Here is a 144,179-nt window from a genome sequence, read left to right as displayed (position 1 = left end):
TGCTGGAGCGAAGGGTTTTGAGCATGTCTCACAGCCCCAAGGTGGGCTCCCTGTGTGAGAGAGCAGGTGTGGGTCACCCTAAGACAAAAGGGATACCTGGCGAGATGGGAGGGCTCCAGCAGAGGGGCATCAATGCCCTTGCGAGATCCCCAGAGACCATAGGAAGATTGGGCGGTGAGCCACAATGGTGCTCCCAGGTCCAGGAGAGGCACGTCCCCAGTGAGGGAGCATCTCCAAAGGACCTGCTAAAGGTGCCCATGAGGACAAGTCAGTCCAGAGAGTCCAGACACAATCAGCCGAGCAAGAACATCCACACTCGGCTTCTCTCTCCTCTCCACCTGGCCCCCACCTGCTCAAACCAGAAGCCAGAGTTGACCAGTTGGAACAGAAACAGGGACAGAGAAAAGAGAAGGCAATTAGCAGGTCCTACCTAGGTGAAGGGAGACAATTTTAAGTCCAGTTTGAAGTTGGACGATTAGGCATTTTAACTGCTGTGATGAGACTGTGTCTGGTGACTTAAAGGGACCATAGGCTCTTTTATTTCCAAAGAATCAGTTTTAAAAAAAAAAAGCATGAGACTGCATGTTAGAAACACAGGCATTTGAGTTCTGACCTTGGTTTTCTCATCTATGTGATGGGAATGATGGTTGAAATGGTGCTGTGATGGGGCAGTGAGGATAAAGGGGAAATATGTATACAATCTTTGGTGCACATGTGGTACTCAATAAATGCTTATTTCTGCACATTCCCTTCCTCCAGTGGTAGAATAGCTGTGATCATACTTTCGGCAAAGAAATTTATGAAAATACTTTCTGAATTCAATTCCAGATACCTTGAGGCCAAAGCCTGGGTGGGGAGTCAGAAGTTTTAGGATTTATTGGTGAGGAGTGTGGGAGAAAGAGGGCTGACCTTTCCCAAGCAAGAATGCCAATCCATGCACCTTTTTCTCTCATTTACGGGGATTGAAGAAACACATGGAGCATATATGGAAGGCATGCTTCCTCTTGGAAACCAAAACCAAAACAAAAAATATCTCATGGCTTTGATTTCCCAGTGTCTCATTATTTCATTAACATTGGGAACAGGACTACAAATGAAATGAAATTCATGAAGACGTCTGATTCCCCTGCTTGGATTTTAAACAGTATGATCTGGGCTGCAAACTCAATAGCTATGTGCACAGTTTTCTACAATGCACATACTTGATCTTGAAAGACCATTAAACATCCTACTCTTCACTTACCTACAACCCTACAGTAAGAGAGTGGTTATTCGGATGTGCCTTACTCTCTCCCATCCCCTGGGCCCTATGTGAGCTGTTCCTTCTGCCCAGGCACCTGATCTGCTCCAAACCCCATCCCCATCCCATTAGCCTTCAGGTAACTCAGCCCAATTGTCACTGCTTCTCAGAAGCCTCCTCTCACCCTTCAGACTAGGTTAAAACCATTATATGCTCCCCCATCACCCAGTATACCCCGCAAACAACTCACACCCTTGACATCATTGCATTGTCTGCATTCGGCACTCACTGATAACATCCTTGACCACAGGGACGCTGTCTGCCTGTGCATTTCCTCAGCACACAGCAGACGGTTTGCCATAAACTGTTGCTCAATTAATATCTATTTCCAGTCCCACCTGTATGAATTTATTGTAGCAAAAACGAAATCCCAAGGGGAAGAGGCTTGACAGTTTCAAGCCCCTAAAAAAAAGTTTCTAAAAATGAGCAAAGGGGGAAAAACATTTTTAACACAGAATGTTTTGACAGGTACCTCTTAAGTTTGCATTTTCTAAAACGGTGTTCCCCGGCCTGTATCAGCTTTCACTACTTTCCCGATTCCCACTCTAATACCCAAACCAGGGAAGGGTCATAATTCACAGGAGTGATATTTGCAGATTAAAATAAAAACAGCCACGTTCTGCAAGTAACTTTGACATTTGGCAAAAACGTCTCAGCCAGAAAAATATGTGAATGTCGGATGCTTCCCAGGACATGGCCAGATTCCTTTTATTCTCCCAGAAATATAACAGGGCAGTCCATGTTCTGGTTTGGATGTAGTCCCACTTTCTGCAGTAAGGAGTAAGGGAAAATACAATAAAAAACCTGGACGATGATCTCATGGACTCCTTGATTTGTCAAGATGCATCTCTTCTAAGTGGCTTTTTTTTTTTCCTTAAGGCTTGAGATGCTTCCAAAATACTTATGAAAACCACCAGGGCTCTTCAGAGTTGAGAGGCAGTCACAGACCTCCAAGGAAGGAGTGGGGGTCATGGTTGCTTTGCAACCTCCAGCAAGGAGGGGCTGGGAGTGGGAGTCTCTGGTCTGAGCCAGGGAGGGAAACTGGGCAGCTGAGCTGCACTGGCTTCTGGCACCACCACCTTGTCCTTTGGAATTCATGCCACCGAAGTTAACATTTGCTTCTGAACCTTATTAACCTAGCTGGTAATTAGGCCTAAAGTGTGAGGACTGGCAAATGACACTTGACACTTAGTGCCTAAACCATTTTCTTCTAAGTCTTTTTCCCTCTTTAATACACACATTCAGGAGCAAACAATATTTGCCCCAAAGAAGAAAATTTTAATGGATTGCCTAATACTTTATGACCCTGTAAGAACTTCTGTCAACATTTTAATATGTCTTCTGTCATATCTAAGTGGGTACACACATACACACATATTTATTTTTACAAAAATTAGATAGTGTCACATGTATGTTTTGCCAGGAGACTTGTTGCTGTATTCCTTGTATTTTTTTACACAAAAAGACAGGCTGATCTTCTGAATCTGCCTTTACTACGGTGTGAATTTGGAGACATCGCTTAGACACTTTGAGCTTCAATTTGTTCATCTGTAAAATGGGGATAAAAATAGCACCCACCTCCTAAGGCTGTTTGAGAATAAATGAATATAATACCTGGCATGTGCCTAGGACATAGTGAGTACTGTGCGTGTGTGTTTCTGTGAAGTAATCTTTTTCCGTGTTGTTTTTAAAATTCTATATAAAATTCTATTACACAGATGAATGGTTTCATAAGCCAGCCCTTTCTGTTGGACATAGGCTTATTTAAAGCATGTTTAAAGTTCCTTGGCATACTTATCCTCATTTATTCTGATAATATCCCTCTGGGATTGGCATTAATAATGTGGATAATTATAACTAATATTCTACAGGAAGGATTGGCACACATTTTCTGTAAAGGGCCAGGTGATAAATATTTTTGGCTTTGCTGGCCACAGGTTCTCCATCCCCAGCCACTGGATCCGTCCCTTGCCATATGAAGCAGCCATGGATAAAATGTAAACAAAGGGGCATGGCTACATTCCAATAAAATGTTATTTACCAAAACTGGTGGCCGACAAATTTGGCCTGTGAGCTTTAATTTGCTATCCCATTCAGTAGCACAGGATATGAATGCCAGGCACTAGATAATCTGATTTTATTCTCACAATGACTCTGGAGAGGTAGTTATGAATCTTATTCCCATTTTGCAGATGGGAAGATAATTCAGGGTTACAAAGCAGATAAACTGTTGGGTCAGAGCTCACCTTCACCTGTTCCACCCCCAAGTCCTGCCTGCTCCTTTTTTATTCTGCTCCCGACTTCCTGAACTCCTTCTCCAGATTGAATCTCTACTCCAGTTCTTCAACACCCAGGCCCGAGCTGAGCTCCTTGTGTTCTTGTGTATAAGGCAGCAGAAGTTAACAGGCAAGCTCTCTGACGCCAGCCTGTGGGGCGACTGTGTGCACCACGGTCCAGAAGTGCGCCTGGGAAGGGTGCTGAGCAGACTGCAGGGCCTGTTCCCACGTGTTCAGTCTCTGCCTCATCCATCCTAGTAATAAATTCCAAGCATGATCCTGCCCCAGACCCAATCATGTCAGCATTTTTTTTTCCCTTTTCTGTGAAGCTCCAGTCTCGGAGATCAAAGTTAGAGGCACAGCCCCTGGGGACCCAGTGGAGAACTTCCAGAAAGATTCATTCACTTCCAGGAGGAACTTGCAGCGACCCCAACTCACACATGCGTCTCTTACTCTCAACAACAGCCAATAAGCACTTTGCAACAGAGCAGGAGAAAGCCCCCAGGCCTTCTTAATTTATTGCCCAAGGAGGCAGGGTTAGAACATTGGAGAAGATTTCTTGCACAAAGCCCATCCGAGAGTCTCAAAGTTCCGAGGAAGGGTCAAACGGCAGCCTTCACTCACAGGCCACTTTCCAAAGTGCGACACCCGATGTGTTTTCATCCTGGAAAGAAAAGAGGCACTGTAAGAAGCCTGCTTCTTTCTAGTGGATTGGTCTAACTGATGACAGGAAGGGACCCCAAAGTGTAACTGTCATAATTAAATCCTGTCCAGATGAGGAAACTAGTCAGGGAAGAGTAGGTCTAACCTTGCGTATGGTAACTACTCAATTAGGTGGCCTCTCTAGAGTCAGGCATAAATCTTTTGCCAAGCATCTACATAGGACTTCCTGGTGGGTTTTTTTTTCTCCCACTCTAAAGTTTTTATATTAGTGAACATCTTTAACTTTGTTATGTGTTAATATCAAAATATCTACGTGAATGCATTAAGCGCATATCTGTGGGTTAATAGAAATTATAAAACAGAGAAACCCAAAGGATGTTCTCAACATGATCTGGTGTTCTTCAAAAAAATGAAGAAAGAACAAGGAAAAGGAATGTTCGTGGTCAATTGAGTTTGAGAAATGCTGCATTATGGCTCACAAAACACATTAGCATAATAAAGGCTCTGAGAAGTCCTGCAGAAAAAGACAACTGTTGCTCTTTGTTTTAACCCAACATTTTCCATGGAATATGACCATGGATATTATTAGCATCTCACAAAAACCAGGTCAGTGGAACACACTTCAAGAAATCTCATTTTAGAACAATGCTTCCTGTGGTTTGTAAAAAGAATCAGCCATCATCAGGACGAACTTGGTCATTTCAAAAGTGAGGAGATATGTTCCCACTTGTTCAGTCATCAGGGCCCATCTCTGTCTGGTGGCTCACATTTGCAAGAAGCCTGGCATCGACTTAGAAACTCAAAGTAGTCAAGGAAAAGAGGCAGACCAACAGGGTCGGAGGATGGCAGCGTTACTCTGGATTCACGACCATGTAGAGCTACCACTTCACTTGTATGGAATTACGTTCTGGCCATTTTCTGCCTGCAATCTCAAGGATCTGGAACCAAGCCACAAACAGACATTCATCAGAATCACGCTGATGAAGGGTGTTGCAATGTCTTCCCAGACTCTAGTGGAGGAAAGAACCAAAGACCTTTCTTTGCCTTGTTTACTGTTGAATTCCAGTGCCTGGCGCAAAAGAGATGCCAGAAGAATACCTGTTGAAGGAAAAGATGCCCCACGAAATGCCAGTGTGCCTGTCTTGGCAGAAGAGACTTTGTCATGCAGAGAAGGAAGGCATCAAACATTAAGGAAAAAAAAGCTGAAATTCAACCTGCTGCGATTTAGGGCCAGTCAGTGCAGGTTGTCCCCACCATCAGCCACTTTGAGCGCTAGTCATCCTTTTTCCTCTGAGCGCTGAGCACCAGCAGGATTTTGAGGTCTTGCATTCATGAAGTTTCTCTGCTTGCCATTCACATTCTGTGCCATGCATCCGTTTTACTGAGCTGGCAAGGTGAGTGATGCAGAGAAATGTGTATCTTTCCCTGCATAGGGAGGAGAATCAGCTTGAGGCTGAGATCTCCTGACCTCCCTCATCTAGCAATCAGGGATATTTCAGCTGCACTTCTCATAGGTTACTACCTACCTACGAGAAGCCATAAACATGGATTATCTTAAGATGACCTTGAGTGTGAGCCAAGTCGGTGATAGCATCATAGCCCTCCCAGGGAGCTCCTGGATCCCTGTCCTCAAATAATGATCTCTGAAGGGATCTTCGGAGGCAGCCAACCAGTAATTTATTAGTAATGATTAAAGTGCCTACTATGTGCTTGTCACTAAAGGGGAGTTCCGCTAGAAAGATAAGCAGTGCCAGGTGAGGTCCCAACCCAGAGGAAGCTCGCTCTTGGCCAAAGCACATGAGTTGGCTAGCAGTTATCAAGTAATGACAGACAATCAGACACATATACAGAGAGACAGATGCCATGTGCATGTGTCTTTCATTCAGAAAAACATACAGTACTTTGAAAAATCATCAAACTCACCAGGAAGTCAAAGTTCCCCAAATTTAAAAACTATGAAATCAGCAACAATTTTTTCAGAGGGAGTACTAAGCAATGGTGACATTGTGAAAGACTGTGACAACTTGATTTATGTTGGTCTCAGTGTAAAATGATGCAGCCTATCTGGAAAGCAACTATGCCATGACCTTTGGAATTCTTTAGAAGCGAACACAGCCAAATGCTCACACGTCATCTGCTGGCAGGGACGTAACACATGGAGTCCTATTGTCACCATTGCACTTTTTCTATGATCCAAATTTTACCCATAAGACATGAATTTCTTTTACAATCAGAAGAAAAAGCAATACATGTATAGATAGATTAGATGATAAATAGATGATAGATAGATGATAGATAGATAGATAGATAGATAGATAGATAGATAGATAGATAGATAGATGCTTACAGTCATTCATCTCAGAACCCATTCTAAGGAAATCATCTGAGTGTCAAAGCAATTTTATACATAAAATGTTCATCTCTGGGCCACTTATATTACCAGAAAATTTAAAACCTCATGTATTCCTAAAAGCAAAAATGAACAAATAGTACTACATCAAGCTAAAAAGCTTTTGTACAGCAAAGGACACCATTAGCAGAACAAAAAGGCATCCTACAGTATGGGAGAATATATTTGTTAACGACATATCTGACAAGGGGTTAACATCCAAAATAAATAAAGAATTCACACACCTCAACACCCAAAAAGTAAATAACCTGATTAAAAAATGGATAGAGGATATGAACAGACAATTCTTCATAAGATTGTATATCAATGATACCTTAATAAAAAAAATACCTCATGTATTCCCGTGCAAGGGAATATTACTCAGTGGTTTAAAAAGAATGTTAGAGTTTTTAATGACATAAAAATACCTATGGTATAATGCTAAGTCAAAAATCATGGTACAGAATGACGTATTTTTTCTCAGTTATATAAAAAAAAGTGTGCACTGAGAAAAAATAAGACAGTACAGAGTATTATTTGAGATTATCTCTAGAGAATTGAATTGTGATTGATTTCATGTTTTAGGTTTTCTATAGTAAGTACACATTTAGGGGGAAAAACAAATTTGCAACTTATACAGTTTACAGTTTCATTTAATAGGGAGAGGAAAATATATACACAAGCCAAAAAAAATTAATTATGCTAGAACATTATTGTCACCAAGAATTAAATTGTGGTTGTCCTGAGAAGAGGGAGGTAAGGAGGTGAAGTATTCTTCAAAGGTCAGCTCACAGTCTTCCCAAAATAACAGAGTTATCAGATAGAGTTATCAGAAGATAGAGTTATCAGATTTAGCAAATAGAAATATAAAGACCCTCTAGTTATATGAGAATTTTAGGTCAGTGATTTTTTTTTTTTTTAGTATAACCATGTCCCATGAGATATTTGGGATATACTACGAAAACTCTTGTTCAAATTCCCATTTGACTGCGCATTCTATTTCTTACCTAGTGGCCTTAGGTGGGTGGGCACATGGCAACTCTTCAAGGAAAACATCCCGGGTGGGCACTCAGTGGATTTTGGTTCCTGTCTGTTCTATACGTTACAGAGTTGGGTATCAGCTGTGTTAAATCAGCAAAGTACATAACTCCACCTGGGAAAGTAGGGCTTTTTGTGATTTTGTGATTCAGATATTAGCCTCTTGTCCATGAATTCGGTCGACAAACATTGCAGACCACCTATTCCGTGCTTGGCACAGTAATGGGTGCTGAGGAGGGAGCGTGGATGTGACAAATAGGTTGTCAGTGGTTGTGTTGAAGTGGATTTGACCATTTCAGGGGCAAGTCACCCTTTCGGTATGTTTATACCCCTGTCATATCAGAAGGCTGCCATAGTCCCATTCTCCCTGAGATGATCAGGAAGAAGGTGGACAACACCAGGGAACGCTTTCCTTCTCTGACCATGCACACACACACACACACACACACACACACACACACACACACACACTTAATTTTCATTTCCACCACCACACCTATTACCTTGCTGTGCCTTCCACCCCAAATGCCTGTGCATCTCTTTTCCAACCTGTGCCAATCCTTGGTCATTAAGTCATCTCTAAATTCCCAAGTCTCATACATACAAGCACATAAAACAGAATTACTAATATGGGATGCCTTCCCTTGAGCACCACTTCTGCCAGGTACCCCACTAGGTGCTTTATTCACATTATTTCAAATTTTCTAAGAAATCCTGCAATTTAGTCCCATCTTACAGGTGAGAGTTGTACCACAGAGATGTAAACTGTAGTATCATCAGGTTGTGCAGATGAACTGAGATGGTGTACTGAAAGCCTCAAGTGGTGCTTCATATATAATAAGTACTCAATAACTGGTGGTACTCTTTTTTTAAAAGGCAGACACTTAGAGATGAAGATATAGGATGAACAAACATAATAATAACAACAATACCCAAATTTACAGAGACAAAGTATCAGGCACCATCCTATTTTATGTTTTACAGATGTCGATTGATCCATTTAATTGTCCACTATTCTAACCTAAGTGGTGCCATCTTCCCTTTTTATAGATAAGGAAACTGAGGCACACTGCTCTTAAGGTCTGGAGACAACTTTTGATGGGGCTGGAGCAGGAGTAAGGATGAGGTCCCTGAACTTGAGCTTAGGAAGACTGTTAGAAGGAAGGTGGAAGATACCATGACAAATGCTCACCACATCACAGCTTTACTTAGAGTGTGTCCTGTGCTTGGTACTTTCTCCTCTAAGACACCAGGGATCAGGTCTCCTGTGGTTACATGGTCTGAGACCAGGGCTACCAGATGCTAAGCAATACTCCTGGCCTAACAGAGAAGCAGGAAGTAGAGAGGGTGACTTAGCATGGCTGTCATGGAGCTCTTGGGCCAGGACAAGCTCCCAGCTAGCCCACGACCCATCTACAAAGTGAATGGATTAGTGGCTCACTTTCAATCAGGCTGAGTTATGAGCTCAGCGATTTGTGGGACGTTTACATGAACCAGAAGATGTGTTATCTGATGCAAATTGCTTAATTTAATATCCTGGCTTGACAGGCAAAGAACTGTACCTCTCTGGGAGAATCTGCCAGGGTGGATGATTTGGTTTTTTTTCTTTTTCATCCCTGGAGATGTTTAATAGAGGCAACTGCTATCATCAACTTACTACCCATCAAGGAACAGAAAAACAGTGCTTGGGTCAAGTGGGCAATCTGCCATTGGATTGTGGACCCAGGAGGCCCCAGAATATCTGCTTTCATTGCATGACCCCCAAACAGCCATCTTCAACCTATACCCTGGGAAGGTAACAGTCAGGTTTTGGGCTGTTAGAGAGAAATCTGCTCAAGCACAACTCTTCTGGGCTAGAAGTCTGGGTGTTGATGAATTATGATTCAATGCAGAGTTAAAATATTTTTAAAGATCATCAAAATAGAGGCCACCACAAGGGTACTGTGTTTCCATAAGCTTTGTATTCATTAATTCAACACAAAGCTACTGAGGGCTTAACATGCCATTCTCAAATTTAGCACACACCGGAATCCCCAGGGAGGGTTTGTAAATTGCAGATTGCTGGTCCCCACCTCTGGAGTTTCTGACTCAGTAGGTTTGGGGTGAATCATTTGCATTTCTAAGTAGCTTCCAAGTGCTGCAGCCCCTGGCATAGCAAAACCACACTTTGAGAACCCCTGTGCCCGGCACTGGGAAGCAGAATCACCTGGGATCATCTTGCCTGAAAAGTTCTGTCCAAGCCCTTTCTATGCCTTATAGAAATCCAAGGCCCTGTCCAAGATGTCTGGGACTTGCAGGGCACTTGTGATCTCACTGTCATCCTTCACCTTGAATGTCAAGGCTTGTTTAAATATGAATTTGGCCCTTTTTCTTATTTCAAAGCAAGCAAAAAATAAAAGCAAAAACAGTCTCATAAGATTTCTGGTTATGCTGAAGCTTTTACTTTAAGACTAAAAGATACCAAGAGAGGTTACATTGCAAAAAATTTTTTAACTGAAATTAATAATAGAAAGCCTTGCCGTCCAAAGTCTCTGACCACCGCTGGCTGGGGGATTTGCCCACCGGCCCATCACTGCATGAGGCAGCCTGTCCTCGTGGCCTTTCCGGGATCCTCACTCCCTCTCTCTGTTACCTCCCATCTCTCCTCGCCCCTACCCAACCCCTCTACACTCCACCTCCTGGAGCTCCAGGTTCTCCACACTCCAGGTAGAGGTGCCATTCTCCTTTCCTCTACTCCCAGAGTCAGCGCTAGCTCCATTTCTGCATATCCAGACTTGTGAAAGTTAAGCTAGGCAAGACAAAAAGCCTTTCCTTTCTTTAGCAGGAAGGCTGCAAGAGTCACATACAGGCCACCCTGACCCCGCCCCTGAAGTGTATGAGAAGAATAGTACAGGTCTCAGCCAGGCTGGCACTGTTGGTCGAATAGAGAGATGATATGTCACATTATTACACTATTAGTGTGTATCTTCAAGGACTGTAACCTAAGTAAATAGCAACGGCTCTGAGACAAAGGCCAGAGCTCTAGCTGTAGAAACTGGGAAGCTTCCTAGAGGGGGCAATGCTTAAGCTGAGTTTTACATCATAACTGGAGTGCAACACTTGTATCAAGGGGAAAGATAGTCCTGGAAGAGGGAACAGCATGAAGAGAAAGACACAACAGTCTAATAACCCTTGTTAAGGAAACTCTCACACTCTGGTGTTTCCTCCACATTTGTCACCTTCTGTTGTGGGTGATAAGAACCAGTTTTAAGCCTCCTGTTGCCAGTCCAGAAATTAGAGTCCAGCCCCTTTGGTTCGACTGTGTGAGCCCTTAACAGGCGTGATGATCCTCAGCTTTGAAGTTTGACTCCAATTCCAAGATAGGAAACGTCTTATGTGTGATCCCATGACACTGGTGAGCAATCATAGAGCACCTGCTACTGTTTAAGAATCCGTGCAGGCTGAGCCCATAGGGAAGAGAGTTTTGGAGACTTAACAACTACTCCAGGGGTCTGAGATGTAACGGAGGGGCCAAGACGCCTCCAGGCTCCATAGCCAGGGGGTACTATGTGAAACCATGGTGTCTTCACCCAGGCAATAGACCGCTGTACTACTGTCTTCTGTATCATGGAGAGAGACTGCTTTGACATGGAAAAAACTGGAGAAAATGATAAGATGTCTACGTATTTATCAGGACTCTTTCAGTTGCACAACATCCCCCTCCCCAAAATACTGTCTCACACAACTATATAGGCGGACATCAGGCATGTGTGGGTCAAGGTGATGATCTGATCCCTGAACAGTCAGCACCTAGACTCGGACTCTATTTTGAGTGTGTTTCCCTGTTTTAGTTTCATTCACAACGGAGCTTGTTCCTTTGATTACTCCAAAATGTTAACATTTACTTCTGAGTAACCTCAACAAAACAGATTTTCTTTTTCCCTATAGCTCCATCAAAAGTCCCTGGTCCTGTTTGGACCATGTACCCACCACTGAGACCAACCTGCATGGCCAGGGGAATGCCCGCTCCCCCCTCAGCCACGTCCAGAATACACACCTGCCCCCCTAGGAATGTGCAGTTGCAGTGGATTCCGTCTATACAACCTGGACTGAAATGGGGCTGGTGGGTAGGGGTGAGGGAGGTGGTCAACAAAGGAAGGGCATCAGACAAGCAAAACCAATCCGAATATGTAGAAGGTGAATGTTTAAAATCGAGCACAGCATGTCATCGTTAGTTCCAGAGTGAATTATAATCGAGTCACTCCCACCAGAGTCCCTGCCAGGCAGTGCGGGGCAGTGGTTAGGGACATGGCCACTGACCTCAGATTCACGAGTTCATGTCTTAGCTCCCCCACTGAGCAGCTGAGCAACCTTGAGTAAATAAACATAATAATAGTATTTACCCCATGGGATTTAATAAGGATTAAATGAATAAATTTAAGAATTTAGAAGCAAACCTGTGCTGTTTCAAGTTTTACTCATTGTTATTATTGCAACTGCGTGTTTTATGCATCCATGTATATACATTGTTTCCTGATTAAAAGATGCATATCTTTTAAGGTCCAAGGGATTCGTGATGAAAAAAATAATCCTTTGTCTTTTGACACATTGGTTCCCTAATTTGGACTGACCCGGACTCCGTAGATGAGTTGTTTGCGTTCTGCCGATCATCAGCAGCGCTCCTTTCTCCTACAGTTTTCGTAGGCCGGTAAAACGTCACGACTTATTTGCAAAGTAGGCTTACAGCACAGACCCAAGTTTTAACATAGCCTTTAGGTGTTTCTCGGGGCTGTCTGGGCACCCATTTCACTTCAGTCTCCCTCGGTTGGTTAGCACAAGACTGATGTGTTGGGTCTTCAGTTCCAGGGCTTAAGCAAGAGACTGGCTCCAGACCTCTGAAGAAACAGCTTTGCTGGGCATCAATCACTTTGTCAGATTCCTGGGAACATGCAGCACCAGAGCATACTTTGTGGTAGCCCACATTTGAGATCAGACTGTGTAGGCACACAGCTAAACAGGTCTTCAATTTCAATTAGACACCGCGTCCAGATAACCTGGGGAGAGGGAGGGATAAGCAGGGCGATATTAGGTGGGCGTGTGGAGGCGGCAGCTCACGCAGCCACAGGATCTCTGCAATCTCCCCCACTCTGCCCTTCGCCCTTCCATCCCTGCCTCCCCCATCTCTTCTGACTTCCTCCCCCTGCAACCAGAGACCATCCCCTCCTACCACATGGTGGAGCAGAAGCTGGGGGAGGGAGAGCCCTTGAGCAGCGAAAGGGCTGAACTGGAGGCTTCCAAGGCAGGAAGTCAGCGGTGGGCAGGTGGGGAGCTCTCTTGATGCTGTCTGCTTTCAACCCAGGGCTTTGCCAAGAATTACCAGAAACACCCGGGTCCCTTTGGCCTGTGGGTAGAGTGCATCATTGTGTCCGGTTCTTCGCTTCCAGATTTAGAACCATACAGCTGTGCCCTTTGTCACGGGTTTTTCCAGGTCCCTGCTTTCTCCGCAGTGCTTAGAATTATGCCCGGCATGTAGTAGGTACACATTAAATATTTGCTGGATAAATGTCATACACCCTTTCCCCGGTAAGAGAGGAAATAGCATCATTGATTTACAGTCACACAGCTAGTATGCAGGGACAATCCAGGTCTGCCTGATTTCAAAATCCATGGTCTTCCTGATAGATCCCACAACCTCTTCTTTAAGCATATATATGTTATCAGAATCCTATTCCTCAAGCCAGGAGCCAACAAAATGAGGGACAGGGCATGTATGATCAACTGAAATGCAGAAAGAAATTATTAAAACTTCTAGATCAGCTCATCTTTTAAAATGTCTATATATTTCTGTATATGTTTTACAATGTACAACATTCATTGCTACAGTGATGCACATAATTTATATATAGTGCATGCTCAAAGATGCATCTTCTGATAAGGTGCGTGACTGAGAAAAGCATAGTTATTCATCAATAATAGAATGGATAAATACACTGTGATATATTTATAAAATGAAATACTATGAAAATACATAAATACTGCCACACTCTACAACATGGATGAATCTCAAGCATAATATAAAGTGAAAAGGACTGAACATAAAATGATTCCATTTATAGAAAGCACAAAAACAAGTCAAATTATAATCTGGTGTTAGAAATCAGAATAATGGTTACCTTTGGGTAGGAGGGTGGATGGGTATTGGTGAAGTGAGGCATGTTTGGGGTGCATCTGAGGTGCTGGTAAGGTTTTATTTCTTCATCTTGATGGCAAATACATGGGTGTGTCCACTTTGTGATCACTCATTGAGCTGTACACTTGTGCCATGTGAACTTTTGTTTATATATGTATATGTTACGCAGTGATACAGAGTTGATGTACCAGATGGAAGTTGGCTCCGGTATCCCTTCCACTGAATGAGGGGCTCTAGGTCCTCTCCCTTTGGCTGGCCTGAATGTGTCTCCTGAGAAACAGATGGTGAGATGGAGTTAAGAGGGCAAGGGCTTTGTTGGGAGTGACAAAGCACCCCTGGAAGATGAAGAGAAAGCAAGCAGAGAAAGTGGACAGGCGCAGCCTTCCACTGCCAGGCAGATCGGACGAAGTCTTGGGCGACTCAACACGGAGTTCCAGAGCAAAGTCCTCTCATGAGAGGAGTCCGGCACTAGGGAGGAAGCCTTAGAGCCCTCACCACACTCAGTCATTGGCTGAAGGTCTCTCGGGCTGGAATGCTGCAGTGGCTCCTTTAGGTGCTGCCATTGGAGGCTACAAGGGGAGACATGTTCTTAGCTGAATGACACATTCTTTCTTGAAGGGAGTTCCCAGGAGCACACCTCCATGGCTGCTAAACTTAGGACCTTGGCTGACCTGGGATTTTCAAGGCTGTGCCAAAAACTCCTTGTAGCTTCTGCCTGGGTCTCTTGGAACCCGGGCTTTTGCAGAACTCAACCTTCATGCAAGAAGTCTGGCTATCCTGAGACTGCCATGCTATGAGGAAGCCCAAGTTAGCCACGTAGAGGGTCACAGGGAGAGAGAGAGAGAGAGAGATGCATGAGCAGCCCCATCTGTTCCAGGCATCCTCGCTTAGACACATGATGTGAACAAGCCATCTTGGATTTTCCGGCCGCAGCGGATGCCACATGGAGAAGAAACAGGAACCAAGCTGACAGCCAGAGCCAAGGCCCCACACATATGGCTCCAGGCAAGCTCTCCTAGCCACTCCAGCTGTTTAAGCCACCTCAGCTGAGACCTAAGTCACTACAGAGCACAACTGAGCCATCCTTACTCTGCCATGAACCAAACAGCCAACCCACAAAATGATGCCAATAAGCAAATGGTTGTTTTACTTGACTAAAGTTAGGGGTGGTTTTTATGGAGCAATAGATGACTAGAACCATTTATTTAAAAGAAAAAGAGTTTGGGAATCTTGCTAGGCCAAGCAATGTGGGTATGCAACTGGAGGGAGAGAGAGTGTTCACATTAGCTAATCAGAACCTTTAGTGCAAAATGTTTCAAAAGAATGCTTGTGATGTTAAATAACAGCATAGCACAATAGTTGTGCTGTTTACCAGCTGTGTGTCCTTGAGCATGTGGCTTCATTTTGGGGGGGCTTCCGTGAACTCATTAGTAAAATGGAAAGAATGAATGGGCATGAAGGAGACAGCGTCTGATGCACTTATTATGGTGCTTGGCACATAGGAAATGCTCAACAAACGTTAGTTATCACCATCATCATCATGATATCAGAATATATCATGATATATTGATATTTTGATGATATATCAAAATATTGTCATGACATCCATTTTCACATGTAATAAAAGGAAATATTAAAGCCTGTTCCACCACCTGTCAGAGGGATCCAGTGGGGTTCAGAGAGGTTCAGAACACACAGCCAGCCCCCCACAGCACCTGTGCTTCTGACTCAGAATGCCAGACTCTTGCCCTTCAACCCCCAGCCCCCAAGGTACTGGTCTAGGTGCCATCCAAGAGAGGCTTGTGCTGAACCCCAGGCTTAAGAGAGGCAAAGAAGAAATTGAGGAAAGTCGGACACTGGGGGCAGGGCTTCCCGAGTTGGCACATTTTTCCAAGCGGAGCCAGAGCATCTTGGCTGCTGGAAATCTGCCACCCCGTCTCCCCCAGCCCCAGCACCCGTCAGGACCCATTAGCACACCCTGAACCAGGGCTGGCTTGCTTGACTCCAAGCCGGGATGTTGATCAGGACCATCTCCCCACACACCAGCCAGAGCTGGGTCGGAGGGCCTCCAGGCCCAAGCTTCTCTGGCCAGATCACCCTTTCTGAAATCCTGAGCACGCTTTCAAATGTGTCTTGTGGTTAAGACCCCCTTGTCTGGATCTCTCACTGTTGGGATCTGAGTGGGGAAAGGGAAAAAAAACAAACCTGGTTAAAGAAGTGGTGGTGAACAATATGCTCCATATTTTTGAACTGCTTTCTAATCCTTCTTGCCGGTCTCCCCAATCAGGGGCACCACAAGGTTAAATACTGTATTTGGTTATTATTTATCTTGCCTTATTATTCTGGAATTGAAAGATAACTGTCCTAGTTTGTCCTCCCTGCAGGAGGAAATGGGATTTGAAATGGCTGCCATAGGTCATCACATGGCTTATAGATCAAGATGCATTATTCTCACTCCTTGCCTTTAAATTTGCAGAGCAGGGAAAGGAAAATTAGTTCCCTTTGTTGAGGGTGGGGGAATAATAATAATAATATTAATTACTGAAGCCAGCACTCATGGGGCCAGGCCATGTGTCAGGTGTTTCAACCTGTTCTCTCCCTTAATCCTTCCCTACAACCCTGTGACATAGAAACTATCATGAGCCTTGTCTTACAGATGAGGAAACTGGGGTTCAGAGAGGGGAGGCAGCTTGCCCACAGTCACACAACAAGTGCTTAGTGGTCAAGGGATTCCATGGTTATCATTACCATGCTGGGACTCAAATGAGTGGGAGCTTGGGGATTGGTTGTATGGCTACATCTTTACAAAATAACATTCAAGGCTGTCACTTATGAAATACCTACTGTGTTTCAGATACTAAGAATGCCACATGTGCTAACTCATTTAATCCTCTCAATCCCTCTCTGTACTTATTACCATCCCTATTTTACAAATGAGAAACTGAGGAACAGAGAAGCTAAGTTACTTGCCCAGGGTCACACAGCTAAGAGATGGTACTGCTGGGAGTCAAACCCACATGATCTGGTTTTAGACGTGGCTCTTAAAAGTCATGTCCTGTTATGCTACTCTAAGTAAGCCTGCCTCTTGCTCCAACTGGCTCCACAGCTTATTAATGACATGAATTCAGCAAGTGAGTTAATTTATCTGAGACTCAATGTCTCTATCTGTGCAATGGGGATAATCATATCTCCCTCATAGAGTTACTGGAAGATGTTATGATATAATGCAGCACCCAACAGTGTTCAATAAATATCTGCTGTTATAATAATTAACTGCTTTATATTTATGCAACTGTTGAGTTATAAGAATGTGTTACTGCAATAGAAAATTATTTTATATAAGGGTACACTATAATTTTTAGTCACATTTTTATTTTGAGTCATCAAATTCCAATGCACACAATAGCTGTCCCCACCCGTGCCACCATTCTCAGGCTGACCCTGGCTCTGCCACTGGATTCCAGTGCTAGGGGCCCAGGCAAGATGGTGATGTAAGTGCTTAGCCACTTTGGTCTGATACAGGATGACTGTGAGGTAGTGTTCACTCCAGAGGGGCTCGTCAAATTGGCTAAAGTTTGTCAGGCCTGCAATAAAAATCTTTCCCTCTGTCCAGCACTGCTTCCACCCATTTTTACAGGTGTTGATCCAATAAACTTCTTGCATCCCAAACTCTGCCTCAGTGTCCACCTCCAGAAAGACCCCACCTGAGACACAGACACAAAGTTCTTCCAATCTCCAGCCCACCCCACTTCCACCTACACCAACTCTTGACAAATGAGGTATCAGTATTTCTTTTGACATTAGTATGCATCCCCCATTGTTTACCTGGGAGCTCAATTCCATCTTGCACATGCAATGAAGATTGTCTTTGTCATAAGGCAGTCATCACTTCTTGGGTCATTTTGGCTAAGAATAGAAATGCTAGCAAGTCCCTATTAATTCAGCACCTTGCATGCCCTATGTCATTTCACCCTCGCAGTTGCCTCCAGCAAGACGAGATTGTCCCCATGCTACAGAGGAAGAAACAGAGGCTCAGAGAAGTGGAATGAATTACCCTCAAGGATCCGAAGTCTAATTTTCTTCTTCCAAAGACTGAGCTGGGTAGCTTGGCTGTCCAACTACATTTCTTCCAGGTACTTCTTGGGGTAGAATCTTGGGAAAGTGAGGTCAGAGGAAGGCAGGGTGACTTAGTGGCCAAGAGCTCAGTGTTGGTACTAGATGGCCTGTGTTCAAAACCTCTCTCTATCACACACAAGCTCTCTGACATTGCTCTGCAGTATAACCTCTCTGAGCCTCCATCTTCTCATCTGTAGAATGGGGATGATGGTAGTTCCCACCTCAATGTACTCTTGTGAGGATTAGTACATGGAAAGTGCTCAAAACAATGCCTGGTACACAGAAAGCCTTCAGTAAGTGTTGGATGCAATGATTAGAGAACAATTCTAGGAAACTGACTACTGCTGCAGTTCTCAGCCTGAAGAGTGCTATGAGTCTTGGTTTATGCATCTGTAAAGAGGGACTCCTTATGGGATTCTTATAAAGGTTAAGAAATAGTAAGTGTAAAGGGTCTTGGTCAAAATGCTGCTCAATAAAGCATCAGGAGTATCATGAATGGAGTCCTTGGTCCCTCATATGTCTTAGAAAGTACCAAGATTGAGCCTCAATGTTCGTTCTGTATTTCCAGTGGATGAATGGAATTGTTCCCTTACCACTGGGGTCAAAAATGTGTTTATTTCACTTTTGACCAGAATGTTGACTATTGGTGCTGGAAATGTTATGGTCCCTAGATATGAGCAGGAAGAGACCCTCACCCAGGCCCCACACTTTGGTCTAATTTGTTGGAAATTGTCAGTCCCCTCTGATGCCTGGGCCAGGCCAGGGTGGGCTCTGCTGTCTGAGCAGAGCCTCTGAGTCTAGATGGGACTGATGTGGGTCCTGATCCTTGTTACACCCCTTTGTGACTCACTCTGACCCTCCAAAGTACTCCTGAGGCCAACCAGATGCCTTGAGGAGCTCTAGGGCCTGCACCTCTGGGGTGGTCCCAAGCTTCCCCCACACAGCTGGCCCTAGTTCCAGGTGGGCAGCTTGGGGTACAGACCACTACCACACGTCTGTATGGTAAATCTTTCATGGAATCATACCACTGAAAAGGTCCTGATGCTGATTGCAGATAACTCTGTTTACCTAGACGGGGCCCTGCAAAAATATTTGCCCAGGGCCCCCTATGTTCTGGGTGCAGCCCTAGGCAGTCAGAATTTGTGATCATCCGTTGTATATTCTCTTTCATATAAAGATAATTATATAGTTATCTTTTAATAACAGGGAAGAGAAATAGGTCTTTAAGGAACCTTGATTGCTCGAGAAATAAATTTCAAAACATGAAATAAACAGCAGAAGTAAAAGAGAGGAAATTCACTTTGGTAGTGAGAAGGGTGGGAACTTCCAATCTGGTCCAGCCCTTCAGAGATGGGGAAACTGAGGCCTAGACTGCAGAGCTGAATTGCCCAGAGTTGCCCACAATTATCTGACCAGATTCTGTGCTTGTAGGATGCTTGAGACTTGCTGACAAGCACAAGTAATTGATTGATAATAAAACCAGTCACCCATGGCCTAAGACCCAGTTTACAACCCTGATGCTAATGGACCCCAGAGAGGCAAAGGGCGCTGGTAACCACTTTCCCCTCATCTCCCAGGACTAATAGCTTTATGGAGGTCATAAACTACTGAGTATTTCAGTGATGAGAATGACCTCCCTTGGCCAAATGACCCACTCTGCCTTGACTGACACGCGGGCCTGGCATTCCTTAGAGCAGCAAGAACCAGCTTTCCTCTGGGCCTGTGGTCTGAACCACAAGACCCCAGACCCCCTGGGAATTTCCCAGGTGTCTTTGGGAGTTGTAAGCTCTTGCTTGCCCATCCTTATTGAAGGCAGGTATCTTCCAGACCAGCAGCTTCTACAACAAATACACAGCTTAGTCCAAACCCAGTTCTCAGATAATTATCCCGTCTCTATGCAGAACCCCTTGGAACTCACGGAGAACACCATTGGCTGCTTCTAGTTTTGAAGCTATCATTCACTCACTCACTCATGTATTCATCTCACTTTAATGAGTATGCTGGCCATCCTCCAAGATGGTCCTCACTGCTCCCCACCACCTAGAATGAATGCCCTGAGTAGGACCCTCCTATACTGAGAAACTAACCTAGGTAACCAGTAAAATATTGTGGCGACAGCAGAGTGTGTCTTTGGAGTCTAGGTCATGAAAGACACTACAGTTTCCACCATGCCCCCTCTTTTGGATCACTTCTCTGGGGCAATCCAGCTACCATGTTGTGAGGACACTCAAGCAGCCTTGCAGGAAATCCATGTAGCGAGAAATGGAGGCCACCTGCCAAAATCAAGCGTGACTTTCCAGGCATGTGAGTGAAACACCTTGGAGACAGAGCTTCCAACCCCATCAAGCCTTCAGATGAGACTGCGGCCCCGGCAGACATCTGACCACAATCGCACAGGAGACCCTGAGCCTGAGCCACCTATCTAAGCCACTTCTGCCTTCCAAACCTACAGAAACGATGTGGGATAATAAATGTTTATTGCTCTAAACTGCTCGATTTGGGGGTAATTTGTTACACGAAAATCAATGGCTAATACAACAGACAACCATTGTGTGCCAGGCTCCGAAACAGGCACAAGCATACAAAACAGGAACCAAGAAAGAACAGCCTCTGCTCACCTAGAGCTTATGGTTCAGAAGCAAATCTTATGAAGAGGGTGAGTTAGTCCCGCAGGATCAAGATAAGATGGCAATCGGGGTCAGATATTAGTTCAGTAAAAATATGATCTCTTCTAGGAAGGAAAATTCAAGCAACAGCTTTCACTGTACTTTTCTGTACTGTTTGTCTTTTTACAAGCATATATTGCATTTAACGTAATTTCTATCATGGCGTCTTCTCATAAATATTTCTAGTAAGAATTTAATTGATACACCTTTTCAGAAAGGCTGCTTGGCAACGTATATCACAACATCATAAAAGTACCTTTGACCTAGCAATACCACTTACATGATTATGCAGAAATATTTGAAAAGAGGAACATACCAAGATGTTCACTGCACTGTTATTCATAAGTGGGAAAAATTGGAAATGGCCCAAATGTCAACAGCAGTAAGTTGGTTAAATTGCTATTTAATCACAGGCCATCCATACATTGGAATCTTATATAACAATCCAGGATGATGATGTAGCTCTATATTTATTTTTGAGGAAATACGTCTTGACATAATGCTAAGTAAGAGAGGCAGGTCATACAATAGTGCATATTGTATAACTCCATTTTAATAAAAAGCATGTATATTTATGCATAAAACTATTGGAAAGCTAAACCACAACATATTAATGATGTTATGTCTAGGTAGAGGGATTATACATATATATTTTTTGTTTCTTTTGGCTCGTCTGTCCTCTTTCATTTTTATTTTTTAAAAATGCAGATTACTTCAGGAATGTATAGAGTTCCAAATATATGTTCATTAAGGCTCCATGAATACCCATTAGTTATGATCATCTTTACTACTCTTAGGCTGTTTGTCTTTCCCTAGGCTGCCAGGACAGACCAGCCCTCAAGTCCTGACCGGCCTCTCTTCTCTCCCCTTGACCAACCACTGGAGACTGGAGATGCCCCTGGATCCTGGAACCCAATAAAGGAAACCGACCACCTCAGGGTGCCCCCAAACAACCCCCTCTGCTTTCTGCAAGGAAGGTCCACCTTTCCAGAGAGCCCTTGGCCTGTGGACTGACTCCGGCAAGCAGCTGCTATCTCTGGCTCCAAGGGCAGAGGGAACCAAGGAGACTGATTTACTGTCCAGCAGGGACCCGTGCAGAAAGCAGACCAATAGCATTCCCCATTCAGGATGGCCCCTGATGGATTTGTGGTTCCAGCAGAGAGGCTTCAAATGACCACAAAGTGAGTTAAGGGATCAGGAATTTCATCCTATTGAAATGAAAGTCAGAAGGAAGGAGGCTATACCTTCAAACTTGGCCAAGTTCCACCTCACAGTATCGGGAGTGTGATAGGCAGACGGCCTCCCACTGCTTACTTGAAGCAAGGGATGTCCACCTGGACCGTTTCCATCTCTTGAGTTCACCAGCATGGTCCCAGGCTCTGGCTGAGATGGGCTTCTCCCTGTTCCCAGACTGGTATGACCCCAGCCAACATCTCAGAGGTTATTTCCATTTCTCCACTTCACCCTCTCCAAATGGATCCACTCATCCCTTCGCCAGTAAAAGGTCTGCAGTCAGACACTCCATGTTTGGACTTTATTCTGAAGACCAGGAGGGGTTCATTAATTCCCTCCAGAGTATTGAGTGCTGACTATGGGATGGAGACAGGGCTTGCCCTGGACGCACCTCTGGGTGTAGAGCTGCGAACAGGCCCGCCTGGTCCTACGGTTGAGGAGTTCACCTTCTGGCAGGATGGAGATGCTAAACCAGTAAATGAATAAGGAAGACAATTTCTGATGGTGATAAATGGGAGGAAATAGACCTGTTGAAAATTAATTCAGTCTTTGATTCAATGGCAGGGAAGACCTTTCTGAAGAGTGACATTTGAACCAAGACCTTAATAAAGCTAGAAGCCCATAGACTGCAGAATCTTTTACAATTACCCCGGCTCAGTGGAAAACTTGTGCTGCTGCTGTTCAGCTCACCCAGGCACAGTACGTAGGGGCCTTTCCAGTCCACCATCATCACGGTGACGTTTAGGACCCTGCCCTCCATCTCCATCACCCTCCATCGTACAAGTGTCTGGGACAATGAAAGGAGAAAGTCATACTGAGACCCAGCAAAGTCTCAGGACCCTGTAGACTGGGTGTTCAACATGTGGCAGGCTGGCTGTGGCTGGAAGGAGGTCCCTGCCAGACACCACCAGGAAGTACAGCAAGTGTGGTCCCCAGCACTCTGTAAAGCCAAGAGTGGACAATTTCAAGCTGCTCAGATCCTACATGGCTCATGGATACGCCCTCAGGAGGAGGCTGATCCAGCCCCATGTGCCTGTCCCGCCTCTTCAGACCGGGTCCTCTCCCCTTGACCCTCTTCTCTCCCTCCTCAAATTCTCTTCATCTTTTTCCCTCCCTTCTAGCTTCTAGCTTCTAGCCCAGGCATCTTTTTCGAACTCAGGGATGAAAGCTCACCCTTATTCAAAATAAAAACCAAATATATTGTCTACAACTTGAGGTCCCCATCAAAGGGTATACGGATTTCAAAGTTTAAAAACCAGGACGAAACCCCATTTTCCTTCATTTTTTGTTGTATCAACTTTCCCCTGAAGCAGTAAGCACTAAGAAACTTGCTCACATCAGGGCAGGGAGTGGCCAAAGCAGACACGCTCCGAAGCATAACAGTGTATATCAAAATACCAACAAAATAGTTCATCTCATGTTTTAAAAATAGTACCCCACCACAAACACAGAGCACCTACCAGGCACAGTGTTCCGGATTAGAAGCTCAGAGGGATGTGGCCAAGGCCCTGGCCCCCTTGAGGCTAGGGAGAAAGACAAGGAGAGGAAGTAGAATGGCTTCCAGCTACAACTCCAATCGGACAGAGTCTTGGTCAACTCAGGGGATGCCCAGGGCAGAGCTCGCTGGACAAAAATAGCAAGACTGTGGTACCTCGGTCATTCTCAGACGTCTGCTGGGCCTTCGAGGATATGGCCTCAGCTGGAAACCAAGGTGGACCTGGAAGGTGCTGCAAGTGGAGGCGGTGGGCTAGTTCAAGCTCTTCGTCCCAAGGAAAATCTGAATGGGGCACCTGGGGACTCTCTCACGCCCTAATGAGGACAATTAAATTAATGGTGCTCAAACAGAAAAGGACTAAGTCACCTGGCTCTTGAGGCTGAGCACGTCCCTGACCAGGAAAATCTAAATACAGACCTGAAGGCACCAGAGGAGTCAGACAAGCATATAGAGTAGTGGTTCCTTCAGATTATCCTACATGGGTTCAGATCTCAGCACTGCTAACTACAAGCACAGTGGTATGGGACTTGAGTGCCTCTGAGAATGATGGAAGTAATCATCATACCAACCCTGTATGTATCTTTTTTGGAGGGATGAGAGAAGTCACTATTTCAGAAAGAAGTTAACATTTTAGAAAGTGCTTAGAAAATACCTGGCCAGGAAACAGTATTAGATAAATGTTAGTAAATGTCCAGGTTTAAAAAAAAAATGAGGAGAAACAGTGCTCCAGGCAGAGGGCAGAGGCTGGGTACTAGCCCGGAGGACAGGAACGCGATGGCACAGAATGTAACCCACATTAGTGGGCCAAATCCAGCCAAATGGCTGGCTAATCAAATTCAACTGAAGCAGTGTTTAATTTATTTTTCAGGCATGACTTTTAAGGAATAACATTCTTTGGTCTTGCCAAACAGCCCACCAAGGTGGACTGTGTGATTTTTCTCTAAAGTCCATCCAGATCTTACCCAGATGGACTCAAAGCCAAAAAACAACAAATGCCACCCTTTCCACATCTCTCTCTAAAGCTGCCATTTCTTTCCAAGCAACAGATGTTGACGCACATTCTTGCTGCCACCCGTAAGAAAACTTGGGTGGACTCCTGCAATGCCCCCTCCTCGTGCAGGATTCAGGCCCTCTCGGTCTCTCCTGGTCCTTCCTGAGTGGAGGCTGCTCTGCCTGTTCAGGGCCGGCTGGTCATTCATCAATGCGCCCTCCCCTCATCCTCCCCGCAAGCCAAGCATTCTGTGGACCCTGCCTGCCCCTTCCTGCCCCAATTGCCAACCCATATGGAATGAGTTGCTCCTTTTTTACCCCTTACCAGAGATGGAAATAGTTCCCCCTCATCTTTGTGGAGTTCTGCATTTGTGAACTGGATGGGTGCTTAAATCTTACAGTTCCAAAGCACTGCTGAGCTTCTGGCTCTCAAACCAAAATCGCTGGGTTCAGAATTGTCAAATCACAATGTGCAAGGGAACATTGGAGGGAGGGGCAGGTTGAGAGGAATTGTTCAAGCACACAGAATTCATGCTGAGAAGAATTCAGTTATCCTTCTGTAAATTTGGAACAAGGTCATTGAAGTAGCTTATCTTCCTTTTTATTAACCTTGAACCTACCCCTCTAGGATAACAATGATAATAACCAGCACACCTTGGGTGCTTGCTGTAGGCACATTTAGTGATTCCAGCAAACCAATGAATACATGTCATTATTGTCTCATTTTGCAGATGAAGCTCAGAGAGGTAAAGTAACTTGCCCAAGGCCACACAGCCAATAAGTCGCAGAAATGGCCCATGTGACCAGAACTTATCCAGCACACTCTAAGCCTGCAGGGGCCTGTCTCTCCAGTGTCATCTCCTCCCTCGGCCTTGCTCACTTTGCTCCAACCCACTGCCTTTCATGCCACTATTCAAAACACAACAATTGCATTCCTACCTCAGGGCTTTTGCACTTGCTGTTCCCTCTGCCTAGGACATGCCTCCCCCATATCTTCCCATGAATGGTTCTTCTCAGCATTTATGTCTTAGCTCAAATAATGACCATTTCTAGACTAGCATCCTGCCTTTGCTTTGTACCATATTACTCTAGTGTACAATGTGCTTATGGTCTGCTCTTCCCCTGAACCAGAACATAAGCTCCATGAGAGCAGATGCTCTCATGTTCATCACTGATTCCCCAGAGCCGAGACTAATGCCTGGCACATAGTAGGACCATAATGTATTTGTTGAAAGCAATAATGGATGAAGGATTAAGAGCTCCTTGAAAATTCTTGTCCTTTGGATCCAAAGAGCCCAAAACAGTGCCTAGCACCCAGTCAGTGCCAAATTAGGGCACATCCTTCCCCTTTACAGGAACAAAATGAAACATACACAGATCACTCCAGCTCATAGCCCCCATTAGCCAAGCTAGGACTTAGTCACATGGACACATGTAACTGCAAAGGAGTCCGGAAAATGTATTTTTTATGTTGGGTATCACTATGTGTCCAGCTAAAGCCTCTTTTACTATCATGAAATGAAGAAATCACATAATTAAGACTGTCTGCCACGAGGAGCAATAACCTTTAAAACAATACTTTTAATGATAATAATAGTTAACACATACTGAGTGTTTACTCTTGCACCAGGTATAGTTCTTTTCATTCTCATAATCCTTTGTGATAGATACCATTCTTGTCTCCATTCTACAGAAAAGGAAACTGAGGCTCAGACAAGTACCTGTGACTCACCTACATTTGCACAGCTGGGAAATGGTGAAATCAGGATTGCACTGATTTGGTAAAGAAGAAAAGCCCAGCTGTTTTTAGGCCCAAGATGGAATGCTATCACCCTCGAAGCACTGGGGAACCAATGAAGATTTAGAGCAAACTAAACAAACTCTGAATAGTAGTCCCTGAGCTAAGGGTTTTATGTGCATTCTCTCATTTCAACCTTGGTGCTACTTATATCCCATCTGGGTCATGTCTGTTTTCCTCACTGCTGTATTTCCAGTACCCAGAATGGTGTTTAGCACAAAGAGATGCTTCAAAGACATTTGTTGATTTGCAATTAAATTACTGCATGTATCATTATGGTTTAACATCTGTCTCCCTCACTAGACTGCAAATCCCATTTAGGAATTCCTTTTAGGGCAGGGCATGCATCACACCCATGCTGTATACTGTTTCCCCAGTTATAGCTCAGTGTCTGGACACAGTGAATGCTCATTACATGTCTGCTGAATGAATGAGTGATCATCCTTGTCAAGGGAATAGAGAGATAGAGAAGAACCTCCTCTAAGTATTTTCCAGGGACCAATCCTTTTTTCAGATTGGAAACAAAATTAAAAATGAAGACTACAGCTGCCAACAAATGCCAGGGCTCCTAACTGCCGGGCTCCAAGCTCATTCTGGATTCTGTTCAGAACTGCCGGCACACCCCTGGCTGGTGAGGCCGCAAAGATCGTGATTGGGGATCAGATGATGTGTGGAGTTTGAAAGCAAACAAATCTATTTTGATGAGTCGGGTTCAAATGAGCCTGAATTAAACCAGTTAAAATCCTCTGAAACATGAAATGGCTCTGGAATGAAGGACTCAGTTGAAATAGCTGCTGTGTCCTTGGAATAAATCATTTTTTAAACTACTATAAGGCATGTTCTCCAGCTCAGCCAGCACTTCAGCCTGCCCTGACAGCAGGCACTTTTTGGTGACCAGTTCAGATAGGTTTTTGGCAACATGCAGTAGGCCACAGGACAGCCTCTTACCATCTGAAAAAGCCTCTTGGATAACTGACATTCTGGTGCAGTCACAATTAAGCAAACAGTCTAGATCACCAAAACTTTGGGAACAAAACCCCATGAAGACAAGTCAAATCCACTGAGCCAGGAAGGCAAAACTCTGCACTTGGCAAAATAACGTTTTAAAGTGGGTTTCATGACTTTGTCAGGCTGGGAAATTATCACTTCTTGATAGGAATAATGGAAATCAGTAGCTTGACCACTGTCATCAATGGTTAGCCATTCATACCCCATCCCCATGTTATTCTAGATACAAGAAAGAATTATTTGCAATAAAATACTCCAGAAATTCCATGCTTCTGCCTTTTGCTCCAAATAAATGGAAAATAAAGAATGGCTGGAGAGTCTTCCTCATGCACAACTACTTGTACATATGCTGTTCCCATCACATTTGCTTCTTGTGTTTCTTTGAAGCCAGGCAGTTCTTTCTAGCTCTGAACTCTTAGCATCCACTGTTCCCTCTACCACCAATGCTTTTCACACCAGTCTTGCACAAGACCTGGGACTCCTTCAGGTATCCACCCAGAGGTCACTTCCTCTGGGGAGGACCTGTCTCTATCCCTTCCCTCCTCTACTCTGATGTTTTCCAGCATAACATTCACCAATATTTGCAATGCTGCATTTGTCCTTTTTCCCTGTTTATCAGCTCACTCTCTCACTTGTCAATAAGCTCCTTGGGGAGTGGGTTTGTGTGTTTTGGTGTTTTTTTCATCACTGTAGACCCCTCTACCTCACCCACTCACCTTTCATTAGAAGCCCAGACTCTGCGAGCCTTTGGAGGAAGATACAGAGACCCAGCCAGTGCTAGCAGAGCCATGAGCCATCCATCACACCCTCATCCATGACAGCTGGATGGCTTAATAATCCTGGCTGCCCTGAAACTGACTGGTCAACCCACCTGGCTCAAACTTTCCCTCTGCTTATGAATTACTGTGGTGACACAGACTGGAGTTTGTCCCCTCATCCTTCAAGCCCCGCTCAAACCCCACCTCCTCCAACACACCCCTCCTGTCCCCAGGACAAAGTATTTGCTCCCACCTCACGTTTCCCAGAGTAAATCCTGTCTATTCCCTACATTTGGCAATGAATCGTGCATGGGCTTGTAGCGACCCTTCCAATCTTGTCTTGAACTCTTCATCAGATCTTTTTTTAACTTTCAATATCCATTTATCCTTTTATCTTCTTCTTAGAAGGTACTCATTCTCTGACCAATATGGGGTTAATAGATGTAAAGAGTAATGATCTTGTCTTGCTCCCCACCACAGTCTGTTCTCCACACAGCAGCCAGTGATATCGAAAACAAACCTGGTCCCATTCCTCTTCTACTCAAAACCCCCAAGGGCTCCCAGCACACTCAGAGTAAACCCCAGAGTCCCAGCCGTGTCCCTCAGCCTGTACAGGAACACCTTGGTTCCCAACATCCTCATGCTCCTTCACTCCACTCCAGGAATGCTGGGCACTGCTGCTCCTCCAACATGCAAATCATGCTCCTACCCCAGGGCCTTTGCGTTGGCTGTTTGCTCTGCTTGGTATGCTTTGCTCCAGATATCTGCATGGCTCGTTCACTTAATTCATTCAAGACTTTGCTCAAAGTCACCCTCTTAGAAAGACTGCCCTTGAAGACTCCTTGTCACTCTCTACATCCTTACCCTGCTCCTTTTCTCTCTACTCTAGATAAATATTGATTTCTTGTAGACTTGCTTGTTTCCTTACTGTGGAAGAAGAAGATAACAGACACTGGAGGTAAACCAGCAGTCTAACCACAGATTTTATCCAACCAAGGTGTTGCTATCTGAAGTTGGTAGGCATCCAAATCAACAGTCTACTAAAAGCACCTACCATGTTCAAGGTACTCTGCAGAGGTTTGTAGTTTCATGTAGGGACCTCCCCTCCTTAGTAAATTGATTAATGCGACTGCTATGGATGAAATATGTCCCCTCAAAATTACACTGTTCCCTAACTAGTACACACTCTTGGGTCAGTTGTTAGCAGTTTTGGTGGGACTGTCAATCAAGGTGCCCCATGCTTTCTGATCAGTCAGTGGCCATAGGACCCAAGGTAAGACCATTAGTGCCTCTCTCTTCTAAGAAATGAATCATGAGCACCATGAAACATGTATGGAAAGCATTTGGAGCTGATTCATCTCAAGTTGTATCCTAAGGAGCTGCCTTCTTTGTTCTTGCTGCCTAGTTTTTGGAAGCTTCCTGCTTCCTGTTTGTCCTTGGTCTGTGGCTCAGGTTTTCTTTCAAACTACTGGAATAGCCTGTGTCTTTCTGAAAATTGTTTAGGTTAGCCTGAGTCATCGACTGCTGGAGCATTCTCTAAACACTTACTTCATCTGATGTCATTCAAGCTGCTGCTGCAGAGTCTAAACACTTAACAGTCAATCTCTAGTCTGCATGACAAAGCCACCCAGTCAGGTAGTTCAAGAGAAAGGACTTACTACACTTTATTAGTTACAAAGGTGTTGGAAGAACTAAACAAGCAAACAGGGCATGGGAGACAAGTTAGGGAATAGCAGAAGCCAGAAGACACCAGTCCTCTCAGAGAGGAGCGGCCAAGGGATGAAGTGGTGTTACTGGAGCTCAGCAGCCCGGTGGGAGCTGGAGCCACGGGGGGACGCAGAGGTATAGAGGAACTACAGCTACTGCTGGAGTCACCACTGTGCCCAGAAAGGCCCCTCAAATCAGAGAGTGTGGAGTCTGGGTAAAGGACCTTAGTATCCCTCACCATCCCACCCTCCAATGTTCCAGGAGGCTCCCGTTGGCTGAGCCCAACCAGAGGCAAGGGACACTGGGAATTGTAGTTTTCAGTAGGCAGCCATCTACTCTGCATTAGAGAGCCCAGGAAGGGCAGGAAGTGGATTTGGAGGTAAAGGGATGAGAGGCCCCTCTCTATAACTATCTCCCTTAACACCCTTGTTGGCTTCCAACACGGTGGCCAAAGGGGCAAAATCAGACAGAGAAAGAAGCAGGCACATGCTGCCGCTGTACTGCCCAGCACATCCAGCCCTCACCAGTCTCCATGTGGCCCTTTGACAGTCTTCAGTCTGGGCCATTGGCCTGGCCACTGCTCCCCTGTCCTCCATTGCATACCCATAAAGTCCACCGGGTCTGCTGGTAACCTAAGGCCTGGCTTTGGCGGTGTCCCAAATAACTGGGGGAGACTCAACTCCGCTCAGAGCACTGGGCAGTGCCAGGGCAGCAGAAACCAAGCCCTTTTCCTGTCTAGAGTTTGATGAATTCTCTAACAGTTACTTCTACCCTCAGAATTAAAAATAATGTTTGTGCAACCTGGCCCATTAGCATGCTTCCCTGGTGACGGAGCCCCTCCATCCCTCTGCCTCAAGCCTGCCTCCCCGAGGTCCAGCCAGAGCCCTCTTGCTAACATGTTCACTGAAAGTCATTTTTGGACCCGAAATGAGGAAGGGAGGCCAAAGCACACTTTGTGGAAAGATTTTATTTCCATCTGAGTCCACTTCAAGAAACAGGGAGGGATTCGTTTTGTTAGCTTTTTTACCTCCAAAAAAAATTGCAGGGACTTTCCGAAGCAGATTTATGGAATTGCTCGGCAATCACGTTTCAAACGACGGAGACTAGGAGCCCTTTCTTTGGAGATGTCTCCAAATTGGCTGGCACCACTACATATAGGGAAAATGAAAAACATTCAGCAAGCTTGACTTGGGGCGGTCTATTCCAAGGCAGGTTTACAGAACTTGGTGCAGTGCCACAGACGTCCAGCTAATTACCCGCATGCTGGTCGAACTGAAGACAGTAAGAGGAACTCATTCAAGCAGTAAGGAGAAGGTACAAGACAGATAAAGAAACTGAGAATTGAGGGTTTCTCCCAATTATGTTCCGGAGACCAGTGGCTCCCAAACTTCATAGTGGGCTCAATCCCCTGGGGATCCTGAGAAAATAGAGATTCTGACTCGGCAGGCTTGGGGTGTGGTCTGATCCTCTGCATTTCTAACAAGCTCCAAGGGATGTGGGTGCTGCTGGTCCAGGAACCACAGTTTGAATAGCAAGAACCTAGACTCGGGTATAAAAAGAGGGGTGCATAGAATAATCCTTTGGGATTTTAAGGGGGAAATTCATTTTGTAGCTCATCCCTCTCTCATTTCTAAGTTTGCATATGAGTTATATTATTTATAATTTATTAACCTGATGTTCATGAATATATGTATATATATATGATATATATGTGTATGTATATATATATATACATATGTAGTAGTATATAGATATGTATGTATATGATCCATCCTTATTGATTTAGACTAATGGGAATGCATAATTTAAAAAGTTCAGAGATCTCTGACCAACTCCACAGAGGGTGTATAATATACTTTTTCAGATTTCTAGAGGAAATCTTTATGATGTAGAAACATCTTCTCCAAGTTTTCTCTCTAATCCAAAGCCACCTTTATATGAATGGGAACTAATCACTGAGTGCCTATTAGGTGCCAGACACGGTGCTAGGGATTTTCACCTTTACCCTGTCAGGTAAAGAGTATTATGCCCATTTTACAGATGAAGAAGCTGAAGTACAGATAGGGAAAGTAAATTATCTAAGTTCCTTCATCTAACCACCAGTACAGTATCCAACCTAAGTTTGATGCAGAGAAGATAGGAGCTAAGGGTGTATGTTGTGGACCCCAAGTTGACCATTGCTAAGAAACGAGGAGCTTTTAAATTGCGGTGGCTGAGCATTTACCCATTTACCTGTATCATTACAATTAAACAGCTGGTATGACCTGTCCTTTACACACTTGTGGCAGCTTCTCAGAGGCAAATTCACGGAATTCAAAAAGCAGCCTCGCTCTGAGATTTGCACACTTTCCTATTGGTATCTCACAGCCTGGGAAAGGATAAAGCAGCATGCAGTCTGTGCTCAGGACTTTGAGTTTTTCCCCTTGTCTATTTTCTTTTAGAAAGAAATTCCCCATTTTCCCTAAGAACTAACTATGGGGCCGACACTGGGCTTGACTTTTCATGTGAATTATCTCCATTAATTCTCACAGAAGCCATAAGATGTGATTACTATTCCTGTGAAATTGATCAGGAGATTGACACTTTACCTAGATGAGTGACATGCCTGGGCTGCCCAATTTTAGTGCTAGAGTTGCTTCTGGGTGCATCGGGCTCCAAAGCCCAGGTTTTGAAGCAGCATGCACTCTGTCTTGCCCATTGGATTCTTAGCCTTTCCTTAGCCCCACACGATGTTGTTGATGCTAATGGTTTATTACTCTGACACCAAACCAGTCTGAGAAAATAGAAATAACCTGTCACATCTTAACTCTGCTTACCTTGAACTTACGCAGGTGCCAGCCAAGGCCTCAGACACAACATTCCAATGGGACATATTAGGGATGTCTCCATTGGCCCCACAATTGACAAAGCAGGTGTTCTGGCTTCCCGGGGCCCTGGTGAAGTTGTCAGTGGAACCCATCAGAGCATGAACCTTGGGGTAACCAACAGAGCCAAGGTGCCTAAAGCCAGTGGGCTTATTCTTAAGTCAAAAGTCAAAAAGAACCTTGAGCAGCAATGTTCTCACCTGCTGCAGAATTGTGCCTTTTTCTAAAAACCTTCCTGGGCCCCTCAGTCATGGAGAGGTGTGTGTGTGTATGAATATGAGTGTGTGAGTGTATATGTGGGAGAGTGTGTGAATATGTGTGAGTGTGTAAGTGTGTATATATGAGTGTTTGTGCTTAAATGTGAGTGGGTTGGGGCATTAGCATTCACAGTTTGGGGCAAAATAGGCACCAGGTCTCCTCTGCACACTTAAGAGATGTTATTGGTCTCCTTGCACACTTGAACATCTGACCCCCTCCTCTGGGAATGTCCTATTGCATGCAGAGCTCACCACAACAACTATGGCCAGAGTTATATTTATATTCAAACCAGGGACAAGACAGAATCATGCTTAGTATTAACATCAGCATTAGAGTTGGTCAACCCTGGGTTCAAGCCCCAGCTATCCCACTGCCCCCGCTGTGTGGCCTGGGGCAAGTCACTTGGCCTGGGGGGACTTGCTTTCCTCATCTGTGGAATGGGCATAAGACCTACTTTACTGGAATTAAACAAGATAATGTACACAAAGTGCTTTATATGGTCCCTGGAATGTAGTAAATGCTCGATATATGGTGGTGTATTAAATAATAATGATGAATTTGGGCAGTGGATAGGAGTAGAAAAGGTTCTCGGACAATAGTGGAGGGGAACATAGAGAAGCAAGCATCTGGAGAGAGAAGCTGTGATAAATAATGGAAAGACAAGTCCCAGCCAGGATGCGTCAGGAAACTGCATCAGTCAGGGTTCAAGTGACATTCCCGGGCATGAAATAGATGGCCGCTCCAATGGGATATCTGGGAGAGTCAGCAAAGGAGCCCGAAGTAAGCCACCTGGCCAAGCTTGTAGGCACTGGGACAAGGAAGTGTGTCCCTGACACAGGAAACCTTTGCAAGGGTAGAAAAAGAAGAAAGAATACTAAGCAAAAAATACCATCTCCAACCATTGTCTAATGCCCTATCTCATTTAATTCTCATGACAGCTGTATGCAATACTCATACCATTTGACAGGTTAAACAACAAAAAGAAGACAAGAATTGAAGCTCAGAGCTTCAGCAACTTGTTGGAGGCCACACAGTCCTAAGTGTCAGACCTAGGACTCGATCTGTCTGAATCCTGCACCCAGGCTCTTCACCTCTAGGCTAGCTATAGAAATCTCATTTTATTTTAATGTTCCTTAAGTTTACATTTCCTCCAGTTCTCCTGCCCCATGTACACATACTTATTTTCAGTGCCATGAAGTGTTTTATGATGCTTCAGCCCAGAAGCTCATCTATAAGCTTGCTGCATTTATGTAAATACTTTATTGTTAATATTACATGAGCCCTGTTCCTAATTTACTACACAAAATCCAAGGTTGTCATCTGCAGAGTTGTGTCTCCCGTAAGTAGAAATCGCACTTGGCGCTGAAACAAGTACATGTGAATTTATGGGTGTAGCGGAGACCGTGGGGAGCTCGCCCACATGTTCTCAGCACACACCCTTCCCATGCATGCGGATGGCTTCCTAGTGCAGGCATCTGAAATTCCACCTGAGAGCTTCCCCTGGCCATAGCTCAGGCCATAGCTCAGCTTGTTCCTCACGTGGGATGACACCATGGTATGTGGGCTATCATCTCTCAGAGGTCCCCAGCAGGACTGAGCCTCAGTTTCCCAAGGAGTAACCTGCTTATCAGCACATTCTGTGTTGGCTATCTTCTTTCAAACCTTTCTACACCTTTACTAGCATTTCCTAGAATCACCAAGAAAAGCAAAACAAAAATTACAGTCACTCAGATCCTTGCCTCAGGGTCTACTTCTGGGGAAACGTGACCTAAGACAAGAGATGAATATTGTTCACAACAGTACAGGAAGTTGGCATTCTCTACCAGCTTGGTTACTGCTTGCATTTTTTTCCCCATTCATTTCTTCCAAAAAATCTTACTTGTTTTGGAGAGATCACAGAGGCTCTGATACAAGCTACTGATACTCTTGGGAGAAAAAAGCACGTTCACACAAAATGCATCTTCCAGGGCTCTGTGGGCCCCAGGGTGATTTACTCAATAAGGAGAGGGAGAGCAAGGTCGCCATAGGCAAGTCGGCCACAGGGACGGGCGAGCCCAGAGCGCCAATGCTGGGGAAGGCTTGTGGACAGACAGCTCTGCTTCAGGCTTAGCAGAGTTCGGGAACATCATCCTTCATAGCTCTAAAAACCAGACTAAGCAAAACCCAGGCGAGGACCCGCTGTCGGCAATTCCTCACCCTGCAACGGGGAAGGCCCTTACGGTTGTTTAGGTTGCTTATCTGCTGGCCCCGTGTTCACCTCTTTCACGGTTCCCTGACGCCTTTGCCTTCCACGGCGTCACCACTGACTTCAAAGGCTTCTCCACCCTTGGAATTGACTCGTGGGTGTGTGGGTGGTGGGAGGAGGGAGAGGGAAGCAATCCTCCAGCCTCTAGGCTCTTGGCAAGGAAGGAGGGCTATGGCAGGGGCCCGAGCTTGTCCAGCTAGCCAAGGACCAACACGTCAGGAGCAGTCAAACACGCACTGCCCCCCAGGCCTCCCTTTCCTTGGGGGAGATCTCTGTGCTCCACATTCATTATCCTGGCTTAGCAATTTGATACCAGGGAAAAGAAATTGGCTGTGCAAGCAGCCAGCCAGGCTTCAATTGGAATCCGGGACTCAATAGACAATCATTTCACTTCCCCAGTCCTCATCTGCTCATCTGTAAAATAAGAAATTGCTCTCTTTCTTGCCAGGATTTTTAAGGATCGAATGGGAGAACTAAAATCAAGTACCAGGAGAGCGCGGCACATAGTAGGTGCTCCGTAATTGCCAAGTTTATGTTGTCCATGTTATTACTACGTCCACCGAAGACCCTTGGCTGATTTCCCTCACTAACCTTAATTCCATTTTTACATTTTCCTCTCCTCTCCTTGCAAACCAGAGTAAGTAATTCATCTTGCTCCCCTCCCAAATCCTTCCTCCCTTGAAATATTCTCCTGGGCTTTTCCAGAGCCATGCTGCCACCTGGAATTCTCCCAGCAGCCTCTCTGTGAGGCAATCAGATCTTTCTTTATGAAAAAGACAGCCCCAGAAAAACACCAGAAGTGTGTTAGATGTGCCCTCTCGGTCCACCCAGAACAATACCCCTCTATTGAGGCTGCATCGTAAATATCTTACTTGCTTATCCTAGGCTAGGAAGTCATTTCCAGGGCCAAGAGATTGCTTTCTTCCCATTTATTTATGGGGAAGACTTTTAAAATCCCACTCTTTGGGCCTGCAAAGCCCATTATTGGCCTGGAGGATGGGAGGGTCTGACGAGATCAAGTCACCTTATCACTCGGCGCCTCAGTTTTCTCAGCAGGGAACGTGGCATGACCTAATGTCACTAATCACAGGTACTAATAAGACTGTTGCTACCACTGATGATCATTCTAAGAAGAGCAACAGCTCCCAGTTACTGAGGGTTTAGAATGTTCCAGGCATTGTGCCACGTGTGTTGCTTCGGTCCCACCTCCTTTGAGATGCAGGTCATCATTATCGTCCCTGCTTCTCAAATGAGAAAACCTAGGTTGAGGCAGCTTGCATAAACCTAATCAAGGGTAGATGGTAGTAAGGGGTGGAGCCAGGATTGGAACCTAGGCCAGTGGGACTCAAAACCTTAATCACGCCCTCAAACCGTCACTCAGAGCTGTTCCCATAGTGATGGAGGAGCCGGTAAGAAAAACCCGCATGGCCACTGGATGGGGAGGGTGGGGGTTTGTCTTTTCCTTCTATTATTTTTATTATAGGGTCGGGTTGCCCTAGTAACTACCAGCCCCCGCAACCCAAACAGGCGGTAACCAGGACTCGATGGTGTTATCGTCAGCCTCACCCAAGGACAAATAATGCAGCATCTGTGCCTTTCCGTGACCTTCCAGTCCCTTGGAGCTATGAGCAAACTCATTCCCCTATAAAAATGGAGAAGCCAAATTGGTTTTTAAGCATCTGTCTTCATTATCTGGAGGCAAGGAAAAGCTTACGGTAGCCCTCCTGGGATCTGGCCTGGTTTAGCTGTCTCTCTCTGAGAGACCCCAGGGCAAGTGACTGGCGAGTTAATTCTCTCAGCCCTGGTGGAGTCTGGGCACGGGCTGCCTCCAGCCTTGGCTCCAGAACTGATGTGTCCCCAAGGTCCTCTGGGAAGCTGGGCTGGCCTCTGGAAGAGTTCCCCAGAGCCCCTACTGGGCAGACCTGATGCTCTGTGCTCTTGGGCTGGTCATTAAAGTCTCTGCCCTTAGTCTGCTCAGCTTGAGGCTAGAGGCCTGATTCCTTCCTCTTTCCCTCTACAAGGAACACATGGCAAATGGGCGGTTGTGTAGCCAGCAGGCTCCACCAGACCTTCCCATAGGTGTCTCCTTTTCAACCATCAAATCTCAATCCAGTTGTCACCTCCTCTGAGGAGCCTTCCCTGACCATCCGACCTAGAGTAAACTCCACCAGGTATACTCTATTAAATCATCCAGTTTATTTCCTTTTCAATATGAGAAATTACCTTCTTTGTTTATTTTTGGGTGACTTTTATTGCCAGTGTCCCCCCACTAGAATATAAGTCACAAGAAGGCAGATTCCTTTCCTCTCTTGTTTACCTCTGTTTCCAGAATCTAGAGCAATACTTGGCTTGTAAACAACACTTGCAAACAAGATCTGTTGAATGCACGAACTCAACAAATGAATAACGGAGTGAGTGAGAGATAGAAGCTGAGTACTCACTGTCATTAGGCTGTTCGAGAAGAGGGAGGACTGGTGAATGCAAAGCCCAATAGACAAAGCCAGGCAATCCTGTGAGCAGCCAGAATGACCCCTGCTTTCTCACACCCCACCCCTTCCCTTTTCTCTGTCTTTACTGGGCAGGCAGTCTTCCAGACACCAAGTTTCGGGAAAGAAGGCATCGTTGCATCTGTCTTTTATCCCCAAGGCCAGCACAGGGCTGGGTTTCTCATGGGGTAGAACAGGGCCAGGGTAACAGACCTTCTTGGTTTAAATCCCACTTAGGGGAGTATAGTCAGTAATATTGTAATAACTTGGCATGGCGATAGACGGCATCTACACTGCTCATGGTGAGCATATTGGAATGTATACAAACATCACATCACAATGCTGTACACCTGAAAGTATTATAATATTATATCAATTATTCTTCAATTTAAAAAAATTTCATTGACACATATGATTTTTGATGATTTGCACTCTCTAAAGCTCAGCTTCCTCATTATTAAACATGGATCATGATAGAACTTTCTTCATAGAATTAACATGAAGATTAAATGAGACAGCTGGGCATAGTCTAGGCCAAGCTCAGTAATTACTATTATCATGAAATGTTTTAACATCTTAAGTGTTTTATTACTAGAAAATGATTTTCTGGTCACTCTTCTCCGGGTTACTTCCCTGCCCCCCATTCTACTGACTCCATGATGTGCCCTCGTCAGACTGTATTTTCATCTGTTTGTTTAGTTAAATGTCTCCCCCACTGACCTATGAAGATACACACGATGGAGATTTCCAGAGGAATGTTCTCCAAACAATAGGAACTAAATATGGATTTATTCAGGCTCAGTTCTCCAACTGGCTGCTAGGAGTTTGGCCAAGATGTGCAAAACCTGCTACGAGTAACTTTACAAAACCTTGTGGGGATCCTAGAACTTCCCTATCTGACCCAGCTAGGCATGATTCCTGGCTATGTGTCAGTGGTAACAATTGCTTTTGTCTGTAAACACTTTGTTGTGCAGGCCCTTTATCCATCCTTAATATTATTGTTATCAGTAGTCATTATCTTATGTCTCTCTTGTTGAGTTCATGCTGTGTGCCAGCCCCTGAAGTGTGCGCCTTAGCTATGTCATCATATTAATCCTTTATGACATTAAGAGGTAGTTATCACTTATTTCATTGATGAGTAAGCTAGGAATGTCTTTCTGAGAAGTTAAATAACTTGCTCAAGTCTCCACAGTTAGCAGGGAATGGAGCCAGAGCTCTAACCCATGTCTGTTGGCTCCAAAACCCCTGATCTTAAGCATTAAACTAATATTATGCTTACATTCTTGCAAGTGAGGCAAGCAAAGAAGACCTTCTTATCCCCACATTACAGTTGGGAACCTCGGGTATAGACAGTTCACAGGAAATTCACAAAAAGCCACATGTCCAAAAGGGCACAAGGATCGGCTAAGATCCCGGAAGAGAATGTTCTTATTAATTCCGAAAAAAAAAAGAGTGAGTTTCCGAAGGCAGCAAGCCCAAGGAACACTCACTCTCCCAGAGATGTCTGAGTTCAGACACGTGTGTGAATTAAGCGCTTGGCACCAAGTAGACACTGGATGGACGTGAGCTGAAGCTGAAGCGATGGACGCCAGCAAGTGCAGAGGGCTCCTGACAGATGTGATATTTCATGTGGGACCATTCATCCACATGATGGATGTGAGGTGGCAAGGCTGAGCCCTGGGTCCCACCGAGGCCTGCATCCCCGGGAGAAGTGCTCGGCATCCCGCGGCTCCCTCCGCACTTGGATCTGGAGCCAGCTCTGTCTGGCCCTTCCCCTGCCTCCCTCAGCAGTGAGCTCCACTATGGAGCTTTATCAAGTGTTTCCTGACCCAGCCCTAAGTGCCTACCATGGCCTGAACTCACCCTACCCACCCCCCGCCCCGCGCACCTTGGCTACAATATCTCCTCCTCATAAATCACACAGCCATATTAACTGTCTCTCAATCAATCTCTTCCAGGTGTTGGCTCAGACAGTCTCTCAAGGCAAGTGTCTCTCCCCTTGAGGCTTAGGCGCTAAGAGCCCCCTCGTCTGGGAACAGTTTTAAGCTAGATACTTCTCTTCCTTTGTGGGGTCTCTTAGTTCAGATTTGAGACCCCCAGAATCCAGACTGCAAAGAAATTTGAGAAGTGCAGAAGACGGTCAAACAGACCCTGGAGCATGTGACGATTATCTTCATCAATGTCCAAAGGTTGGTAAGTATGGCCCATCGATTTTTCCACCAGCAAATACTCCACATGGGGGATCTAAGCCCTAAAGCTGGGGCTTGAGGCTGAGTCTTCCAAACAGAACTGTAAATATTAGTTAGTTTGACAGAGTTGTCATTCCACATTGTCTGTCCCACTTTTTGAACATATTGGTGGATGCGACAGAGATAAGGCTGTATGTCCATAAAATTCCATTTCAGTCCTTTACTTCCCAGGATCCTTTGTTTAGGCTGAAGACATGTGACTTCCTGGCCAATGCATGTAGATATAAATCCATTACTTCCACTTTAAGTCATGAGACTCCCTGTGCACCATCTACAACCTTCTGCTCTTTCCTTGATGACCCAGAAGGCTATGTGTTTAAGATGGAAGGATACTTGATCCCTAAATCACCACTTGAAGAACAGTCAAAGATGGCTGTCCAACCCACATTAGACTGTGACAGAAGTGAGAATGTTAAGTCACTAAGTTTTAAGGGTTGGTTACTGCAGCATTACCCAGCCTATTCTAACTAATAAAATTAGATTCAGAAAAGTCTATCAGCTTGTGAGATATAACTGCAACCCACTTACGTATCACCTTCAATAATTCATCTTTATTTGTAAATGCCACCGCAGCTGTGATTAGCAATGTATCTGGCAGCCAGGAACATGAACCACTGGATTTATACCTAGTTTATTGCAAATCCCGCTATCAGTTTGCCCCATATTAGACTTTAAATTCCATCAGGGAATCGTAAGGCAGTGGTTAAGCATAAACACCCTGGAGTCAGGCAGACTGGGGCTGGATTATGGCTTAATTCCATACTAATGTGTGGACTTGGGCAAGGCTTAGTTTTCACTTCCTCATCTGTAAATAGGGCTAATATTTGTAGCAGATTCTGTTGGCTGTATACTGGTGTGGAATACTGCTGTGGCTCCCAGGTCCCCAGTTCAGGACTGAAGTATGGACTCCCCACTGGAAAGCTTGTCAGCTGATAGAAATTGCCACATCAGCAGAAAGCCTCTTCGTCCAAGGTCAAAACCCTTTCCTGGGTCAGCCCACATCCAATGATGGGTCAATGGGAAGACATGAAGGCCAGACCCCCGTGACCCAACTGGAAACAACTCTGAAAAGAGCCATCCCAGCTCCAGAGTTTGTGGTGGGAGGACTCTAAGGTGATCGCCAATTATCCCTGCCTGTAGATCCCGTGTCCTTGTATAATCGCCTCCCCATGACAGGGGGTCCAACCCGTGACTTGCTTCTAACAATAGAACATGGCAAAAGTGACAGAGTGTCACTTCTGGATTGTAATGTCTGTTTTGCTAGCAGAATCTCTCCTTTGCTGCCTTTGATGAAGCAAGTGGCCATGTTGGGGAGGCCCACGTGGCTAACAACCAAAGGTGGCCTCCTGCCAACAGCTGGCAAGAAATTGAGACCGTCAGTCCTACAACCCATAAGAAACCGAATTCTGCCAACAGCCACATGGACTTAGAAATAGATCCTTCCCTCACTGAGCCTCGGGATGAGACCCCAGCTCTGTCCAGCCCCTTGGTAAAGCCATGTGAGAGACCCTAAAACAGAGGACAAGTGCCTGGACTCCTGATCCACTGAAACTGAGATGCTAAATGTGTGTATTTTAAGCTACAAGTGTGTAATTAACACCAGGTTCTCTGTAGGGTTGGCTAAAACCTTCCCTAAGACTGCATGACAGCCCAGCTCCTCTCTTGTCCATCCACTTCCTTTCTTTCCCTTCCACACTCATCGTTCCCAAGAGCACTCCCCAATAAACCTCTTGCACATTAACCTCCATCTTGGGGTCCACTTCTTAGAGAACCCCAACTTATGACACTTATCCAGTACCCACTTGTTCCCTTTTCCACTTGGCTGACAAAACCCTGATTTTGTCAACTTGATCCTCCTTGAAGGGACACCATGCTTCCCCGCAGGCAGGCCCAGCCCCAGAGCTGAATTCTGGTTAGATTAAGACTATTACAAAGATCCCATTCTTCTTGCAGTGATCCTTTCAGGGAGAGGACCCTGAGCCAATTTGACCGAGCAGATTTGAGAAGATACATGTCTCACATCTGGGGAAATACCAGTCCCTCCACAACCCCTGGACACTGTTAAATCTGACTGTAGGAACTGGAACTGTGGAAGTCAGTTGATACCCATGCAAAGCTAAACAGAAGGCTCAGGACAGCAGAGCAAAAAGTTGGAAGGAGGCTGAATCCTTGGTTGGCATCATACAGTTAACCAGCCCTGGTGCTGCTCTGCCTTGAGACTGCTCTGGGACACAGGCTTCCTTTAGGACAGCTGAATGCATTCTAACTGAATCAATTTAGATTGCCACTCCATAGGGCAGATTGGAGAATTGAATGAAATGATACTGGGGTAGCCATGAAATGTACCTTGCAGACCTCCAACCAGAGGAGGGATAATTGACCAATGGCTCCAGTTGCTGTGCTTTGAAACCCATGGCCAGATTTTTACCAAGGCAACACTTCTCTTGGGCTGCTTCTGCCAAGGACTTAGCACAGCAGGGATACTAAGGTAGGCATGTTCCGGGAGACATGGGATTCCTCCGATGGATAACTTTGACTCAAGGATTCCCTGTTGGCCTCGCTGAACCTTCCTTACAACTGCACTGCAGTCTGAGACTCTTCCTAGCCAAACTTCCTTCACCCTCTTCTTCACAGGGGACAGACAGATCTAACGGCTCTCCCAGTCTCCTCTGACTCCCTCCCATTTGGGCTTCAAGATGTTTCCCTCAGTAAAGCTCTTGAAGGTCCTGTCTCATCCTAAGGTCTTCTCAAAGGACCCAAACTAACACAGATGAGCTTAGTGTAGGATTAGCACTCAATGAATGGTGACCACAGCAGTTACTGTAGTGTCTCACTCATCATGTACCTCTAGGTTTAGCACAGTGCCTGGCATAAAGTGGCGCTTGGCAAATATTTTTTGAATGAATGATTGGATGAATGGATGGATGGATGATGGATGGACGGAGGCAGGTAGGCAGATGGAAGAATGGATCAACAGATAGCAACATTTCCTTACTTGCTGCCTGATGTCCTTCAACCCACATCTGATGTTTCTCAATCCCTGGCCCATAGGCCTAAGCTAATATGCTTGGTTGTTTTAAGGACTTTTTCTTTCCCCTATGTCAATGACAACAAGAAACCTATTTGGGGTTCCTTCCTTAATGTGCCTCACATCTCTGTAAATGGGAAATGGATTGAGAATGTACATTTCCTGAATGTTCCTGTCATCCACTGAGGCCTCTCTGTAGAATCACAAATAAGAGTCCTAAGCTGGGACATCCTAGGTTCCCATTAGTCCAGCAAGGCAGAAGTTCCTGCCTTCAGATCTGCCAGTGACTTGCTGTGTGACCTTGCACAAGCCCCTTCCCCTCTCTGAACCTTAGTTTCTTCCTCTGTCCAAGATAGGGATTGAACAAGATAGTCTCTGGACCTCCATCCTTCCTTGTCATTCTCTGTCATTTAAGATGTGTTTAGCTGCAAATAACAGTCAAATAAACCATAATAACATAAGATAAAAATACCCAGAGCTGCTGTAGCTGCTCAACAATTTTATCAAGGATAACAGACTTTTTCAATCCTTTCTCTTCACCATACTTAACACAATGGCTTCCAATCTCATCCTTGTGGTCGTATGATCACATGATAGCTGCCAGAGTACCAAATATCACACTTTGCTCCAGTGTCCCAATCAGGGAGAAAGGGGCCAACAGAAAGGTGTTTCCATTTAGCAAGGAGAACTTTTCCTAGAAGTGCCCTTATGCCCCTAATAGGATTTCTCCATAATTCTTTGGCCAGAACTGAATCACATAGCCACTTCTTGCTGCAGAGGAATCTGGGAAAGCAAGTACTTGACCAAAAGAAGAATGGGATTGCCATGGGCATATTGCTGTCTTGACTGGGGCAAGGAAAAGGGATATGTCTGTGAGGGAAGAAACTGACAATGTCTGCCCAAGAGGCTTCAAAGTGGGGATCCAGTCATCTGTATCCCAAACTACTTGGAGAGATAAGATGGCCATGCACGTAACAATTTGAGGCCACATGTGGGCACATAGCAGAAACCAGGGCCAAACAGAGCACATGAGTGCTGAGCAGGGAGGGATATTCAGGCTGCAGTTGGGGAGGCTCAGAGGTGTCAACTAGGAGGATATGAACATGAAGACAAAGGGGATCCTGACCTCTCGCTTTCTCTTGAGTTGAGTCCCCTCCTTCTGTCCCCACCTTTGCATTTACTGTACCAAAATACCCCATGCCCCTCCCATTGCAGCCAGAGTGAGCTTGTCACAATGCCCTCTTGCTGAAAATCTGCCATGGTTCTCTATGTTCTGAAGAGTAAAAACCAAATTTTTACCCCAGTCTCTATGGCCCTGTGACCTGGGCCTTGCCAGTCTCTCTAGCCTTCTCATGTCCTGCCCTAGATCTTCTGTGCTCCAGCCACACTGACTTTTCCTTGCTCTTCCAAGAGTTGGTTAACCTCAGTCCCACCTCAGGATCTTTGCACATGCTACTCCTAGAGAACCATTGCTCTCCTACTTTTGCTAGTTAACTTCTATTTACCTTTCAAATTGCAGCTTAAAGAATACTTCCTTGGAGCAGCCTTCACTAAGTCCCCACACCAGGACAAAATCAACCATATTTACAGGTTAATCTGAGTCTGTCCCAACTCCCCCACTTCCCAACACACAAACACTTGCCTTTTAGCTCCAAGAGGGTAGTGATGGTGTCTATGTTCCTTACAACAAGCATAATGGAGTGAGTAAGTGGAGGCAATAGAGACAAGCTGCATGGATTTAAATCTCCACTATGTGACATACTAGCTGAGTGGCTTTGAGCAAGTTCCTTAACCTCTCTGTGCCTCAATTTCTTCATGTGTATAGTAGTAAGAATAAAATCTACTTCCTAAGGTTGTTTTAAAGATGAAATGAATTAACATATATTAAAATATGCTTAGCACAATGCCTACAGAGTATGTGTTATGTAAGTATCTAATACCCTACTACTACTAATAGTTACTATTAATTAATGAATAATACTGTATTGTTATTATTGTTGTCTCCCCAACCGTGTACCTAGCAAATGCTGGCACATAGTAGGTACACAACAAATACTTGTGGAATAAAGAAATGAATGTCTATTTGTCTCACTGAAGGCAGAGATAATTCCATGCCTTTCATTTCTTTATCTTTGTCACTAGACACAGGGCCTGGCACATAGTTGGTGTGCAAAAAATGGTGAATGGCTGAATGCATGAAGGTGGGAATGACTCCCTAGAGAGTCCCCTGCCCCTCCTGCCTGAGCTGCCAGGACCCCCAGGGTTGCTGTCTGCTGCCAGCCTTTCCCTTCTTCCTTCTTGAATCCAGGTGGGGTCTTCAATGCCTTGAGATGGGACAGCCTCCTGGCCCCCTCTGTTCCCCACTCCCTGCCCAGATACACAGAATAATTTTGATCACTAACAGGAGGCTTCTTGGAGGAAAGAAAGAGAGAAATCTGGCAATGTAAGCTCCCTGGACATGACACTTATTAATAAAACAAGCAGCTGTGAGCCTCTGCTCTGATCAGCTGTCCACTTGCTTGGGACACACATGGAGGCTCCGGAGGCCACTACACTGAGGGTGTGGTGGGGAGTGAGTGAGAAGTTGCTGCCTCCCAATCTGAAATACATAATAAGCCTGAGCCTCAGCTGAGAAAGTCCTGGTGTCCCTGGCAATGTCCAACCTCACTGGGTTTTCAGTGACTATATTCCCCATTACCTCTTGTTTTCCTACTGTAATTGCATTTTACTTATACAGTCATGAATACATTCTCCTTGCTTAAAAAATTTAACCTTGAAGACAAGGTCACAAAGCCCCCACCTCCATCTTGGTCTCTTCAGTGCCATTTGAGAGCATTTTGAGATATTTGTATCTTCCCAGAACCCATTGTATGCTTGACATGCTTTGTACTCATACAATAGGTAGTCCAGTTTTGCATGTGTGTCTATTGGTATGTAGACTTTTCTGATGGGGTGGGTTGATTTGTTTTATTTCCAAATGGCACCACCTTAAACATATGATTCTGCAACTGGCTTCTTTCCTTCAATGATGTGTCTGGGAGCGTTGCCCTATATGATGCATACAGAGCAACCTTGTTCTTTTCCACTGCTGAGTAGCATTCCTGAAGGTAGATAGAACCTAGGTTATCCAACTGGCTGCATATTAAAACACCAAGGTGTGTTTGTAGCAGGGGGGTTCTTTATAACCTTTATAAATATTGATGCCAGGGGCCCTCCCCAAATAAAATGAATGGGATCTCTGAGGGCAGAGCCTGGGTATCTGAATGTTATGATTCCTGGTGCACCCAGGGTCAAGACTTATCCATAGAGTCAGGCTCCCATTAATGCATATTTAAGCTGTTTCCAAGTCTTTACTATTCAAAAAATGTTTTTTCACTTACAGTGGAATTTAAAAAACAAAACAAACAAACAAACCGAAACAGACCCATAAACACAGAGAAGAGACTGTTGGTTGCCATAGGGGAGAGGGGTGCAGGGGGCAGGTGAGGCAGGTAAAGAGGATAAAGAGGCACAAACTTCAATTTATTTTATAATTTGCCACAGGAATGGGAGTGCAGGACAGGGAATATAGCCAATAACATTGTAATTTCTTTGTATGGTGACAGATGGTAACTACGCTTATGGCGGTGAGCATTTAGAAATGTATATAATTGTCAAATCACTGTTGTACATCAGACACCAATTTGATATTATATATTAACTATATTTCAATTAAATATAGTTACTATATAAAAATATAGTTTACCTAATAAAGTCTGCTGAGCACATCTCTGTACATTCTCCAGTGTGTGTGTGGGCTGGTATTTCTCTAGGGGTGGGGCTCTCGACCTTGGCACTGTTGACTTCTGGGGCTGGATAATTCCTGTCCCATGCCCTGCAGGAAGTTGAGCGTCATCCCACTAGATGCCAGGAGCACCCTCCCCCCCACACACACATCATGACGACCAAAAATGTCTCTGGACATTGCTAAATAACCCCTGGGGGGCAAAACCACCCCTTGCTTGAGAACAACTATTCTGGCATAGGAACCCAGAGGGAAAGTGGCTGGATTACAGGGACGCACACTTTTTCTTGAAGTCAACAGTGCTCCAAAGTGCCTGCCCTGATTCAGTCCCTAATTTTCTAGGAATATCCTGCTAGCCTTCTATTCCTTTGTCCCTGCATGTCTGGACCGGAAACCTGGGCACCCCCACTTTTCACACTGTGCCCTGCAGCCCCAAAGCCCAGGAAAACTACCATGCTTTGCAACCCAATGGCAGAATCTAGAAAATGAGTCCAGAGGTCTGGAGTCGAAGGGACACTCAAATAAAGATAGTATGTATCTATTGATATTTATAGTGTATTGATATTACTTAGAGCTGATTTCTTTCTCTTTCGCGGATTTCTTCTCTTTTTTTTTTTTTTTTCTGTCTTTTAGTAATTCTGCTGAAGGGAGGGGGGCATACTTCCTTCATCCTGCCCCCACCTCAAATTTTCAGAATCTACTCTCAGTAGGGCCACATTCTGTGCCCTGGCTGCTCTCTTGAGTTTTATAAGTGATGAGAATTGTGGGCAATTCTGAGAAACAGAAAGAAGCTTCCCAGGGTCTGTGTGCATGTGGGGTTGCGTGTATGTGTGTGTGTGTGTGTGTGTGTGTGTGTGTGTGTGTGTGTGTGTGTGTGTGTGTGTGTGTGAAAGAAAATTAAATTCACAGGCTGGGAAGGAAGAGGAGGGGGAGAAGCAACAGGCCCAGCCAGCCGTGTCTCTTTACGTAAGATAAGCCGCCTGTCCCATCCATCTCTTTGACACTATCGGCCTGTTGTCTAAAGTACTTACAGTTCCCTCCTCGAGAGGAGAGGGCCTGACATGGGGAGGCTGGGGGAGGGGAGGAAGCAAGGCATTTAGGACAGGGCACCCTGGCTGGCCCGCCTCCCCGAAGAGCCCGGACATTTGCAGAGCCCAGAGGTCACCCCCACCCTCCCCTGCACCCAGGGCTTGGCCTGTTTTTAGACCAGCTCTGAGTGCCCGGGAGATGGTCCTGCCATGACTCCCTACCTGGGGCCCCGTTCCCAGGGGAACCACTTGAAACCAAAGCTTGTCGTTCTCAAGTGGCTGGGGTAGAGTGTGAAACCCAGGAAAGAGAGAGTGAGTGAAAGAGAAAAGCCTCTGCAGCTGCTCACACTGCTGTCAGCCCTGCCCGTGACCCTCTAAAAACTTACCATGGTTCTTGCAATACTGTATACTATGAAAAGAGTGCTACTATTGCTCCATCTTGGAGATAAGGAAGCCAGGCCCAGACAAGTTAAGTAACTCACCTGTGGCCACACAGCTCATCAGAAACATCTGTGGAATTTGAACCTGGATTCCTCTCAATTCCAAAGCTGATTGATTTCTCACCTCTCTAACTGGGGTATTTCTTACACTCTTTGTGTTATGAGAAATTGTGTCCATAAAGGATTGTCCGAACTAATACAGCCATTTACTTTTATTCATTCAACAAGTACCTTTGGAGCATTGCCTCTGTGCCAGGACCCGCTGTGTGTGGTGGTCATGAAGGCCTGGCCTCAGTTGCTTTCTGATTTCTATGCAACTGATTGAGCCAGACCTGCAGAGACCTTGGTAAGCAGATTTTATCATTTGGGCCTCTGGACTACTTGATTTTACCAAATTGTGATTTGGGGCTTTGTAGCACATGGAGAGAATCCAAAAGACACAGTCCTGTAAGATTTGTTATTGGGCTTACCATGGTGGTACCCTCAAGACCATCACCAAAAAATTACAGAACATCACCAAAAAATTACAGCACCTTTACAAGAACCCAAGGGAACATTCCCTCCTGGTTTTTAGCAAACACCTACATTTGTTTGCCTTTTACGAAATCTTGTGCTATAGTAACTAACCATAATTCTTCCCTTGTTTCGGCAGCCAGGAAGCTCAGAGCCGAATATATTTCTATTCAGTACACAGGACCTTCTAGTTCTGAAAGCTGAGAAGCAGAGTACCCTGAACTTAGTGGTGTAAAACAACCCTTTTTCATGCTCCTGGATTCTGGGGGGTCAGCAATTCAGGCAGGGACGACAGGGCCAGTGGGTCTCGACACCACAATGTCAAGAACAGGAGGAGGCAGAAGGGTCTGAAGGGTCTTCATGCGCATGTCTAGATGCAGATGCCGGCTCCTCAGCTCTCCCCGTGGGCTCCTTCCTCACAGCGTGACAGTTTCTGGAGTGGGTGTCCCTGGGCAAGTCAGCAGAAGTGGTATCACCTTTTATGACCAAGCCGTGGGAGGTTTTCCAAGTGAGGAAGTCACTCCTGCCTCCCACCCTGGGCCTGGCCCTTACCTCAGCCCTCAGTGCTGGGGAGTATGCCTCCTGCCACATTCTCTTTGCCAGAACTGAGCCACGAGGTCCAGCTCAGAATCAAGTGGAAAAGCAGACTCCACCTCCTGATGGGAGAAACATGGCAGTTCTAGAAGAGAACAAGCGACAAAAATAGTGCTGGGGCTCCTTTTGGAAAATACAGTCTGCCCCACAAGACCAAATGGAATGCATTGATTTGTGCTCATTATTCTCAGCTTTATTGTTTTATTCATTCTCGTTTGTGGATTGCACGTATTTTTGCAGCCAAAGATTCTTTATGGAAATTGGCAGGAGAGAGACAATAACTTTAATCAATGCTTTTTCCAGAGTGTTCTATGTTTGGCTCTGTGCATATAGAACCTTCTTTATGTTTTCATTGGTTTCATTCACAAACAATCTTCTTATCAATATTTTATAAGGAAAGAAACTGGAGCCCAAATGATGTTTACCAGATTTGGCATCACGGAGAAGTGAGAGCTATGGGGCTCCATCCCAGGCAGCCTGCTTCAGCTCTGTCACAGGCAGGGTCACCCCCCATGCCTCCCTCCTGGTCCTTAGAGCCTCACTCCACACCAGCACCCTGACTCGCGACTGTGACCCTCAGGCTATACAAGATTTAGCCCTCTCCTCCCCCAAGATCTCTGACCCCGGTGTTCTTGAGTGCAACTTTCTCTGAGAAATAGGAGTATTCATTGACCCCTCCATACATATCAAGATTAACATTCTCTCCAACTTAGATCATCAGCCTGTCAGGAATTTGGGAATCTGGCAGAAAGTCTCTGAGCACCCACTTCCTGCCAGGCCCCTAGCTAACTCAGAAATCCAGACACAAGACATGTAACGTCATACTGGACTGAGGCCTCTCTGAGGGCAGGGAGCTTGCTGTTTTGGCTTTGTACTGGGGCACACTGCAAGTGCCTAGCATCGCAGATGGAGAGAGTGACAGTGACAGTGTTTGTCTATTCCAGCAATGAAACCTCCGGCAAGTGATGACCCCTCTTAGCCTCCATTTGCTCACCTGTAAAATGAGGATTAGAATAGCTCCTGCAAAGCTCACAGGGCTGCATTGGGAATCTTGTAACTGAGTAGCTCTTCATTTTTGCATTTCCTTCTAAAAATCTCCAAGGCATGTTTGGGGCCTGTGAATGATAATCTGTATAAAATGCTTGCTTAGCATATAATCCACCTCCAACAGACAGGGCAGTGGAAGCCCTGTGGGTCTTGGACTCCAAACTCCACTGAAGTTGGTGGCAAGAGAGAGGAAAAGAGTGACTAAGTCATGAGGCTTCTCCCTCCCCACCTCTGGAAGTGGCCGCCTCGGTGCAAAGGGATGGAAGTCGGGGACCCTGGTGTTTCAAGACCAAACGGAAATCTTCTAAAACCTTTTCATGGAAACCCTTGATCCTCCAGAGCTTCTGGCAAGTGTCTGAGTCAGCGGACCTAACCAAATGCCGCCAGTGACCCTCAGACATTGCAGCTTCACTGGGGTGTGCCTGGTTGAGGGGAGTCGGGTGAGAGGGGGCAGCAGAAGTCTGTTTGAAGAATATAAGAAATTCGCTCAACTGACCAGGTGTTACTTTATCTCTCTTGGCCCAATTAGTGCTGACATCTATTTTTAATTCTGATGTAGGATGTGGCTGGTGAGTCAGAAAGGGGAGCTTCATTATTTGTGCTTTTCTAGCTCTTGGAAATATCAGGAATATTTGGCCCTCAAGACAAACCCCAGCTCCGGGCCTAAAAGCTAAGGTCCAGCTATGTTATATATTTATTCAAGGCAGCAATTGGCCAGGAAACGACTATAAAACACACATTTTGAATAAAAGAAGGAGATTTATGGTGCATTTGTGAATCTGAGTCATATCTCTCTGCCTCCCCCAGGCCAGGATCCCTTAATCACTAACATACCCCCGGCTTGTACACTCGGTGGGCACAGAATTGCTTCCTTCTGGTCCTGTCCAGCCAAAGATGTGATGGGGATTGTGCTACTTTATCTGACAGTCGGCAAATGAATTGCCAATTCATTCTGAGCATAGATGGGGGCTGTTTTTTTCCTTGGGAAGGAAAAAAGTGGGGTCCTTTCATATGTATCTTTGATCAGTCGGGGTTTGACAAATTATTTTCCTAGGAATTCCTCTAGCCTTAATGCCACAGGGAAAAAAAAGGATTTACTCTAAAAGAATAGCTTTTATGTTTCAGAAATTAGAGCAATGTAGAAGCTTTTCTTGTGTTCTTCTTTCTCTGTGTGTGTGTCTCTCTGCCTCTCTCTCTCTCTCTCCCCCTACCCCTTCTTTCCCTTCAACTGTATCTTTCCCTAGGAAAAGGAGGCAGGTAGCAGATACAGTTGGGAAAGGCCAGTGGCAATGGCTGGGCTTCTGTCTGGTTATTTCAAGAGTATAAAAGTAATGGGAAAATAAGGCTCACCCCCTATATGTAAATGATATCCAGAAAGCAAAGTCAGATCTTCCACCCCAAGTTGCCTTTGTGATAGCTGGATTTGTCTCCTCTGGATTTTTGCTTTAGGGGTAAACTTTAACCTAAAGGATACCTGAATTGAGTTTCAGCAGGATTCAACCATACTGCAACTATCTCATGCCCATAATTTAGACATTCACTTATCTGGAGGGCTAGAACAGAAGATCTCTAAGTCATTTCTATATTAAGGTTTTCATCAACTATGGTACAACCTTACAGAAAAGAATGTATTTCATTAATCATCAGGGAAATGCAAATTAAAACCACAATGAGATATCACCTTGCATCAGTCAGAATGGCTAGTAATAACAAGATAAGAAACAAGAAATATTGGCAAGGATGTGGAGAAAAGGGAAGCCTTGTACACTGCTGGTGGAATTGTAGATTGGTGCAGCCACTATGGAATCGGTATAGAAGTTCCTCAAAAAACTAAAAATAGAAATCCCATGTGACCCAGCAATTCTACCTCTGGGAATTTACCTGAAGAAAACAAAATCACTAACCAAAAGATACATGCACGCCTATGTTTATTGCCATATTATTTACAGTAGCCAAGATATGGAAACAACCTAAGCATCCATCAATAGATGAATGGATAAAGAAGATGTGGTATATACACACAGTGGAATATTACTAAGTCATAAAAAGAATGAAATCTTGCTATTTCCAGCAACATGGATGGACCTAGAGGATATTATGCTCAGTGAAATAAGTCAGACAGAGAAAGACAAATATCATAAGATTTCACTTATATGCAGAATCTAAATAAAGCAAATGAATAAACAAACAAAACAGAAATAGACTTACAGACATAGATAACAGACTGCTGGTTGCTGTGGGGAGGACAGTAGAGGAATGGGTGAAATAGGTGAAGGGGGAAAAGAAAAAGAAAAAATTAGTGAAAATGTTTGCTATCTTGATCTGGATGATGGATACATGGATGTATACATGTATCAAAATTCATCAAGCTGTAGAGTAAGATATATGCATTTAATTGTATGTACCTCCATATAAAAAATTAAAAAACAAATAATTGCCAAAATAAGAAAAGAATGTATTGAAAGTATCAATGGTACAGGGCTGCCATGAACAGTTGGGCAGGCTGTGCACTGTACAACTCGAAGAGGCACCATTCAGATAGACTATGAATGTGAATGATATTCTCTGAGGATTGTATCATGCTCTACAACCTCTACAACTGTGCTTGGCAGCTTTGAGAGGGAACTCACAGAGGTGAAGGGATGACTAGAGAACCATAATTATAATAAATGGACAGTCTTAGGGATCTGGGTGGAAGGAACTTAAAAAGCATTTAATTGGGGATGAGCCTGAATGAGCACTAGCAGTTTCAGTCTGTTTATTTCTCTGCTCAAGATTCTCTCTTGGGAAGAGAGAGAGAGACAAGAACACAACAGAGTCAATAAGCTTTTCTTGGGTCAAGTATTCCCACCCTCTTGTCATAGGCGTGAAAAGTTTTGGATTAATAACTTTATTCTATTAGTTTAAGTTCCCGTCAAAGCAGACCCTGAAACAAGGGCTTGGGTGCAGTGATTTCCATGGGTGAGGGGTTGAGGAATGAGACTAGAAACAGAAGAAAACCAGTGAGGGGTGTGGTCACCTCTGTAGGCCACTGGGACAGTCATTCAGTTTGTTCATTCATGCAGCCATTCAATCTGTCTGGTATCCCTCTAAGACACTGTGTCAAACACACTCAAAATCGTCCAACCAAGAAGACAGGAAGATGGGGCATTTATAGCTCTTGTCCCTCATTACTTAATTCCCTGGCCAATTATTTAACCTCTGAGGCCAGAGAAAGACTTCAAGCAGAGAGCCAGAGACGCTAGAAGCAGCAGGTCATAAGTATATGTGCAAACTACCACCAAAGCTGCAGGTGACCTGGAGGATGGACCCAGGAGATAGGACATGGCACTGACAGTGTCTGCTGTACCCACAGAGGCCACACACAATGAGGGAAAGACAACTCTCCCCTACAAAAATCAGAGAGCCATCTCCAAAAGAAGGAGCAATGGATGCAGAGAAGTCACAAAATACCAAATACCCCTCATACCAGGAATCCAGGATTAATGCAGTTTTATGCGGACGCTTCCCCCATCTCTGCCATGAAATAACCCATGGCCTTGAGCAGGTCATTGCCTTTACTTTAGAGGTACCAAGGCCTCCCTTTCCTCTTCTTGAAAATCTGTGGAGTGTTAAGATCCAACATTCCCAGAGGCCTAGACCTCAGGGAGGGTGGGTAGAGGATACAAAGTCACGTGGGGCAAAGCAAAGACATCCTAGACCAACCCGCCCCCGGGCCGGCCCAGCAGCTGGTCACCAGCACGTGAGTCTAGCTGAGACTGGCTGAGCTTCGCTATGATCAACAGAATCATGTGACTGTTCGTTTTGCCCCTGAGCAAAAACAAGTGTTTATGAGCATGTGCGTCTGAGGCTTCATGGCTGATTGTTATGTGGCCCTTGCTGTGGCTCCTTGATGTGGCGTGCTGTCAGTATGCACCGTCCCCTCTAACTACCCCCGAAATTTGAGGTGGGCAGCAAGGATGTGAGACAGGGCAGAACAGTCATCTGCCACAGAGTCCTAGTCCTGCTTCTAGAGTCCTGTCCCCCAGTGAGCACATCTATTGAGTCATTTATTCATTCATTCATTCAGGGTGGAGTCGGTGGACAGCTTCTAAATGAAAACACAGGGAGACAAGACAGGAAGGCTCCTGCCCTCAGCAAGCTCTCCTCACCCTGGGAGAGAAGAGCTGCAGTTAACGAAGTAACAGGACTGGGGGGAACGGTAAGGACAGAAGCTTCTCCCAGCTCCTCTTGGGGACGGTGAAGCCCGCTGAGGTTGGTCAGGGTTGAGCTCAGATCTCTTGTAAGCCTCTGTTTCTGGGCCCTGCTGGACATACTCCCTCAGCTCTCTTGCTTAATCACTACCCCAGGCCTGCAGGAAGATTTTATCACCCCATTTTATAGAGTGGGGAGCTGAGGCTTAGGGAAGTGAGTAACTTGCTCACACTCCAGCAGGTTAGCTGGGCATCTGAGACCCAGAAGCCCAAAGGCCTCACCCTTTCGAGGCAGTGAGCTTTCAGCCACAGTCACAAAACCTCCTTCACCTGTCCAGAGGCTGAAGGCCCCAGGGACATGCCATCTGAGGGCCCGAAGCCCTGCTTTGGCACACTCCAGTCCCCGTCTCCCTGCTCCTTCCTCTTCCCCTGGGCCCATGGGAAAGGGAGTCTGCCAGCATGCAACGGTCCTAAGCAGAATGACCCTGGGCATGTCCCTGAACTCTCTGCTTCTGGGCTTCCTCTCCTGCACAATGGAGATCAGATTGGCCCCCACCTCCCAATGATGGGACCACATAGGCCTGCTGCTTAGTATAGAGACCAGCAACTAATATATGATCAATACATAAAAGCTATTATTAATATTTCTGCTGCTAATATCAATAGTTGGGGGACATCAGTCAAACAGTAAAACTCTGCCAGGAATGAGTTCAATCTGCACTCCAGGCTATCTCCCGCCCTCAACACTCACAGTCCCAGGAACAGGGACCTAGTATTCTTAAATTAATATATTCAGCAGGACTGACATGCACGCCTGCTCTTTTAAAGGGCATAAGGATGCATTCTGAGGTCAGAAAAGGTGCTGGCTTTTCACCTTTGGGGATGTAGAAACTTCTGCTCCTTCTGTGTTGCCATAGAGGACTCAGGGTTAATGGTCTCTTACAAAACTGGCTAATTAAATCATCTTCGAGATGGTGCCTGTGCAGGGAAGCTGTGTTTTAATGATTGTTGAGGGCAATGGTGATGGTGATGTTTTCCTAACCCCCACCAAGTTTAAATCTCTTATAAAAATAATAGATCATAGGGGTGAATCTCCCAAACAGAGAAGGAGGGAGAGAGGGGTTAATAATCCTAATCTTACTCAACCAATACACACTAATCTTTTTATTAGCTAACAGCTATTGAGTGTTTCCTCTGTACCAAACACTGTGCTCAGCACTTGATACTCAAGAGTTCATTGACTCCTCACTAGAATGACTCCCTGGGGTAAGTATTTTTAGTATCCTCATTTCATAGTTGATTAAATGGAGGGTCAAAGAGGTTAAGTGACTTGCCCAAGGTCACAGAAGCAGTAAGCGGCAGTGAATTTTATAAGCCTGGTCTGTTAGAGAACAGAGATGAGAGTCTTAGAACTGCCTAATTCAACACGTGTGGGTGTGTATGTATGTGTGTTTGCTTGTATATGTGTAGATTGTATGTTTGTGTGTTCGTATATAAATCTCTGTGTGTTTGCATATATGTATATTGTGCATGGGTGAATCTATATGTTTGTATGTGTGTCTGTGTATATTACATGTATGTGTGTTTGTATATGTGTATATTGTTCGTGTGTGTGTGTGTTATATTTATTAACAACAGAATAATGGTCTCCCCCAGGACAATAGCCTAACCTACTAAAAGGAACAAGACAGCAAGCAGCAATTCCAGAAAGTGGAGACAGAAAAGCATCCAGGTGTCTCTCTGTTTCCAAGATAGAACATCTGTGATCAGCAGTCAGCTGACTGGTATTGGTACCCAGCTCTGTCACCAATCAGGCCAATGTCACTACTTACTGGAGCTCCATCCCTTCATCCTTAAAGTAGATGTAGGGTGCCCTACCTTCCTCACAATTTGATCAAGGACCAAAAAATAAACTAGATTTCTTTTTACTAATTCTATTCCTAAGTATAAAGATAAGGTTCCGGTGATCCTTCTGTCCCATAACTGAGTCCCACGCTCGAGTGCCCAGAGTTGGACCAGAAAGCCGGGAGGGTGCTGTGATACTCCCCTCCCAAGTACAAAGCAGCCCACCAGCTGGTCCTATACAGCTGTGGAAACTAACTGGAAAAGAGCCCAACACAGTTAGAAGGTCTTCTGGAAGTAAGGGTGTTACCACTCAGGGTGAGTCCCTAACATAAGCTTGCTGAAAGAGATGAATGAATGCAGACTAGGTGATCACTCCCCATCCATGAACCTACATCTCATTCTCCACCACTCTTTCTGCCCTAGGAGGACCCTTGCACAAGCTGTTCTACCTAAAATGCTTTTCCCTCCAACTTTTTATTTGGTTAATTTCTGCTCATCATTCAGAGCTCAGGTTAAAAGTCACCTCCAGACCAGATTAGGACTTCTTGTCTTATCCATTTATGACATCATGCATGCTGCCTTCAGGGTTCTCCACCTATGTAACCATTGATTATGCAGATGATTACCTAAGAGCTGTTTCTCTCACTTAACCATAGACAGCTCCAGGAGGACACAACCTCTATCACCTTGTTCACTACTATGTCCTCAGTACGTATCACATGTCCAGTCCACAAAAGCATCCACTAACTATATTTAGGACTATTGTGATTTGTGCTGTAGAACCCAAAGACTTTAACCTGCATCTGTTATGAAATGAAAGTGTCCTTTTTCTGATTTGTGAAACTTGCAAGTAATATGTTTTAATGATTTTCCAATGCTGGCAACCATTTGAGTGCTGCAGACAGGGAGTGTTAATTCAGTATTCTGGTGATGTTCTTATGAAAAAATAAGACTGACTATCTTGTATAGTTGGTAAATTAGTTTAGGAGGTAATTTTTTTAAAGGCGACCGTTCTTTTATTGAACTCATCAGAATAAATAGAGTACAGTCAAAATTTATTCAGTGAAACTTCACTAATTCATTCTCTGTGGGGACAGGAAGGTCATTGACTTAGATTCTCCATTGTACTTGAAAGAAACTGAATTGTCATTTCTTTATAATTAATTTATACTTCTTGGGAGTTCTTTGCCTAAGAAAGGTTCCAGGGGGACCTGATTAAATGAATAATTTGTAATCAGCCAACTAGTTCCTGTTTCAAGGGGATGTGGCATATTTGATGGTTCTTGATAATCTGAAAGGTGTGGGCACTGAAATTATAAAAATAGAAAACAATTGCAGCACTAATTTACTCAACAATTTGCTGCTCTGTTCTGCCCTATACGTGTTGTATAGGACAAACTCACAAATCCTAAAGTTAAGTATATATCCACTGAAGGTCTATAAATTTGCTTTGGGACCTTCAAAACACTTGGTTTCAGTAATTAATGAAAAGAAAGAGACTCTTCAGAAAACCAAGTAGTGGGTGTTACATATATTATGACTGATATTTTTTGATCAGTTGGAATACCAGATGATTTTTCTTTCCTGACATAAATTCAATTAAAATAAATAAGTCCATGCCAGGGAGGTAATCCAGTGGGTAAACGTATTCAGCTCCATCACACTCAAGTACACAAATCCAAATTCCCTGGAGACCAGCAGAAGAAAACAGATGAGGTGAAAAATTCACTTGCAAGACAATTCCTTCCTATTTCCTCCACCTAATTGTGCCTCTATTCAGTCAGTAGAAAGAAAGGGGAAAAAAAGGGTGTTCAAGTCCCTTGTACTTTTTTAAGCACATGGTATTTATTAGGCATTAACTGGCACACAAATATACGGAATGAGTACTTAATTCTGCCCCCCACCCTTAGCAACATAAAAAGACATAATCGCATAAAGACACATACAAACGCACTCACACACTCTCACGTACGTGGACATACTCAGTCTCAGTATTACCCTGTTCTCTTTATTAGGGTCAGTTAAAAAACAATTTTTTTTTAAATCAAGAAAGCAAAGCACATTCGAAAGAAAAAAAATGCAAACTTGGTTTTGAGTATCAATAAAATTAAAAGCTCTTGGCCAGCTCCCATGCTGGATCTCATTTCATGTTATTACTTAATTAGAACTCCTATTTATAAATAAATAGTACCAGTAAAATATTACATCTGAAGAACCCTGCAGTAACGTTTTACTTACACATTTTTTTTTTAATACTGCTTTCTGCTTTCAATAACCACAGTTTTGTGCCAGCGTTGGATGTCGTTGTGATTTTTTTGGAGAGAAATAATCGGTGAGCACGTCTTGCCTCCTCTTCAGGGATTGTGGATTTTGCTTTGCATCCAGATTGGGTCAGGTCAGCGGAGGAGGTTTGGAAGCTTGGGGCTGGCTTTGTTTTTTATCAGGACGAGTATTTATTTTGGCGTTTTCATGACTCTTGTCAGCGCAGAGCTTGCTCCTCGCTTATCACAGTTCTGCCCGCATGTAAACCAGGGCTTTTTAAGTTTTTCAAAGCAAGCTTTCCGGACGGGAAGCTATAGGCCACGTTTTAGCGACAGAGGGCTGGAAAGACAGAGCTGGGAAGACGGGAGTGAGGCAGATAGGACATCAGATGGAGCCTAGCGTTATCCTGACTCCCCTGGTAAGCAGAAAGCCCAACCAGCTCCATGATGGTGGGGACAGTAGGACAAAATCGGAGAAAAGCTGGGACACAGGGAACCTTTTCAGAAACGTCACAAGGCAGAGGTAGGTGATTTCATAGTCAAGGAGAGGGCGGCGAATTTAAGTTTCAGGAGTGGCGTATTTGAGGGGAACCCCACAAGTACATATTTTGAAACATACCTGCCTCAGACCTCCCCCCAAATAAGGGACTGGGTCCCGTTAAGAAAATTGGAAGAAAAAAATATATTATTATTTATTATATAACAATGTCAACATAAACACCAAGACAGGAAACGCCTCCGACTACACATTAGGATAAAACACTCAATGAGACAGGACTTTCTGGAGACCAATAAAAAGGAATCTGGGAGGACGTCTGGAGGCGGGGTGAACGTGGCCAGCTGATGAGCATGGTGATCTTGGTGGGAGGGACTCATCTTTGCGTTTGCTTTTTATGTTTGGAGACAAAACGACAAAGTCACATTTTCTGAATTGTGGCTTCAAGCTGCTGATCTGATGGGTGTCCAGGGGTCTCGAGTGCAGATGTGAACACTGGCTGAAAAGAAAAATCTTGTCCGTGGGGTTCTCTCTGCTCCTGTCTCTCTCCGTCCCTCCTGTTTCTCTCTCTTCTCTCCCTGGCAAACGTCTGTTACAAAGCAGGCCTGCCTTTAGCTGTTCTCGCTCCACTCTGGCACCATGCCAACCCCATGCACAGAATGGTACTGGTGTGGAGACAGGGTCCTTGGCACGCCATGAGAGTAGAGGAAGTCAGAGGCTTGCAGGCTGCCAGGGGACTGGAGGCCAGTCTGAGGCCCACACTGCCTGACCACAGGCTGGTGGGCCACTGAGGTCTGGTGCTGGAACATTCCCTCTCCGAGCTGCGGGGAGCTGTGGTTGGCCATGCCAGCCAGCCGGGGGACCAGGGGCCCCGAGGTGAAATGAGCAGAGAAGTGCTGGTAGGGGAGCCTGTCCATGGGCTGCACGGTGGTTACGGTGCAGCTGCTGTAGGAAGGCATGCTGGGCCACGTGTTGCAGCTGATGTCCTCCAGGCTGGGCACGGGCTCGCTGGGAGGTGCCGAGCTGGCATACATGCAGGCCTGCCGCTGGGCTGACTCTGTCCTGTAGGAGGCACTCAGGCCCTGCTGCTGGGGGTAGCCAGAGCGGTAGAAGGGGTCTTCTTCACTGGGCGATGTCTCCATGTAGGGCTTCTTGTAGGGATGGTCTGTGGTGGAACATTCTTCATCTGCTAAGACAGGAGGAGAGAGACCAGTGAGGCCAGGACAGCCACCCTACAGCTAAAGGCAGACACAGCCCTTCAGCCAAAGGACGGAAGAATGAAGTCTGGGAGACCGTTAGCGCCAACCTCCATTCAGGTGTGCCATAATGGCCGTGACCTTGCGCTACGGTATTCTCAGCAAGCAGCTGGACCTGTCTGAGCTCAGTTTCTTCATCTGTAAAAGGGAAAAGTAACAATAGCACTTTTCTACAAAGGGAAGTGTTGAGAATGAAACGGGAAAATGTAAATTAAGCTCTTAGTCTGGAGCTTGGTGTGAGGAACCACTCAGTAAATAATTATCATCATCATCATCAATATCATCTTCCCTTCTCCCTGCATGTCAATTTCACAAAGGCAGCACATTATCTGTATCACCCATCACTGCATTCCCAGACTCGGGTACGTATCTAGTGACCAAAATAAGAGCAGCATCAACAATAACAGGAAAAAGAGACACAAATAGTGTTTACTCCACCTGGGCTATTCTAAGCTGTCCATAAGGTACCCACTTAATCTTCACAGCAGTGTATGACATGGGCTCTAGCATTATTCCCATTTTGCAGTGACAGGAAGGAGACACAGAGAGGTTAGGAAACTCACACAAGGTCTTCTATGGCTGATAAACACTGGAGCCAGGATTAGAAGCCAAGCCATCTAATGAGAAGGCCTCGGCTCCCCAGCATCATGCTGTGCAGAAAGGCATACACTACACATTCACACAGTGGATGGAAGGGTAGATGGACAAATGGACAAATGGATGGGAACTCGAGTGAATCCCCAGATCCTTTCCTGACGCCTTGTATCAGTAAGCAAGTACCCAGTTAAGATCTGGTGAGTTGGTACAAATTAATGGATCACTGTTTCCTTGCTGAGCAAGTCCCTTCCCTTCTCCTATTCTCTAGTGTAGGGCAGTGGGGATATTCTGCCTCTGAAAGAGGGTCTTCTTTAACCACTTTGGGATCACTGACTCCTCTGGGAACTCCCGGAACTGCTGGGCTGTCTTCTAGGAAAATACACTGAAGCACAGAGTTTTGAAAATTGCACAGGCATACTGAAGTTCTGCACACAACTTCAGGGGGGTCGAGGACTCCCTAAAACACAGATCCATGTTAAGAAGTCTAGAGTGGTCCAAGTTTGAATCTGGCTCTTCTACTTAAGAGCTGTGTGACTATACCAGAGGGGCATCTGCCAATTCAGAGACTCATCGTTATCATCTAGGAATCAGGGTTAGTAAGACCTACCCTAGAGGGCAATAGGATTAAATAAAACGCAAGCATGTCGATCTCCTGATGGCCACCCTCAAAAGCAGCTCTTGCAAGGATACCACTACCGGTCAGTCTCCCGGCAGACCAAATCTACAATAACATGCTTCCAGGTGCTTCCTTCAGGGCAAGCAATACTTGAGAATTTCTACCAAGGTGTAAACCTCAACATAGATTAATTCCTTAGCTGGAATTTTTCCTCCCAAACTGGAGATTTTCTTTCCTCATCTTTCCATCTCCTTCTAATCAATAACTGTTAAGAAATGTGTCTGTCATTCTGGGGTGAAGAAAAAGAAAATGCTAGGGCATCTGGCAACTCACTGCGACGGGCACGGTGTGAGGGCAGGATGTGGGGCTAAATAATGAGGGAAATAATAACTAGTATTAATTGAGCACCTACAAAGTGACCTTATAGTAATTCCTCAAGGTGGCTGCTCTCATTCCTGTCTCACAGAGGCAGAAAGAAGCTCAGAGAAGTTATCTGCCCCAAGACACGTGGCTAGGAAGGAGTGAAGGCTGGCACTGAGTCCAGGTCTGACCTACTTTGCCCACCACACTTTGCTTCCAGCTCTCTTGATTTCTTGTATCCAGCACCACTCAGCAGTTATCCAACAGATAGTTACTGAGTCCCACACCAAGTGCCAGGTGCTGGAATACAGTGGTCAGTAGGGAGTCATGGTCCTGCTGGGTGCACACCCTTGGCCTGCTCCATCCCACCTGATCAGTGAGGGCCGTGGGCCAAGATTCCTGAATATGAAGTTGGCCTTGGATACCAAGCTCCCAGCCAGTCATTTGCCCACAGTGAGTCCTGTGGGCTTTGCACCGGGTTATAAAAGGCTCCACAACCCAGGTACAGCCGGCGGATTTGGGTTCCACCAAGCACTTCCCTTTGCACCATGGTCTGAGTGACAACCACAGGAGAAGAAAAAATCTCCCCATATCTTCTTTAGGGTCGTGCCCACCTTGAAGCAAGCTAGCAAATTTATTTTTACTAGACTCTTTCTGGGACACATCTGGGCCACACGGGATGCCCAAACATTTGTCCAAAAACAGGCAGAAAATGCAGTCACTTTTCCAGGTGTTCTAGCCACGTCGTGCCAACCACCCAGATGTCTGAAGACATCCAGATAAGCCAGTGGCCACATTTTTCACCTTGCAACTGGGTGTTGTTTGCGGCAACTTGAAGACATTGCTACACTCAACTTTGTTCATCCCTGTCACCTCCTCCCTTGATTCCTTCCCTCCATGTTCCCTTCCACACCCCAGATCCATAAATCTGAATGTTTCCATTGTTGCTCTAATCATAAACTTTGGGTTTTCCATTTAGCCAGGGTGTTCCCCTTTTCAATAATAAAGAGAACAGCTGCAGGGTACCCTTGGCAAGAGAAAAAAAAAAAACAAGGAAATCTAACCATTCCCGAGTTTTTGATCTGCTTCCAGGTTTGTTACAAGTAAAAAAAAAAAAAAAAAAGGAAGAAGAATATGAAAAAGGCCAGAGCACATTTTGGAAAATCGTAAAATTATACATTCCAGTTTTTAATACCCCAAAGATCTGAAGCAGAATCCTAAGAAAAGTTCAGTGCTGGCTTATTCATGAAAGCAGGTCCTGAGCATTCTCAAATTCCTCTTGGACCACATCACATTGTAAAGAAATTCCAAAGCATGGATCGAAATTTCAAGTCGGTTGTGATAAATGCACTGGATGTAACCTCGGTGTTTATTTTGGTTAGGGTTCGGTGTCTTTCTTTTCATTGGGGGCCCCAATAACTCATCAACAGCAAAGACCTCTTTCCCAGCCAAGTCATGCTTTCCCTCCACAGTGAAGGAATGGGCTGTAGGCAGGTGTCCTGTCTCTGATGAGATGAGTCCACAGCTCCATTTCAGAAAGTTGTGTATGAAGAGTGGTCACCTATATTCCACCTGTCCTGAATCCAACTGAGTCCCTTGGATACAACTGAGCTCTTCTAGATTCTGACCACTGACCACTACCTACCAGTGTGAAAACCCCGTGCCTTTGCATTTTTCTAGTTGCTTTAGATTCTGGATAAGGTGGCTTTAATGATGAATCCAGAACACAGAATGGAGGGCACAGAGTTGTGTCTCTCACTCTCCCTGCTGAACAATTCCAATCTCAGTTTCTGGCTGTATATGTGGATAATACCTAAATACCTTGTGGGAACTTAGATACTAATAAATGCAGTCTAGTGTCTGTCTTCCTTGCACATAAGAAGTAAGTGTTCAAACGTTATCTATCGAACAACACAGTCTGCTTTCTTCTCCCTCCTGGAAAACTGGATAGAAGGCTCTGTGAAGGTATCTGGGTGGATTCCAGAGCTGTTTAAATCACTCATCCCATTGGGCAAATATGGTCACCATTCCAAATGGATTATTTTTCTGGCCTATTGAGTGCATTCAGATGAAAGACCACTGTGGTCATTACAGACAAGAGACCCTGGGGCAGAGAGGGGGGGCAGCCGCTCCTTAGCTGAGTGACCTTCAGCAAGTGGAACTAGAATTCAGGCCTTCTGACTCACAAAACAGTGCTCTTTCTGATAGATGGTCCCAGCCTTTCAGCTGTCATGAAACTGGGTGCATTCAGAGAATATGCAAAGGTGGTAAACTTGACCCTTGTGAACAGAGGGATGGGTGGCTGGTTTGTGCATGTGAGTCCCCACGCTGTTAGCTCTTAGCTTGAAGTGGGGAGAACTGGGATGGTACTGTGGGAAAATCCTCATTTGGGAATCAAAATACTCCAGTTCAACTCCCACTTAGCCACTACCTAAGAAAGTCATCCAGTTTATTTACTTTCTTATTATCTGTCTCCCCCAGTGAGAATACAAGCCTCATGAGAGCAGGGACCTTTGCCATCTTGCCCTCCCCAGATCCCATACCCCAAATACACCCAGGAGAGTGGTCAGTACAAAGCAAGTGCTCATTAATACTTATTTGATGGATGCCTCCCAGATCTGCAACCCACCAGCCACACAACCATGGAAATCTACCCCAATCTGTCAGCCCTGCTTCCCCCTGCAAAATGGAGATGGAAGGCACTTCCTTGGATTCAAAGACCACAGAGAAGGAAATGATGTGAACCTGCTCTAAAGAGCACACAGCACACAGAATGCACCCCTGCAGAGCCCATCCCTACATCCAGTTCCCCTTGTCTCCAGCGCTGACTTCCCTTTGAATGTCCAACACAGTACTTGGCTTGGCTGGGACCTGTTTGAGCTGCCTTTGGTTTCTAATGGGCTGGGTTGGAGTCGGCAGGGTGGGAGGGGGCAGGAAAGATAGACAAGTGCTCTCCCAGGCCCCGGGGCCCTGGATTTGATTGAGTAGCATTGATAAAAGACCTTCCCGGCTCTTTTGGCTCCATCCATCGGAAAGATAGTTTGGAGACAGCTGGGTCCAAACACAGGAGCCCTCTGGCCTGCCTGGCCCTTTGACATTTCATTGGGCCTGCCTCCTGGGCTTGTTGGAAAGGAGACAGACAATGAGGGGAAGTCAGATAGTGGGGCAGGCAGGGGCCAGGGGGAAAGCCACCCACGGAGTTATCACTTAACGGGAATCCCAAACTGGAAGGAAACCTCCGCTGATTCCTTATCACTTCACAATGGAGGCTGGTGATGAATTGCTTTTTGTCGTCTCTGAGGCATGCAGGACAGACAGAACTTGGTTGGAATGCTCCCTGTCCCTGGGAGCTCCCATTTAGGGGTGGAGGGAGGTGAGAAGGGCAGAGGGTTCTGGAAAGATGCGAGGAGTCCCACAGGGTACACAGACGGTGCTGTGAATTTTGGACAGGGCCACTCACTAGCTGGGTGACCCTGGGCCACTACCTCCATCTCTCTGAGCCTCAGTTGCCACACTGTGGAAAAGGGGAAATTTTTCACGGTACTATATCCAGCCAGTCACTATGTCCTGATCCCACCCACATGTCCATCTCCCCTCCCAGCCTCTGGCTGAGCCGCCATCATTTCACACCCCTGCAGTAGCCCCTCAACAGTCCCCTTCTCGCATAGCAATGTGACCACTTCAAAACAAAAACCAGTTGTGTCACTCACAGGTTTAAAACTCTCCAATAGCTGCCCATCAGCATTAGGATAAAATCTGACATCCTTAAAATGGCTTATGAGGACTGGCTCCTTGTGGGCCCCGCTTTCTTTGTAGCCTTGTGCCCCACCACTTGTCTTACTCCAGGCTCCAGCCACACTGGCCTTTTGCGGGCTTGCAATGGGGGCAGGCTCCCCCTCTTCCGAGCAGCTGCACCTTGCATTTCTCTCTGCCCAGACACCCACTCACATCCCTCCTCTCCTGCCCATCTACCACTCTGAGGACCTCAGCTTCAGGCTTCCCTGACCCCCCAACTCTAGTCTGACACCCCTGTTTCATATTATCTCCTTTACGGCACTCGATCACCATTTTAATCGAACAATTGTATAACTAGAGGCATACCTTGGATACAGACATTTTGTGGGTTTGGTTCCACCACCACAGTAAAGCAAGTCAAATGAATTGTTCAGTTTCCCAGTGCATATAAAAGCATCTTTACACTATACTGTAGTCTATTTCATATGCAATAGCCTTATGTCTAAAAACATACCTTCCTTAATTAAAAAGTTTGTTGCTAAAAAAAAAATCATCTGAGCTTTCAGTGAGTTGTAATCGCTGATTACAGATCACCACAACAAATATAATAATAATGAAAAAGTTTGAGATATTGCGAGAATTAGCAAAATGCAACACAGAGACATGAAGTGAACAAAAATACTGTTGGAAAAATGAGGCCAAAATAGACTTGCTCTATGCAGGTTTGCCACAAACCTTCAATTTGTAAGAAACACAATATCTGCAATGCACAGTACAATGAGGTATGTCTGTATATGCAATTTTAACACCTGTCCTGATCTCAACAGTGTGGCTTCATAAGGAGAGAATGGTGGCTAGCAAAGGTTCAGTGAGCACCTATATGTGTCAGGTGCACTTTACATGAATCATTTCATCTCACCTCCTATCCACCTGACAGCGTAGGTGTTATTGTTATCCCCATTATGCAGAAAAGGTAGTTTGAGGGTCAGAAAGCTGAAGCAACTTTCCCATGGCCACACTGCTGGGAAGTCCTGCAGCGGTGCAGCCACCACCTCCAGCTTCCCTGGAGTTGACCTTAAGTTCAATCTCATATCCCTCCAAGCACCCCGTGCAGGTCCACTGCTCAGAGAATCTGAAGAGGTTCATCTGCCTTGCATTCAAAGCCTTCCCCCCGCATCCTCCAGGAAAGCACAAAGATGCTCTTATACATATTGAACCTAAAACAGCCTTGATTCTTTTTAACGTCTTCCTCTCCCTTCTTTTGGTCTGGCATTAATTTAATCAACAGAGCTCCCTAATTCAAACCTGGTGAGCTCTTAATCAGTCTTGAGACCCAGTCTCAAGAGCCAATCTCTACGAGAGAATCGAACTTTGAGATTGTAGCTGATAAGCAAGGGGAAGGGAGGCAGTATAGACTGGTAGTTCAGTGTCCACAGTCTGTTGGGTTCAGATTCTGCCTTTAAGAACCACCAGCCCATGATTTGACCTTTCTGAGCCTCAGTTTCCCCATTTGTAAAGTGAGTGAACAATAGCACCTACTAAATAGTGTTCTTGAAAAAGCTGAGGTCTAGAACCTAAGCAGGGTGCCCTTAAATATAATATGAAACAGAATCTCCATGCAGGGACCCGTGCTCTGTGGGACATGCTTAACCCTTGCTCGTGATGAGGCAGACATGTTTGCAGGCATCTGGTCTCCAGTCCACCCAGCAGTGGATGTGCTGGGAGTCAGGCCAGGGGACTTGTTGGGGGTGATATTGTTCAGGTCTTTGAGATCCAAGGAGCTTGGGTGGGCTTCAGGTGAGTCTGGAAATGTCAGCCTCATCCAGGTCAGTTCCCCAGCCCCAGGCTTGCACCTGTGACAGCTCTACCCGCCTTCAAAACACGAGATTGGTAAATGTCAAATCGGCGGACTCATTAGTTTCCTCACTTAACCCCAGTGTCAAAGAAAGCTGCCAAAGCAACTATTTCCATCAGTTCCTGTGAGTCAGCATTTTTGCAAGAAGGTCCAGAAGCTGGGCATTGGACTTCCAAGGGCATCATATCAGTTACTGAGGCTATGAGGTACAACAGGCCACTCTAAAAGCTAAGGTTCAAGCCTGCTGGAGCAAAATAATGATGGCTTATTGAGTCATCTCGGTGCTAAAAGATGACAAGCATGATTTCAAGACATCTTCATGCAAAGCCTATGAGACTGGTCCGATCATGAGCCCTAATCTGTAGATTTTTTTAAATGAGGCTTATGAGGGTTAAGTAAATTGCCCCGTAGTCATAAAAATTCACAAATAGCAAAGGTAGGATTCATCCTAATGTCTGAGTCTGAAGACCACAGGCACACGCACTAGCCTACAAGGACTCCTTCATTTCCTAAAGCCTTACCCAGATGAGAAGCATTCTCTTCACTTCTTCCTGGGACTCTATTTCTGGAACAATACCTGTCCCTTCTGCAATCATAGCTACCACCTACTGGATGCTTAGCAAATATCAGTTTCTCTAGGGAACTTAGCCATGCTTACACAGTGGGAAACCAAGGCACAGAGAGGCCGGGACACCTGCCTGACATCACACAAGAAGCTGCTGGCAGAGTTGAGACTCAGACCTGTGTTTCTCTGGCCCTTCTGCCACCGTGCCTGTCTGCCACTCACACCAATCAATTGTTCCAGTACACTGAACGCTGCCCCCCATATCGAACACTTCAATGGTGGCTCAAAAAATGTGCCCCCGGAATTTCCTTTTTTAGTATAGCCCCTTTGGACTCAGATGACTTAGGAAGAAGTTATCCATTTCTCATTTGGCAAAGGAAACTATGGCATTTCTCAGACACCAGCCACCGTAATAGGGAATGCAAAGGAGAGAAAATCAGTTCTGGTTTTTTCTTTTCTTTCCTTTTCTTGGTTTGATTTTGATCTGGAAAGGAAAGAAGAGCTCAGAATCCCCCTGAGAGGAACTCTACCACATAAACCAAAGCATATCCAATTGTAAGGAGGTTCCCCACAGCATAGCTTGTAAGGCACCCAGGAACACTGGAAGCAGCCTTCCTGCCCACTAGAGGGGTTGGCAAAAAACCCTCCACTTCACCCTTTTGAGGCAATTCTTCCTCTTCAGCAGCTAAATAGAAAGAGCGGCTCTATGTTCATGAGAAGATATCTACAACTTATTGTAGTTCAAAAAATGCAAGGTGCAAAATATGGACAGTATGATGAAAGCAAAAACAAACCTTTTTGTGTGTGGCCATGTGCATGGGTGTGAATGAATACAATAGGCCTGGACATTTCAGATAAGTTTTCCCAAGGTAGCGGGTAGGACCAGGGCAAGGCCTGTCAAGGGGGCCTTTCAGTTTTACTTGTATGATTTGAATGTCTTACACGCTCTATGTATTTTTGCATTGCTTACATCTTTTAGATAAATAAATGTAGCTGTGTATTCCTTTATGTTTCAAGGAAAGGAAGGAAGAAGTAGAGAAAGAGACAAGTTGAGCAGAAGCTGTCACACTCACCTTTCCTCTTGGTGCAATGGTAAATCTGGCTGTGCTCCTGGGGCAGTGGGTATGGGTTGGGCGGGGGCAGAAGGTCCTGGGAGGGGCCGGACACACCATTCTCACACTGGTACTGGGACCCCAAGTTGGATGAGGTGGAGAGAGCTCGAGGCTCACTGCTGAAAGGACTGTGGTTAGAGGCCACTTTTTGTCTCACTGTGCTTCTGGGAACCACAGGATATTCTTTACTGAAAGAGAGAAGATGGGACATAACATTGATCAGTGCCCTAGTACAGATCCCCCAACTGGCTGAACTCTGGGGTTAAAGAACCCACCAGAACAGTCACAAAATAAGAGACAAAAGTGTCTTTGATAAGCCAAGTAATCAAAATCACACTCAAGTGCTCAAATGCCATGGACATATATATTTGGGCACTAACTTTTCATGCCTTATATATGAGGCAAGTAGGTTTGTGAATAGTTCTGTGTGTATGAAGAAAGGTCGGAGAGCACCCCCAGTTAAGAACCCATCTTAATGATCAATAAACACATAGAATTTTTAAATATTTCAGCCCATTGTATATGTCTTTGAATTTCCTAATTCAAAAGCAAGAAGAGCCGAGCAGTCATTTAGACTTAACTTCCGGATTTCCATCTTTAAAATGGGGCTGAGGTCTTTGTCCAACATAAGTTACGAATGGTATTCAATAATAATATGTATCTCTGTTGACAGAGAGTAACTACACTAGTTGGGGTGAGCATCTAATAATGTAGCTAACTGTTAAATCACTATGTTGTCTAGTTGAAACCGACATAATACTGCACATCAACTATACTTTGATTTTAAAAAAGACTGGTAATTGACCATGTTGACAGTCAGGTATGATCTTAGGTTACCCTAATCCAGGTAGCTTGCTGCTTGTGCCTTAGAATTTCCTTTTGAGCTGCCTTTTGTACTTGGTGTTACCAGCATAATATTTAACTTCTCCATGCCTTGCTTTTCCCATCTATAAAATAGGGATAATAAAAAACCCCAGTTTAAGGGGTTGTTGAGAGAAGAAATGAGTTAGTACATGTGAATGACTGCATGGTACTTGGCACATAGTGAGTTGCTCAACAAATGGCGACCTTCAGCATCACTGTCATTGTTTTGGGTAAAGTAGAAGGAAAGAGACAGGAGAGGGAAAGAGGAAGGGAAGAGAAGCGAGAAGGAAGATCAAGGACAAGAAACAGAGACCAGAATGTGAGATCTAAGGTTAGGCAGATCCACATTCAGGTCCCATCTCCATCATTTATGGGCCGGGTGTCCTTCTGAGCCAGAACCTCTGAGCCTCAGCTGTCACACAGAGAAGCCAAGCGTAATAAAATTCAATGACATCGTGTGGACAGCATCCTGCAACTCAAAACCCAATCCTTCACACTCTGAGGATGGGTCCTCCACATTCCTGTGCTTTCAGCTTTCGTACCAGGTATTCCTATTTTCTTTCCTCATAGGAGCTCAGGAACGTCAACAGAAATCTCTCCTGAGGAGTGGTGCCAAGCAGCGCCAGGAGCCCCAGAGGAACCCAGGTGGGTGGGGAGGGAACAGAGTGAGAGTTTTCAGAGTTGTTTAGAGGGGGACTGCTCCTAGATAAAAGGGAAAATTGAGAGAAACATGTAAGTGTGTAAGTAGAAAAAGGCCTGACCCATACATAACATCCCCACATCCATCAAAGGCAGGGGGCTGCCAACATTTGGGATGGGGAGAGGAAATCGTGGACACACACACACACAAACTATTCTAGTCTACAGGCTGATGGAAAGGTGATTTGGTCCATCCTGTCTGGAAGGCAATTTGATAGCATCCTTTTTTTTTTTAACATACAATAACCCAGGAATCCAATTACTATGAATTTTCCTAAGAAGCTGCTCAGGTCAGCGTGCAAAAACTTAAGGATGAGGGTTTTCTCTGCAACACTGTCTACAACAGAGAAAAAACTAGAGATGATGTAAATATCCTCATTAATGGTTAAGTAAACTTCAATTAGAGCTAAACAATGAAATATTACGCAACCTTAAAAAAGAATGAAGAGGCTGTATATGCACAGATTCAGAAAGCCATGCAAGATCAATTAAGTTAGAAAAGTAGGATACAGAACATGGTCTAAATTGTGAAATGATTACTGGCAGTTCCCTCCAGGAACTGGGGTTATGCAAAAATGTTTAGGTCACTTCCTGCTTTGTGCCTGTCTGCATTGCTTAGCCTCTTTTACAGTGAGCACTTATGCAGCTTGTATGGGTATTTCCATGTTGGGATAAAACTGGTAACAGTGGGGCAGGAGAACCAGGAGCTTGAGGAAATACACCCACAAATAAAGGAAATGCCTACAGCACCTTGGAGTGCCATGTGGCCCATCCAGGGTAGCCATTCATCTTCCCGGTGTCCCCCACCCCCCATGCCACCTTGGATGGAAAAGAAAGCAGAAATGTTGCTGAAAACCACAGGGAAAACCCTGCTTGGATAAAACGCAAAATAAAAACAAAGAGGAAAGTACTCAAAGCAGCCCCAACCACAGTTCCCCAAGAGGAGGCCCCAGGGGAGGAAGGGACAGAACAGGATTTAGAATGTGACCCAAGTCTTCCATCTGCAGACCCAGAAAAGCTGCTATTTCTGGGGAAATGTCCATTGTCATCAAATCTCCAGAAATGAGTCCTCCACCCTAACGGTGCCCATAGCACACTCAACTCAGTGTCTTTGCCAACTCTGTGAACTCAGATAAGAAGATCGCCTAGCTGACCCTTATCTTTTTCATCTCTGAAATGGGGAAAATACAGAGATGGTTTGGAGAAACCACAATATACTGCCACAAGCCCCCAGACACTTTCCCTTCCTTGATTAACCCACTGGACTCTGATGTCCACAAAGTATCTAAGAATCAGGGTATAGTAGAAAGAAAAAAGATGTTAGACTTAGGGAGATGTGTCTTCTATAAGAGATCTGCCATCTAATAGCTGTGTGACCTTGGGTGAGGCACTTAACCTCTCTGAGCCTCATGAGATTGTTGAAAATATACCACATGCTCTACAAAAGGCCTGGCATGTAGTAGAAAGTAGAAACTACTGTTATTCCTTTATAAAATGGCTCGTGATTTCAGCTCATAAAATTTCTTAGGTGGAAGAAGTTCTATAAGCCTGTCTCCTTAATTTGGAGGTCTTAATTTGGGTGGGGGGTTCAGGGGTATAGACTAGGATTTTAATGTCTTTACTCTCACCAATCATGAGTTGAAATGCGGTATTCCTTTCTGTTATGGGTGTAGGCAAAAAGTCCCCATTTTATTAATGGCCCTAGTGACTGTCATCAACAGAAATCAAAGCATTTCATATCCTCTACAGTATCCAGGTACAATTTATGCTCATCATGACTTCAAAATTACAGTTGTTTTAGACATGTTACTAGATCCTTCTACTTAGCCCATTTATAAAGAGCATTTATTACTATGATTTTTCTAAGATTTTGATATATATTTCAATATAATTGGTTTTCTTTGCAATCTATACATTTTATTTTATACATTTAATCATATTCTTCTGAGAAATTATCCATAGGCTTCACCAGGCTGCCAGCAGGCCCATGGCACCAGAGTAAGAACTCCTCCCTGAAGGAAATACGTATCGGTAAATCCCAAACTTAGGCTGTTGTGATTTTTGCCACTATTCTTTAACTTCTTACATTTTTAATTAATTTTGTATCCAATAAGTTTAGCCACACTCTAGCAATAATATCTGTGACATCATTAGCTTATGGTGTTATTTATCAACCCTTTAATGCTATTGAAATAAATACTTACTTATTAAAGCCAAAGAGTACATCTGAAATCATCTCATGCACAAAGAACCCCACATCTAATACAGAATGCTGCATTAACCCATTTCATCCTTCCCATGACCCTATGAAATAGGTACTGCTTTTGTCCCCATTTTACAAATTAAAAAACTGAGGCCCAGGGAAAAGAACCAACTTGCCCACAGTCACAGAGCCAGAAAGAGGTGCAACCACAATTCCAAGCCAACAAACCCTTGATTACTTCTAGACAGTCTCCTACTTCTTTCAGTTTTCAAAACACGATATGTTTTTAGCCGAGCAGGGGTTCAGGGTGCAAGAATCCTGCCCCATTCTCCCACCTCGTGACAAATTTATTTTTCATGGGAAGGCACGTTAGAGTAGCCAGGCAGGGGACACAAAGTGTCTGCCAAGTGTCTGGGAAGCTACAGAACCTTCCCAACACCCAGTCCCCCAGCCAAGCTTTCCTGTGGCATATGCCATCCCACAACCAAAGCTGGAGCTGCCCTGAGCAGCCACATGCTTGGACTCTCCTCCGGGTTTAGCTGGGGCTCAGAGGCTGAAAGGAATGAAATTAGCTTTATATAGTTCTTGCTTTGTGGCTCAAGTTATGTAATGGAAAAAAAAAAGAGAGAGAGAAAGAAAAATCATAAAACGTATCCAATCTCACTGGCAAGTCTATGTAGCTCTGCTTAGCTCAAGTATTGGGCTGTCAGGGCTCCAGTAGGATGGGGGAAATCTTTTTTTGGTTTTATATTCTTAATGGGGACGGTTATTTTCTTTTAATTAAAGATAATAACTCCCAAAAAATGTTGGCTGAGGGAATTTACAAGAGAATGTATCAATAGACTCTGTGGAATTCTCCCGTCCAGCACTGCCAAATTGCAAAATTACTCTCTGGAAGGTCAAATCCTGCTTTTGATTACTAACACTCACACAAGTGGGAAAGCCATATTATCCCATAACCACTTGCCTCTCACAGCTTGTTTGTCTCCAAGAACTTCAAACATCATCCCCACCGTCAATCATGAACACCTTTCTTGGTGCCTGAAATGCAGGTTCCCCAAGCCCATCTGACAGGTGTCAAAATCGGGGCATGGAACAGTGAAGCGACTTCTTAGTCAGCCCGGGATTAGAGAGACAGAGGGAAGAAACGTCCCAATCAAACATCGGGGTAATTTTCACTGGGCTCTTCAGGGACCAATCACAGGGACACAGCTAGCAGCAACATGACAGAAGTCTCTTAAGGCCCTGTGATGGGAAGATAAACAAACCATTTCCCTCTACGGCTTAGGAGCATCGTTGAAGAATCCAGTACAGGAGAGAAATTGAAAGTTGAAAAGTCCTTATGTGTCTGGGAAGAGGGGCAGCAATGAAGAGCTGCTTTATTGTCACCATCGCTGGCCACGGCCCTCTTTACCGCCCGCGTGGTCCTGCACGTGCTTCCTAGTCTTCCAGGCCCTGCGCTAGTTGACTTACATGCTTTCCCTCACTGATCCTGGCGATAACCCCACATCTACGGTATGATTAGAGTTACTCTCAAAGTAAAGAAATTGAGGCTCAAAGAGGTTAAGCAATTTGTTCCAGATCACACAGCAAAAAGGAGGTAAAGCAGAGTTTCACCCCAGGTCAGGGCTCTCCCAAAGCTAACGTATACTTGATAATGCAGAATTGTTGCCTCCACACCAACTGCTTGAGTGACACAACCTTTCTGTTAAATAAAGCATCCTGGTGATTCCAGAGCTGGGTATTGGCCACACTAGGCAATGTCAAGTTCTACGGGCCAGTCTAGCAATCCCGCGGTCTGAGGAACCTTTAGTTCACCAAGTGTCAGATCCTGCTGCTTTCTACTGTATCAACCGAGCTGTACCCACATCCTGCGGACATGCTCTGCTCAGTCTGGGCTCACCCGACTGAAGCAGGGGTCCTGGGTAACTCAGCTTACCCTGGGCATCGGCACCCGCAGACCAGGTTCTCCCCGGCTGGGCCCCTCTCACATGCTGTTCCATGTGAGCGAGTGCAATGAATGACGCCATTGTCACCGGGTCTGGGTTATAAAACATTACAAGGGAATATTGAAACTCACAGCCAAACTGCATCCGCCACCCGCCGCCAGCTAACGAATGCCCCTGAGAATGTTTTCCACTGCAGCCGCCTGAATCGGCCTTTTCACGGAGCAGGTGGCAGCGGTGCTGGCATGCTGGGGGGCTTCTTGTTGTTTTCCCCTGGTGATGCTTACACAGTTCCCGGCAGCCTTTCTCCAATAGCTAAACCACCGCACCGGGGCAAGGCTGGGGACTGTAAAGTCACTGTGCTCGGGGAGCAAATTCCTCCCCTCGCTAGCTCTTAACCTGTGATTAAAATTAAAAAGGGGGCCCCACAATCCTGAGAGAGCTTTCACAATTTATTAACTTTCCAGTACACTTGGGGAAGTTATTCTGATCTAACATGGACACACGAGAGGGTAGGGGTGGCTCACCCCAGACCGGGTTTAGCTGGGTGCAAATAATAATCGCTCTCTCCCTGGTGTCTACAAAGTGCTTTACAATCATTTTATTACTCAGGTCGCACCACACCAGCGAGCTGGAAGAGGGCATGGTGAATGCCGGCGGATCCATCTCATGGGGCTCCCTTGTTAAAGCTCTAGATAAATGAGTACCAGGGTGGTCATTCTGAGTTTGGGCTCTGAAGTCAGGCTGTGTGAATGTGTCATATTTCAGCACCCAGCTGCTAACCTGGCCACTTGGTGCTGGCTAGGTTCTTCCTTTCTTTAAGCCTCTGTCTTTTGTCTGTAAAATGGGAACAATACGACTCATTACGTCTTGAGGATATAAAATGATTCGCCGCATGGCATGTGTATTGTTCAATAAGCACCAGCTTATAAATCATACATTATTATATTTTGAAGTAGAAGGTCTTACCTTGCAAGGGCTTTGAATGGTCTGTGAACCCTTCCCCCAAATATCAGATATTTAAAACTTGTTAGTATTTCTAGGGAGAGGGAGGTACTTACATCAGCTACTCAAAAGGGGTCTGTGATTTGCCAAAAAAAAAAAAGATTTCAAGCAACTCTACAGAGGCAGCTCTGGAATCATGGGGAAAGTCCTGACCAATATAGACCATTCATGACATTTCTCCTTGCCCCAGTTTCTCCATTTGCAGAAAGAGAATAATAAAGCCCATGTCACCTGTCATAGTTGCAGGCCCTCAAAGTAAAAGCTGGATGTGAAGCTCCAGATACGAGAGGCCAATGCAAACTAAACTTTTGATGGGCTCACAGTAACAGTAAGACAAACAGTGCTGCCAGCTATCTAGCACTGAATTAAAGAGCTTGCTGTTTTGGTTCAGTTGGTTAAAATTAACAGTTTTAACAAGACAAACTATGTCTTAGTCTTAGTAGGTTTTTTCTGGGAGGGAGGGGTTGTTTTGTTTTATTGTTATGATTTTGGAGGGAGGGTGGAAAGGTGGAGAGAAGCTTTCTGAGGCTGGGCCTTAGTCCTTCTGGAAGTCTGGAAGGGCCGGAACTCCCTGACCCTTCTCAAACTGCTTCCCACACTCAGGGGGGTAGTCTTGAGGCCTTTGGTCTGAGGGGAATCACTTGCGGGCCCCTGGGTCCTGCAGAAGTAAGCCGAGGACCTCCTGGTCACCTTCAGGTCAAGTGATGGCCTTGGCAAAGTCAGCCCCAGACACCCGCTTGAGCATGTGCTCTATTTCCAAAAAATAAGATCATGTAAATGTTCTGTGCAGTGGTATAAAAACGCCTCTTCCCTTAACCAAGACAAACAAATCAAAAACAAAACAGCTATGGCAAATGGAAAACAAATTTCAAATATGAGAACGTCCCTAGGATGGGATAATGGAGAGACAGGGTGGGGATGGGGAGGGAGGGGGCAATCTCTCTAGGGGCGTGGGGTCTAACTTGGCTGCATACTGTAATTACTCGGGGTGCTAAAGTCCTGACCCCTGAGTCTCCGCCTCCACAGAAGACCTGGTGCCATTGTTCTGTGCTGTGGCCTGGACTTTGGGAGTTTTTAAAGTTCCCCAGGAGAAAGAAGTCTTAAACAAAAGAGTACCCACCGTCTGATGCCATTTATACAAAATTCTCCGACTAAACTAACATATCGTTAAAAAAAAATAAGGACATTGATTGCTTCTGGTGGGGATGTGGAGACAGGAATTGGCTGGGATGGGGCAGGAGGGAATGTTCTGGGGTGAGGAATGTTTTACATTATGACAGGGGCTTGGGTTTCATAAATATGTGCACTTGTCGAAAAGTGAATAGTGCACTTGAGATTTGTGCATTTCACTGTACGTAAATTTCACCTAAAATAAAGAATCGTGAAAAAAATTGAATCTTAGTTAATGATATGCATGCTGAATAGATAAGGGTGTAATGTACTCGTGTCTGCAACTTAGTATGAAATGCAACCAACAAATACAAAAGGTGGATGCATGGATGGAAGGATGTCAGATGGATGGACAGCTGGTTGGCTGGACAGATTGGTAGACGGATGTGTGATAGAACAAATACATAGCAAAATATTAATTATAGAACCTAAGCAGTGGAACATGGGTGCTTGCTGTACAATTCTTCCCTGTTTTCTATATGTCTTATATTTTCCAGAATGAAACATTGGGGGACCACTCAGGTACTTCTAATGCTTGGCCAAAGTTGAGCACTAAGTAGAGAAAAGGGTTCTTTTTTATAAAACAACCCAGCATGTGGGCTCTATTTCCAAAAAAATAAGGTCATGCACTTACCTGCATGTCTTTGTTCATTCCATAGGGCCGAAGGATTGCCCAGGTATGACCAGGGGATCCCTACACCCGAGAATTGGATAAAGGGCAGCTGCTGGAGCCTCTCAAGAGACACTGACTTGGCAGCTCTGAGAGTGAGACTCAGAAATCTGTGTGTTGTGTTTTATTTATAAGGCCCCCGCCCCCAGGTCATTGTGATGGCTTCCACAAGTTTGAGAAACGCTGCCTAAAGGTGTTTGAGTGAGTGATCTGCCCTGAGACCCTGTCCCTCAAGGGCAGGGGGTGGGGAGACCACCGATGAACAGGAAAATGGGAGGGCGACTATTCTGAGCATCTACATCCTTAGACACCCATGAGGCACCATGGGAGCCCCTTGGGACAACCCTCCATTTCACAACTTGACACCATCCCTCTTGTTTTACATAAAATCTCACTTCCCCAAGGCAGCCATGCAGCCAGCCAACAGCACAAGAAGAAGCAGGGAATTGATGCCACCTCCAGAGTGTCCTCTTGGAAAGCACGCCTCATTCAGTGAGCACTCTGATCACCTTTAACCACAAGAGCATTAAATCAGTTTTTAAAATGACTATTTGACGTTAGGAGCTAAACATCAATTTCAAATCAGGAAGCAAGGGCTGGAGCCAGAGAGAAGGCTCCAGTGGAAGGATTTTAACCCTTCAGGGGCCCCAGACCCCCTGCATCCCTTGAAATTGTTTGAAGACTTTTTTCTCTTTATATATTGTGACTTTTTAGAGTGTCCCTTGCTTTGCTTTACTTGGATTTTCAAAAGGGGTCTTAGAAGCCCCACCCTAGAGGAAGAAGAGGGAGGACGGGGGGTATAAGCACACAGAGCAGGTGAGACTAGTCAGTGTCCACCTGACTAGGACTGAGGAAATTAACCTATTGGGTCTAGCTGGGACCTCCTGGGCTCTAAGCTTTCCTATCTATCTGCTCTGTGACTGGGGGTGCTCAAAATCCAGGCCAGCCAAAGCAGAGCCTGGGGTACCCCAGCTGTGGAGCCCACATCCCACAGTGCACCAGCAGCCCAGTGAAAGACAAAGGAACAACCTAAAATCGATCCAGCATCACCTGAGCCAGATGCTGTGCCACACTCTTCCATGCGCACCTGGGCAGTGTTACAAAGTGCAGGCATGTTATTTGGCTCTCCTACCCAGAGGAAGGGTCCCTGCTCCTCCTCTTTAAATCTGGGCCCACCTTAGTGAGTCCTTTCCAACCAACAGAAAGCAGCAAAAGTGACACTACATGCTTGCAAGGTGTGGAGAGCCAAGACCACATGGCGTCCACCTGGTCTTCTTGGGGACAGCTGGCTAGCCATGGAAGGAGTCCGACTGACCTGAGTCCACCACGCTGGGCAGACCACCCACACGTGTGCCAGTGGACAGCCGGCTGCAGGTCATGGGGAGGTGCCCTCCTGGCCACCCAGCTTCTCTGTGCCTTCAGACACCTGCTGCCACCAACACCTGACAGCAGGCAAAAGCTGCCCAAGTGAGTCCTTCCCAATCCTCCTACCCACAGTCATTAACAAACTAGAGGCTCTGCCCTGTCACCTCCTGCTTCACCTCCCACACAGTGGCAGCAAGAAATAGCTGGTCCTTCCCCCAGAAGTAGTATTTAGGGGCATTGCTGAAGGCCAAGAACCAACTGGAAGAAGTCCGGAGCACTCTGATGGCCTCTGAGCTCTTCATGGAAGGACTGAGGCTGTCAATTTCCTTGTCTCTTTGTTGAGCTATGGATGCATTGGGGTGCACGTAGTCCCTGAAACTGTGGCTGGCCTGGATTTACTGACACACAGATTGCTGATGGCATCACTCGAAGCCCAGGGCTTCCCAGCCGTCCAGGAGAAGTTTGGGAACACTTTGTTGCCCTTTTCAGTGACAGTAATCAGCGGACACGAATTACCTCGTTTCATCCATGCAACAGCTCCAGAGGCAGGCTCTATAATTATCTCCCATTTTACAGATAAGGAAATGGGGGCTCAGTGGAGCAGGGGAGAGTTGGAGTCACTGAGTGCAGTAGCTGGGTCTCCAACTCCAGAGATGGCTTTTCCATCAGATGGCTGATCCTGTGTGTGCTGATTCACCTTGCATCCCTGGCACTTGGCATACAGTAAGCACTTAATAAATGCGTGTTAGTTGAATAATAAATCAATGGATCAAAAACTGAATAAATAAATGAGTCTCTGGTCCTCAGTTTCCCCTTCCGCAAAAGGGGGACAGTTGGCCCAGAAGCTGTCTCCCGTGGTCCTTCAGTCTACAGGACCCTGTGCTTTCAGGACCGGCTCTCCTCACAGTGCTATCATGGACCGGTCCAGCTGGCTTTCAGACCTTCAATACCTGAGCCCTAGTATGTGTAGACCCTAATATAGGTAGGTCCTCGTCCAGCAGGAAGAAACCATTCTTCCTACAGGCCTAGCTCCCGTGCGTTCCATGAAGGTGCCCCCCACCCCCACAGCCCGTGTCCCCCACACCCAGTAGCCCTGGCCTTGGCCCCATCCACACCTTTGACTTTTAGGAAGTTCAGAACTTGTCTGAATACATCTTAAAGATTGAAACAAAGTTCTAAGAAAGCAGTGTTCTGTGAAAAACCAGGGCCTAGATCATTTCAAACAGCAGTGAAGTTCCCACACCTTTCTTTTTAGGCTGAGCATTTAGGTGTACATTTGACTCTTGAACAATGCAGGGGCTACGGGTAACTGCCCCCCATGCAATAAAAAATGCATAGCTTTCAACTCCCCAAAAACTTTATTAATAGCCTACTGTTGCCCGAATGCCTTCCCAATAACATAAGTTGCTGACTAACCTATATTCCGTATATTACATGTATTATACACTATACTCTTACAACATTCAAGAGAAAAGAAAATATTAAGAAAATCATAAGGAAGAGAAAAATACACCTACAATACCATCAAATACACTTATTTATTGAAAAATTCCACAAATAGGTGCACCTATGCATTTTAAACTCAAGTTGTTCAAGGGTCAACTGTACTTCCCAAACTGTTGTTTGCATATCACCTTGACAATGTTCACCAAGTCTATATACAAGCTCTACTGTCATTTAGTTAATATTGTTTCCTGAAATAATCAGCCTTAACTGTCTTCCCTCCCCTCCTTCTTGCCTTTCCTCCTTTCCTCTAGTCCAATTTTAAGTCTGAAATCCATCTGACGTGCCTGGGTGTCTGTGCACCCTCTAAAAGCATCTCATTTATCACCAGGGGAGGGAATACTACCATTTGGGAAATACTGGTTTTTAGGACAAGATGTTTTGTAAACCTCAGATTAACCTTTCAAAACAACCTTAGCACACAGTCCCATCAGTCTGCAAGAGATAGGATTTTTAAATGAATTTTTGCCTACTTTGTGCTTTTGCATAGCTCCCCCATTTGTACAATGAGCACCTATTGCTTCTATAACTAAAAACCATAAATGAATGTTGAAAAATAATGAAGAAAGACACCAGCTGCATTTTCCAAACAGAGAGACGGGTGAAGAGAGATAGTGGAGTGAGTGCCCAGCCACTTGCCAAGCTAATCCAAAAGCTATTTATGGGGGATAACTTTGGGTTAATGCTCAGCCCTCTCCCTTCTTCTGATTCTTGGAATAGAAAAGTTCATCTCTCCTGCTTTTCTCTCAGAGCCAGCTGTCACCGGGTATGTAGGGGACAGGAAACAGGATTACAAGATTAACAGTGAGCCTGTCATTCCAGCCTGGTTGTTATCACTGCCAACTCCAGAGAGCCATCTTCCCCCCGTGTCACTACCTACTGCAACCTGGGAGTTGGCACCAAAGCCTAGAATAAATTCTGAACAAGGGCAAAACTGGGAGTCATGGGGAGTGTTCCCCCAAATTAGAAACATTGCATTGAGCATGGACCAGGATCCAAGCCCTCTAAGGGCATTTGCTCATATAATTCTTACAGAAACAGAAAGTGGAAGCTATATTTATTTATGCCTGTTTTAGAGATGAAAATCCTGAAGCTCTCTGCAGTTAAATCACTTGCTCAAGGTCATATGCCAATAGATGCAGAGCAAGGATGGAACCCAGATCTGTGTGACTCCAAAGTCTGTCTGACTCCAAAGCCTTCTATTGGAGCCACCGTGCTTCACACTCTCTTCTTCCCAGGGGCCATCTCCAGGGACCTGGGCGGGTGACCCTTGCCCCTCTCCCAACCTGCTCAGCCCTCTTATTGCCCTGGGCAACTCTTAACATGACCACAAAGACACACATGGCTCCTAGGCTGGGAGTTTTGACACAGCATGTCAATTAGTGAGCACCTACTGATTACCCACCTCCAAGTGCCTACCCACGAAGGACACCTGGCCAAAACCTCAGCCAACCTTCAGTAATGAGGTATGGTCAGGACAGCCAATGCAGACCAAAAGTAGGCATCTGCCTAAATAGCTAACCAGCTGTGTTTAGAACAGTTGCAGAGTCCCCAGGATCTCTGACATTTGACCTCTCAAATACCTGGACTCCCCCTACCTGCCTCTCCTTTTATATCTATCATCTGTCCAGCGGCTCCCAAAGTGCAGGACCCTGACCTGAGACAGGAAAGTAGTGGGGGTCTTGGGGATAGACACACCACGATTACACAGTCTGTGGCCAGGGGAAACATCTTGGAGGAAGAAATAGCCACAAGGAGACCTCCATGGCGAGCAGGAAAAGAGACAGTCTGAGGCAGCACAAACATGCTGTTCAAAGAGCCAAAAATAATGGAAAGAATACAGGCTTGAGCACCTCCCTCAACATGATCAAAATAGAGAGGGGGCAGAAGCAGGGGGCAGCAGTGGGGGACCGAGCTGGGGGAGTGGCCAGGCCCAGTGGTAAGAGTGTGGTCAACCACCCGAAGGAGTCTGGACCTTACATGGCAGGTGAAGGGGGTTAGGGAGAACTGAGAAGGTCCCAGGCCGTGGGGTAACCTTGTCTGTTTTTTGTTTTACAAAGATGTCTTTGGCAGCCACCTGGAGGGTGTCCTGAAAGGGAACAGGACAAAAGCAGGTCCAAATAAGTTAGGAAGCTGCAGCATGCCCGTGAGAATGGTGGCGGCTGGGACAGGGGGTGTGGATGGAGAAAGCTGGTAAATTCTGAGGTATGCCAGGAAGATAGAATCAACAGGAAGGTGACTGGTTAAGTGAGAGGGGTGATTCGTTACCCCTTAAGTCCATTACCCCACCTGCTCTTGACCTTGTCGGGGGGAGGGAAGATACAGGAGATGGAAAATCCCTTCAACTGCAGCTGAGAGAGGATGTCTTCTCTCCAGTCTGCCCTGCCCAGCCTAGACCTTACCTGCGGGGGCACTGAGACAAGGCCATCAATGGCTAAGCTGCCTGAATGACAGACAATGGGCAGGTCAGGATGGGACTCCGAACGCGCGGAAATAAAAGCTTGTCTCTCTGAGCCCAGGGCCACCAGTGGTTCAGCCGCTCTCAGCTTTACATGATATTTGTCGTAACCATGTCCACTAACTATAGACTAAAGCCAATGCCAATTTCACAAGGTAGACACTCGAAGCCAAAATTCCTTAAAAGTAATAACTTCAGATCTTGGCTGTTTTAGCCACAAAAAGCATCTTACTAATAATCCACTATCACGAAGGAAACCAATCATGAATGCGGGAACACATAGGAATGTGATATATTGTGCACGCCTGGAGATAATGGCATATTTATTTTTGAAATGCATGCTAAGCCCGCTTTCTGAAAATCATTCCCATGGCACATATTCCTAAGCCCAATATTAACACCACAAAGCTGCAGCCTTTTCTCTTTCTCTTTCTTAGGTATGTTGTCTTTCTTTGAATGAGCCTGTCAGCCTATCTGCCCAACTTTCCCTTTTCATGTCTTCCAGAAAGAATAAGGAAAAGCTTCCTAAACGACCTCATTTTATTTTGAAATACTAAACCCAGCAAAAGGGGAAGAAAAAAAAAAAACTTTCTTGGTCAAAGGGATCAAGATGGATGGCTAATTTTCTTGCCATATGGTAAGTTATTTTGGAAGCATATCAAGAGGTAGAGAGAATGTTCGACAAAATTGGCAATGCTTGTACAATCCTTTCAAATCAGACCAAATTCCCACTCTGTACATTTGCTACAGCCCCCTTCTATTCATCATATCAGCGACTGTGACCACAGGATATGTAAAAATACTGAGCAATTTTTATCACCAGCTTCCAATCCCCCAGTGCCCTGGACCACCACATGGTGTCAAGTTTGTCTGTATTTCACCCCCAGGAAATCAAGTCATTAACTTCCCTTTCATTTACCAAGAGCTGTTGCCAAAAAAGAAAATCATTCATCGGCTGTGACTTATGGGAAGAAAGAGAGAGAGGACCTCACTAGAGAGAGAGTGAGAGACAGCAAAGAAAGAGAAGAAAGGTGTAGCTTTTGTTCCCAGGCAGATGGAGAATGCAAATTCCCTGGAATATTCTCCCGGCCCACCAGGTTGCCTGATCGAGTAAACCATGTGTGACGGTTATCAGAAAGTAGGATGGAAGGAGGTTCACTGTCCTCTTACTTGGTAGCTAAGAGCACCCAATTCTCTGTGCTTGGTCTTCTGCAGGCAGGGAGGTTCATGGAGGGAGGCTGCCGCTGGTTCACCTGGGTTATCGGGAGGTAAGTGGAGGCAAGGGAGTCAAGGAATCCACTCTCTTACCTTTGCATCCTCGACATTCTATGCAACTCCATGTCATCGCTGCCCCGGAATCCTTTGGCAAAGGGATTATTCTCGATCTTTAATTGGGTGATCTGAACGGGAGAAAGAGTTGGTTTTCACTTGATTGCTACATGACTACCTTGGGACAGGAGCTAGTAAGTGTCAGGGAAATGCAGCCTCTGGCAAGCCCAAGAAGCAAATGAAGCCAGTCACATCAACTGGACCCACCATTTCCTTCAAGGGGAGGTTTTGAAAAAAATATCCTGGATCAGACTGCTTTTAAAAGGGGAAAAAAACCTGGTTTCGGTTTGCCCATTAATTGGAGTCATATTCTGCATCATTCCAGCCGGGTTGGGCTTTTTTTTTTTTTTAATCTTAGCATTTTGTGTTTCAAATGCAATCTAGGCCTCAATACTTGCCCCCTTGTACCCCATTTGGAAAGCTGTAAGTGTTGACTTCCTTCACTGTGGCAATCTCCATGGGGACAGAGTTGCTGGTTGCTGACAAAATCCTACCATGCTAATTTCATGTTCATTTCACAGTTTCACAGACAGAGTTTGCTAGCTCAGGTGGAAACTGGTATCTAAAACACCAACATAGAGAATCATAACATATCTGGTAGCTATCAAACAGCTCCACACCCCTCTAATTTTCCAGGTAGGAAGAGAGAGCCCTCACTCTCATTTCTGTTGCAATGTCCAAACTTAGTAACAGAGAAGGATCTTTGGTTCAAGACCCAGAACTTTCATGTAAAGCATCAACACGTAGTCTACTGGCATGATTGTGCAGTAGTAGCAGGTACTGGTGAGAGTGCATCCATGTAGAAGTTGCAAGAAGTGTTTCCTAAAAGCTGTGTGTGAATCGAACTTTTGTAGACCAAACCACTTTATAGACACCAGGGCAGCATTCATCACAGTCCACCCATTCGAGGTTCACTTTTACCATCATCAGCACATCTCTATAGGACCTGTGCATGGGCCTGCTTAACATTTTTATTTAAATCACTCATCTTTTATTTAAAATTATTTTATAAAAAATATCACTTCTTTATGTCTAACTAGAATCACTTGCTAACTGGTAGAAAGAAACCCATTACCTTGGTTTGTCTCTGCTGGTACCCACAGAAAGCTCTAGATCCAAGGCTTTCATCCCTTTGTTGCACAGGGAAATTAGACACTTTTTGAGACACATTCAACACAAACAGTTACCGACCTAAGACTCACTCCTCCTTGACAGACAGATAGAAAGACCATAGGAATGAGAACGATTTTCTCTCTATGATTCCATCACACCCAAGTACCTGCAAAAACCATCTCATCTACCTCTGGGTCGTTTGTTTGAGAAATGAGGAATATAATGAATGCCCCCATGATGTGTGCATTTGGGGGCACGCATCCTGGTATGTCCTGTGTTCTGGAAGAGACAGCCATATAGGGTTCCTTCTAACCCCAAGATTCCATAATGAATTGATTTGATATGAAAACCATATGTATGCATGTATATGTATGTGTATTCACAATAAAAATATATGTAAAACTAACATTTAAAAAATACGTGCTATGATGCTAATCATACGACATTTTGGAAAAGGCAAAACTATGGAAACTACAAAGACCAGTGGTTGCCAGGGGTTGGGGGGAAGGAGTGGGGGAGCCCAGAGAACTCTGATGCCAGGAAAACCACTCTGTGTGATATTATAATGATGGACACATGTCATATACGTTTACCCAAACCCACAGAATACACACGAAGAGTGAACCCCAATGTAAACTGTGGACTCTAGGTGATTATAACGTGTCACTGTAGGATCATCAATTGCAATAAATGTCCCACTCTGGTGGAGGCTGTTGATAGTGGGGGAGGTTGTGCATATGTGTGGAAAAGGGGTGTATGGGAACTCTCTGTACTTCCCACTCAACTTTACTGTGAACCTAAAACTGATGTAAAAAATAAAACCTACTTTAAAACTTTTAAAAATATGTGTGGGTGTTTATGTATAGATTCCCTCCTCCCTTATTTCATAACTGTCCCCATTCCTGCAACTTACTGATTTTGACTGGACTCTTCAGAGTAAGTAGAAAATCTATAACATACTTTTGGAAAACAGTCTTTAAAATATGCACTCCTGAATCCAGTTCTATTTTGAGTCCAAAAGGCTACCACCTAGTAGGGCTCTTTCCCACACAGATTTTGTCACAATAAAAATACAACACAGTTGACCATAAATCTTTCTTTTTAAAAAGGGGGTACTTTTAAAAAGTTAAGTAAAACTTAGATCATTAAAAAAGAGGTGGAGAGAAATCTTGCCCCACTCCCCAGGCCCCCCTCCCACCCAGTCACTGAAACCAGTCCCTGAAAATAGTGAAGACAAGAAGGGTGTGTCATCAAGGCTGAATTAATGCCTAGTCCATGATGTCACTGCTCCACTAAGCGCTCAGGAGAAAAAAAGACCCTGAGAAGAAAATGAAAAGGGTGAGTTTGGGAATTTTATCAGCAAAAATGTTCTGTTCAAAACCATTTCTTGCACTTCAAACAGTTCTACTTGTGCTTATCACCACCGCTTGCAAAAATACGATTCCATAGGATAAGCACAATTACAACTTCCTCTCTATATACTTAGTTATGTTGATCTTACATATGTCTTGCTTTGTAGACTGAATATAGACATCTATAGGATCTAAGAATTATCTTGGGAACTGTTAACATACAAGCTTAGCTACAGGTGAAAATGTCCATGTTATTTCATATATGTCACTCACATGCCATAACCTTGTCCTTGTGATTCCCTCCCTGATACGCTGCATGTCAGCTAAATCACTCACGGGCACACAGTCTGACCCACTTGGATGTCTGAGTTCTACTAAAAGGTTCCACAGAAACAGACTTCCATTAGTCATACAAATGTAGTCCCTCCAAAATCAGCATTAAACCGGATATCCGGGGGAGGGGAAGGGGTGAGAGCAAAACAAATACCAATGCCAGCTCCAACCAGTGAGACAGAGGTTGTAAAAATTAATGAGAATAATTGTTGTGAATTTTTGCTTTTGGGGAAAAAAAAAACCCTCACGAGGGCCAAAAATCTTAATTATGTCTCTCTATTAGGGGTTCATTTCCTGGTCCCAACCAGAAAGCTCATACCTCATAAATACAGGCTCCTTACACAATGATTTAAGCAGGAGGAAAATGCCTTTTAATGGCAAAGTAAGTTAATATCAGGGTATAGACATACTTGCATACACAGCCATTGTTGCAAGAGCAGAGAAATGAAATGCCCATGTGACCTTTTTTTAACACCTAGATATTTCTGGGGATTGCTCTGGGAGCCGCTGACAGCTGCAGTGAAAACCTTACAAAAACGTGTTTCACAGAGCAAATGTCACAGGGGAAGATTCGAGTTTTTAAATATCTTTTTCAAGCTGTCAACCATCTGGGGAAATAACTCCCAAATCCAGCTTGGGATCACAGCTGGGCTGTGGAAATACATCGTGTCATTAGGAGCCCTGTGGTCTATGGGTATGTGACTGAAGCACAAGAAATGAGCTCTGCCACATACCTGCAGTCCAAGCGGAGTGATCCTTCTGAAGGCACTGAGCCCTCCTGACCAAAAATTAGTGGCTCATATTGTCCCAAATTGTCATGGCCCCTTAATCACATGGGTGGCTTTTCTCTCCCTGCTCATTTATACCAAACCTAATTCTGGGCAAAAAGTCCATGAATTGACACCATGATCAGGGGATGAACTCACTAAACCACAAAGACTAACATTTGTAGTTGGTTATAAACCACAGGAATAAGAACTTAGTAAAAATACCAGCTTTTTAGAGTCTTAAACAGGGCAGGTGAGGAGTTTTCCAGAGCCTGCATGTTGCATAGAGTTGCCATGATAATAAACTGATCAGTTAAGTAGTTCATCAATGGAATCATCACTAACAGTGTGCTTCATCTGTGCCTTTACACACTTTCATGGATTATCTCATTTAAGCCTCACCAATGATAACAACAAATAAGGAGCGTATTGTATTACCATTTTACAGATGAGGAAACTTAGCTAAGTAACTCATGAGAGTCAAATGCATTTGGAATCCAGACTCTCACCTTAACCCTATGTGAAGGTAAGAGCTCAGGTAACTTCTACCCACGAAGTCAGGAGCCTTAACAACCCGTCCAGGTGGACAATAAAGTAGCGAGACAGAGTCCACAAATCACATTCAGCCCGGCCCGCTGATTTAAGTCACACATCATATATCCACGCAGGGAACATTTGCAGGAGCCCTGGATTTGACTGAAAAAGTGGACTGCTTTAGACTTCCTCCTGACAAAGAGACTAAATGTGTTCGGCACTCCAGAGCTTAAAGTGGGGGGGAAACCTCAGATAGGGGTAGTAACTGAAAGCCGTCTCCTATGACATGCCTCTTCTGAATGTCAGGTGGGCTAAAAAGACCTCTCTGTGCAGCTCAGCTGGGCTCCCTGGCCCAATCAGCAAAGAAAAGAAACAATTCCTGTGCACAAACTCTTTGTGTGGCCATCAGATAAGACATACATCCGAATGCATACCTGGAGATGTACATTTGCAGAACCATGAGCATTTTGACCCACAATCTCTTAGACTGTGTGCAAAACTCACATGTACACACCCCACTGGGCAGACATTCCTTCACACACACAGATCGCTAAATATATTCATTGGGAAAAACTTTTCTTTTAGGTAGAAATTTGGGGAGTATTGAGTATATTCACATGTGGTTTCAGGGATGGTTTCATGAGAATATACATACATCAAACTTATCAAATTGTATACTTCAAATACTGCACTTTATTTTATGATGATTATGTCTCATTAAAGCTATAAGCAAAAAGAGAGAGAGTGCTCCCCCAGATCCACCCATGCCTGATGGAGCCTAAGATCATAGCTACACAGAGCTCAGGAATTTCCCCAAAAGGACCTGAGCATCCACATGTTAATGTCCTTTCCTTATGAACCTGGGCTTTCTGGGTGATTTTTAAAAAGTGGCATATTTTTGGACCTTCTGTTAGGTCTGGGAGCCTCTGCGCCTATGTATACCAGGAACTGAGTGTCCTTGTTGCTATTTTTTCCATTTTATCCCCCTGTAACCGTCACCACAAAGTTAAACACAGGTTTACAGCAGCCATAGAGGAAACAGGCCTCTAGCAGCCAGACTCAAATTCCCCTGAAATAGATTTGCAACTTTCAGGGCATTTGGACTTAATGTTTTTGCTCTTGTTGGTTCTAGTCAGGGGAAACTCAGAAAAATCCTTCTTCCCCTTTAAAAAGTAGTTGCATTGTGGGGAGTTTGTCTTCTTCTGTAGGGAAACTCTTTTAAGACCTGGGTTCCTGGACAGGGCTGTGGCCTGGAAGGGACCATCCATCACGCTCGGCCTGGTCACTGACCATCTGAATTGGGAGATTACCCACAGCATTTTGTAACTGTACTGGCTTCCCTGCGGGGCAGGGGCGGGGGCGGGGAGGGTGGATTATCTGACACGCAGCCTGCACTGGAATGACCTTTCCAGGGTGACTGGAGGCTTTAGGGAGCTGATCCATCTCCCACCCTTCCTGGCCTCTCCTGCCTCACTCCACAGCCCCTGAAACCTCCCCCTACCCTGCCCTTATCTTGCAGGTGTGGACAGGAGCTGTGGAGGGGGAGGGGCGTCACCACCATGTCCCAGGTCCACGTCCTTATGTCGATCCCATATCGACCCCCTTTCTTTTCCCCACAACAGCCTCAAAACTCAGATCACTGCCTGATACTCCAGTCTATAACCTTAGCCCCTATATCTTGCCTTTCCAGATCTTTTTATAACAAGGCTTAGGAATCATTCGATCCTGTTTCTTCCTCCCCACCTAAATAAAATGAATCCACGCACACTCAGGTTTTTAAAGACCAGACGTGAACGTGAACCGTGACAAGTCAAGACAAGCCCTTTCTCCTGAGAAACAAAAGATGTTCCCCCAACCTGAGGTTATGGGATGCCTCCTTCCAATACCACTGTCAAGCTCTGAAATGCCCAAATCATTTCTATTTCGTACAGCGTGAGGTCAGACATTGACACCATCCATCTGCCCATCCCACCTCTATACCACAGGGCAGCCACCTTCGCCCAAGCAACACATTGGCCCAGCGCCGCCTCCCCTCACCAGGCTGTGGTTTTGCAGGATCCTGTCTAAATCCCAGGAGCCGTGATCTAGGCTGCTAGGGGAACAGGGTGCTGGGATTGGGGTTTTGTTTTAACAATGCCAACCTTGTTACAGAATATGGTCTGCAGTCGGTAATCACTGAAACAATTAGAGAAGCATCTGGGAAATCCAGGCCCAAGGTTAATAGTTACTTTGCCACCTGCCCGGATTCAAGTCGAAATGCATCCATAATGCAGAGTGGAGGAGAGGAAACTGACCCCAACAGAAAAGGCGGCTTAGGAAGGGAGGCAGCAGATCCCTCACCCCAGACCCCAGAACCATGCAACAAAGCGACTTCTCATTGACCATGAGTGCAGTGGAAGTGCGTGGTCATCTGCAGTTGTACAGGTTTGTTTCTAACTGGCGGTGGGTGGGGAGAGAAAGAAAGAGAGGAAGAGAGAGAGAGTGCTGCCATATCGGTCAATATAATACAAAAGGCTGCAACCCTTAGGCTGCAGCTCAGCCCCAGCCCCAGCCCCCTGGGGTAGAGGCCGCTGTGAAGAGGAATGAAGCCACCTGCCCTTAAAGCTTAAAGTTTCAGCAGGAGAACCCTGCAGATTCATGCAAACGAGCAGGCGGGCCCAGCGCAGTAGTTCCTGGGTATTAGGCTTACCTTGTGGTTCTGGTAGGAAGTCACAGCGATAAATGCGGTCTCCGGAAAGACATGGGTGCAAAAGGCAGTATTTTTTGAGCCAAATCCATTATTTTCATCTGCTTTCACGATGTGTAATCTGGGCTGGTATTTGTGCATGGAATTTAGAATAATCTAAAAGTAATACAGACAATTAGATTGGAAGAAAAATAAAAAACCCTTTGTTTCCAGGTAAAACCCCTCTCTTTACTCCCCAAATTCCCCTCCTTCCATAGGCTCTTGAAAAAATAGCCCGATTTTTTTCCTCCTGTTTTGAAAAGGAGCCAGTGATTTCATTAAAAAAAAACATTTCAAAAACGACAATTTCCAACCAAAAAAGCCAGGGTAACATTCCAGGAATCTACCCAAAGCACACAGGGCAGTAAATCAGAATTCTTAATAAAGTTTGTTTAATAAATTAACTCCTTGTATAGGGTACTTCCCGCCCCCACCCAGGGCAAAGCAAGTCTGCAGCAAGGAACGGGTGCCCTTTGGGAAGTCTGGGCGATGATTTTGGAATGAAAGAGAAGAAACAAATAAACAAACATATAAATGACTCCCTCCCACCGCCCCCCGAAAAAATACCATGAGAGACGCAAAGGAAGTGACTAAGCATCAAAAAAACTGGAATAGAAATCACAGACTTGGCCTTTAGAATGTGCAAAGTGGAGTCAATGAGAAAAAGAGGCTAATGGGGTGGAGGGACCTTTAAGGATGGTGAGATGGGGGAGAACGCACCCCACACTCCACCTCCATCAAAGGAGGGCCTGGCTGCCCTTGAGGTTCCCTTTTTCTAACTTTATCAACATTTCAGAATCCACAACCAGAATTATCTCCAGACTTGGCCCCAGACAGAACTGCTGCATCTGCTTGTGGGGGAATATATTTTCTTTCTCCTTCCTTCCTATCTTCTCCTCTGTTGGGGTGCTCTCAGGGACAAGCGGAGTCTTACTTCTGTAGCTGTACTGTTATTATCACCACTATCACCAATGTTAGGAGGGGGCCTGCAGGCCCCTGCCCCTTGCTGGAGCAACTGTCCACACAGGGGAGTAAACGCGCTAATAAATCTGGGTATGTTGTTTTGATGACGCCTGGGTTCTGATGCTCCGGGTGGCTGTTCACACTAATATTTATCAAAACGCCCTGATCGGTCCCCACCGAATGGGCGAGAAGGCCGCGTTTAACGGGCTGAAAATCTGGCCTGCTTTTTCCCCAGGACCGCAAACCGGAGCGGGGGAGGTTGTCTCGGCGTCTTTGATTGTTTGCACTGATGACCTTGGGGCGGGGTTCTTGGGGCGACCCCGGAGACCCTCCCGGAGGCGGGGGAGGGGCGAGCAGCTCGGGGGCCCGCAGCTCCCCGACCCGGACCGCGAGCTCTAATCTCGGGCCGCCGGGCCCGGCCGCCTCCCTGGCCGATAGCGACGCCGGCTTGGGCGGCGTGGCGACAGAGAGACGCAGCGGGGCCCCGCCGGCGGCCACAGCCCAGGGCCGGCCCGGCCATCGTCCCGGCTTAGCCAAATTGCTTTGACGGCCGGGGACAGTGTAGGGACATCAGCGCGAGGGCGATCTAATGGTCTCTAATTTCATTAGGAAGGCTCTGGACTCCCGAGTCCAGAGTTTGGGGTGGGAATGCGTGGCCTCTGGGGAAGCCGGCGCAGTTCGGGGCACTGCTGCGTCCTCCACGGGCTCGGAGGACCTGAGATTCACAGGGGCGCCCGGATCGCGGCTGTGGGGCTGTGCGCCTTCCCGAGCGTCCACCCCTGCGCGACCCCAAACGCACACCCAGAGCCGCAGAGAGTCAGCTAAGAGCCACAGTGGGGCTGGAGGACAGTCCTGCTTCCTGGCACTAAGGTTCCAAGGAGGCCCCACAAAAGCGCCCTGGCATCCAGGAAGGATGTCAGCCAGCTGGAGATGCGCGCCGGACCTAGATGGAACCGTCCCAGCTCTCCCCAACGCTTAACCCAAAGTACCCTCTAGTACCCGTAGGTACACAGCACCACAAGCCGGCCACCAACTGGCCAGCTGGGGGACATCTGTGTGCTGGGATGAACCAGCAAGCAGAACACCGCAGGCCCATCACCCGGGGCTTAAATCGAAAAGAGCCCGTGATTTGCATAGAAATGACCCCCTTCACCCTTCTGCATTTCCCAGCAGCGTGGAAAGCAAACAGCCTCCTTATCCTCTTTAGGCGGCTGGCCTGACATTCAACCTCACACCAACCACGTTTGGAGAGAGCATTAAGCGCCTCAGTGGAGGGCCCTGCAGAACCCCTTCCACCCAAGACCTCCAGATCAAAAGCCCCACAGGAGCAAATTTCTCATTTGGACCTTCGTAAACTGTCCTCTCTCCCTATCAAACCCATTCACTCCCAGCCCTCTCATGCCTCCAAATTGTGGACCATGTGTTTGTCGATATTCTAGACATAACAGCAGAAGGGCCACTTTTGGAATTACACAGACCAGTCTCAAACCCTGTTCCCAGATACAAAATGTATGACCTTGTGCAAGTCACCCCCCTCCCCTGGACTCCCATGTACAAAAGCTGCATATTTCCACCCTCTCCAGGCTGCTATGAGGATCAAATGCCCTCAGAGGCATGAGCCCACTTGTGTAGTAGAATCATCAAGCTATGGGTTCTAAACACTAAATTTAGAGACTGTTCTGTCTTGGTGATTAATTATTTCCAATGAAGAAATTCAGTGCCTTTAAAAAAAACTATTCCTTTGTTCTTTCCTTGTTTTTCTTTGGGGAAAAGGGTGATGCCCTACAGAGAATCTACACATTCTCTTGGAGGATGGGGGGCTGCACACTCAATATCCTGTATGTGGTTTCCAGGAGTTTACTAGGCCCCCCTCTCAGGGCCTCTCCAGACCCCAGGTTTAGGGCTCTGGCTTAGTTTGCCTGTTCTGGGCATGGTGGGGGGAGGGGAGAAGCTGGAAGTTGGGAAAAACAGATAAATACAAGAGTATCAAGCTAAAGGAGCAAGGGTACTAGAGTTCGTCTCTGGTGGATTGGCTTCCCCTGTAAAGAGGGGCAGGTGGCCTAGGCTCTCCCTGTCACCTGAGCATCCCAATAAGGCAGTATTTGGAAGGGGGTAAGGAAGGCACATGCAGGTGCCACCATGGTCCAGCCTCTGTGCAGTCTGTGCTGAGAATCCACGGGGCTAGGGGACCATGTTTTCTGAAGGACTGAAACCCAACCGCCCCCATCCCATTACAGAGGGGGCTGAAGTGCAGTCTGGGTTCACCAGCCCCAGTCTCCCAGTGGGGTGTGCAGCTTTAGTCTCCCCATGACCCACGAACCACAGCAAAGGCAGTGTTGGGTGTGGGTGGCCAGGATGCAGTGTGAACCCCAGGCCAGGAGACCCAGGGCAGATCTCCAGCCACCTAGGAGAGACAGACCCAGAGCTTCAGGCTGTGGACCACAAAGGGTTAGAGAGACGGAGACAGAAAGGAGGAAGAGGAAATGGAAAACTGATTAGAAGGTGAGAAAAATAAGAAAAAAGGAAAAAGGGAAGAGAAAGGAAGGCTAGATCAAGAAGGTAGGGTGAGAGAAAGACTACAGGAGGGGAAATGGAATGAGGAGAGAAGTGTGGCTGTGAGGCTCCCAGGAGAGCCCAGCTCCTTCAGCAAGACGGAGGGAGGAAAGAGGGCAAGAGAGACCGGCAGGCAGGAGGTGTGGAGCAGAGGTCCAAGGCTGGGCTGCGCAAGCTACTTACATGCCCAAATGGGTCCAGGTGGTTGTTGGTAAGCTTGAGTTTCTGGAAGGAAACCAGCTGCCGCATCCAGTGAGCACCGGTGGCCGGCGAGTCCGGGTGCACGTAGAGGCGGCCCGGCATGGCAGGCTCTGCTTTGCCCGTCACAGACCTAGACCGAGGAGAGGCGAAACCCACCCAGACTTAGCACACTAGTGCTGGTGGCTTCGTGTGCTGGGAAGGGCTGCTGAATAGGAGAATGATCTAGAAACGACGCTCAGGGCTCACTTGGGCATGTGCAATCCCAGGTGCCCAGAATGCCTGCTGCCAGTGTCCCAGGAAGCCCCCTCAACCCCTGTGCAGCCCTTCCTCCTTCCTCTCCATTCCTCTTCCAGCACCAGGAGCACCGCCGAGTCAGGCAGCCTCTCGCTCCCCAAGAACGATCAGTGGGTTCTGGAAGCTTGGGCAAAAAAGTCTCAGAAAACTCCTTGAGGGCTTTCAGAAGCGGCTTCCTCTTCGAGCTCCACACTATTGGCAGCTGTGGGGGCAATCCACGCAAGGAATGGTTTTCTCCTCTCTTGCCTGTTTAACTCGAATACCAAGGCCTGAGTTTGCAATTTCATAAAAAGGCATGCTCGAAGCCGGTAACTCATAAAAAATAACTGTAAATGGTTTTATGCCCCCAGAAATACCTCCAGCGCCAGGTAACAATACCCTTTTTAAAAATCCATGAGCCACGGGTGCAGCAATAGATTACAGGCCCTTTACTCTCTCCCAGCCTCAGTTTTTTTGTCTATAAAATGGGGGCTAATGGCTGTTATTTCTTCCTCACAGGCTGGTCATGGGGGTACAGTGGAATGGGTAGCCAAAACCTCTAGCGCACAGTAGGAGTTGAAGGAGCATTTATTGGTTCAGCACAGGAAGGGAGTTGGGTGTTCACTTTGCTCCGTGCCCTCCCACCTGCCCCGCCAGTGCCTACCATTTATTATCTGCGAACTTGTATCTGTGGTCGTCGGCAGGAACGATGTCCATGAGGAGTATGTATTTCGTTTTGGGATTAAGGCCAGTCACCTTCACTTTGTAACTGGGAAACATCCGCCTAAGGAGGGAAGCAGGAAAAGGGGAGGGAGGGAAACAAAATTAATGCCAACATTCTGCAGAGCACATCTACAATTTTTTTTTGGTATCATTAATGTACAATTACACGAGCAACATTATGGTAACCAGACTCCCCCCCATTATCGAGTCACATCTACAAATTTTAATGGAAGAAGCAATTGCTTGGAAAAACGTGGAAGAGTAAAGCACCCCCATCCACTTTTGCCAAGATCCCGGGTTTCTCTGGGAGTTTTGGGGAGGAGAAAGGCCCAGAGATGAAGAGGCTCTTGGAAGCTGTGAAAATAGAAACGGAGAAGAGGGCTTCTAGGGAACTGGTTTTGGAGCAGGCCTGAAAGGAACCCCCATTTCAACTCTTGCTAAATGCTCTTTTAAAAGCCAGACACATACTTTTTTATTCGGGGGCAGGAGGGGGCTTATTAGGTAAAGCACTGGCCGCCTCCGCTCAGCCAGGTGCTTTGGCACATCCGCGGCGGCCGCCGTGTCACGTGGACACCAAGGGGCTTACGCCCTGGGAACTGCCCAGGCCTGGGTGCCCACAAGCCGCCGGTCCTGGCTTCAGTCCTCTGTCCGCAGAGGGTAGCTGAGCTGGTGATCTCTCACGCGCGTTTCCAGCAGGAATTTATTCCTAAATGCCTCGCAGCTTCTCCAGGGCGCCTGGCACCCTTCCTCGGAGAGTCTAAACCCTCTGCCCTCGCATAGAAATTCAAAACCCATCGGGATTTGGAGTCAGAAAAAGCAGGGGCCTGAATAAGGACCGGGTCGTCGGGAAGGGAAGCCAGGGCCGCCGCACCGCGCGCGCTGGGCCCGCTCTGTCTCCGCGCTCCGGCGCGCTCCAAACTCCCAGGCGCCCGGTGGGGAGTGCGCCCCGGAGAACGAGCTTTCTCTAGGCCGCCCCGGCCAAAGAGCGAGTTGCTGGATCCTGGCTCGCTCAGGGCGGGAAGGGGTGAGTGGAGGGAGGCCTCTCCCATCCAGCCTTGGAGCCGATGCCTCGAGGTGTTTATCTGCCTGAGAGCGCCCGCCTGGAGGCGGAGGCGCGGGAGGCTTCCCAGGCCTTTTATAGTTAAATCCCCTCGGCTGAGGCTGTGTCTTTCCTTCCTCGGCAGAATGGGAAGAAGACCTTAGTTCTTTGGTATAAACAGAACGCGCCTCCTAATTCACTCAGGCCGAGCGGGGGAGCAGACATTGTTTAATTTCAAATAATAATAAATGTCACTGTTGTCAGTTTATTGCAGGAGGCTTCGGCTGGAGAACCAGGGGTGTCTGGTGAGGCGGCTCCACCTTCCCCCTTCACACACTCGGTGGCTTGGGCCTACCGGCCCCTCTGGCCTCATACCCCTATTCTGGCCAGGCTGGGGGCTATCCGCCCTTCGAGATGCGGAAGGCTTGTCCGGCACCAGTAAGGATGTGGCAAGGATGTCCCAGCTATGGGCACACACTGAGATACAGGGCTGCACGGCCCTCCCCCCTCCCCCAGAAGTCTAGTATTTCTAGCTAAAACTCTGCGAGCTTTTAAGAGGAACTGCAGGGTGAGCGTCTTTGCAAAAGCGCCGTGTTTATCGGTGTCTGTATATAGAGCCCGGCCGAGCCCTGGTTCAATTTCAAAGGCTTCGCTTGCCTTCTATAAACAATGAAAGAGGTAGCGAATACATTCAAAGATTCAGAGTTTGGCCATCGGGTGGGACTCTGGAACCACTCCAAGGTCAGGAATGGTGGGAAGGAGGGTGGGGGCCAGGAGTCAAGTCTGAGACCCAGTCTCATCTCTGTGCTGTCTTGCACCTCTCCGTTTTCCCCTTCTTTCTCCCCCCTCATCCTTCTTTCTCTCGTTATTAATCGGTTCGCACAGCACAGCCTCCCCAGTCCTTGATCCTTCTAATATGCAAAGTGGATGAAATGCCCTATTTCTGGACTTGAATCTTTCAGGTATTTCCCTACCCTGATGGAAGTCACTGGGAATTCCCCATGCCTCTTTAACCAGAATGGGGTGCAAACAAAATACATTCATTCTCTCTCTCTCTCTCTCCTCTATTCTATTCTATTCTATTCTTTCTCCCCACATCCCTCCCTCAGGTCTCCAAGCCACCTTGTCTTCTTGAGTCTCTCCCACAATTTCCCTATGCCTCCTCCACAGAAGTAACTGTCTCACCTTCCGGCTTTGGTTATGATCATTTCCGTGCCCACTTCATGAAATTTCAGCCACAGTTCTCTTTCATGTAGAAACACCTTGATCCCTTCCATCCCCTATAGGAAGGAGAGAAAAGTCATACAGACCAGCACTGGTGGCAATGGTCTTTCCTCCCCAAATGTCCCCCAGACACAGACGACTCATCGCCTTCCCTCCAGAGCCTGTGAGCTCAGAGGCTGAAAACTGCCCACTGCCGAGCTGTCTGGGCTCTGGGGCACCGGCAGCCTTCCCAGGAGCCCCTATGTGTGCTCCATCCAGAGAAGATTTGATCCGCCGAGTGCAATGCCCTCTCCTTCTAATGCCACCAAGACAAGGGCTAGAGAAAAATCCCCAGCCATCAAGGTACTTCAGAACGTCCGTGGAAAGGACGGGCAAGAGAAAATGGAACAAGTCCCATTCCACTTTAGCCAAGATGCAACTAAAGAAAAAAAACCCACCTAGGTCTTGAAAAACCCACTCAGGGTATTCTTATATAAACTACAGACATGCAAATACTGTACATAGCTGTGTTTATTCTCACCATGGCAGTGCAAATATACACATAGGTGAAATTCAAAATTTAAAAATATTTATATATCATAATAGGTTCCCACAGTCCAAAACAAAAATTAATTCTCATATGTCTGTATTAATAAGCCATCTAGGCTCTCGCATTCAACTTTGTTCACTTCACGTTTTGATTGCGGGCACAGCCGAAGTCATTTAACATTTCTGCTTTCAACTAAAAGTTATTTTACAAAACCAATTCAAAAAAATTATATACAAAGTCTTTTTTTGCAATACTCCAAAACTGTCTAATAAGTGGATTTGCCTTTCCGCAAAAGAAAAAAAATACGTTTCTGAAACTGCATGCCCACAGCTCTTTGCTTCTCTGCAAATACACACACATTTTCCTGAGACGTCAAGGGCAAAGTAGAGAGGCGATTTAAATATCCAGGAAGGACATTCAAATCCCAAAGAAGGGTTTTAGCTACTTCCAGGGATCTCTTCTTGTCAGGTCACTCCGTTTTGCGCCATCCAATACCTTATTGAAAATAATCAAGGTCTACAGGGGCCGCCTTGAGCACCCAGCGCGCCGGGTGAAGGGCACAGAGCTCGAGGTGAGGCTTCGGCTCTGCTCGGGCCCAGCTTCCAGCCCAGCGAGCCCGCGCCCTCCCAGACCAGCCCTGCACGCTCCCCGCTGCCAGCCAGGGTGCGCCAGCCAGTCAGGCCCCGATCGCCAGACAAACCTTGCGCCGTGCGGGGCTCGGCGGTGGCGCGGAGGAAGCCGGCGGAGGCAAAGGCTGGGATGATCTGAAGAGGGGTCAAGCCATCGCTCATGCCCGCCTGAAGCGGCCCTGACCTGGCTCTTAATGAGGCCCTCAGGGCCGAGTCTACACCTAGGGCAGCAGGAAAGGAATGATCTGGGCCATTTTTAGCTGGCCCCAAATAGCCAGATAAATACGCCTTCGCTAACAATTTAAATGCACTTTAAAAATCTTCTGGCCATAACGATAATCGTCACAATAAAGTGAATTGGAATATAGTGGTATTTGGGAAAGCAAGACAAAGAAAGGTGGAATGAGTGGAGGTAACAGGGAAAAGGGGACACTTATGGGCAATGCCCCTTGCAGCAGGGGCTCTGATTTCTGCAAAGGGCCTCTTGGCTAGAAATCTTCTTACCTGCTGGGTGAAGGCAGCCTGCGGAGAGGACGGGGACTTGCTGGGGGCCCCTAGCGCGTTCTCCACTTTTGAGTCGCAGGGTAGGTCCTTTGAGTCTGGCTCCAGGGGTGTGTGCCCCAGGCCAAAGCCCTCCTCTGCGTCGGCCATGGTGTGCCCGGCGCCCAGTGCCCGCGCGGGGTCCTGCTCTGAGGACAGGAAGCAAAGGCAGAGAGAAAGGAGAAGTTTGGAGGCGCAGTTCTAAGGACAGGAGGGGGTTTCCAGCCCCGAAAGCCTCCGTTCCCAGCTGAAGGAGGCCATGGAAGGTTCTGTCATTATCATCGTTACTATTACTTTATGACCACGCACAACCTCTTGCGAAAGGCCCGCGTCAGACCGGGAAGAGGCGAGGCCCGCATCGCCCCTGCGCAGGCTCCCCGCGATAAGCCAGCTGCCCGTCAAATTTGTCTGGACTTCTGGAAGAGCCAATAAAGATAAGGCCTGGGTATTTTTGGAAGCCATTGGGTACGAACCAAAAACAAAACAAAAACCTAGTGTCCTTTTGAGAGGTTTTTTTCCTTCGTCAAATTACAGGCGGCCCGCAGAACTGTTTATTAAAACTTGCAAGAGGAATATTTTTCTGCAGCAGGCAAAATGTCTGAAATAACCCGCCTCTTACAAAACCAAAAGCAGAGGGGAAAGATCTGCAGACCAAGAGACCAGGTCCGGAGCAGAATTCGTGTTCATTTTTTAATCAGTTACAGGCCTTAAAATTAAAAGTCCCCTAGCATTAAGAGTCCTCCGCTTTCCCCTCACCTCAAGCAGCGTTTAAAATAAAAAGTAGCCAAACAGAAAGGGCAGGCGAGCAGCTGCACAGCAATTCAGACAAGGCGCGCTACTGGCCACCCCCGCGCTCCCCACCCCCACCACCGCCCCCGCGACCAGCGCTCGGTCTTCCGCCCGGGTGCGCGTTCTCCTGGCTTTCTTGGCTCTCCAGCCCGGGACGGGCATTTTGTGGAGCTGCTCTGAGCTTCAGCTGCGCCTGGCTCTCTGGAAGGGAAGGGCCAAGCTCGGGGTTGACGAGGACTACAAAATGGGTCCCAGATCAATCCTGGGCGCATGAATCCGCCGCGTGCGTCCGAAGCAATGCGTAGAATGGCCAGGATTGCAGGCATGTGAGGTTAGAACGCGCGAAGGAACAGCTACAGAGCTGCTCAAGCCCGATGAGCCTGCCTCCTGCTCTGATCTCCCTCCAATCTTCTCCACGATCCCCAGTAGGGACTTCCTCCCTCAAAACCCGGGAAGCCTGGGAAAGGGACGCAAGGGGTGGCCCACCAAGTCTTAGCAGCCGCTTAAGCAAAAAGCTGGATCTCACCGTGGTCTACAGTGGCCGGAGACAAGAAGTGGGGCCGCGGAAAAGGACAGCTTCTGAGGCCCGACTCCCAAGCAGCTTCCCTCCCCACGCCCCTGGGTTTTGGGGGAGGCGGCGATGGAAGCCCCGCAGCCTGCCTACAACAAAAGAAAGTGGGGCTAGCGTCCCCCACGTGCGTTCCCATTCACGGCCGACCTCTGGGACAATCCCACGGCGCGCCCTTCTCAGGTCCGGGGGAGTCGGTGGGGCCGAACGAAATAAGGATTGACAGAACCAGGCCGCGCATCCTGCAAACCTCAACGCCGCTCCCCCAGCCGCGCGCCGGGAAGCTCCGGCCCGCCAAGATCTCTGCACGCCGGCTCGGCAGCACCCTAGGCAAGCCTGGAGTCCCGCCATTCTAGTCTCCCGGAGCCGGCTCGCCGGCGGACTCTGCCGGCGGGATCCCTCCCAAGCCTTCCCAGCCAGCGGCAGGACCGTTACCTCGCTCGGTGAAGTCGGTGCATTCACCACATCCCGTCTTGCTCCTAGCAGGGAAGCCGGAGGCGAGGTGGGGGCGCGGGCATGGTGGTTCCGGGCTTAGGCGGGGGGCTGCCTGCCCAGACTAGCGACAACTGCTGCCTACAAAGGAGCACCCACCGCTGGAGCCTGGGCCGCGACTGCCCACGCCCCGCACACACCTCCTCCACTTTGAGCTCGCTTCCCCTGAAGATTTCCAAGTTGTCAGGCGCCAGAAGGGCTCCAAAGAACGCAAAACAGTAACAGCCTCCGGGAGCACCCTCAATAGCCTAATCTCAGCGTCCGGCTCCTCTCTTGCACTCCCAGGGAGGGCAAGTTGGGAGAGCAGAGGGCGTCGTGGGCATGGTCGCAGTCCTTTCTGAGCGCCGCTTTCAGGGTTAAAGTTCCGGAATCCGAGGTAAGAATCAGTCTCTCTCTCTCTCTCTCTCTCTCTCTCTCTCTCTCTCTCTCTCTCTCTCTCTCTCTCTAAAATACAGGCCAACTCAGCTGTGCTCAGTGACGTTGGACTGCCTTGATGCTTACCAAGTACTGAAATTGCTTCTCCAACTAGCTCCCACTGCACGCTGCCTGACTCTCTCTCTCTCCCCTCTCTCCCACTCCCCCTCCCTCTCCCTTCTCATTCCCTCCCCCAAAGACCTTTTCCATTAGATTTCCCGAACACACTCAAATCACAACACAACTCTTAAACCCAGACCTCGAGCTCACCCCCTCCTCTCCCCCAACTTCCCAACTTCCATCCATCTCTGCTTCTCCGAGTGCAGCTCGGTGGCTGCAAAAAAATCCTGCACAAATCATCGCAAACCCGGGCGGCTTCTGCCCGGGAAGTAATCTCGGTGACACAGGCGTGCAGAGAACGGAGTCTGAAGGTGCTATGCTGCACACACGTGCCCTGCGCCTCCTCTGCAGCCTCCCCAAGTTCTCTCCAACGCTGACCTCAAGACAGAGATCTGCATGACCCCGCCTGGCCCAACCGGCCGCCGCTAGCTGCCCTGACATCTCTCCCCTCCCCACTCATCACCCCGACTCTCAGTGACTCCGGGGTGAAGGTGCATTGGGATGGGGGCCGAGATCAAAGGTGCCAAGCAATGGCCGTTGGTTCCCACCCCCCAGGGCCACCAGACCTCCCTGGCTGGAGGTGTACACAAGGCAGTACCCAGTTTTATTAAAATAATCAAACAGTCATTGGGGGATGGCTGGAGTTTTCATCTCCACTAGGCTCCTCTCCCTGCCCTCCCTTTCTCTGAAATGTATTATTTTGAGGGTCGAGTTGAAGAGGTCAATAGAAGCATAAACAGAGTCTCAGTAGGTCTTCGCCTGAGCAGGCTCAGTTTGGAATACCAAGTACTGGCACTTAGAATAAAAGTCAGGGTTCCTGTCCTGTTTCCCACCCTCATCTCCCGTATCCCCTCCCCCTGTCCTTTTCTGGGGCTATCATTAAGAGACCAGGCCCTCCTGGCCAAGGTTTGGGAAGAGGGATGGAGGGAAGGAGAAATGCCCTGGCACCAGCAGCTACCTCCACGTAACCTCCTGTAGCTGCTTGGATGGAAATCCCAGCGCAGGCCTGACACATCCTTGCAAAATTCCAAAGTGGATTGTCCAACCCCAAACGTGCAGCAACCAGAGAGAGAAAACTAGCTCCAACATTCACTACACTTCCCACTCCATCTTCCAGGTTTGTTTTCAAACAGCCTTTCGCCAAGGCGGTTTATTTATTTGTGAAAACACCCTCACCCTTACAAAATGTCAGTGCAGAGGGCTTTAGGCTTGCTACGGAGGTGAGCCCCAGCCAAAGAGAAAACAAACATGGCTTCAGGATGAGCCTGACTCTCCACATCTCTGGCAAAAGGAAGGGGAAATCCAGAAAGACCTCTCCAATCCCTTTAAATTCTCAGAGATTTGCAGATAAAATAAATTCCCATAAATAACCTGCAGGCCCCTCCTGAGAGGGAAAATCTGGACTCCCCCAAGTAATTGCGCAGCCAGATTCACCTAGTTTGTGGAGCTCAGATTGCGTTGGCCACCAAGCGAAAGTGGGATTTTGAAACCTCTAACTGTAATCTAGTCTTGCCAGGTGACACTGAAAAGCAAAATGCAATAGAATGCATTCTGGTTTCGTTGGTGAAAAGTAGCAGCACTGGGAGGGGGCATGCAGCAGGGCTGAGCTGGGGCGCGTAAACTCGGGAACCCCAGACAGAAGATGTGCTAAGAACCCCCACCCACCCAATAGCTCTTCAGAGCGACACTCACCTCCAAAAATCCCACCTCTTCTTTTCAGCGCAGAAACCAGGAGTGGAGGCTCACGGGGGAGGCGGGGTCCAGGTGAAGAGTTTGGAAAGGACCCCAAAAGAGACCCGTTTTAAGCCAAGCCTTCTTTCAGTGTCTGTCAAGGGTAGTATGTACCTCCCAGCTCGAAGTTGGTTTGTGGTCTTCGACAAATTAAATATTACTGTTTATTACCAGGCATACCCCAATAAAATAAAGAGGCAACCAGGCGATACCGACTATCTCACCAGCCTCTGCACCTATAGGACTTGGAGACGTCACGAGTCACGCAACCGGCCCGCGCGCTGTCACGCTCGACTGGGGGCAGCGGCAGGAGGTTAATTTCTTCGTCTTCGCCTATCAGTCCCAAGTCTGAGCGGCCACAAGTCCCAGACTCCTCGGCCGCGGGAATAAATAAAGAAATAAACAAACGCAACGCTCTCTGGTGGAAATGGGGGTGGCGAACATCAGACACAAATAGAGCCAAGATCAATTTTCTTCGGGAGGGAAAAGGGGGTTGCTCTTGGCCAAAGGAGGTGGGAGCCCACCTCAGCCCACAATTGGAAAGAAAAGTTGTTCCGAGGATCAATGAGGTTTCTTGCAGGAGGCAAGACAGTCGTCTTCTTGTCTAAAAATTATTTTTTCCGCGGAGGAGGTCTCTGCAAATGAATATTGAGGCGCCTCTAGCTGGTTCTGTTCGGGACACGGTAACTCAGTGCCCGCTTGCAGACCTGCAAAGAACTAATTACTAGGTTCTCACGGAGGGGAAATGAGACAGAGACGTTAGGAGGAAGAAAGAGAGGTGTCCGCAATGTTTCCTGAGGAGAAAAAGTCCATTCTGCGAATGCTCCTTCAGCCAGGTCCGAGGATACAACTTGTCCTAGCGTGGCCCCGCGGGGGCGGGGTGAGAGTGGGTGATGAGTGGGGGTGGAGAGGGGTGATTTCTACGCAGAGAAGAATTGTAGCAACTGGGCCTGCAGAAGTACGAGGAGCTCTATTTTGTTTGGTAATAACGATTTTTTTTTTAATTTTTTGGTTTCATCAATGGGCATAACTTCTAAGCAGCACCTTGGCGGATGCGCGCGAGCTTTTGCGCGCAGCTGGAAATGCGCTAGGTTCCGTTGAGAGCAGCGTACTGCGTAGACCGCCCCGGCCGCGCGGAGGGAAGAGCTATGCCTGCCCAGCACAGTTCGAAACTGGCCTTCCGAACGGGTAAGTTCCCCGCCAACTGGCCCCGAGGGAGCCGAACTTCGGAATCTGGACTTGCCCGCAGCTTCGAGGGTCGATCCCGGGTTTCGCTCACCCCCAGCCCCCAGGGCTTTACGAATCATGGCCTGGCTCCTGGCCCGGTCCTTCTGGGGCTGGAGCGGCAGAGAAAAGGGCAGGAACACAGTCGACCGAGCAGCCTCAGGAACTAAGGTCAGGCCCGCGGGGAGAGCGGGCAGTCGTTTCCAGCGCCGGACGCCGGGCCGCAGACTGCTGCTTCCAGCAAGCAGAGCCCACGTCCGTCCTCTCAGCCAGGCCGCAGTGACTACCCCGAGGTTCGCTTTCGTTTCCCAAGTTATTAATAAGTATCTTTTCCCTAATCGGAGGTCTGTTGGATGTAGCATTTACTCGCAGATGCCAAGAGCGCAACCCGAAATCCTTAACGCAGTCTGGAGATGAGTTCCTATGTGACCCCTGGGCCGAGATGGGCCGGAAACGAAGGCCTGGCCGGCCGGGGCTTGAAAAATGAAGGCAAAACCCCGAGCAGGGCAAGTTCCTTAACATTTGGCCCCCTTCTGCATCCCTGGCGGGCTCTGCAACCACCCAGACCAGTTAGTTCACAAAGGAGTCTGCAGGGTCAGCTTCCCTGACCCGCTGTCCCAGACGCTCCCAAGGCTGCCCCATGGATGGAATAAACTAAAGACTTCCACTAGATATGGGAATATACATTCTTTTCCCCAAACATTGGGCAGTGAACTGCAAAGACAGGCTGCAACACGCAGCCTCCCTTCTTTGGAAGGACTGAAGCTTTCCTCCACCTGCGCCCAGCTCAGTTTTCTCCCAGAGTCTATCTTCCTCATTTTTGCAAAATTCCTGCCCTAATTTTAATCCTGCAGTAGATAGGAGAGCAGACGTTCCTATATGAAAAGTCAAAAATAAAACAAAACCAAGGGGTGACCGCTGCTGGTCTTTTTTCAGTCTTGTGTTTTTAAGAAAGTAGCATCCAAATCCATATTTCTTTCAAAGGAGAACTCTCTTAAGCATACACCCCCTTTGCCGTTGTTCTAATGCTGGGTCCCCGCCTGACTCAGTTCTCTACTAAAGGCAAAAGGGAGAAGGGCAGATACGACTGGGAAAATTAGTAAGAATTATAACAACAATCGAAATGATGACAAAACTAAACTTTAACCAACTCATTTTGCAAAAGGGAGGGTCAGACGGAGGGTGGGAACTTCCCTCATTTCTCAGGGGTCACTTCCCCTCTGCCGACTTAAATCTGCCTTTATTATATTTTTTCCAGGACTGCGATATCTCCCTTCCCAATGTTTTATACAGTTCCTAGTTCCCTCCTTTCTGACCGAAAGTGTCTGGCAAGAATACTGACTGTTGTTATTGTTCTTTTAATATACAATATTCTCCTCCCTTATTTCCACCAGGAATGATTGTTATGACTGTCCTTACTCATGTTGGTGGTGTTTCCTGGGCTTTGGAAATATTCTTCCCCACTCCCCCAAGTTTGGAGAATGAGATCTTCCACCCCAACCCCATCAGGGTAATGAAATGAGAAATGGCAATGGGAACATCGACGTGGAGGCCCAGCTGAGATAGTTAAACTGGAGATTTGCAAGTTCTAAAGAGCAGAGAAGGCTTGGGATGCAAAGAAGCTTCTATTCTTGCCTTCTCCAATTTGGGAGTCTCAAATTGGAGAAGCTTGAGGGTCCTGAGCTGAGCAAACCTAGATCCACCTCCAAACCGAGAACTTCAGTCTGAGAACTCCAACCTGTAGAAAGGCTTCCGGGTGTGGTCACCATGTCTGCGTGGTCAGCATGCCCCCACGGTCCCAAAAGATGGGGGAGGGGGTGGGGAATATACTGAATTCCAGGGCTCTGACTGGGTGAGATAGAGACTCAGGCTAATACCTCCAGGTCTGGGATGCAGGCAGGGGGCCTGTCTGGACACCTCTTCCCTTGAATGGAGGGTGCAATGGAAACTTGGGAGCCCATGCTCTCCAGAACTCTGGAAAGACAAATTTTCTTTGGCAAAAGGAACCGTGTCGCGCTGTCGACACAGCAGACTATTTTTCTTGTTCCCTCACGAGGAGGGAGGGGGAATAAAGAAAAGAAAGTGAGAAAGAAAGGGAAATTAAATCCACACGTGTTAAGCTTGCTCAAAGGGACAGATTCAAAAACTGCAACCCAGTTCTGGCTGCCCGTGGGCCTTTTTCCAGCCAGCCCCGGCCTCACAGAGCAAGGCTTCCCCACAGGGGAGAATTCTATCTCACGTTTCATAAAGTGCTTTATTTAAGAGGGAAGGGGCATGGTTCCTCTGTGTCTACACTGTAGAGTCAGAACTCACCGTGGCAAAGAAAACAAAGATGTTAGCAATTGTAGAATAATTACCTCCTTTGAGAAAGCTCAGCTTGGTATCTCCCAATCAATCCGATGATTCAGGTAACATTCCCCCTGTGGCCAAAATGAGCCAGGCCAGTGTTTTTGGAAATTCCTAAGGTCTGAGCAGGCTTTCAGATTTGCGACAAGAGAACCTAAACTCTGGTTTATTGACGCTGGAATAACCATCTCAGTCTGCAGAGCTAAGCCCCACATCCCTTGCTCCTGTCTTTCAGCGAGGAGGCTACAGGCCCTGCCGCGGGATCAGGGCATGTAGGGGGTTGGAGGATGGAGGTGGCCACCCCGCTTGGACCTGCGAGTGAAAACTCTAGTAATGACCTTGAGGAAGTGAAGGGAGGCGGGTGGGGGTGCGGGTGACGAGGGCGGCCAAACCCTAAACTAGAAGGATCCATCACCAAAACGATTGCTTGGTCGAGACCTCTAATTTTTCTTGCCTTTCAGCCCGGGGCCGCGAGGTCGGTAGCGAGTCTCCCCTGGCCTCCTGGTGCTGCAAGCCTGGCCTCGGGGGGCAGCCCCGGCAGAAGGGTCCGGAAGCGGGGACCCCTGGAGCCTCCCTCCCCGGCACGGTCACACCCGGAAAACTTCGGGGTGAAACTGTCAGGCTCTTTGTGGGCTGTGACTGACATAGGTTCCCGGTGGAAAAGTTCCTGGTGGAAAAGTTCCTGGCGATTGTTTCCGCCGGGGCCCTTGGTTCCCTAGTCACCATGGCAACCCCAGAGTCCCGTGGAACGCTCTTAACAATGGGGCGCGCAGAGGACAATGCGCACTTCTGCGGAGCGCCCAGAGGCCTGCAGGGCGCTTCCGCCCATCGCTCCTGGCTTTCCGGAGCCTCCGCAGTGGGTTCAACACCGCAGGGCTTGAAAAACTATCCCCTTTTCTTAACCGTAGTAAAAATCGAGATTTCGTAGAATCTCTGTGGGGTAGGTTCCCGTCTTGTGCAAAAGCAATCACTTTGGCTTGAAAGCGGTGACCTCGAAGATGGGTGCGCCGGCGGTAGGCCAAATACTTTCATCGAAGGCCGAATACTTTCACTGAAGCCTGCACCCCTAACACAACCAGGGACCTGGGATCCGGAGTCCCTTCACATATACAACCTACCCCCGTCCACACGCCAGGCTCGCCGCATTCGTCCAAGCAGCCTTTCCCCTGCCTGGAATACCAACCTTCTCCTAAAAGCAAGGGCAAAAATCGGCATTGTGGCGTTCATGTTTCTGCAAGGTCTTATTGAGGCAAAGAATAAATCTTAGTCGTTTTCCTTTTAGAGGAAAACGTTTCTTCGATTGTGGATGTAAGCTATGTAGCATTAAAATAATATTTTGGGGTTGTGTTGCTTTCTTTCTGGCAGGGTGGAAATGCCCCTTTTCTCTTTTGGGAGTGGACGGTGGGCCAACACAGGCCAACTTCTCAGTTTCCATTTCAGAGGCAGCAAGCTCTAAGAAAGAAGCAGAACACTGGCCAGCATGGACTCTGCAGTGGACCCCATCATCTCCAGGCTGATCAGGGAAGAGAAAACTTCTCTTCCTCTACTGATGGGACATCTAATGTCCCCAACAGCTCCTGGCTGATGTAGTACCCCCACGCACTCCTTCCCAGTCTGCATCCAGGCAGCCTGAGGAGGTTTCTCCCCACCACGCAATCTTTTCTCCCCAGCAATTTGCATTAATATTTTTAGAAAAGTCTTGCATGAGTGCATAGCCACAAAGAGAAATGCAGCTATTAGAGGCTGAAAATTTTGTTAGCATTTGAACGGCAATAATAGCTAACATTTAAGGCAGGCCAGGAGCTGTTCTAACATGGTTTCATTTGCTCATTTAGCTCTAAGTAGCTCTGTGAGAAAGTGGCTTTGGGGCTCTGGCCAGTCACACTCCCGTGAGATTTGAACCCAGGTAGTCTGACTCCAGAAGTTGGGAGCCCCTCTTTTACCTGAGACCTGAGACCGGTGTCTCCACCAAGCCAGGGACAGGAAGGGGAGTGGGGAGAGGGGCAGAGGTCTGATGGATTGGGTGAGTGCAAAGGGCAGTTTTTATGCATCTGAAAGTCCATTCCATCGGAAATGGAAGGCAATTGCTCCATGAGTGGAGGGGTAAAGGCTTGGATCTCTGTTTCTGTCCCCTCTCCCCACTCCACTAAGGACACTTAAGAGGGCTTGTGGGCATAGAGCCCCTGACTCTGGAGAACTTAGCAGGATGGGAGGGAGGACACAGGGACACAGACTTTTCTTCTCCAAAGCTCAGCGTCCCCAGTCCTGTCCTGTTCCCAAACCCCAGCCCTTATTTATCACATCCTCAAGCCAGTACACACTGTCCCCTGGAGGGAGTGAAGTAGGTCGAGAGGGATACAGTGGGGAGAGGAGATGTACCTGGCTCTATATTTTTAAACAAACAATTAAGCCCAGAGAGGGTGAAGGCTTGATTTTGTCATGCAGTCTCTGCTGGAAATGCACCCACTCCTTGCCATTCCCTAGGCTTGGCACCTTCAGGTAGAGCTTGAAAGGAACCATAGCCACTTCCCCAGGGGACCCGAAGCTGTGCTCGGGAGTGTGCTGGCAGCTGTGGGCTCAGCCTGCCCAGCGTGCCCCTTGTTGGTGTGGATGCTCTCACCCCACATGGCTGTGGGGCCCTTGGGTTCTGGCGGCCTCTCCCAGCCCCTGGGAACTTAAGGTGAGGAGAGGGTGCCAGGCCTGTACAGCGTTTCTGTCTTTGTACCACTCTGGACAACTGAATGGCGTCTGGGGGTCTCTGGAGTCCTGCTGCTTCAAGATCACAGTGGTGGGTCTCAGGAAGGACCCAGACCTCTTAGGATTTCCAGACCTGGGACCCAGAGGCCCACAAATGGCACTGGTCCTGTGGCCTCCCCAGCTATGGCGCCTCTCCTCCCCGCTTCCAGACTTCTTTCCCTGCGGTCTGTTTGGCCCTGCACACACTAATACTGGTACAGTGGCTGCCTCAAGTCTACATTAGGAAGGGAAGGACTTCCTTAGAAGGTGGGGATTCTGAGACACCAACCCTGGGAGGAACACCCCAAAGAGGGACACACAGGGTCCCTTCTCTCCAACTTCCTCCCTTCTGTTGTCTTCCTGGAGACCTATAAGCCCCACAGCCTGCCTGATTCTTACTGCCCCCAGTAAAACACGCTCCCTGGGAGGCTTCCCCAAAGCCGGAAGTTGGGGGTGCCTCCCAGCCCCTCCCCAGGATGCTGGCACACAGATACCCGCTCGGTTGTGTGGGGGCATCTCCCTGACCTCACAGGCCAGTTCCTCACCAACTACAGCTTCCCCCTAAGGCTCAATTCATGCATTCCTGATGCATCCTGCTGAGCGCCCAGGACCCCCGTAGATGTCTGGCCCCAGAACACCTGAATTGGAGCCCCTGAGTTTGCTGCATCTCCCAGTCCCCTGCCCAGTCACCATCCTGTAACAAGGCTCCACATTCTGCTGCCCACCAGGAGAGTGGGCTGCATGTCTCATTCTGTGTGGTTGAGTATGACCTTTTCTTTGAGTCTCTCTGGACAATAGTTTGTCATTTGAGGTGTCTCTGCTGTTGTGGTATGTGTGTGTGTGTGTGTGGTGTGTGTTCTTTCTTGAGAAAGGGCATTTACAAATATTTATATATGTATTTTTTTCTGTGACCTCTTTATGTGAAAATTAACTTTAGAGTCCATGGTGGGCAGGCCCAGAATGTGTGTGGGGTGAGCTTGGGTGGATGTTTGTCATTGTGGATGTGTGTGTATAGCCTGTAGAGCAGCCACCACCCAACATCACCACGGGTCAAATGGTGTCCTGAGCTTAGAAGCCAGTGTTCAACTTCCTCCATTTTTATTAGTCACTTTTATGATTATTATTTGTACCAACAGCTCCAAGTGGAGATCTGCAGGCCAGGGCCTCCTAGAAGGCAGTAGTAGTAGGTCTGCAGTTCAGCAAGGAAGCCAAAGGGACTGTCCACAGGAGGCCAGAGGGGCTCTTCATAGGTGCCTGCACCACTACAGTCTATATTTAGAGATAAATTCCACAGTCACTTCCTGGGAACTGGGAGAAGGTGCCTGGGTGTAGAGGGGACAGTGTGGTAAATAAGCCCCCACCTGCACCCCGTAGTGCTCAGGGGAGGCCCCAACAGCCCTGGCAGGTTGGAAATGACAGGTGCAAGAAATGCGCCCTGCTTTACACCTTGACGGTGGGCAGGTTTGACGTGAGGTAGGTAGTACACAAGCTCGCCCCACCCACTGGCCCAGGGCCTTCCACCAGTTGAGCAGTGCTCTCCTTAAGTGCCTCCAGACCTGTTCCCCGTCCCAGAAGGGCAGAGGAGTTGACTCTAAATCCTAAGCATGTTTACTTCTTGGAAGTTAGTCGGAAGGAGCCTGCCTGCCCCCAAGGGGCTCATCCTCAGACACCTCTGACCTTGTCCCCAAGTCCAGGGCCCTGGTGGCTCCCTCCCTGGTGGCTCTGCTCCCCGCAGCCCTGTAGACGCCAGCATGACAGGCTGAAGGGATGGCAGAGCAGCTTGCAGCAAATCCTGGAGCCGGGCCAGGGCCCTGCACTGGGCTGGGAGCTACTGAGCCTGTGCCTCCACCAGCTCCTCGCCTGGAGCAGCCCTGTCCTGGCCTCTGGCACTTCTGCTCCGTGGCACTGGGAGGAAGCTGACTTTCCTGAGCCCTCACTGATGCTGCCATCCCCACTCTCTGTCCCCAAGAGGTCCAGCAAAAAGATGCCCCAGACCAAGCCACTTGGAAGTCACTTAAAGAACACACAGCCATGCACAGTCACCTACTGCTTGTACAGGTGTGGGAATTCTGTCTCACACACACACACACAATCCCACAACCACAATCATGCCAGACACAGTCATCTCCCACATACAGTGATTTGGTTCCACACAGCACTAGCCACACTTATCACACCCCATATCCAGCCTCACTGACTCCATCACACACACAAATGCACACACTCACTCTCCCACTCAGGCATACAACCTCACACAGGCAAATATCCACCCTACACAGCTGTTCCATCACATACATGTACTCTCATACTCACTGTCACTCAGACACACAATCCACCTGCAGGTTCATACCTGCACAGATGTGGACATTAACTCAGTCACACACACAATCACAAGCAGCCACACTTGCCCATGGGTCATGCAGAAAGACACATGCACAATTATAGTCCTTCACCTTGAGTCGCACACACTGGCCCATGTGCTAGGGCATGTGCACATATGCTCCCAAGCATGGTTGTTCATATCCATTCATTCATAATTCACACTCAGTCCCTGCATCCATGGCCCTCTATGCATCCCCTGAGCCTCGGCCCCTCATATCTCCTTTCCTGCAGTCTCACACATGGGTGCCCTGAGTGGCCTGGCCCTTCCCAGCCTGCAGAAGTAGTTAGGTAGACACTGTCAGGGACCATTCACTAAGTCATGATGAGGTTCCTCTAGAGGTAACCCCTTGGTTCAACAGCCCCACCCCAACTGGGAGTCGCCAATTCAGGAGGAGGAAGACCATGTGGGATTTTGTAGCAGGCGAGGGAGAAGCCCACCTCCAGATACACCCTCAATGTGCAGCCCACCTCTTTCCTAGGAACCTGTCAACCTCACAACAGAGGCCCTAGGGCTTTGACACAGACCCATCCCAGAAGGTGGGACCCCAACAGGCCCTTAGCAATAGTTACTCCAGCTCTTTAATTTTACAAATGGGGAAACTGAGGTCTAGAGGTGCAGAGGTAGGGAAGGGAATTGCCCAAGTTCCCCAAAGCAGTGACTGGGATCCCATCTTCTGTGCCCAGCACAGACCAGCTGCAAGATTGCTGAAAACTCTCCATCCCCCTGAACCCCCGCCATTACCACCTTTCCACTGGCTTGGTACAGCCACCGAGGATGCCTGGGCTATCTGCTCCTCAGCAAAAAAGAGGCATCAGGTGCTCACAACCCTATAAAGGGATCTCAAAAGTCTTAGGATAAAATCCCAACTCTTTCCATAGGTGTATGGCCTTGCCCACCCCTCTCACCTCATCTCCTGCTCTCTTTCTGCCTCCTCATTCCATCCATCCTCTCGGTTGCCCATCTGCACCAACCTTTGCTCCTACCTCAGGGTCTTTGCACATGCCATTCCTTCAGCCTCCAGCTTTTCCCATGGCTGCTGCCTCCTATCATTTTTGTTATGTGCTTGATTATTATCTGTTTCTGCGTCAGACTCTAAGTTGCTGAGGACGGAGATCATGGCTGCCTTATACAACACAGATCCTATCCCTTCCACATAGTCAGTGCTAGATAAATATTTGTTGAATAAAATCAATGAAGGTGTTATAACAGATGGACTCAGAGCCATCGATGGAGACATAAACAAAACATATATATAAGAAATCAATGAAGTATAAAGGACTCTAGTATGCTCTCCGCTCCACAAAATAAAATAAGAACAGAAGTCTGAATGGTAGTAAGCTTGGAGGGAAAGAAACCTTGCAGCATATTTTTGACTTTCTAAGCTGTGAAGCCCTGTGCCACTTTCTCTCACCCTGCCCCAAATGTCTTCCACCCCAGATCATCCCTCCCTTGTCCTCAGCCTTCTTTCGTCCACCCTTCCATCTGTTCCCAGGAGCCTGGAGAAGGAGCCAGCAGATAAGTGAAAGTGGTATTTTGGATAGGCTGATAAAGGCCCTGCTTATCTAGAAAGCTCTGTCCCATCTCCCCAAGTGTCCCTAATTGGTCATTTGCCCATTGCCCTCTCCACTGGGGCTGCAGACAACCCCCCACCTTCTTGCCTCTGTTCCACCCCTTCTGCCCTTCCCCTCAGCAAGGGCTGCCCCACAGACCTTGGCCAGGAGGGTTTGTAGGATCAGAAGGGAGGGAAAGGACATGGGGAAGCTCGGTGGTTGTGAGGGAGGGGCCTAGACTTCTCCAAGTGGGTTTGCTATGCCACTATTTAATGATGCCAAGTATATTACATCCTATATGCTGCAGCCTCTTAAATCTGTTTATGGCCCATGCCAGACCGTGGGCTATAATAATAATAAAAATAAAAAAAGGATTTATGTGCCCAGGGTGTGGGCCTGTCATTGGTGAAAAGAAAGAACTGTTTCTAGCTGATCTTGCTGGCCTGCCACCCACCCCCTGACTCCCTGTTTTCCCAGGGTGGAGACTCCTAGGAGCAGGAAGGAGATCCGGGTTCCTAGTGAGAGTGGGGATTTAAGGAGCAGTGAGAAACATCAACTTGAAAGGAGCATTTTCTGGGCTTCCCTTAAACCGATTTTTTCAGACTAGTTCCTCCATTTCTCTCTTGGGCCCTTGGAGAAGGACTTTCTTGTATGATAGTATGTGCAGCTCTCCATGAGGACTGTGACCTGGAATTGAGGAGAGAGCAAAGGTCCAGGGTGGAAAAGGCTGGAGTGGAAGACCAGCATGGTGGTTCAGCAGCTAGACATTGCCTCCTATGGGTTCAGACCCCAACCCTTCACTTCCTACTTGTCTGCTAAGAGCCTAAGTTATAACTGTTGACTTCCAGGCCTGGTTTCCATAGGAGACGACGGTCCACCTGGGCCAGGAACCATGCACTTGTCATCTCCTAGCTCCCAGACCATCAAGAAATGCTCTCCAACGGATAGGCCCTAAAACTGTTTGGAGCTTGGGACCTCTAGCTTTGCAGTCCTGGCACTGGGTGTCCTTGATGCCAGGGGCTAGAGGACAGCATTCCTTTTTCCGCTAGCTGTGGAACAATTCTCACTTACTAATTACCCTTCATGAAGATATGAAAAGAAGATTTATGGCCTATGGAAGATTGATTACATTTAATGACCCAATTTTGCACACCACCTTATTCTCAACCCCTTTAGATAACTCACACATACACACTGATCCCTTGGCCTCTATGACTTGCTTTGGGCAGTGGGACAGTAACAAACTTGACACCTTGTGCATTTCCACTCTCATGTCCCTCTGCCTTCTCCATGAGAAGCCATGGCTAGCCTGCTTGAAGATGAGACACAGAGTTGAGCCAACCCTGTCATCCCAGCCCAGGCCCTAGATAGGGAAGAAAGCCCAGCCAAGACCAGTAAACCTAGCTGACTGTGGACAACCCACAGTTGATCACAAAAGTCTGCATAAGCTCCAGTTGGGGACATGTCCAGCTACGTTTTTGCTGTAAGCCACCGGTGTTGGTGGTTATTTGTTACACAGCATTATTGTGGCTGATAGATAACTGATGCACAGCTTCAAGCTGAATCCAGCTCTGACTATCCCCACATTCCAGTTTTTCCAAAGAAAGGAGTTTTAAGGTTCCAGTTGCAAAATTCCAGGCGTTGGCTTTAATTTTGAGTGTTGGTTATTTAAAGCATCCAAGATAGATTGGTGCTTCTGGCTTCAAACCATGGAAACTAGATCTAGCAAACAAGGAGTAAAGGAGAGTTCCTGTAAGGCCAGGTCTACATGGAACTAATTTCCTGGGTAATTTAAAACACAGAGACATGGGTTTAGTGAGGCAGGATGATAAACTCCTTCTGCAAAAAAAAACTGTGGCAGTTTTTCCAGTAGCACAAGTTGCCATTACAGAGGACAGCACCCATTTCCTCCTCTGTTTACAGCACCCTGGTTTTCTCTGGGAAATAACCTCTTTCTCATTCACATCACCCAATAGATGGCAAATTAGCACATTCCAATCCCCCAGTCACAATGATTCATTCAACAATAGGCACGTGTCCAAATTCTAGCTAATCAGAGGTGATTGTGAGGCTTCTGCCAGAAATATTGGGAAGAGAAGGACTCTCTCTTCTTCTGGACTTTGAATTTTAAGGATAGGAAGCCTAGTGCTGCCGATCACCATTGTGTTATCCCAGGGAACAGCCTGCCTGAGTGGGCAAGTGGCCTGACATCTCTAGGATTCGATTTCTCCCCCGTGTAAGAAGAGGACAATAATAGTGCCCCTCCTATAATTGTTGGGAGGGCTTAAATGAGATAATAAGTGAAAAGTACCAGGTGATTGATCCATAAGGGTTAGCAGTTGTGATTAATTTGGTGCAGTCATTGGCCTATAATAGTACCTGATATTTAACCTGTAACTAAAAATGAGCAGATACATGCAAGCATCTCTGTGATGCTTTCCATGCGCATGTGGATGTCAGCACACATCTTGTATGGTTTATATTCCCAGAGGCACTGGTAAAAATTCAAGCTGGCCTCTCCAAGCAAAAGGGACCCTGACCTTAATCAGGCCTGCCTTTGGCTTTGCTCTACTGAAGGCGAGTTTGAAATGAGCCACTCTGAACTCTTCCTGGTTGCGAAAGGCACCGATATGGCCACTGCAGAAGCTCCTGCCAACAACGAGGATGGGTTGAGTTTGGATTCAGTTCGTTCTCAGGGCCGTCCTCAGCATCTCCTTCCCCTCCAGGCCTGGATTAGCTTCCTAGGGCTGCTGTAACAAAGGACCTCAGACTGAGTGGCTCAAACAACAGAAACTTAGTATCTCACAGTCTGGAGGCTAGTCTGAAAGCAAGGGGTTAGCAGGGTCAGTTCCTTCTGAGGACTGTCTCCTTGCGTGCCTCTCACCTGGCTTCCGACAGTTTGCTGGCAATCTTTGGCATTCCTTGGCTCGTAGATGCACCACCACCATCTCTGCTTTCATGCTCATGGGCTGTTCTCCCTGGGTGGTGTGTCTGTATCCCAATGCCCCTTTTCATAAAGACATGTTTGATTAGGGCCGCCCTAATGGCCTCATTTTAACCTAAGTACAGCTGTAAAGACCCATCTCCAAATAAGGTCACATTCTGAGGTACAGGGATTTAGGACTCCAGCATATGAATTTGGAGGCAGCACAATTCCACCATAACAAGGACATTGTACCATCTATGCTCGCCATCAGAGCATGCCCTGACCTGGAGGCACATTACCAGCATGAACAATGAACCATGAGGTGTGGTTTGGAGTCCATAGCGTTCAAGTCCCAGCACTGACAATTATAGACTGTGTGGCTTTGGTAGGTTAATAAATTCTCTGAGCCTCAGTTTCTTCACATCTAAAATTAAGATAATTTCAGGACTCACCTCACTGTATTAGGGAGCTAGTGAAATGACAATAATATAAGTTGGGTCCATTCTTGCAACCTACTGAATACTCAGTAACTGTTAGTGACTTTCCCCCCATCTTCTCCCTTGATACTTGCTTTATTTCCAGTTTTGAAGAACAGATGAGTTCCACATACACTACCACGTACATTTTTGGAGCTGAGACTTGTTGAGCAAGACAAATCATGCCAAATTTCTGCTGCACATCAGTTGACTCAAGTCGCTTGGGAAAGACTGGACACGTTTCTTGGAAAGAGGAAACTCCCAGATGAGACATCAGCTCATGAAGCATTGTCAAGGAGGTGTCTCCAAAACAGCAGTGAGACTGAGATTGTAAAATGTCTTCAGGAACACAAACCCCGAAAGCAAGGGGATGTTGGTTCCAACACCTGGAGATATCTAGGCACTTTTTATGACAACACGGCTGAGCCCATCCAGTTTTTCCACCACCCACTCACCCCCACCCCCATAGCTCATAAAGCAGCCATGCCTCAATTTATATGAAGAGACAATGAGTGAATGTGTGTAGATCCATCTCCTGTGAGACCCTGGTAATTGATCTGGAACAACTTAGGTTTCATGAAAGATGTTTACACAACCTGCATGGAGCATGGGGACAACATCCCCCTTTCCTAGGAATATTAGTCTCTGTTTATTTATATCAAAGCCTTATTTCCCCCTCCATACCCCTAAAAAGAAAGCAAACAGTAGGGGGATGCAATATACCAAGAGGTTATTAAGCAATAATAGGGGGGTGGTCTTGCTTGGAGCTGACTTGTATTTCCTCTCCTGCTGGATTATGAAGGCAGTTCAAAGGGTGGCCCAAAAGTGAAGGCAGCTTGCTTAAGGGTTGGGAAATCTGAAACAGGGCCTTTCATCTCTGTGTCCATATTCTGGCTGAAAGTCATTGCCGTCTTCTTGGAGCCAAGTGGCTAGAGGGTGGAGCTGGTGGTCATGCACACTAGCTACAGCCCAATCTCCATGAGACAAGAGCCCAGGATGGTTTCTTGAGAGCATGCATTCATATGTCCACTCTTGGACTCCAATATTGCAATACCTCCTGGCCTGTACACTATTTTATATCTCATTTCATTGACAGGTAGGACAAAGAATGGTGAGAGCTTTTAGCAGGCTTTCATGTGATGTGAAAACAACCCAATACCTCTTGGCCAAGGGCTTGTTGAGAGGTAGCAGGGGTGGCAAAGAGATTCTCCATGCCAGAGCACATGTGCAGTGGAGTTCAGTCATTGGACCTCCTGTGAAGGGTACTAGTGTGTCAGGTTCAGAGCATAGACAGGCAGACTTGGGTGGCCATGGGTAAGTTGCTAAACTTTTCTGAGCCTCAGTCTCTTCTTCTGCAAAATGGACATACTAGTCCCTCCCTTCTAGGATTGCCAAAAGGATTAAGTAAGACATTCATGTATAACACTTAACACATCACTGACAAAGGGCCACCAGATGTGGTAAGATAACCACCACTCTTCCTCTCTGTGGTCCATGTGCAGAATTGAGAAAACTTGCTTTCCTGAACTAATAACATGTTCAGGCCTTTTAATGGAAAATAAAAGTCAATCCTGAATAGGCTGTGTCTCAGATCCAGTGACATTATCTGAAAAGATGAAACTGAACTTTCGTCTTGTAGGGCCACAGGGATTACAGGTAAGGCTTGCACAGAGCCTGGCACAACGGAGAAACATAATAGCTGGAAACTGAGTATGATTGCAATTTTAAGTGGCAAATCAAAGCAAGGAGCCCATAGAACTGAATTTACTCAGCCTTGGTTCAGCATTATTCCCTTAACATTCCCCTTCAGTTCTAATATAGGCATTTTAATGTCCCATGGATCTAAGGCTGAGAGTGTCTTTTCAACCTGTTTCTCTGAACCAGGTGAAAGAGATTTAATAGACATAGATCTGAACTGTACATGGACTTCATTTAATGCTCTAACTTCATCTTATTCCAAAATCAGCCTCCAGGGCTATCAAGCAGAGGCTTGTAATTTAAATAAATATTGACTGTCTATGGTGTGCCCAAAACTATTTTTAGTGCTGAAGTTAACAGAAGTGACCAAGATCAATAAACATCTCTGCCCTCCAGAAGCTCATATTCTAATGTCACACTGCTTAACCACAAATAAATAAGGGGCTTGCACAACTCAGGTCAGCCACATCATCCCTAGCTTTCCCTCAAATGCTGTTCTAGAAAGGACCATGCACATCTTAACTTGCAAAGTCAGGGGTGGGATCTAACCCTATGGAGAAGTAAATAGAGAAACGTATACACATACAAATACATAGCTCAAAAAACAGAAAACTATTTGTGCACTGACACACTGTAGAGGTCCTTGATCCAAATATGCCTGAGGCCAACATGCCCTTAGACTTCCCAATTTAATGAGTCAATGAAATCCTCCCCTATACATATATATGTATTTTTTGCTTAAGCCACTTTGAGTTGTGTTTCTGTCAACTGAGTGAAGTAAGGTAAGAACTACATGATGGTTATTGCCGTATTATATGACCACTATGTTGTAGGCATTATGCTAGGCAACAGGTGTACAAAGATGAGTAAGACCCAGTCCTTAATCTGAGTGGTCTCAACGTGGTCTAATAAGGAAATGGACATATAACAAATTATTACAATACGATGCCATCAGATTTTCTCAACCTTTTCTCCTTGTTTTAAACAGCCTCTCCTCTTTTTTTCCACCTATCCAAATTCTCATCTCACTCCATCCTGGAGGAGCCTAAGCTTCACCCTCCTTCATGAGCCTTCAGAATTGACCACTGTTTCCATAGGGATCAAGCCATCAAACATCCACTGATGTGAGGAGTGGTATGTGACACTGCATGCTCTACCATGCCAACAGAATGAAGTACACAGAGACCGGTATGTAGTAATAATCAAGAAAGGATTTTGGAATCCATTAAGACACATAGACAGTCTAGCTGGTGATTGGGAGGGCATGTGGTAGTGTGGGGGATGGGGTACTAATGGCATTCACCAAGACAGTAGCTGAAAACAGATTCTTAGATGAGCATTAAATTCTCAAGCCTAAGAGGCCATTAGAAGAAACATCTGACAACATTAATTGTATCTTGAACCATGAATCTGGGCCAGAAGCTCTTCAGAACATTTCAGCCTGCATTTCACAGAGTTCTAGAATCTTTACCTAAACATTACAATGTGTTAGAATCACTGAGGATCAGACACCCTTCTTGGGTGATAACCACATTCCTGGATGACAACATTTCTGTGAATTTTCCAAGGGGGCACTGTTTCAGTTCAGTTTCCACTATTATTTTTTGTGGTTTGTGTCATCACCTTGGATCTAAATAGAGCCTGAGCCCATATGTACATGGCTTGTCACCAGGACTCTCAACTACAGCTTCCCTGGGATGCAAACTCTACATGTTTTATATCGGAAAACCCGCTATAACAAAGCACCATGGACTGGGGGCTTAACAACAGAAAATTATTTTCTCACAGTTCTGGAGGCTGGACATCCAAGACCAAAGTGTGGGCAGGGCTGGTTTCTTCTGAGTCCTCTCTCCTTGGCTTGTGGATGGATGGTTTCTCCCTGTGTCTTCACATGATCTCTTCTCTGTCTGTGTTTTTGTCTGTGTCCTGATTTCTCCTTCTATGAGGACACCAGTTATATGGATTAGGGCCCAGCTGTATGACCTCGTTTTACCTTTGTTACTCTTAAAAGACTTATCTTCAAATATAGTCACATTCTGAGGTACCCAGAGTTAGAAATTCAACACATGAATTTTAGGAAGATACATTCTATCCATAGCATGCTTTTATTTATTTATTGGAGAACATATTATGTGCCAGGCACTGTGGAAAAACTTTACATGCCCCATCTTAAGTCTAACAATAATCCTGTAAGGATGGCTCTATCATCTCCATTTTACTGATGGGGAAACTGAGGCTCAAACTGGCTGTGTCATATAAACAACGCTACATAGCTGCTCAGCATTAGAGCTGAGATTTAAATCACATCTCACTGATACCAAACCCTATGTTTTTAACCATCACCTAACGTAACCAATACTCCAGATGATTTTCAGGGTGGCAAGACAAAATTTTAAAAAAAGGTTAATATTTACATATGCATTTTAATATATGCTTTTTTAAAAAAGATTAACCCATCAAACTCATGATTGTTTAGGTTGAGCCCAAAGTAATATTTAGGTTTAGAAAAGTGAATTAGAAAGAAAATAGACTAGATAGGGCTTGGATTATGGCAAAAAGCATGAAGTGAGTTTGACAATGACTGAATTTGAGGAAGGAATGACTTCCATGATATACAAGTTCTTACAAACTCATTACAAAGCCACCACAGCCACTCCTTGCCAGCTTAACACCCATACATATCTCTCTAAGCCATATTTAATCTCCAATTAAGGACAATAGCAAAGCCGTACTTCTGCCTAACATGACACAACTACCCCACATATGATAACATGTTAACCGTTTCCCCACCAGAGGATACAAACCCTCTCTTTTTGTCTGAGTAATGCCCACTCTCCATTTTTCTCCTAGCTGATCTGAACCAATAAAAGACATCTATTTCATCCTTTGACTGCCTTTCAATCTTTCTCTCCTATTCTCTCTCTCCCACACCATCAGCCTTTGGAAAAGTAAGCCAGCCAGGATACCGTTAAGACTTGGCTGAAAAAGCAGGTTTGAACCACTGGCTAGGTTGACTTCTGCTTTTCTCCCCTTCCCCAGAGGGCATGTTGCATTGTTTCCTGCAAATAGCAGCAGCCAGCAACTTTCATCAGTTCTTCACCATGGATTCTGGGGCTTTATTAGCAAAAGAAAATGGCCCAACTCCAACTGACATCAATGAGGTCTCAGCTAGGAGCAGGACCCGAGCATTTCCTGTGGCCCCAAGCCTCAGACAAACCAGCTTGAAGAGAAGCCAGTTGGCTTTACTCAAGCTACCAGTGAGCTATTTTTGACATTAAAAGAAGCTGAATTTAGCTGATAACTGATTGAAGAAATTTTAAACACAACTGGTTTCAGCTTTAACATCTTGGCAGTGGGAGCAGATAGACAAAGGAAAGATACTGAATTTGGTCAAGCAAGATGGTTTGAAAACAACAAATTGAATTCCATCAAGCAGCCAGCTGTTTGTAAAACAACTGCTTGATTGAGATGCATCTGTGTATTTTCCTCTCCCATCTTTCTACTACCTAAATCAGTTTATGTAGGAAAACAAAGTCTTAATATTTTCATGAATCAGAAGTTGGCACAGCAGTAAGAAAAAAACCCATAACACTACCATAATGTGTTCCCTTTATCTCCTAAGGAAAACCAATTTCAAAAGTTAAGTTAAAATTTTCTTAAATGTTTTGGATATCTGTGCAACAGAAAAATGGTTTCTGGATAGCCCACCAAATCTGAGGTACAGAAAATAAAGTCTTTAAATATACTTCACATATTTTATTTCAATAATTCTGAAAGGATTCACCCAATCTCCCCATCCGCACCTGCCCTGTTTCTTCACAGCAGCCTTATGCTGCAAGGCAAGAAAGTATAATTGTTTTTCCTTAATGTCTGGAGACCTAGACACCCAGAAAGCTCACACAGCAGTCATCAAGTGGCCGGGAATGGCCCAGTTCTGTATTTCAAACTGTGCTTCATTTTGCCCACTCTGGGTTGTTTGGTATGATTTGATACAAACATTTGACAGAAGTTCCTGTTGCTTATTTTCAAGCCTATAAAATGAAACAACAGCTAAGAATTGTTCAGGTCAGTTCTAAAGATCATTTTTCAACTTTGGAATGTGGACCCTTGATTATACAGTGTGGCCAACCCTGCCACAATATGATGCAATGGTAATATTCTTATTACTAGCTATAACAGCTAACTAGCTATTGAGTGTTTACCATGTGCAGCTCCTTTAATCTCTGCCTCAACCTTTATGAGCTAGCCCTTATGTCCCCATTTTGTAAAGGAAGAAGCAGGGTCAGCAGGTAAAGCTACCCACAATCACACATGCAAAGGTGACATTGAAAACGTTTGGTAAAGTCAGCAGTGCATTTACTCAAAAGACCCAGAAAGTCTTTTAGGTTCCTACTCTTTAGAGACTCCTGCACATAGAACAGTAACTAGCATACATGAAGCAGGTAAAAAAACGTTCACTGTATCATTGTTTATAGTGGTGAAAAAAAGGAAACAATCTAAATACCTATCAACAGACAAAGTTGCTTTGGACCGTTTATGCAGCTCGGTATACCTCAGTTTTCTCACCTGGATAATGAGGTAACAAAACAGCTATCTCATAGGTATGAGAGGTCAGTGAATTCATTATATAAGCTGATTACAGCAGTGCTCAGCACGTGGAAGGACTCTGCACATGTTAGCTACAATTATTATATAGTAAACTGCCATGTAGCAATTAAAATGAATGAAATATTTTTACATAATATAATATTTGCAGTTACATACTGTATTTGTCAATACAAATTAAATTCAGAAATACAATGTTGAGTGAAAAGAACAAATTATAGAGCCATGTACATAGCATGAGATTCATGCAAATGACAAAAATACAAACCACATTTGTGTTTTAGTTTTGAAGAAGTGCATATGTTACAAAAGTATAAAAATCTGGACTGCAGATATTTACCAAAATTATGATAGTGCTTAGAGGAAGAGATACTGGGATGAGATCAGAAAAGGGAAAGTGCCTCAACTTTATAGTATTTTACTTCTGTTACTAGAAAAAGGTTTGAAGTGGATATGACCACATGTTAATGTGTGTTTTCTTTCTGGGTTTAATTAAGTACATAGGCAGTAGATATATTAATTATGTACTTCTCTGTATTTAAAGAATTTTTTCCAAGTGTAAAGGAAAAGCCCACAGTTTTTGTTTATGTTGTTATGAGAAGCTCGCACGGCATATTTGTGATCTTGCTTTCTCTCCTCCTATTTTTTTGGCTTCTTTTCAGGCAGCGAGGAGGGATAGATTTTACTTGCTAATGATCGGAAAAGCAAAGCATCATTTGTCATCCAACTGTACCATGATTTTTGCAAATAATTTGTTTCAATACACATCTCCAGGGAAGAACCCAGCATTTATTTGTTGTTGTTTCATATGGTACAGAGATCTTCAGCCACACTTTAAGCTACAGACCCTGGCTGGAGAACCTCCATGGCCAACCTGCAAGCTCTCTCAAAGGAATGCAGAGGAAATACCTTCTCCCGGTGGCCACACCAAAATTTTACACAAAATGGGGTTCATTTTAAGTCAACAGTGCGTAAGCACACTTACAAAAGGGAAATAATTTTTATCCAGAAGAATTCATTTCAAAAGTCCATAGATAATTGATAGTTCAGCAGCCTTGAATTTGTAAATGCCACCCAGCATTTTAACAGGACCACAAGCATTTTCAAGTTTAATGCAAATTTCCTTCCTTATGGAGGTCTATCCACATTGAAAGTGTCAGAGTCTAGGTTCAGGGACTTGTGTCAACACACACACAGAGCAGTAACAAAATGCCTATTCTGCTTTGCACAATGTCAACCCCATCTCTCTTTTAGGAAGAAGCCGGGATGATAGAATTTTTGCATCTTCCTCCTTTTTTAAATGTTGCAAATTGTAAGATACTTTTCTGATGGTAGAAACTTAATTACTCCATTATTTTTCGAGCAATGGTCTAAGACACTATGACATACGTCAGGAAGAAACCCAATGAAGGAGATTGGTGCAGGAATACAGAGCAAAAAGAGCACAATTATTTATTGTTCACTTCAGTATTAATAGCAAGCACTGAAAGTTAACGTTCATTGCATATGTTCTTTATGCCAGGCAAAATCCCAGAAACCAAAATGCTTCCCACATTTCATAACATTTAATCCTCGTTCCAAACCTTTGAGGCGGGTCCTAGTATCAATGCCATTTTACAGGTGAGAAAACAAAGGCAGAGAAGTTGAGGAATTTACCCAGGGTCACAGAGCTAAAATGTCATGGCCCAGGATGTGGAACCACACACCTGGGTTCTCATCCACCAGGCCATGCCTATATGTTGAGTCTAAAAGGTTACCATTCAAATAGGAAATTAATCATGCATACATTATATCCAGAAAATATACAAGAAAGGGGCCATAGTTGGAATTCCCTGGGAACAAGGAACCGGAGGGCTGTGGAAAGGGGCTAAGACAGGGACATATTTTCACTGTGGAGCTTTTCAAATAGAGTTTGGATTTAATTTCTATTAAATAAATTTAATTGATTTAAAGCCAACACACATTTTACATTTATCATGAAGCTAACACATATTTCAGCATCTTAGATGTGCCCTGTCGTGGTCATCCTAGGCGCTCAAGACCTGTTCACTAACTTGTCCTTGAGTTAGTCCCATCTGCTGAAAAATAAGATTCCTTGTATCTTCCTGGCCTGTTGCTCTGGTAGCAAAGGAATGCATTTGAAGTTTGAGGGCATCACATGCAGAAGCCCAGTCTTCAGATAAGAGGAAATTTGGTAGCGGCCCCAGCCCCTATGTTTAAGGGCTCCCCACAGGAATCTTTGCCCCACATCCGGATCTTAACGGAGCAATTTTCCAAAGCCATATTCTCACACCCCATTACCTTTCAGGACTTAGCACTGGCTCCGGGACTGAAGACCTGCTAGGATTTATGGAAGTGCCGTAGCAGCTGGAGAAAAGGACAGGACTCAGGACCAAATCCTCCTGAAGCTCTGGGTGCAGGGGTTGGGTTTCCCGTGAACAACTGAGGGGCATGCCTGACTGACTTCTGTCTCCGATCCTCAAGCCCACCTCTCAGTGTCATCTGTGTCCATGTGTCCTGGCACACTGTCTTTGGATTTGCGTTAGAACCAGTTGAACTGCACTGGCCTTGGCATGACGTGCAAAAGGCAAACAACTGAAAAAGCACAAAAGACTACACAATGAAAACAAACTTTCCTCCTTCAACCATTCAGTTAGCCTCTGGAAGTAACTGTAGTGATGGGTGTCTTGGATACTCTACTCTGTAGAATCCATACATTCACACACACAATTGTATTTCTTCTTACAAAAGGGAGCATGCTACACAAACTGTTCTGCCCTTGGCTTTTAAATGTATCATTTTTTTTTTTTTTACTTATCTGCACATACAGAAAGCCCTCAGTCTTTTCTACAGCTGCTCTTTTCACCGTAATTTATTTGGCCAGATCCCCATATCAAGCCATTTTGCATACATATGATTACATCTGCAGGATCAACATCTCAGAGGAAAACTGCTGAGTCAAAAGGTTGTGCTCTCATGTTTCTGATGGAGATGCTAAATTACCCCTCACCCCCATACTGGCTTTAATCCTCTACTATCCTCTCCCAGCCCATGCTTGAGAGTGACTGCTTCCCACACCCTCACCAGCACTAGGTGTTAATTATGCATTTTCAGATTTACCAATCTTACAGGTTTACCAGCTTCAGGAGAGGTAGGCAATCAATGGCTTAAAACACAGGGCTTATCATCCAGCTGCTTGGATCATTCCAGAAGGCCAGACATAAAGAGAATGTGCTCTGGAAAATGAACTGTAATGCTGCTACCAGTGTTGTTTTGTTTTTGTTTTTGTTTCTGATGTCACCTCCTTGATCTCCACAGGGGAGCACCTGTTTCTATCCTTCCCTAAAAGCACAAGTCCCCAGCAAGGGTTCACATAGAGCATCTCCCTGCAAGAGGCTATGGACGCCCTGGTGGTGCCACAGGCTCTGATACGTCATTTTCTCCCTGTCTGGTCTGAATTGCAGACTGAGTTTAAGGCCTGGGAGGAAATGACCTGTTATTAGTAAGGAAGCTTTGGAGAGGTAGATGGGGTAGAGGCTACTTATGGGGGCAGGGTGGTCAGATGTTAATATTCTCATCACTTAGGAGAAGGGGCAAGAGTGTAGACTTCCTAGACTCTTTGTCAAACCAAAGAGGTGAACGGGTAGGAAGATGAATGTTGGTGGCTCTGAACAGCATGTTACAGAAAATGAAGCTTTTCATTCAGGTGTATTTATGGGGTTTATATTTACCTAATAAATATGACAATGGATGAACAGCTGTTGAGAAGGGGGACTGGGCTTAGGGAGGGGTGGGGGGAATAGAAATCTGTCATCCAAGAAGGGAGCTAGGTGGTCTCAGAAGGATTTTAACTTTGGGTGGTTTGTTTGTCTTCTTGAAATTCTTGCTAACTCTTGGCAAGGGTTCCTCCTGGGCTCTCAGAACAGACAAAGATGGAAAACAAACAGACAGCAGGCATGCAGAGCCCCTAGTATGCTCGTGAGGATGGTAACACACAGCGTGGTCTGCTGAGAGCTAGATATACCTGATCCACATGGGCAGTGCCCTTTATACAACCTCTGAGCTCCTACTGATTTTCCAGCCTCTCTCCTCTCTAGTACACCTGGTCCTGGGCAGGCTCGTACTGACCCAAACGCAGGACTCCTGGAAGCTGTTATTAAAGGGTTCTCCCCATTTATGCTTTTCTCCAGGCCAATGTGGCCTACTTTAGTTGGAGCTTCCATAGTCAAGAAAGGTTAAGTTTAACTGCTGCACAGTCTAGGCTAAGAAGAGAAGAAGTAAAGGAGAAAGGAAAATGGAAGGATAAAAAAAATTACGAAGGAAGGGGGTTTGTGAGGGGACCTGGGGAAATGCAAGAAAAAAAAAGAATGTAAATCAGGAAGAAGATGCCAGAAAGGGGGGGGGGGTTGAAATACGGACAATGGGAGCGGAAAAATAAGGGAAAGAAAGAAAATTGAGCATATAAATAATGAGAAAGAGGGGATCCAAAAGGAAGGAGAAAGAAGGAAGGAAGAATGGAAGAGACGGAGGGAGGGAGGGGGGAGGGGAAGGAAGAGGAGGGGAGGAGAAAGGAAGCCAAGGTAGGAAAAATAATGATGACAAAGAGAGAAAAAAGAAGTCATGGAGGAGAAAAGAAAGCCGAGGACACCCAGGAAAAGCTACACGCTGAGAAATGAAGTCAAGGGAGCTCTGAACTGTCATGGCTCCCAAGTTCTTTCCAGCGCTGCCCCGCGCACCCTCTCCTGCGGCAGCGCAGACGTCCACCCTCCTGAAGGTGCTTCTCGCTCTGCTTGCCGTTTTCGGTTGAGCCTCACTAGCGGGTGGGAGCCGAACGGCCACCGCGGCCGCAGCGGGACAGGGACAGGGCGGCCCCAGCGCCCGCCGTCCTGGCTGCTCTTCTGTCGGCCGCGCGCGCCGGAAGCCAGGGCCTCGGCCGGGTCCCTTTCTCTCCGTTTGGTGAGGCCACCCGGTTCGGAACAGAGTCCCAGGCCGGGGTCGCAGCCGTCTTCCCCGTGCCGCGGCGCCCAGGCCGCCCGCGCCCGGGGCTGGAGCCCGCGAACGCCCAGGGCGCCCTGGCACCGCCGCCAGGCTCCGAGTTTGCTCGGAACTCAAAACTCGCCTTTTCTCGAGCGGCCGCGCTTAGGCCTCTTTACAACACGAACCTATAATTTACACATTTTGATTTCGCCTGTAATTTCGCCCTCGGAGCTCCGATGCCATAAAACTCGTGGGGCCTGGCAAAGGGTCCCCCACCCGACCCCCAAGGCCCCAGTTCTGCCTGAAGCTGCGCTGCTACAAATAATCGCGTGGAAGGCGGCCAAGAATAACTAGAAAATAAACACAGCTCCTTGGCGCTCTGAGCACAAGCCATGGATCCCGCCAGGTTCCACCTGGCCCTCGGGCCCCGGGGAGGCAGGGAGGCCAGCCTAGAGCTCCGCGCTCCCAGCAGCGCCCATAACCCTTGAACCGCGCCCTGACCGCTATTCAAAACCGGTGACCCCCTGGCTGGCCTTTGTCCCCGCTGTCTTGCCAACTGGAAAATTGTCTGGCTTCCGACCTCTTTCCGAAAAAAGAACGACAACAAAGAACAAACAAGGGCTACAGAGTTTTCTCCTCTGAAGTCCGCGACTTTCCCAAGAAGATAAGAGACCTCGATCTCTTGTTCCTCTGAACACCCTAAGGTCTGCGCGTATGCGTGCGTGCCAAGGGCTGGGCAGAAGTGCAGTGGCCACCAGCGTGCCCTAATTTGAGTGTACATACTGAAGTGTATATGCGCTGACGCGCGTGCAAATAATTGTGTACGCGAAAAGATAATCCTGTCTACAGATAATTGTGCATAAACAATCCGTGGTTCGGAAAGTGCAAACAACATATGCAAACGATTATCGATGTGCAAATAATGCCGTGTCCAGGTGCCGATGGTTTGGGGTGCGCAAAGATCTCTATGTACTTTTAATTCTTTGGGCAAATTGTTCCGTGTGCAAGCAATTTGGTGTTCGCACCAGTAATTTTACCTCTACAATTGTGTAAATGTGAGATGCCTTTACAGGGCCAAAGAAAGGGCTCCAAAAAAATCGTTTTTCGATATTTGTGTGGAGTGCACATCTGCGGGACTGGCTAAGTCGGAATTTAGCAGCAGCGCCTAGAAGAAAAATCGCCTTGCTTCCAACCGTGCCGTCTCCAAGCGGGCTCTGCTTGCTCGTACTCTTAAGGGAAAGCGGAGGGTGGAAAGAGCTAGTAGGTGTTTTGGAGGCCTTTCTTTGCCTTCCCTAAGCTTCCTGTTGCGCGCGGGACCCAGCTCCTTGGGGCCCCGGCGTCCGTTTGCATAACACTGTGCGGCGCTCAGTCGCGTTCCCTCCGACGCAAGGTCTCTAGCGTGCCGGTGGGCTACTGGCTGCCTCAACAGAACGGCCAAATTCCGCCAAGGTCTCCCATTGCCCGGAAGCCTCCTAAATTAGCCTTCCCCGGCAGGCCGGGTGCAACCTGCCCAGAGAAGCGCCACCGGAAGAAAGCGAAAGTTCTTGCGTTTTGCTAAGCGCTCGCGCGCGCTGCGAAACCCCAGTCGACAGCCGCTGGGAAAAAGGTGGGATAGCATACCCATGTGTCCCCCACGGGCACTGGGAAGCACGTTCTGGCCAAGGCAGGCAGTCCCTCCCAGTGCGCACACGTGTGCCCAGAATTATAATACAATATAACACATCGTAATATGGGATATTATACCGCGTTTACCTTACTTTAGGATGTGTATATTATGTTAGGCTGTGCTTATGTGTTTGTTACGACGTGCTGTGATATCGTAGCCCTCAGTCTCACTACCATGTGCCACGCACCTATTCGCTTATTTGATCCGCACAAATACGCTGGGGACAGGCCACATGTCTCCCTCCACTCACAGGAGGCACAGAGAGGGGAAGCACTTGCCCAAAGTCACCCAGTTAGAAAGGGGCACGGTTGGATTGGATGCCAGAGCCTGGGGACCCGCAGTAGAGGTAACAAGCAAACATCCACCAAACACAACCCGGGTAGGGAGATGTCCTATACCACACACTGCTGTTTCTGGAATAGCCCAAGAATATATATTGGTTTTATTATGTTTGCACCACCTGACTAAGATGAGCTACTGCCAGCCTGTGCTCAGCAACCCTCTGGCTGAGAACTCAGCACGGACAGGGCTTGCTTCTCCTGAAAAACCTTATGAGGGAAGTACTGTTATCACCGCGGTTCTCAGAGGAGAACAAGGTTCAGAGTGGTTAAATAGGTTGCCCAGTGTCACTCAGCAAATGAGAAGAGAGGTTCAGCTCAGACGTTCGGACTTCAGGGCCCTTGATTCTGATAACTACATTCACAATCCCACCTCAAGGTGTCCTGGTTTAAACTGGAGTCTAAAGGTAGGTGGGAGACCACTGGTGGGAAACAGGTTCTAGTGAGAGTATTCTTAACATTTGGGGGTTAGGACATCAGTGGGATGCAACAAAAAACTCTGAATCTCCTCACCAAGGGGGATTCAAGTCTTTGGAAGCACAGCTGTGGTTCAGGGTCTCACCAGTGACTTGTTGGAGCTCCACTGGCTTCCCTGCGGGCAGTAGTGCAGAGGGTGGAGCCTTCACATTTACCTAACCCCCCTCCTTGTGTGCTGCTGGGGGGAGGAGCACGCACTGGGATACAACCTGCAGGACACAGGTTCATCCCCTTGCTCCAATTGTAAAAGTGGAGGGGCCACTGTGCCCTCAGAAATGGCCCCCTACAATTGGAGGGCAATAACCGGCCAAAATCTTGAAGGAGCCCCTAGAAGATGGGACTTCCTGGGCTTGCCTTTCAGACTTCCCTGCTTCCAATCAGAGACCTACACCTGGAAACGAAAGACTAGGAGAAGTATCAGGACACCCAGCCTGCCTGGTCTGTAGGATCCCCTCTCCCCAGAGCCCTGGTGGGTCACACATTTTCTTTTCCAAATACTCAAACTGTTGGGGAAACTTTGTGGATGAACACACTGGGCTCTGGTAGTGCAGAACCAGCCTCTGTCTTTGGGTTTCGTCAGAGGTACAGGCGCCAAAGAAGCCCTCTCCCCCAGTAGGTATGGGCCCTCCAGGAAACGAAAGGGTCAGAAATTGGCACCTCTGCAGCAAAATGATATCCGCTCTGGGGTGAGATGACAGTTGTTTCCGAAACTGAAAAAGTGAACAAAATCATCCCAAAGCCTGGCCAGTCTCTCCCTGCTGCCCAGTTACCTCTGTTAGCTTTGAGGGGCACTCAGTGGCTAAGTGCAGTGAGGGAGTTGTTTAAAATACAGGAGTTTATTTTGTACGTTGCCTTTCAAGTTAAAACATGTGTGCCTACACCTTCCTTGAGAGAATGGAGATGAAAGAAAATTAGGAAATTATCTGGACATTTTGACTTTAGCTTCCCCTCTCTTCCATTGGCTTACTTATCTGGATATTTGGGGAAAGTTCAAAGCTCTAGGGTCTGGATGACTAGAAGGAACACTTTAATTTTCTATTTCTTTGTTTATGTGGGGGAGTTGTATGCATGTGAATACACCCATTTGGAAAGCCCGGTGCCACTCTGAGGTCCCTTCCTAGGCCATGAAAGCACCTTGAAACTTACAAAACTCTGAGAAGAGGCCAGGTGACCGGCTCCCTTACTATATCAGTTTCTCCCTTCCTCCATCCCGGCCTGCGGGACATCAGGAAAACTGGGAAAGGGAAAACCTCCTGAAGTATCTGGAAAACTCATGAGACTGGGTGTCCTTCAGAGTTATCGCTGAAGGGTGAAAACATTTCACTCTGACTAACACAGTGTGGACAGTTGTCCCTATAGAAGAGCAGATGTTTGACTGCCTGCTGAATCCAGGAAATTCTGGATAATTCACGATCACATCTGTCTAGTTGGCAGTTTTGCTCGGATAATTCAAGGCAGGTATGATAGAGGAATTTGTAACTAGGAAGCGATTTCAAGCCTCCATCAAAAACGTAGTTGAGTTTTTCGTTTTCATTAAAATGCGGCCCGTTTGTCTGATATTTCACCACCACCATCCCACCAGGGCCAAGCTCAGGAGGCACTGAGAACAGCATCGTGGTGGCCACTTTTCTCAGCAGCCCGGCCCCCTGGAGCAAATATCTGGCTCGGCGGGGCCAAAGTGGGGGCCACTCCAAGGGGAGGGTAGCTCTGCGCGCACAAATTTGCCCGGGTGCACCCAGAAAACATGAGCTAAGTGGCGCTGACGAACGTTGCCTGAAACACGCCTAAAGAAAGGGTCCGCCGGCAGCGTGGGCCAGAGGGATTGCCTCACACTCCGGAATCGGGCCCAGACACGTTTAGAAATGTTTTGTTGGACGCCTGCCCCATGAGGGCGACAGCGGCAGCCGGCTGCCCCGGCGAAGCTGCGCTGCTGGTCACAGGCTGGCGCTAAGCGGCGGCCACGGTGGCGTCGTCGACGGAGGCGTTCTCCTGCCTTTGCCTGTTGGCTAGCGTGAGCCCTCATTTGTGTGCCCCTTTGGCCAGGGCTCGTCTGCAGCTCCCCAGCTGTGACCAGAAAGGGGTTAAGGAAGTGCTCAGGCAAGCATTTAGCACCGAATGAGGCACTACAGGTTTCAACGAGGGTCTCATTCAGTGATATGCGGGTTGCACCAGGCAGAGCACCGTCACAGCTGGGTCCCTCGCGGCTAGAACAGAGCCTGAAACTAGGAATATTTATTGAATCCAGAAATGAATAAATGAATTCAGAAATCAGGCTTTCAATCCTAACTTTATCATAATCCTCTCTGGGACGTTGATTGTCTCTCTTTGGCCCTCCTCCCCTGTGTAGAATAACAGGGCAGTCTTGTGGCCCCTGCCAGGCTCTCGCAGCTCATTCATAATAAGTGATAACCACAAAACATCTGACACTCACTGATCACCTATGCTTTTCACGGAGCTTTATATTCATTTAATCCCCCAACAACCATTAGGGGTAGGTACCGTTATTTTCCCATTTTACAGACCAGCAAACCGGAACTCAAACAGGCTAATTAACTCAGACCGCCTGGGTCGCGCGCGGATTTGCCGACTGTGAGTCCTGCGCCCAGAACGCCATCGTCGCTCTGCAGTAGGATGTGTGCTGAGCCCGTGGCCCCCCATTTCTCCTGACTTAAGACAATTTCACACAAGTCCTCCCGGCAGTACGAGAGTCGGCTTCTCCCCTACTTGTATACCTGGAGCTAGGCAGTTCAGCCAGACTAAAAACCCAGACTCTTGGAGGAGACTGGAACCAGCTCTAAACTTACAGATCAGGGCTGGGACCCCTAACTCCTTGGGCATCCTTGGGCATCTGTGTTCGCGCTCCCTTCTCTTGGACTAAAAGCAAAAGGCTACCCTGACCAAGGCCATGCGTAGAAATACCGCTTGTAATCCCTAAATTCTCTAGGAACCCAGAGTATTCGCAGGTTAGGGCAAAAAGTGCCCTGAGAAAGGTCAATCCAGAGGCGGATGTGACCCATCTAAGCCCCTGCGCCTTCGCTCCATGCGCCCCACCTTTACGCACGACCGCAATTGCTTCCAGGCTCCTGGGCGCAAACCAGGGTCCTGCCCAGGGGTCTCCAGTCCCACCAGGCTTTGGCCACTGCACTCTAGTCAGTGTAATGAATGGAGAGAGAAAAGAAGGGCCAGGGAGGGAAGGGAGTATTGTGACGGGGGTGAAATATCTTGGAAATAATACACCGAGAGAAGGAAATATGGACAACAGTTTATCAGCACCCCCGCCCCCATTGCCGGCATGTTTAAAACCCCTAAGTAATTTTAGATTGTGTCTTCAGTTAATATATCTCTCTCCCTTTCCCGAGGGCTGACAGGGAAGCGCCGTTGCTGCAAGATGTCTGCAGAAAAGGGTCTTTAAGAGTTTCCACATTGTTTAGCTACACAAACGTGTTTGTGGTTCCTGAGGTCCTTCCCCTCCCCCACCCGCCTCCGAATCTCATTTCACTTTATGACTCCAATTGTTTGAGGATACCCGCGCCACATAAATCCTGCTTCAAGATTAATCTCTGCTCGCTCGCGCTGGGCGCAGTGATTTTTTTTTTTAAGTTCTTTAAAAGAGGGCGCCGGGCAGAGATTTATTAACAAGGAAAAATAGTTTATTTTTATAGTTAACCTCCGAAAAGTGGGGGTGGGAGTAGGCCACGGACGGGGAGTTGTTCAGATGGATAAACAATGAGACTGAAGGGGCTGGGGTGTTAAAGACTACTTCAGCTAAGCGTGGGTTGGCGACTTGAACTTTTCTGCTGGCTACCCGCAGCTCGGCTGTGAATGCATAGCCAGGTGTCTGTGGGACCAGGTGTGGCTGTAGGGTCCGCTGATGTGTGTGTGTGTGAATAGGGAACTCACAAATCCCTGGCACAAGCCTCTTCAGCCATAGGGTATCCAAAGGGAGTCCCCCAAACCCACCTCTCCCTGGAGCTCTGATCTTCAGGTTAAAGTCACTTTATCTTGACAGCATGGATGTCCATCAAAAGTGTGCGGAGTACTGGATACTTTTCTCAAAATTGTAAACACTGGTATGTTTTTCTGAAGGAAATTTATAGTTTTCATCGGCTTCTCCGTGGATACCTTGGCATCCAAAAGGTTAAAAACCCACTAAGAAGAAGAGAGCTAAGCTGGGCCTTGTACCTTTCCGACTGCTGGCAGCTGCACACCACCCAAGTTTTGGTCCTTCAAACCAGTTTAGCATGTGCCATTGAAGAGTAATAGTGACCAGAAGCCACCTTCATCTAGAGCATTCTGGAGCTTGATTTTGGCCACACTCATGATACTCTTAGGATTCTTAGGAGCATTAGACTAGGAGCCAAGGAACCTGAGCATTGCTCTTACCCTCCAACTGGCTGTCTGACCTTAAGGCAGCAGCAATTCCTCACTGGGCCTCAGTTTCCCTTTAGGCTTTTGGAAGAGACATTTTTGAGAGTGGAAGCATGCCTGGCACCTGGAGTGCGGCTCTGAGGTCCTAGTGGGGAAGGCTGGTTCTTAACCTTTGGGGAATGTGGACTCTACTAATAAGCAGATGAAAAAAAATGGGTCTTATATGCAACAAGGAAGGGGGGAAAGCACTGAAACAGGCGATTTTACATACAACTTTCCTGGGTCCCTGGACAGGTGAAGACTCCCTACTGGAAACGAAGATACGGAGTGTAAACCCTGATGGGTGCCTTAGCAAAGGATGCCAGGAAGCCTTGGGGTTCCGGCCATGTGAGCTGACTGCTCAGAGTACCCCCTCCCACCCCCGGGCGGGCAGAGCAGGGTGAGAGGTGAGAGAAGTACGCCCTCCTTTGATTCGCAGGCCCGGGTGCAGCCGGAGACCGCCCGGCACCGCGGCGTCTGTCTGTCTGCGCGGCTGCCCGAGGGTCCCCGGCTGTCCCGACTGAACTCGAAGCTCGTCGGTCGCGTGCGGCTGTGATCAGCACGAGGGCGCGCGGTGAGCCGGGGTGCGCCTTGGAGAGGATGCGCTGGGGGCCAGGAGCTGGCCGCGATCTGCCAAGTGCCCGGTCCTGAACGGCTTGCTTGGGGTACTGGAGTTAAAAGGCCTTGGAAACTCACTTTGCTGACGTCTGCAATTTTTGTGTGCAGATCATTGACTCCCGCCGCTATTCCTCCCACAGGTCTCTCCCTGAGACTGGGGACACCTGCTCCGAGCAGAAGCCTGCGGTGTTTCAACCTGTTTGTTCCCACCCTGCCCCGCTTCCGGGGGAACAAACAGGCTAGTCAGCTGGGCTGCTGGTTGACTCTCTAGGCAGTGTCAAAATTGTCTAATAATAGACCACCCCAAACAAGACTTTCTATTTTAAAACGATCTTTCAAATCATCGTCTTACTAAGCCACAACAGCCCATTTAGTTGCTATTAGAAAATTTCTTCTTCCAAGATGAGGAAGTTGGGCCCAGAGAAGTTAAGCAACCGCCCTAAGAATGCACAGTATTTTTTTTAAAAAACGAGTTTGGACTCAAACTCAGGGCTTTAGACTCCAAATCTTCGCCATTTTCTAATGCACTATAGTCAGCTTCTTACTGCTGGTCCTCCAATCCCAAGATAAAGGTACCTCAATGCGCATGTTGGCGCCACAGTGGGACAGAGCACACACCGCATTGCTGCCTGAGCCCGGAGACTCACGCCCAGCTGCGGGAACGTGAGAACGTGCACCTGAGGTCAGGCACACCCCGCAGGAGCACCCTTACCGAAAACTTGGAGCGCGCAGCCCGCTTCCAGCACCTCCTTTCCTCTCCCTTCATTCTTGCCCCAAAGCTCTCGGGTTGGGCGGTTGTACTGACCCCTGGCATCCTTGCTTTCGCTCCCCCCTCCACACCCTTTCCCCTCCAATGCCCATAAAATACCGCTCTTTTACCGGCTAGGGCAAACAGTCCCCTGAGGGTAGAGGCGCGTCAGCCGCTCCCCACCCACCTGATGCCTTACCTGGTGGCGGGTGGGTGGACCGAGGCCTGCACCAGGAGCCTAAGCGCGGGCGCGCGCGCACCAAGGCGTACTGCGCTCCATCGGGCATCCACGGGCCTCCAGCACCGTTTCCGGTTGTAGCCCTGGGCGCCCCCCGAGTGGGCCCGATAAGCTATCGGTGCTGGCCGGGTCCAGGAGGGGCGGTCAGCGGCGAGACAGGGCACCTCTGGCCTGCTCCCGGCTCCTCCGGGCCCGGCTGCCTGCCAGCGCCGCTCAAGACAGCAGCGAGATGCCTGCCGAGGTGTTTCTGGTTACAATCACCTCACACACAGGCCTGCATTCCGCCCCCACCCCCCCATTCTTACCATTATGTCTGAAGTCACACCTTCCCCGGCCTGGGGAGCTTTGCTGGTGGGGCGATGAGTGCCTGAGTGCCCGGCCAAAGTTGTTAATCTATAGAGCTCCAGTAGGTCCGTAAAAAGGAATATTTTTGGTGGTTAGAAAATCAACATTGAGTAGATATATCGCCTTCTGCTACCCGCCAGAGTTTTCTACCAACTTCTCCAGGACTTCTGGGTGTTCCTGATTATTTTGAAGGGCTGAGGCATACAGTTGAAGGGATTTGATTTGTTTTCTCCTTCAGAAAATGGAGGACTCAGGAGATAGGACAGGAATCTCTGGAGAAAACTAACCTTGAGTGTCTTATGTAGTCCAAAAAATAATCACCATCAACATAATAATTTAATAGCTACCGTTTATTGAGCGCTTCTGTGTTTTCACCCTTCAAAAAATACTACAAGGCGGGAGCTATTATTTCCCCCATTTTGCAGATGAATAACTGGAGGCTTGAGAAGGTGAAGTGATGTTCTAGAGTGATACGGCTGCCACCCGGAGTCACACAGCCTCAGCCTGCACAGCCTCGCGCAGGGGCACCGTGAGTCTGCGGTAAAGGTTTGTGAGGTGTGTGGAAAGTCTGAACATTGACGATGGAGGGAAAGGACACCCTCCCTGGCATTTCTTGGGGAGCAGTCTGCCACCTCAAGGACAAGCAGCCAGACCCCAAAAGGCTGCGTACCATTCCTTCCCCGCCCCATGAAATGATCCTTGCCAGAGAATTTCAGACAGAATGGCCCTGGATGTGCCCAGGGAGTAGAGCTCAGAGGAATCCAGCCGGCATTGCTCACAATAGGATGAAGCCTTCTGGTGCTTTCCCTAGCTTTGCAAGGGAACCACTCAGGTTTCCCTGCTAGCCCAGTGTCCCAAGGGTGAAAGCTTCCATGCCAGCCACCCCTCTCCAGGTTGAGAGTCTTGTTTCTCTGTTTGGTGAGGCCTCAGGCCCTGGGGCCTTCCTCCTGCCTCTGGGGTCACTCCAGCCTCTGTTGAACCTCCCCCCATCTGAAGAACAGGGCCGCCCAGGCTCCATAGAGCAATTAACCTCACCCACCCTCTCCCTACCAGTTTCCTTAAAATAAATGTGACAAACGTGAGCCTAATGATCTTCGGGGGAAGATCTATATGCTTCAGGACCATAACACATGGCTCCCTCCCTCCCTCCCCGGTGGAGCAGGCAGCTCTACTTCAAAGAACTGCCGGTTGGTGAACTTATAGAGGTTTCCTGGCTTTCAGGAAACAAACAAACAATCAAGAGGGGCAGAAGAACAGCCACAGACACTAACACTAAAGATGATGATGATGATGATGGAGGCCAATATTTATTGACCACACGTGCCAGATTCGGTGCTAAGAGCTTTACACGCTTTAACTCATCTGGATCTTGGTAACAGCCCTTGGAGGCAGACTACTGATCGCCCCATTTTACAGCTCTGGGCTACTGAAGTCACATGCCCACACTCCCTCAGCTAGTTGGTAGTAGGGCACCAATATTCCTCCCCAGCCCAACCACTGATATCCAATGTGGTATTTTGTCTATCTTTTAAAATTCTGCCTGCTTTTAAATTGCAAGTGGAGCTCATGATATAAACTGCTCTGCACTTTGCAGTTCTATTATTTGGTTAACTTGATGATACATTTTTTAAGTAGGGGCTTTTAATCATCAGTCACTTTACATTAAAGGAGATTTTGCCAAACACACAAAAATGGGTGTTGGTGGGACTGGTTTCCTGGGGAGTAGAGCATGGTCAAGTTCTGTTTGGGGTCATTTGAGCTGCTTGGGGACAGAAGTGGAGGGAGGGAGAGAGACAGAGGGGAGAGGCTATGGAAAGCTCAGACATCTCTTGCATTCCAATAGGAGATAGCAGATGTCCCCGGAACAAAACATGCTCATCCGCTCTCGGCACGGGGGTGTCACTAGACTTGCATTTCAGAGCAGGAGATTTTCAAAGCCTTAAATGGTCTCTCAGAGATGGGCAGAGCTGTATTCCCTCTCTGTCTTGTGTAGAAGGGCAAGCTTTCTGGGTGGAGGGCTGAGCAACATCAGACCCACAGGACAACAGCAACTGGAGGATGAGCCTTGCCTATTTTGGTCCTGGCTTCGCAGGCCATCTTCCCTGCCAGCGTGCAGTCAAGTTCAAGGAATCATCTGTTCATTCCATTCCTCACACCTACCAGCAACACAGTCATCACTTCATTGTTATGAATTTCCCTTTTATATGTTTGTTTAGAATAAAGTGACCAGAGGCTTTGTCTGCCTCTCACTCTCCTGTCCCATAGCGTCTAGCTCTCCAGCAAAGAATAATGATCCCCCTTTCCTCTTGGTCTTTTCCATTTCCCACCTTCTCTTTTTCTATGCCCTTGTGTGATCTTCCCTCCTCCTTCCCTCCCTTCCTCCCTCCCTCCCTCCTTTCCTTCCTCCAGCTGTGTCATCCTCTCTTCCCACTAGCCATCTCCCTATCTCATCCCTCTTTTCCTCTCTCCTCAGAGTTCTTTTATTTGGGGAGGGAGAATCATAATGAGAAATGCATGCCCGGTCTCTGGGGCCTTCAAATTCAAGGGCTTTAGGGAACTGATCTTAACTAGAACAGCAAGTCTCTTTTGTTATACTGGGACTAAACTGGAGCAACCCTACCTGAGGTGCTTTAGAAGTTTGCACTTTATTTTAAAAGCACATGCAGGACTGTTTTACTTCTAGAAAAGGCTTTAAAGAAATAACCAGAAATGTGGACAAATATTTATCTATAAGGGTGTCCATAGCAGTGAAATATGCCAAACATTAAAAGTTAAGAGCCTAGATTGGGCAAAAATGGGAGATTGGTAAAATTGTTTATAGATGGAGTAACGTGTAGCCACTAAAAATTCAATTTTAAGAAGAAAGGTAGATTTAAACTAGTATTATTTTTATGGTTCTATTTTCTTAATGTGTGTGAATCTAGGTGTGTATATTACACATACATTACAAAGATGGTGTATGATTTTACTTATATGTGGAATCCAAAAACTAAACTAAACAAAACTCATAGATATAGAGAAGAGATTGGTGGTTGCCAGTTTGGTTGGGCAGAACAGGTGAAGGGATCAAGAGGTACAAACTTCCACTTATAAAATAAACAAGACCCTGGGGTGTCACACACAGCATGGTTATTGTCTTCAATAATACAGTACTGTGTATTTGAATGTTGCTAAGAGATTAGATCTTGAAAATTCTCATCCTTAGAGAAAAATGTTTTGTAGGTCTGTATGGTGGTGGATGGTAGCCAGACTTATCATGGTAATCATTTCACAATGTATACAAATATCATATCATTATGCAGTACACCTGAAACTAATATAATGTTATATGTCAGTTATACCTCAACTGAAGAAAAAAAGGTGGTATGTGAATATCAAGGTGTTAACCCTGGGAGGAAGGACTACAGAGATTTTGGGGGGCTTACCCTTTTCCAGCTCCCTCCTCCTAATGTCTGTGTTGGAAGCTGGGTCATGAAACTGTGGTGGTTTGAGATTGTCCTTTCTACCTCTGTCTATGTTTGAAAGTTTTCCATAAGAAAATATTTTCAGTGTTGACAGAGATGTGCTGTTCTTTCATAAGCGTCAAAGGCAAAAGGAGTTCATTTTCTCTTTGGGGCTCTTGTTTGGGGGCTTTTTCAAAGCTTTTTTTTTTTTGCCCTTGAAGCCAGGAATAGGGATTCTGGGGGTTCATCAACCCAGATTTCACCCTGCTAACCTGACCAGGGGCCCTGGTGGCAAGAGGCGGGTGCAGCCTGCTCAGATGTCCCCTTCCAATAATGAGCTGGCCAGGGCGACCTGGAGAGGAGTGGAAAGGGGACACAGTCTGGTGAAGTCAATTAGATGGGTTTGCAATAAACGGTTATTCTGAGAGGCCAAGAGTTAACATGGAGAAGTTTGTCGCCAGGGGTTGAAAGAAGGAGAGCCTTTTAGGCTTGGGGGACATTTGGTTGCTATTATGAATGAACAAACTCTGAGAAGCTGAAACAGGAAAATGGCAAAGTTGGGCATCTCAGTGGGCTGGAAAGGCCCATGACCCTGAGGCTAAGTAATTCCAAATGGTCTTTGAAACCTTCTGACAGTGGGGCCACTCAGACCAAGAAGGTGGGGAGGTGGGTGTTCAGTGGGAAAGGTGGGGGCAGGGGTCCCATTACAAAGGGACTGAGGTTCTAGGCACTGAGCCATTTTAGAGAAGGTTAATTATTGCCCTCCCTTGCCCGAATCTTTAAAGGAACCACCAGAAGTAGATGTTCTCACCTACTAGTCTGCCAAAAACCTGTGTGCCGGCTTTTGAGAGAAGGGGCGACATGGCAAGTTTTCACAGCTGGAATCAGAACCTATTGGCCCAGCTGCCAGAAGGCAGCCTATAAACTCCTGGGACTGGTTCTCTGCCGGTTCTGCACGGCTGATTCCTCTGCAGTGGCTGGAACAGAGTAGGCACCAATAATTACTTGATGTATAAAAAACTGATCAGTTAGTTAATTAATATTTTTTTGGCTTTAGGCAAAATGGCCCCACCCTTCTTGCAAGAACTCAGAGTGTGTCTAGAACCACCTGTTACTCTGTGACCTGAAGAGGGGTTACAAACCCTGATTCCTAGGCCCCACCCCAACCTTAGCACCCAGAATTCCTGATCGGCAGCCTCTGCAGTTTTAACACGCACCCCGGGCCATTCTTCTGCCTACTGCAATTCGAGCTCTGCTGTAGGCGTCATTGTCACTCACTTCTATAAGATTCTGAGTCATAGAGAAGAAAACAAGTCATGCAAAGTCAGGTCATCATAAATATTATTGAGGACTGTGTATATATTATCTCCTTTAATCCTCAACCTTTCCAGCAAATAGTGTGCCCATTTTACAGGAGGGAACTGTACAGAGAGGTGAAGTGCCTTGCCCAATGTCACGCACCTTTCATCAACAGTGACAATGGCAACTACAGTAGGAATAGGTGCCATTTATTGAGGGCATCCTGGGAGGCAGGCAAGGCAGGAACGGTGCATAGATTTTTTTTTTTAATTGTCATTTAATCCATGTAATTTAACTTGACATGGATTATTTAATTTCACAGCTTGATAGGGTAAGTATCATTATTATCCCCGTTTTATAGATGAGGAACCTGAGGTCTTGGGAGATTTGCTTCCCATGGCCACAGAGCTGAGAAATAGCGACGGCAGGGTTTGACCCCAAGTCACTACTCCTAAAACCTTCAGGATGTGATGTGGGTTCAAGTTGATGTCTAGAGACAGCCCAGAACTCTCTAACTGCTCCCTTGTGTAGCTAGATACTTTTTAAACCTTAGACCAGCTTTTAGTCTAGTAGAATATGGAAATGAGCTCCAAAGTTTCTGAGGAACAGATGATGTAGAACAAAAATTAGGCATCCCGGATGTCAGCCTTGAAGTTTTATGAGGTCATCTCTTTACCAGTTTATTCACCGTTAAGTGGGGAGATGGATCGCTGGGAGTGGTCCAGCAAGGGTTAAATAGGAGAGTCAAGGAACCATTAAGGGGAAGAGCAATGGACCAAGAGTAAAGAAACCCAGGTCCTGATCCCAGAGCTGGCCCTAACTCATCATTGCCCAGCAAGACTGTGCCCCAGGCCAGGGCCTTGGTTTTCATGACTGCACCCTTCCTCTGACACCCAGTGTTCCTGAACCTTACCTTTCCTGACCTTGCAATTCAGGTCTTCTGTGAGGGCTTTTTGCTAGCTCAGAAGCTCAGTTCTTAAAGAAAAAAAAATATATATATATATAAATTATTATTATTATTATTAAATAATATTTAAGATTCTGGGAACAAAATGTCCCAAAGTACAAGGGGACTTGGGGAGTTTTCCCAGTCATTAGAAAGGGAAAATCAGCCTCCCTAAAAAAAACAAATTCTCCCCTCACTGTAAGTGCGGGTTATCAATTGGAATTCTGATGACTTTGGGGCTGACAATTTTAACAACCACTTAAGTCTCACCCTGCGCCTTTTATCTGAGTGCTACACAAACATTGTTAAACACACAAGCGGAGGCCAGCGAAAATGGTATCATCTTGGAGGGGAGAAGACCCAGGGAACTGAAGTGTCCACGCCACTCCCTCCCACTCTCCCCTCACAGAGCTAATCAATGGCCTGGCTAGGCTTAGAATTAATAAGTCTGGACTCTTGCACTTTTGACCTAGCTGTTAGATAACAATTCCTTTAGCTAGGCCCTGGATATGAGACATGAAGAGTCAATTTGATAAATAGATGACATTTTATTTATCTAAATTTCTGGAGAAATGGTGTTTATTTTAAAAGAGTGGAATGTAATTTATAAATAATTTATTTGCACAGTATGAGTTAAGACATTGACTCTATTGGAGAAAAAAATAACTAGAAAGAATCTCTTATACTTTATCAATTAAAAAAACAAAACAAAACAAAACAAAAAACCACATCTGACTCTTTATCCCTGGATTTTTCTCAGCCTTTTCCGTCTCCTTAATGCCTAATTATGTGGTATTTGGATTCATTGTTCTCTGTTTTGCATTGACTCTCTGTTGAAACGGCTTCCCCATTTGCCACAGTGCAGTTGTAATTCTG

At 46.6% G+C, this 144,179-nt stretch overlaps 1 protein-coding gene and 1 long non-coding RNA gene across 6 annotated transcripts; one reads left to right on the top strand and one right to left on the bottom strand.

Annotated features, from left to right (window-relative positions):
* Positions 1-58,168: 58,168 nt before the first annotated feature.
* Positions 58,169-104,036, bottom strand: TBX5 (T-box transcription factor 5). Of its 3 annotated transcripts, none has more exons than XM_036929458.2 (9): positions 103,819-104,036; positions 99,708-99,892; positions 98,007-98,101; positions 95,724-95,843; positions 94,769-94,916; positions 91,034-91,186; positions 84,225-84,316; positions 68,995-69,221; positions 58,169-60,126 (listed from the first exon to the last, which is right to left on the bottom strand). In XM_036929458.2, exons 2-9 carry the CDS (start codon positions 99,852-99,854, stop codon positions 59,549-59,551), a joined length of 1,560 nt encoding a protein of 519 aa, XP_036785353.2. In that variant the 5' UTR covers positions 99,855-99,892; positions 103,819-104,036; the 3' UTR covers positions 58,169-59,548. The 3 variants fall into 3 exon arrangements, with proteins under 3 accessions (XP_036785353.2, XP_036785352.2, XP_036785349.2); XM_036929457.2 differs by lacking the exon at positions 103,819-104,036 and adding an exon at positions 101,536-101,672; XM_036929454.2 differs by lacking the exon at positions 103,819-104,036 and having other exon boundaries at positions 58,169-60,123; positions 99,708-100,001.
* LOC118934176 (uncharacterized) lies at positions 101,831-108,761 on the top strand. 3 transcript variants are annotated; one of them, XR_005033354.2, is made up of 4 exons: positions 101,831-101,968; positions 104,032-104,693; positions 104,899-105,045; positions 107,889-108,761. It is a non-coding gene; the product is annotated as an uncharacterized LOC118934176 (long non-coding RNA). The 3 variants fall into 3 exon arrangements; XR_005033352.2 differs by having other exon boundaries at positions 104,032-104,170; positions 107,889-108,757; XR_008993628.1 differs by lacking the exon at positions 104,032-104,693 and having other exon boundaries at positions 101,858-101,968; positions 107,889-108,755.
* The last annotated feature ends 35,418 nt before the right edge of the window (positions 108,762-144,179 follow it).

Source organism: Manis pentadactyla, chromosome 14 (genome assembly GCF_030020395.1).
Source record: "Manis pentadactyla isolate mManPen7 chromosome 14, mManPen7.hap1, whole genome shotgun sequence".
Lineage (NCBI taxonomy): Eukaryota > Metazoa > Chordata > Mammalia > Pholidota > Manidae > Manis > Manis pentadactyla.
Note: the sequence above shows the minus strand (reverse complement) of the source record. Positions and strands in the feature narration are given on the sequence as shown.

Bases quoted from the DNA above. Each gene is read 5' to 3' on its own strand.
- TBX5 (XM_036929458.2), bottom strand. From the start codon at position 99,854: ATGGCCGACGCAGAGGAGGGCTTTGGCCTGGGGCACACACCCCTGGAG. The intron at 95,844-98,006 runs GTGAGACAGTTA...TTCCCTCCTTAG, and splicing joins ATCATAACCAAAGCCGGAAG to GCGGATGTTTCCCAGTTACA. The intron at 84,317-91,033 runs GTAAGCCTAATA...TCTCCCGTTCAG, and splicing joins CTTCCTACCAGAACCACAAG to ATCACCCAATTAAAGATCGA.